The sequence below is a fragment of the Neopsephotus bourkii genome, unplaced genomic scaffold (genome assembly GCF_033783945.1).
Source record: "Neopsephotus bourkii isolate Nb327-2 ecotype Australia unplaced genomic scaffold, CSIRO-AGI_Nbou_v1 NB_1376, whole genome shotgun sequence".
In the NCBI taxonomy this organism is placed as follows: domain Eukaryota; kingdom Metazoa; phylum Chordata; class Aves; order Psittaciformes; family Psittacidae; genus Neopsephotus; species Neopsephotus bourkii.
Genome location: NW_026901855.1, coordinates 3,516,922 through 3,650,960, shown reverse-complemented (window position 1 = coordinate 3,650,960; position 134,039 = coordinate 3,516,922). Strand labels below are relative to the sequence as shown.

General features: G+C 41.3%; 4 protein-coding genes and 1 long non-coding RNA gene across 6 annotated transcripts; 3 read left to right on the top strand and 2 right to left on the bottom strand.

The window, feature by feature from the left end:
- The first annotated feature begins 4,277 nt into the window (after positions 1–4,277).
- SNW1 (SNW domain containing 1) lies at positions 4,278–22,064 on the top strand. The gene is made up of 14 exons (XM_061367476.1): positions 4,278–4,397; positions 5,518–5,671; positions 7,806–7,967; positions 13,791–13,886; positions 13,979–14,085; positions 14,869–14,973; positions 15,067–15,136; positions 15,875–15,940; positions 17,225–17,341; positions 17,683–17,824; positions 19,034–19,130; positions 19,926–20,043; positions 21,066–21,229; positions 21,308–22,064. Exons 1-14 carry the CDS (start codon positions 4,384–4,386, stop codon positions 21,510–21,512), a joined length of 1,617 nt encoding a protein of 538 aa, XP_061223460.1. The 5' UTR covers positions 4,278–4,383; the 3' UTR covers positions 21,513–22,064.
- On the bottom strand, positions 21,993–25,611 carry SLIRP (SRA stem-loop interacting RNA binding protein). The gene is made up of 4 exons (XM_061367478.1): positions 25,349–25,611; positions 25,100–25,158; positions 23,355–23,462; positions 21,993–22,117 (listed from the first exon to the last, which is right to left on the bottom strand). Exons 1-4 carry the CDS (start codon positions 25,440–25,442, stop codon positions 22,058–22,060), a joined length of 321 nt encoding a protein of 106 aa, XP_061223462.1. The 5' UTR covers positions 25,443–25,611; the 3' UTR covers positions 21,993–22,057.
- On the top strand, positions 25,506–38,429 carry ALKBH1 (alkB homolog 1, histone H2A dioxygenase). The gene is made up of 6 exons (XM_061367477.1): positions 25,506–25,646; positions 28,408–28,516; positions 31,747–31,909; positions 34,358–34,448; positions 36,209–36,402; positions 36,961–38,429. The coding sequence occupies exons 1-6, from the start codon at positions 25,512–25,514 to the stop codon at positions 37,382–37,384; spliced, it is 1,116 nt and encodes a 371-aa protein (XP_061223461.1). The 5' UTR covers positions 25,506–25,511; the 3' UTR covers positions 37,385–38,429.
- Positions 38,430–38,554: 125 nt separating this feature from the next.
- On the bottom strand, positions 38,555–51,613 carry LOC133219880 (uncharacterized). 2 transcript variants are annotated; one of them, XR_009727552.1, is made up of 3 exons: positions 51,397–51,613; positions 42,896–43,018; positions 38,555–39,250 (listed from the first exon to the last, which is right to left on the bottom strand). It is a non-coding gene; the product is annotated as an uncharacterized LOC133219880 (long non-coding RNA). The 2 variants fall into 2 exon arrangements; XR_009727553.1 differs by lacking the exon at positions 38,555–39,250 and adding an exon at positions 39,384–40,895.
- A 4,190-nt stretch (positions 51,614–55,803) lies between these two features.
- SPTLC2 (serine palmitoyltransferase long chain base subunit 2) lies at positions 55,804–133,038 on the top strand. Its single transcript, XM_061367514.1, has 12 exons — positions 55,804–55,953; positions 67,578–67,772; positions 77,914–78,068; positions 79,088–79,236; positions 79,556–79,680; positions 85,087–85,180; positions 87,796–87,901; positions 88,737–88,956; positions 90,778–90,904; positions 125,788–125,923; positions 127,892–128,021; positions 132,326–133,038. Exons 1-12 carry the CDS (start codon positions 55,822–55,824, stop codon positions 132,443–132,445), a joined length of 1,689 nt encoding a protein of 562 aa, XP_061223498.1. The 5' UTR covers positions 55,804–55,821; the 3' UTR covers positions 132,446–133,038.
- Positions 133,039–134,039: the final 1,001 nt, after the last annotated feature.

Here is a 134,039-nt window from a genome sequence, read left to right as displayed (position 1 = left end):
TTCCTTCTGAATGCTGCCTGTAACCCCTAAGGGAGTGTGAAGTGCAGGGGTTGCTGATGTGGCTGAACTTTTCCATCTAGGTAAATCTCTTCTTTTTCATTGTTTAGCATCTTACCTGTGGCATAATTTATCCCTTGAGTTAAGAAGTGTCATCTATTTTGATCATTTCTATCTCACAATGTGCAGTGTCTGTTAGGCATACAGATATCTGATATTCTATTACTTTGTGTTGTCATATTCATTTGTTACAAGATATTTCATGAACCATTTAATTCTGTATTTGCAAATGTGAAAAGTGCTGAAGTAGATAAAAATGGTGCAGAGGATTTAACAGCCTAAATCTACCCCAAAAGACTCCTTGGAATGCATCAGAAATACATTCTCAAAACCAGTTGTGGTATTCTCATCAAACTAAAAACATCCCTGCTGGCAGCCATGCCAAGGATTAAGTCCTCTGCAGAGCCTGAACTCCTTACTCACCATACAGAGGATCAATTTCGCATGATCATTTTGTGGAAAAAGGATGTACGTGGAAACCTGCTAGCATTAATGTCCAGAAATGTTAAGCAAAAAATACCGTAGTAAAAAAAAAAAAAAAAAAGGAAATAATCCTTTCTTAGAGACAGATTTATATCTAGGGGAATGTGTTCAATGATCTCAGAACCATTCCTTGCCTAATGTTTCTTTTTATCAAAGCTCTACCAGAGCAGGCATCTCTGAACCATTACCAGGTCCGCTTCAGATAAAGTACAGAATGAGGAGATACATGAAGATGCACACAACTGATCAGTTCAGAAGAGAATATTAATTTTTGTCTGATGCTGTATATATTGTGGGACATTGTTTCACCTCTGTGTTCCTGTATGGGCCTGTATGGTTGCTCACACTTGCCCAAAGCAGATCATGTAACGGTGGAAGCATCTCTTCCCAAGAAACTTCAGCTTTGATTAGAATATAACAAAAGATTGAAAAGTGAGCACCTCCCACAGTTTCCCAAAGGTTTATCACTCTCAGTATTAAGTATTTCTGCCTAATTTCTTGTTGGAATTTCCCTAATTTCCACTTCCAGTCACTGGTTCTTGTTTTGCCTTCCTCTGTGAGATGAAAGTGCACATTCAAGTCTTGTATTTCTAACTTCTATAGGTACACGTACTGGATAGTCAGATCACTTCTCAATCTTTGTGCAATGAGCAAACAGTACAAAATGTTTTCATTTGCTCACTTGGATAATTTCTCCTTGTGATTGACAGTAAGTACAGAAAAATTGAGTTCACCTTATTTTAACCTGGCAATTTAACATTTACCTTTTCAAACTTCACCACAAAACAAGCTTACTTACTGTATTTCCCCTACACTTCCAATTAACACTAACCTTATGTTTGTAGTCTTCTAAGCCTCTTCTGTCTTCCAGCGTTGTTTTAGAAACTGCAACGTCACAACAACATAGAGTCCATCTAGAGTTCACCATGTTCCTGCTCCTACATCCATGGGCTGCACAAGGCTTTTTGTGACTTCACAGAACCAGAAATTCATGCTAAGCTGCTTCTCTCTCAGGTCAGATTCAATGATAACTATGTAAATTATTTATTTCTTTGCTCTGGTGGCTAAACTAATATAAAAAATAAATAGTTTTCTCATTTCAAGAAGAAAATATAAAAAAGACCCAACCCAAAACCAAACAAAAAACCCAACACCAAACCAAAACCAACCCCCCCAAAGAAACCCAAACAAAAAAACCAAAACAAATGAACAACAACAACAAAACCAAACAAAAAAACCCACACAAAACATTTTTGACCAGTCAAACCTTATACGTAAGCATTTTCTAGGTTTGATATGTGATAGGCAATGCAGAGCAGGGGCAAGAAGTTATCACAGCTGGATTAGAAGCACATGCATAAAATAACAACTGATATGCTCACAGAGCCATATGATTGAATAAGCTTGCATAGCCCCTTCTTACCATATGGTCCACTCTGTCCAGTGCTAAGAGCCTCATGTATTCACAAATTTGAAATTAGCCAAATCTGACACCAAAATTAAACCACAGAAAATGGTTCAAGGGGAAGAAAATAACGTATTAAAAAGAACCAGTGTTGCTTATAGCCAGACACCTATAAATATCTGCAAGCACAAACAGCTCAGTACCCATAAAAAGAAAGTGACTGCACGCTTCTCAAAACGGGCTGGGAAACTGAGGAAACCAAAGGAGCATCTCCCTAATGCAGGAGCTGAAGCAGACTGCTCATCTACAATGTTACCTTCTAAACAACAATTGTGTATTGTGGTTGTCATATAAACTGTTGCAAAATATCTCCAAAAGATGTCTATTTGACATATACCATTAAATAATGCATCACAGCAAAGGAAGAAGGAGAAATGTCAAAGTAGGAGGAAAAAAGATTTTTTTTAGCTGAGAGTAGACTAACCACTGGAGAGAAACCCTGGCAACTTCCAATGGTGATAGGAGGCTCCTGAATCAGGAGGCAATATTGCAAGATGTGACAAAAGCAATTCTGTTGCTAAATGACTGACAGAAATGGGTAGGAGAGATGACAGATGAGTTTTGCTCAGAAAAATTATTGATAAACGATATATGCCAAAGTCCTGTATCTTTAGCTTTGTCTGAAGTGCCGTAAGAGGCCAGCTGTCTTGCAGAAACAGGGAAGTATCTGTCATTCAAAGAAATGATGACAGAGCTGCTGTCATCACAGTGCAAAGTCGAAGTCTGATTCTTGCTGGAGATGACAGGAGTTTTGGCATAGAAAGACTGCAACAGGGCTGTCCCTACCTTACTTCAAATCTCTCACATCCTAGAAATTGTAGCAGATTAACTAGTCTGCCCTGCAGATTATAAAATGGCCAGTCAGGCAAAACAGCTAGAAGACTGCAAGGCAGACATTTAGTCTGCCTTCTAGTCTTCCTGCCTCTGTATGGTTTGTTTCTAATAGACTCTTTCTTAACCATTTTACCCTTTTCTTCTCTGGCCAGCTGTTTCTCTTCTAGATAAACTATACTTAGCAGGATGGGACTCTTTGCTCTTTGATTCACTAGAGAGCAGTTACTAAATAACTGAATTCCTTTGATTTTATATAGTACTACTTCAACACAAAGAGGAACTTACCCATGTAAAGCTGCATCTACTACTAGTTCCCATCTACTATAACTCCCTGAGAAGTTTTGGTTTTTTTTCCCTGTTCTGCATTTTAACTATAGAGTGTATCCCTTGGCTTAACTTAAAAAACCCCTTTTATGTAACATATGGATGCCCATTATACCTAGACAGTAAACTGGCATTTAATAGGTAAGTTTTTATTTTAAATCAATACATTTTACACCCCTTTTCCATCTCCCTTCTCTCTCATGTCCTGATATCTAAGTAGCAGATAGCAGAATAAATAAATTAATATTCCAGTCCATTTGCTCTGTATTTTCTGCTTTTTACTTGGACATGTTCAGCTGGATGAGCTGTAAAGTTACTGAACTTGGTGGTAACTATCTGAATAGACAGGATGTCTGGAAATAAATAAAAAGAAGATACTGTATTGAGAAACCCTTTTCTCATTTTTTCTTCCAGTTGTACCTCAGGGATCTATATGCTCATTTTTCTGGCACAGCATTGTTGGGATTGCACCATTTCCATGGGTACATCTCCTCCGCCCTAGTTTGCCGAGGCTAGCAGTGGGACAGATGCAGTACAGGAGACACCCCGCATGCGGCTGGGGAGTTGTTGACCGTGGCCGTCTGGCGGCAGATGCGGGCCCGGTATTCAGTCCGTGATGGGCTGCGGCACACCCCGCAGTATCCCCGAGACGCACCCGCCCGGGCAGTACTATCCTCTAAAATACTCTGCGCCCTGAAGGCAGCAAATGCCACGCTGAGCTGAGCTAGGGCCGTGCCGAGCCGAGCCGGGCCGAGCCGAGCCGAGCCGAGCCGGGCCGGGCCGGGCCGGGCCGAGCCGAGCCGGGCCGTGCCGGGCCGAGCCGGGCCGGGCCGAGCCGAGCCGTGCCGAGCCGAGCCGTGCCGAGCCGAGCCGAGCCGTGCCGAGCCGTGCCGGGCCGAGCCGGGCCGTGCCGAGCCGAGCCGTGCCGAGCCGTGCCGAGCCGTGCCGGGCCGAGCCGGGCCGTGCCGAGCCGTGCCGAGCCGGGCCGGGCCGAGCCGAGGGTCCCTCGCGCACAGCCCGTACCTCAGCACCGCCACCCACCCGCGCTACGGCCGCAGAGAAACGACATCTCCCAGAAGACCTTGCGGCCGGTCCACACGAGCACCACCCATCACGCAGACAACTACCAATTACGCGCTGAGGGGTGCGGCGCATGCGCAGTTGCTGTCACTGCCCCTTCCCCGCGGCCTGGCTCCCGAGAAGACGACAGAGGCGGTAAAATGGCGCTCACCAGGTACGTTTGTAGGCCTGGCAGGCTGCTTTTCTTGGCTTACCTGTGGCTTTCTGTCGCTGTGCGAGGTCCCGGCCGATGGGAGTAGGCCGCGCTAGGGATGTTTGCTGCAGGAAAGCTGTCTGTCCTGGGTAGTGGATCCGCTGGCCGGAGAGGAGACTGGGCCGCGGCTGGAGGGAGAGAGACGAGGGCCGGGCCGGGCCGGAGCTGGGGGGAGCTGCCCTACCCTTTTTTGCTCAGCTCTGCCCTGCTCTGGGAGGGGGTGTTCGGCGCTGCCGTTGGTGGTTCTGGGTTCTGCCTTCTCTGCGGGGAGAGGGAACTCCTCCGCCCCGGGTGGGGGTGGTGGCATCCGTGCGGATTTTGGGGAGGTGTCCGTACCGTGAGTGAGGGCGGGAGGTCTTTGTTACAAGCTGCTGCATCTCTCGCAAGGCTCAGGAGTGCAGCCTTCGAGGCTGCCCTGGAATGTAGGCTTTCTCCGGGGTGGACACTTACTTAATCAACACGTAAAAGGGCTCCGTAGTCTAGGTGAGGTGAAAATGGGAAGTCAAGAAACTGGGGTTCGACTTCTTGGCTTTGGCCAAGAGCTATCTGTAGTTAAGTGGGGGTGTTGTTGATAAACCTCTTTGGTGGTGTTTGCCTTGAGAAGAAGGAAGGGGGAGTCGTTGGGACTAGGGGCGTGACTTCTTTTTCTGCTTGGTAGTGATGGGAACAATACACAGTTGCATGTGGCATTCTTGTTGGAGAATGGGTACTGTCATACTCCTGTTTGAACATTATGTGAACATGGATGGATTTGTTCTTGCCCCTGTCAGGGGGGTTGGAAGTAGATGATCTTAAGGTCCTTTCCAACCCTAACTATTCTAAGATTCTGTTCAGTATTAGTTTTTATAGAAACCTTACGGAATGCTGAGAGAGCATGTATTGCTTTTGCCCCTGTAATCTCAGAAGTTACTGCCTCAAGTTTATGAGTGGAATTCTCAAGTTTCGTAAATTGTTTTGTAATTTTCATAGTATGATTGTAGATAAAGTAGTAGATTGAAGCATAGTTGAGTGTCGCTGAGTGAAATTATGAATTAACTTGTTATGTTTGTCTTTTCTTTGGTGTCTGTCTGCAAATACACAGTTTTTTGCCAGCTCCAACCCAGCTGTCTCAAGATCAGCTAGAACTAGAAGAACGAGCAAGAGCTCAAAGATCCAGGCAAACTGCTCTAGTCTCGTCACGAAGAGAACCTCCCCCATATGGTTACCGGAAGGGATGGATACCACGGGTGCTAGAGGTAGTTATTTAAATTCACCGTATAGTAATGTGTTTCCATGGGGGGAAGAGAAGTATTTTCTGGAGTAGAAGTAAATTCTGAGCATCTTGAATGTACTGTAGAGTTGTGTATAGCCTTACCATGTGCAGCATTTCCATCCAGACGGCTCAAAATATTTTCTTGGGTTGAGGGAAGTTGTTCCAATTCACCAGATTGCTTAAAACATTTGATGGTACACAGGATGTTACAAGGATCCTTCCCTTCAGACATTGTTGTGTTGTAATATGGAAATAGATCCTTAGTCCTTTCAGTCTACAATCTATGAATGCAAGGATCCTCTTGAGAAAGGCATCTGTATTGTTCCTCTGTTTGTTAAAAACATGTTCCAGTTAATATCTGGAATAACTGAACATGTTTACATCATAGGAGAGAACATTCGTGTATTCTGTTCCTGGTGTAACAAAAGCTGCTTTTGGGGGAGAAAATTATTAAGAGTTGGAAGGGAACTTAAAAAATTGTCAGATACTCATTGTTAAGTATGTCACTGGCAAAAGGGTTTTGGATGATGTATTTAGCTGTAATCCTTACCAGTTTAACATAACTTAAAGTGGAAGTGTTAAAAGATAGAAAGGAAAATGCAGATCTATAGCTCTGATTAGAAAACTGTTTTCATTCCATTTTTCCACTGTGAGCCAGTAGATAAGGCAGCTTCAAACAGTGGTTTCCTAAAAGAAAACAATTTTATATGTATAACATTTAGTAAAGTATATGATGTTAAAAAATATACCTTCATTATGCCCAATGTAGGGTCCCCTTCTTACACTGCTGGTTACTAAAGGTAATATTTTAGTGCTTTTTCTTTCTAAATGTTAGCAAAAGAACTTCTTAAGCAGTCAGGTGGTGAAGGTTTTCAGAAAGTTTCCAGCACCACTGGGTCACAAAGTGATACACATCTTGGGAAGACTGTTAAGGACTTCTTTCTGCCTCATAACCAAATGCAGAGTGGTAGATGTTTCCAAAGCATAACTTTTCTCCAGTAATCGTGGAATGTCATTGTTGGAAAAAACAAAATCTGTTCTTCATAGATCGAGAGTTACGCAAAAAAAAATTTAGGAATGACTGACTTCTGTTCTGGCTGATACTTCAGTATTGATTCTGTAACTAGTTGTTGAAGGTGGGACATCCACTGGAAGACTTTAAATAACTGAAGCTGTGTGTCAGTGAACACTGAAAGATGGCACAAGCATGTTCTTCATTGGAAGGAAGTGTTCTGCTAGTTCATTCCAGCCTCGGTCCATGCTCTCGGTTGCAGTGGTATTAACTATTTGCTCATGTGGTGAGCATGGGGCAAGATCAGTCTAAGCATGATACCCATTCTTCTTTGATTTGGTTGGTTACGAGACTCCACATAAGCAGTGCCATTCCGACAGAGGAAGGGGGAAATGCTCATGTTCCTTTACGCAAATGCATCCTCTGAAGAACTGCATTTGAGACTGTAGCCTGCAAATGTTTTATGAATAGTACCAATTCTGTGTGCATCTTCAGTGTTAGTGAGTCAGGATGGTCTGCTTTAAGAGGTCCTTGGTTACCTGTTCATTAAATGCTTTTACAGCAACACATTGAACAAGAGAGGAAGTAAACTTTAAGAATATTAGGATATTGGGTGCTGGGCCAGTTTTCAGTGTATTCACACATCACTGTAAGGAAACGGGATAGCTTGGCATTCATACCATTATAAAACTATGAGCTACAGGCTTTGAAAACAATGGAAAGCTTTTTTAACATCTTCATTATGGTGTGAAAAACAAATAACCAGTAGAAATTTTCATCAAAAAAGCTGCTTTTGTAGTTTTAGTATTTCCACGATTTCTTTATTGTAGAAAGCACATATTTGAAGTTCTGATTAATAACTTGCATGTAAATTAAATATTTAATCATTTATTGTCTGTAGCAAAGCAGTGCCTGCACATTCTAGTCAGTGATACAGGCTTTTGCTCTGCACAAGGAATAATTACTGCAAGATGTCTGTGCACTTTGGTGTCTTTCACCAAGTGTAAGTTAAAATCAGTCCACTCTTTTGTTGAATTTCCCACCCCTGCAGATGTTATGCCATGTTTTTGTTTTTCAGTCACTCACTACTTTTTCTTGTGTGTAGGATTTTGGAGATGGGGGTGCTTTCCCAGAAATTCATGTGGCACAATATCCATTGGATATGGGCCGAAAGAAGAAAATGTCCAATGCTTTGGCTATTCAGGTGGATGCAGAAGGAAAAATAAAGTACGATGCAATTGCCCGACAAGGACAATCAAAGGACAAGGTAATATTTCTTCAAATACATAGGCAGTATACCTGGAAAAGTTGTATGTGCACATTGCATGCACTTCAATTCGTTGGTCTGCTATTAGCTAAATGGATTGTGTCATGTTATGGAGTAATTTCTGATGGGCATGAGCATTTTGACTGGGATCACTGTGTCATTGTCTCTGTTACATAATTAGAAGTAATTAAAAGGCAACGCAAAAATGGCAAGAGCCTCTACGCAAAACTGACTTGATGGCTTAGCAGGTTTTGTTAGAGAGCTTTCCAGTGAAAGCAAGAAAGCGAAAACAGGCCTTATGACAGGCACCCTCATTTCAGTGTGTAGAGAGAGGGAATAAAAAAGACAGTTAAGCTTTCAGAGTACCACACCTTGCGTCTTACTAATTTAACATTTGATGTTTGTGGCTGTTTTCAGTATTGTTGGGTGCTTTGGTTTTTGTATATTCTTGGGGTTTTGGTTTGTTTTTTTTGTTTTTTTATTGCAGAAGAAAGTATTTCCAGGGGATATACTCCAAAACTTTTGTGCTAAGTTCAGTGATGGCAAGATTCTCATCAAGTTTAATGGGAACCACTGTTAATCTTTCTTTTGTCATCTCTTTGCGATTACACTTTACTTTGAAGTCCTAACTAGTATTGTAGGAGACCAGGTACTTGGGTCTCCTAAGCCTACTTTGAGGGGAGTATTTCTGTCTGCCTTTCCAAATGTAACAAAGCAGACTACAGTAAATATTTAATTCCTTTAAGCCTGTGTTGCAGGCTGGAAAACTGCTGAGGTTCAACCAGTTGTATGACCAGCTGCTTGTTACAGCAAGCATCTCCTGAAAAAAATAGGTAACCCAAAGAAAATCTAAAAAAAGGGATGACTATAAAGGTTAGTTTAGTTAATAGGTATGAGTAGTTGTTTTGAACATACTTTGACTTCTGCTGTAATTTAGGGTGCCTTGAAAAGCTTATAGGTATGTAGTATACCCCAAGTCTTACTGCAGATGAGGAAAGGGGAAAACCTGTGAAACAAAAGAAAAACAAAGGGTGAACTTTACCTCTCAAACAAACAAGAAAAAAACCTCAAGAAAACTAAGAAGAAATAGGGTGAGCAGTCTAAGAATATCAGGGGAAATCTTACTGTTTTAACAAACCGTTTATTGTTTTAAATTGATCCTACAGTTGCCAAAGTTGCAGAAAGACAATACCAGTAGGATTTTGTAGTTAAGTCTCTGCCCTGCGGAGAAGGACTTGGGGGTGTTGGTTGATGAGAAAGTGAACATGAGCTGGCTTCAGTGTGCGCTTGCAGCCCAGAAAGCCAACCGTATCCTGGGCTGCATCAAAAGGAGTGTGGCCAGAAGGTCGAAGGAGGTGATCCTGCCCCTCTGCTCTTGTGAGACCTCACTTGGAGTACTGTGTGCAGTTCTGGTGTCCTCTACATAAAAAGGGCATGGAACTGTTGGAACAAGTCCAGAGGACTACGAGGATGATCAGGGGACTGGAGCATATCCTATATGAAGACAGGCTGAGAAAGCTGGGGCTGTTCAGCCTGGAGAAGGCTGTGTGGAGACCTTATAGCAGCCTTCCAGTGTCTGAAGGGGGGGCTATAGGGATGCTCGGAATGGACTTCATTAGGGACTGTAGTGATAGGACAAGGGGTAATGGGTTAAAACTTAAACAGGGGAAGTTAAGATTGGATATAAGGAAGAAATTCTTTACTGTGAGGGTGCTGAGGCACTGGAATAGGTTGCCCAGGGAAGTTATGAATGCTCCATCCCTGGTGATGTTCAAGGCCAGACTGGACAGCGCCTTGGGTGAGATGGTTTAGTGTGAGGTGTCCCTGCCCATGGCAGGGGGGTTGGAACTAGATGGTCTTAAGGTCCTTTCCAACCCTGACTGTTCTGTGATTCTACGTGTCGCATCTTGTATATCCCTATCCTGTGCATCATACGTTACTTTGAAAAAAATGAATTCATATCAGGCTCCATGCTGTCATGTGGTAGAATGTGGTCATACTGAACAGAAGCAACAGCAGTGGCATGGCTTTCATTGAGGGGACTCTCACTGGGGTTCAGTCACACTTTACATAGTGTCTTGAATTTGTCAAGATGAAGGTGCTGAGAAGTTAATTACATTTAAATAATTTTGTGACTGAGTGTTTGATACTTGATAACTAAATAGAAATATGACTTTTCCCAAAGCATAAAAACTAATTTGGAGCAGATAAGTAGATAAGAAGTAATAATGACACTGATTTTGGGGGAAGCTGTAGGGCAAATTAGAAGGAAAAAAAGTAGTGTTGTTAAACCCTTATTTTTACAACTTGTCAAATGCATCTTTTCTTGTAGGATCAGATTTAACTTGCAAATAATAGAACTGTTCAGATTGGGATCTAATTATATTTGAAAAGGAACTAGAAATTATAATAGACTTCAGGCAAAAATAAGTAGTCTTTTTCTGTGCCTTATTTAGTTCAGAGTTAGGAAAATAGTTAGAACAAGTGAAGTTAAATTTAAGAGATTAACATTTTTTGATTCATGAAGATGTGTACCATCATTCATTATCTTCCCATATGGCATCTATGAAGAAGCAGTAGTATTCTTACTTGGTAGCCATGCTTACTCTGTATGGAAGAGATGTGTGGCTTTTCCGAAACTGGGCTCTGTAGAACTGGAATTAGGGTTTCATAAATCTGAGCTTGGTCAGCTTGGTTCTGGTTGCATGCAGCTGGATGAAAGTGCAGAGAGTAAAGATTAAGTGTTGTGATTCAAGGGGAAGTAAAACGGGGAAATTTAGATATGTGAAACAATTTCACTGAAAGAAGCAGAACTTCTATTGCTTGATCTGTTTTGCAGAAGAAGATACTGGCAGATGTGTCACAGGGAGCAGTTCTTCAGATATCTGTGTTGAATAATGTGTAATATTTCTTGTAAGAAAGAACTTTCTAATAGTAGAGTGTCAATAGGATTACATAGAGAAGTTTTATCATCCTGAGAGCTGCAGTCACAATTCAGATATTTCTTCAGTCTTAATACCTAGAGCTAAGAGAAACAGGTACTTAGCAGCCTGCCAGAAATGAGATGGGGTTTATGATCCTAGTGTATGAGCTACTGGTTTGGTCTGAGTTAAGAAGCAAATTTTGGTTTTCCTACAGCTTAATGATTTTCAAAGTTGAATTTAGTGTTCTGCCTTCTTGTAGAGGCAGCAGTTCCATCACCCGGTCCCTCTATCTAGATGGCTTGTCAGCAGCTTGTACTATTGCAGTGGTTCATCTCTCTTGCATCTGGCCTCTTACATATTTAAAAAATAGTTGCTTCAGAGAATTTAACTTGAAAAATGCTGACATGAATGAGATAGTGTGACAAGCCTCGTGTTTGGGGCTGGCAGAAAGTCTGCTAGACATAAAATGCTGGATAACATTGACAAATCTGAATGCGTGACCGTATGGATCCAACGATGGAGTTCCATCTGGTTGTCCAGATGAAAGATTTCCAGCACAGCTATGTGGTTAGCTCTTGAGTTGCTGTAGATTCTTCCAATACTTTCTCTATTCACATTACTAGAAGCCAGGCTAAAATAATGCATCAATATTGATATATTTTTGGCAAGATTGATGCCCTGTCCCCCTATTAGGAAAATAAGGACACATGATTGCTTCCTGTATTTTTTATTAAGACAGAAGAGAGTGAAGTCAAGGAATGGAACTGTTAGCTCAGGTACTTCTTTTTTAGAGAAAAGATGATTTTTCTGTGCAGGAGTTGGATTTCTTATTTGTGGCTTTGGCGTAGATGTTAAAGGAGGACAAAAAAAAAAATCTTACCTATAGTTTTTTGTCGGGATAGTGAACTCAGTTGAAATATTTACAGGAGAGTAGTTCAATTGTTGAAGGAGCTCATGTCACAGCAGTGGAGCAGGTAAAGAGAACATGAATAGAAGTGATCAAAAGTGGCTTATAAAAGTTTTATAATGTGTTTGCATTTGTAGCAGAGCTTGGTTTGAGAACTCATCATCAATTTTTTTTCCCTGGTGTGTGTGCCAGACTTAGAGGCAGGTAATTGTGGTGACTACTGAAATGTTATATGCTTCCTTTGGAGAAACTGTTCTTTGACAAGAAAGGAATTAATTCTGCAATGCTTGGCAGTAACTTCTTGATTTACACATAGGATTGATGAGCGTGGTACAGGGCTGCAGTGGATATACAGAATAAAATATTGAAGGGAGGAACTTATAGGTTACAAATTAAGAAATTTCTGTCAAGTCGCTTGTATGCGTCAGGTGTCTTGTTAAACCCTGAATGTGATTGATGTCTAAATGCTACCATGAGCTAGTGTCTTAGACAACTAGTTAGGTAAGGTTGTTCTCTTTGTGATGGCAGTGCCATGCAGATTTCTAATGGCTTCTGATTAAGGCTGCGCCAGCCAGAGGGGGAATCGTGTAGCTGCACCAAAAATTGAGCATTTAATTTCTGCATAGGAGAAAATTCTGCTTTTTAGTAGCAATCAAAATGAAATATTTGAAACAGCTTCCTTTTAAATTTGATAGATGGTAAATGGTAGTGGATGGGCATAGTACAGTATCACAGTCTCCCCTTTATCTTAGATTATTAAAATGTTTCAGCATTACTGTTAAGGTAAATATCTAGAAAAACAGCAAGTGCAACATCTTTATCTGCCTGCCTATATCACCTCAAAAAAGGACTCAGTTTAGAACATGCAAGTGCATCAAGTTTTTGATGGAAACAAATTTATGTATTTTCAGGCTAGTTTAATCTATGCTATGCAGCTTGCCATTTGTATGCAATACTTCAGGGTTTAAATAGTTCATGTAGTTCATTTGTGCCTCAGTGTATTGTAGTTTTTAGAGCACCTCTTAGACTTAATCTTATTTTCCTTTTTCTTCTGGGATGCTCCAAGCTCTTTCAGCATACTTTGTTCTTCATGCAGTAAGTCTTGGACTTAGAGTTAATTACCTTAGAGGAAGGCTGCTCTTCAGATGTCCTTCATTCAGGATCTGAGAAGTTGGGATATTATTGATACTAATTCAAAGGATTAAAATTGTAGGAGTGAAGGTTGAGAAGCAGTCAGTGGCTTTTGTATGACAAATTAATGCTGAGGCTAAATGTCAGTTTTATAGTTGGAAATGCACTCTGTAATGAACTTGAAATAATAGTTGTAATGACTTTTAACCATTTGAACTAAGACTTTTTGATGTTATTTTGTTGGAGAAATGTGAAGCATTAATGAGATATTTATATTTTTTTTTCCTGTAGTCATCTAATAGTGTCCTTTCCCTGAACTTAAAATTGAGGCTTAAAGCTACTGACCAGTTAACTTCCTGTTGTTTGAAGACTGAAGTCCCTATGTAAGGGAAAGTGTCAAAGAAAGATATCTCAAGTGGGGTTGTTTGGTTTTGTTTTGTTTTTTTGTTTTAAGAACACAGCAAGCATAATGAAAAAGCTAGGTGCTGAAAACTTGTATCATATTCTTAATCCTTGAAAACAGAAGTACAAATGTGATATTTTTTTGTTTGTATCTATCTTGGGGACCCTGAAAAAGGAAAAGAGTAAGAAAGGGAAGCAGGAAACTGCTGTCTAATCCCAGCTCTGAGAGTGATGTATAGTTAATCACATTGCTTCTTCAGTTATTACATCAGTAAAATGGGGTTCAGAGTATATTGTTGGTTTATGGGAGTCATTGAAGAATATGTAAATATAATACATTTTAAATTGTATACAAGTTTTAATTAGTATCTAAAGTATAATCTAGGTCTGAAACATTTCCTTTAATATACATACATTTATTCCTGTTCGCCAGCACTAATAAAATATAATGTCTTCCAGGTTATTTACAGCAAATACACAGATCTTGTGCCAAAAGAGGTCATGAATGTGGATGATCCTGAACTGCAAAGACCAGATGAGGAGGCAATTAGAGAGGTATTATATGCACTGATGTGCCTAGTTGTCAGTGGTCTGTTGTATGTCTTGCACATGTGATGAGGTACATACTGTGGTGCTTTTGTCTTCAGATAACAGAGAAAACCAGAGCAGCCTTGGAGAAATCAGTCTCCCAAAAAGTTGCAGCAGCCATGCCAGTTCGAGCAGCTGACAAACTAGCTCCTGCACAGTACATTCGGTATGTAGTGGTGGGGTGTGTGTAGGATGTTGTTGCATATAAAATTGGTTAAAACTGGGATGTTCTTTGTATTTCTGAGAACAGAAATTCATTTTGAATTCTGTTTTTCTGGAAGTAATATGAAACTGACTTACATATTTCAGATTAACCCACTAATGATAATGTAGTTTGAAGTGTATTAAAATATATGTCACTTTGTGGAGGGGTTATTTTAGCAACAAAATAGATTTGTCAGGGAGCACTATTAATGATGCAGCCCTGAAAACAACATCTTTACTGGGAGTCTCAAGCCGAGATAAGGCATGTAACAAAGTTCTTGCCTCATATAAAATGAGCAATTGGAAAGAATTGGAATTACTAGGAGACTGATACTCATTTATGACAATTTTCTGCTTGCAAACACAAAAATTCCATGGCAGGCTTAGACTCGGCCTGAGGTGAATTCCGAAAAAAGTAATTGAAGAGGTTGTTAATAACTTGTAAGTAATCACCAGGGATTCACAGACATAGGTAAAGAGTACAATAATATGCTCTTTGTACTCTGTTAGGTTGTTTTTTCTACTTTGGAATTTAGATTGAAACAGAAGAATATGGGGAGATACATTCTGCATTCAGTCCAGTAGCTTCTGTATAATTACCTGCTCCTGGCATTCATAGTGCAAAGTCTTAAAACTGGTGTGGATAAGATGAAAATGCAGCTAGAGCAGTGAACTGAGTAAAAACAAAGGTGGGCAAGGAATATCTAGTTGTGTGCAGAGGACTGAGCACTTTGGTTTTATTCAGGTACACACCATCCCAGCAAGGCGTTGCATTCAACTCTGGAGCAAAACAAAGAGTCATTCGGATGGTGGAAATGCAGAAGGACCCTATGGAGCCCCCAAGATTCAAGTAACTATTCAAAATGTGTTCACTGCAAATAAAAGATTCTGTAGTGTATTTCCTTACAACATGGTGATTGTAAACGTTTTCTTAATTGTTCAGAATTAACAAGAAGATTCCGCGTGGACCACCTTCTCCTCCAGCACCTGTAATGCACTCTCCTAGTAGAAAGGTATGAAATGCCATAGCTGTTCTCAGTTTTGAACTCTAGATGGGTTCATAAATTCTACTTTGATCTAGTTCATTTCTGTGCACCTTCTCCTTACTGTTTTGTGTGATGTTAAGTGATAAACTTAGTGCCTGGTGCAGACTGTTGTTTGTGAATGTGTTTGTGAGGTTTTGGTTAGTTTGTGGGGTTTTTGGTTGTGGGTTTGGTTTTGAGGTTTGGTTCTCTTTGTTTTGGTGGGGGCAAGCAGCTCTGTTCCTACCTATCTGTCAAAGGTTGAGTAGATTTCTCATATATTTTATGCAGGGATATGTTGCTGGATGTTTTCATGGCAAGGACGAGTTGACTGAGGTTTCGGCCTTGGTACACTGATGCTGCTTTTATACAATGCTATCAAGCTGATCCTCAATAATACTAACTTGCATTACTGAAGATTAGCTCCTTCTGAGAGATGAGTGTAGTGTTGGTTCATCAGTTAACAAGCTGACTGGGAGTTATGGCCTGTGTGACGGAAGTCTAAGAGGATAGCTGGAAAGCTGTCATGACTTTATGCAATGTTAGCAAAGTTACAGAGCAGAAATGAGCATCTTACTGCTATTAAGAAGAGCTGGGGGGGTTTGTAGCAGTGTCCTCAACTTTGTACTCTAATTTATTTCAGTAGTTTCATTAGGTGCCTTTGAGAAAGAGAACAGTATTTCCTTTTGCTATAAATCTAAAGATGACTTTGCTTCTTCTCTTAATCAGATGACTGTGAAAGAGCAGCAAGAGTGGAAAATTCCTCCATGCATTTCAAACTGGAAAAACGCAAAGGTAATTAAGTTTTCATAAGTTTATCTTTCTAGTGTTGCACCCTGCTGGCAGACTTCTGTGAGTGATCTAAGTTTGAACAATACTGGTTTTAAACCTGTAGAGTTAGGTAAACTGGCGTCCATCATGGAGAACACATTCACAACTCAGGCTTTTTTTCTCTTTGGCATATATGGGTTGTCAGATTGAGTGCAGAGTATAGTACAGGATTATAGACCTGAGAATACATTACTTTATGGCAGAGATTAGGTATTTTGAGAGGGAGAAAAATGGCATTAGTTAAAATCTTCATCATAGTACAGTGTGTGGAGTCTGAAATCGAAATCTCTGGAGCTTGCAAAATAAATCCACTTAAACTGAAAAAGGGTAATCCATAGAGAAGCAAGCATGTTTCTTCTTAATAATGCAGTCCAAATTTCTGAGGAGTTCTCAGTGTTGTATTCTTTCACTAATTAATTCCCATCACTTAGCTTAGCTATTTTTATTCCTTGTTTGAGAAGGTATGTGCTGTCCCTTCGATTTTTGTCAGTAAGTTTATTTTCAGAGAGAAGGGATAACTTTTAAGTTGCTGCCATAACCAGTCTAACAGCTCTCAAACTTACCAAGCTGGTGTCATGAGGCATCCTCTTCAAATGGAGGAAGGAAAAGCTGTATGTTTGGATGTTACTTTTTTTCCTACCCCAACACAGTTGTATAACTGGGGCTGATGCTAATGAATAGATGAAATTCTAGGTTACAGATGCTAAAAACAAAGCAAAATTTTGTAGAGCTCACTACAGAATCTTAAAATTATCATCTATAAATAAATTTGAGTTCAGCTTTTGAAAGCAAGTTGGCATTTAGTGCCTCTTTTGCTGGCAGTCTTGCCCCATGATTTCTCATTTTGAATCAGCCTAACCCCTTAACAGGTATGAAGACAGTTTAGTAGAGTTTTCAATCACAAATGATAAAATAGCTTAGAGACTGGGAAAGTTATTGTTTGTAGTTGTTAACACAGAGCAAAGAGTGGACATAATGATTGAAAACTGTTATTTTACTAACATGTGACTTGAAGGGAAATTGTGATTCAGATTTGGGGGAAATGTGGAATTGGAGCAAAGCTTAATATTATCTGGAATGACTTATTAATTACGTGGTATGAAGTAAATATGAAAGAGGTCCATTGAGGCATATTAATGGTGGGCTGTTTGATGTGTGGTTTTGTTTTCTTATACAGTAAATGTAATAATGTCTGTTATTGGAAATAATGTTGGTTTCCGTTATTAACTGTCTCTGTTTCCACTGTAGGGTTACACCATTCCACTAGATAAGCGTCTGGCTGCAGATGGCAGAGGATTGCAGACTGTTCATATTAATGAAAACTTTGCCAAGCTTGCTGAGGCTCTCTATATAGCTGACAGAAAGGTCAGGTTGTTGTTTAAATGTTCTGTTCCATGTGGTTTTACCTTCTTTTTATGTTTTATTTTCTTGGGAAAATCAATTGTGAATAGGCTTTTATGTCTTAAGGTAGCCAAGAAGCAGGACAAAAAGTGTTATCCCCATTATCTTTGAATGGCTCAGTGTGGCTGAAATTATTGGAGATCATGGGTCTTGTTTCTCAGCTCTGTCTGTTGTGGCTCTCTGGGTTTGAATTTCCTCTTTGTGGCTTGATTCCTGTCCTCTTTGCTGGTTAAATCCATGACACAAGATCTGCTGCATCCCAGGTGCTAGCTTTCTGTCTTTATAACTTTGTCATATGTGTGCAGGCTCGTGAGGCAGTAGAGATGCGTGCCCAGGTGGAGAGGAAGATGGCTCAGAAAGAAAAGGAGAAACATGAGGAAAAGCTCCGAGAAATGGCTCAGAAGGCCAGGGAGAGAAGAGCAGGGATCAAAACCCATGTTGAAAAAGGTACGTTTATTATTAAGATGCTGTGGGGTGTTTTAGCACTCTCCGAAGTGTGGGTTTGGAGAAATAACCTGAGAACTTATAATACCTAAGTATCAACTGTTAATTGAGCATGACATTGGTTCTTAATGTCTTTACTTGATCAGCCAGGGAATTTTCTTAATTCACTGGCTGGTTTGATGGAATCTGGATTTGAACCTTGCAGCAGCATGTTGGTGTATGCAAGTTTGGGACATTGTTGAGAATTTCAGTTGTTAATGGATCAGTGCAAGTACTGGCTTTCATAGCTAGCCTAAAGTATCGGGTTTTTATTTAGAAAAAGCTTGTTGCAGAAGAAGAGCAGTGTGCCAGGTCAAGGGAAGTAATAATTTGCTTGTTAGACTGTCTCTGGAATAGTGGGTGCAGTTATAGGTCCCAGGTACAAACTGCGGTTGGATAGGCTGGAGTTCAGTGGAGGGCCATCAGAATGGCCAGGGGGCTACAGTGTCTCCCTAGTCAGGAGATGCGGAGAGAATGAAGCTTGTTCTGACAGAAACTGTGGGTTTGGGAGCACCAAATTGGAGGTTTCCCCTGTCTACAAGGAGATCATCAGGGCTCTTCACTAAGAATGAGACAGGAATCAAAAGTTGAAGCAGGAGGTTCCAGCTGTGTGTGAGGAGAAAACTTTCACCATGAGGACAAGCAGCAGTGGAGCAGGTTGCCAAGGGAGACTGTCACTCTGTATCCTTGGAGCTTTTCCTCACCTGAGTGGGAAAAGACCTGAGCAGCTTGGTTTGAATCCAGCATTGATCCTGCTTTGAGCAGGAAGTTGAACTAGAGACTCCCTTCTGACCCAAGTGATTCTCTAATACTGAGTCACAGTGTTCCACAGAGCACTTAGATGCCTGGGTACTTGAACTATATTTTTGCACTTAAAAGATTAAAGTATGATATGATGATCTGTAGGATGGCCAAGTATTCTCAGCTCTTGATAGTTGACAAAACATAGCTGTTGGATATGTCTGCTTTAACTCTTTTGTCAAGGACAGCTGATTGGTTCTGGCACAAGAAGGCTGTGATTTTCCATGTGTTCAGTCCAGTGAAAGTGTAACATTTTAGACAGTGCTAAAGGTCACTTCTGTTCTGTAGAAGAGCACTGAATTGACTCACTGTGGCAGAGTTAATTCAAACTTCAGGTACTTGTGTATAACGAGCAATCTTGTGTTTGTTCAGAGGATGGAGAAGCTAGAGAAAGAGATGAAATCAGACATGACCGGCGCAAAGAGAGACAGCATGACAGAAACCTTTCCAGGGCAGCCCCTGACAAAAGGTGAGTAACAGAAGAAAGCTGCTTTATTCTGTACTGGCTCTGGCTTCCCCTCTAGGGAAACCATTGCACTGGCTGTCCTTTTGCTTGGTGCGAGTGCCTGAATTTTACCTTGTGGAGTTACTCACTGGTATGAAGGGCTGTTTGGCCCCTGTATGAAATGCATCACTGTGTTAGCGTGCTGCAGTACTTGCTTCTAAATTTAGTTTTCCAGATGTGGGGAGGGAGAGGTGGTTTTTTTCCTTGAGCAGAACTTCAGTATATTCAAGTTTAATTAACCTCAACAGCAAAGGTTGAAACCTTGATCTTATAACTTCAGTGAGACCAGGGTCTCATTAATGGCTTTGTTTCTGGAAGCTGTTCACTTGAAGCGAGCTTGGATTTATGAGTGTAGGCTGAACTATCTCGTTTGCCCAGGCCAGTGAGATTTCCAAGCACAAATGGTTTCTGGAGGCTTACAGTCCCCAGTATCTTACAGTTGAGATTGCTCAGCCTTCCCAGAATATAATTACACTGGTTCTTGCAAAAAATAAATATGACATTTTAGACCAAGTCAGCTTGATGTAAATTGCAGATAGCAGAAAGCAAATTTAAATGTCATGCCCAGCTGCACATAACTTCCCTAAATGTTTCCTTTGCCAGGAGACAGATTTTAAATGTTACCTAGTGAGGAAGGGCAACAGTCAAAATCTGGCTTCTGAGGCAAACTGTTAGCAAGTAGCACAGGATCAGGCTGCAGTTGAGTGTGTCCACAGACACAGTTTACTGACCTAACGAAACCTAAAATTTTTAATTCAGGTCAAAGCTGCAGAGAAATGAGAACAGAGATATCAGTGAAGTTATTGCCCTGGGGATACCCAACCCCAGGCCATCCAATGAAATCCAGTACGACCAGAGGCTGTTCAACCAGAGCAAGGTAAAAACACCTTTGCACAGCTGTGTGGTTTCATGTGAGAACATGCTCACCCTTCCTTAGTGAACGTGGTTAGAATACTGAAGAGACCCTGTTCTTATGGTTGGTGTGGATATGTTCTGAAAGAAGTCTCTACGTAACTGGTTAGGAATCTTGTTGCTCTCCTTTATCCATGGCTGATGCAACAGAAATGCAGTATTCTGAATGTATGACTGGATTAAAGTTTTTTGTTGTGGTTTCTTACTGGGGAGTGGGGAGAAAGGAAATATTTTGCTTTCAAGCCGCAGTGACCTCATTTTCTTCTTTTGTACACATGTACTGACTGAGGGAAATCTGCTCTTGGAGAGAAGCAGCTAAATGCATTCTGTTTCCATTAATACTTATGTTAAAAAACCTTCTAAAGATATAAATAGTTAACAGCAACGTTTATTTTCCCTGAACCTTGTACTATTCAGAGATGAAAAAGCAGATTAGGCTTCAGAAAGTCCTTGAATAGACCTGCAGTTTGTCAATCATTCTCTTTCATGCCTCCAGTGAAAGACCTGCAGGCAGAAGGGAAAGCTGATGAATCAAAAGTGAACAAGCAGGCACTTCTGATTTCCCAGTTCACACAAGCCTCTGTGTGATTTGGATCAATCAGCTTAAATCATGTTTTCCAGAAATTCTGAATACTACACATTTCTGTATGGTTGCACTTGCCTCTTACAGACAGCTGTACTTGCAGGGCAGACTTAAATGATCCATTAACCTGAAATACGAATGGCCTGTAATGCTCCCTGTTGCTTTCTGTCAGAGTAGAAGTGGCCCTGACTCAGGCTTGGAATGACTGTAGCATGTTCTTTGGACTTAATCCCAGGCCCAAAACCACTTATACCCTGATGAAGTGCTTGAACTCATTTGAAATGGATGGTAAATCGCACAATACCATCTTTGTGTATCTGTGAGACCCCACCAGTGTATCTTGATGTTAAAGTAGCTAAGTTTTTCAGACTCATTTGTGTCATACTGCTGTTCTTTCTTCGCAGGGTATGGACAGTGGCTTTGCTGGTGGAGAGGATGAAATTTATAATGTTTATGACCAGCCTTGGAGAAGTGGCAAGGATATGGCCCAAAACATCTACAGGCCCAGTAAAAATGTGGATAAGGACATATATGGTGATGATCTAGAGGCTCGGATAAAAACCAACAGGTAAGAAAATAAAGTTAAGAAATACTCTTGATTAGTACTCTGAAGTCAGTCAGCTGAGTTTCACCACTTCTCCTGCAGGTTTGTTCCTGACAAGGAGTTTTCTAACTCCGATCGTAATGCCAGAGGAAGGGGCAGAGATGGACCAGTTCAATTTGAGGAGGATCCCTTTGGTTTGGACAAGTTTTTGGAAGAAGCTAAGCAACATGGTGGATCTAAACGGCCATCAGATAGCAGCCGCCCTAAAGAACATGAGCATGAGAGCAAAAAGAGGAGGAAGGACTGAATGCCTTTGTTCCTTGAGAGGTAGAGAAATGGACTACATACAAACTTGGACTTCACCCAAAAGGCATTTTTAATCAGAGGTTTATAGGGGAATGGTGTTGTAACCCCCCATTTCACAACCCTTGTTGTGTGGATGTATATATACACACGCTAATTCTTCTCTACATAGGACAGCTACCCCTTGGGAATGGAGGCATGGAGACCACTTTCAAACATTTCACAGGGGAATTATGCTTTAGGAAGTGTTCTGACTTTACTGATTCCCTATTGCCCAGCATCTCAGGGTAAGAATGTAGCCCCTTCCTACAGCTTTAGTTTTTATAGGTACCTAAAGCTTTTACTTCATCTGTATATAGTTACTGTCTTATGCTGTAATGGGTGGTAGGCTGTTTATGATTTAGTGTTTCTCTAGCGTGGCGATACACAGTTTATTTGAACAAGGAGGGGAAACAGCTGGATTCTGTTTTAGAACAAATATTCATAGTTTCTCACTATTCTTTATTTTAGTTTCTTTACATTTAGTGAAATAAAGCCTCCTTCCACCGCTCAGTCACTCTGACTCCTTCTTTGACTGCGTCTTCTACGGGACTGCGGTCTGAGAGTGAGCTGAAAAACAATAGCAAGTATATGAATTAGCTTGGCAAGAAGGTTTAGCGTTTTTTCATTTCTGACCTTCTAAAACATTCATATGGAAAGCAGAAGATGGGTTTATAACTGGTTCAGTTTCATGAGCCAGAACCACAAAGACTAAGCTCCTGACAGGAAAGCTGAATGTAATTTGAACAGCAATTGGTAGTTGTATCAGCAAAAGCTTCTTAAAAGCTTGTGCTTTCAAGTGGAACTAATAGAAGGTAACTGTCTAAACCTAGCTTAGAACAAAGTGGGAGAAGTGCTCATTTATCTTCTTCTAGAGAAGCCTGTATTTTGAAGACATGAAGAAGGCTAACTACCGCTTGCCTTCTGCTTTTTATTTTGCTAGAAAGAAGCCTCTTAGCTGTTGCGCCTCTTGTGAGAGTATACACCTCAATGTCTAGGTAGCTAAGTGAATGTGGCATCTCACAGCTTCAAGAATAAAACCCAGCAAAGTGATTTCCAATAAACTGACATCAGATGCTCGTCTAACCTAGTGCCTGACTTGGTGCACTTCAAGACTTAAGTTGGAAAACCACTCCCTAATTTCTGCTTCCATTTTTGCACCACAGTTGTAACTCCCAGCTCAGCTCTTAGTAACAGTTACTGAAGTAACTGCAACCAGTGAAGACTCCTGCTCTAGTATGAACAATGTCATGCAAAATACTTTATCAGAATCACCACAGTGCATCACTCTTGCCAATTCATTTTACTCTTATCCTCCCCTAGCATTGAAAGCTTCCAAAGGAGATGCGAGTTGTCAGAAGGGTACTTAAGAATTCTTATTAATTGTTCAAAGACATGAACTTTCCTCTCATCCTCACCTGTCATCTTCCCCCTGCCACCCAACATCCACACTGAATGTTGGAATCCACCTGCAGAAACCTGTCTACAAACACTAACTAGCTGTGTGGCAGTTCCTGCCCAGTTCTACAGTATTCATATTCCTTTAACTCAGCATAGCAGGAAGTCTTGATCTCTGGTATGTAATCTCTGATACCTAGATGAGCTCACTCTCAGTTAAGTTGAGAGGGGAGAATGAACAAAAGTGTTACTGGTTTGAAAAACACTAAAAGCACACTAAGTGGCAAAATGCTTCATCACACTTAGAACAAACACAGCAGTATTTTGATGCTACTTTGTCCAACAAAAGGCGGACGTTAAGAGCTCAATTCACTACTTCATTACTTCATTCAAGGAATTAGCAGGTTACCTTGGCACCTTCAAGTATGTGGCAGTCCTTCTGAAACACATTCTGAGCTTCTCTTGGGGTCGAGAATTTAATCCAGCAGTAACGTTTGTGGAAGCCTGTATCTCTGTCCTAGTTACCGGTTAAAAAAATAGAACCCCAATTACTACAGTAAATATTCATGCAGGCTGTTAACAACTTTCTACAATATTCAATGTAAGGATTCAGAAATTATCCCAGAAGTCAGCACACTTGCTGTTTCAGAAGCCTTTTTCACATGATAAGACATTGTCATTGACAGGATGCGGAGACCTGGCAAGCAGAGGCTGTTCTGCATCCCTCTCTTGTCGATTTTTGAGTCCAGCAGTGATAAATTTCAGTTGAAGACTTGATAAACACTTAGCTGGTTGTTTCAAACTGCAGTTGTTATCTACTGTTAAGCCAGTCACAGCAGAACTGGCATTTAAATGGCTGTATGATTTTAAAATAAGCCTGCCACAGTACTTGAAAAGCATTCAGCAAGACAAAGCAGCTTCTTAAGATCCCAGGAACGAAGGCTGCAGTCCGAGATGACAAGCGCTAACTGCACTGAAAAGAATAAAGTTATTTTTAAGAATCACTTGCCAGTTGTGAAAGACAGGTGTCAATACTGAGGAGATGCTGGAGAAAGGCCAGGTCTACAAAATGCCTTTTATCCCAACTGATTCCCATCAGAGGTTTCACCAGCTCTGCCACTCTGATCATCAGGCACTTACAAACACTGGTGCAGTTTCCACCCTGTAGTCACACTGCCCAATTGCAGTATCCCAGGGATGTCCTGATCAGGGTCTATTACACTGGCAGCAGATTTTTGTATCTGTGGTAGTTTTAACACTCCTAAAGTAACTGCTGAATAAAAACACATGTTCATCAGTTCAGCTTGAATCAGCGGCGGAGGCAGGTTTACAGTAAGCTGCCACCCTTAATGAAGGGACACATCTGTCGTGGGCTTTAGGAAGTGTGTAGCAGGCAGACACCTCAGCTTCAGTGTTCGTAAGTAACCTGACTCTTCCAAACTATTTTCAAACTATGCTGAACTGATGGTGAACCAGTCAGCTTAATTTAACTGACCAGTGCTTCACGTGGAGAACACAAGCAGGCAGGAGAAGCTCTGCTCCTTCAGCAATGACCTTCAATTTATCCATAATAGAGTGGGAAAGGAACACTTTTTTGACTGCTGATCTCCAATAAACTGCAGCCAGTACTGTTATCCATGACCTATACACTTAGAACAGCAGAGGCATCCTGAAGAAGCTGCAGTTTTGTGTTAGCTCTGCTCTCTGATGGGGTATGAAGCCAGAGCAGGGAAAGATTGTAGGCTCATACCCATACCTTTAAGGTTTTTAGGCCAGTGAGACCAGGCACATGACCGCTTTGTCAGAAGAAAGGTAACAACGATGGTAGAGAAGTTCAAGGCACTTCTAAGTTAATTATTCAGAAACGGCAACATTAACAAGATTTGGGGCACATGCTTTCAAAAACCTTTCCAAAGCCAGTGTAAACCACGAAGCTTCACTGAGGCCTACAGCCCGCCACGGGGAGAAGGCCCTAAGGGTGGACAGCACCCAAAATCTGACCAGTGTACAGAAAAGGCTGCTGGGAAGCAGCTCCGAGGGCGCAGGGCCCTGCAGCGGGACCGACCTGCCGGGGCCCGGCAAGCACCGGCCGGCGGCTCTTTCCCGTTTAACCGAGCGACACGAAGAGCGGCCTGGAAGGCGAACGGTACTCACAAACGGCAGCTGGCATCTCTGCACCGACCCGAACTGGGAGAAGTAGTCCTTAAGCTCTTCTGTGGGGAGAATGCACACCCGGTTACACGGGACAGACCCCCCCCCCCCAAGCGAAGCCGGAACCACCCTAGCCCGGTCTGGCCCCCGCGGCCTAGTGCTGCACACGCGTTGGGGACCCCGCCTCCCGCGCGGCCCGTCCCACGGCAGCCCAAGCACCGGTGCGTGCTGAAGGAGGTGGTGCGGACTCACTGCTCGACACCGTCCACGGAACCTCAGCCACGAAGATGTCAAAGAGCCTCCGAGACCGACGCCCCACCGCACGCACCGCGCTGGCCATCGCCATCTTGGGAGCTGCGACGGGAAGGAGGCGGCCGGCCCCGCCCCGGCAGTGCGCTGCACCGCCCGCCGCGGCATGGCCAAAATGGCGGCGGCGGCCCTGACCCGGGAGGGCGGGGAGGATGCATTCCGCAGGCTTTTTCGTTTCTACCGGCAGCGCGACGCGTCGGACTTGCGGGGCGTGGTGGACTTCTCCGTGCCGGGGGGCCAGGTAACGCCGGAATCCTCCTGCCCCCGCCCCGCGGTGAGGGGCCGGCTGGTGAGGGGCACTGCGAGCTCCTCCCGTCCCGTCCCGTCCCGCTCTCCGTGCGGTGCTGCTGTATCCTGCTTTTTGCATTGTTGTTGCTCTTCGCGCTCGAAGCGAAAACCCTATCGCCATCTCTTTACGGTGCTCGCCAGCTCTGGTCCTCTCACAGGTCGCTATAACGTTTAAACGCTGGTTGCGTGGTTAGAGTTGAGCCGCTGAGGAAGGATGAGAAGCTTTGAGGGTTGCTCTGCCCGTGGATCCAAGGCCCGTTTGGGCTAGCTGCCCATGGGGCGCAGACCCCTGTCCAGGGTCACAAGCTGCTGTCCCAGCTGCCCTGACCATCACACTGTGTACTCACAGATTGACTGCTTCTGCTTATGTTTGTTTACTCCCATAATGTTTAATTAGCTCTCTGTGCTGCAGTAAGGGGTTTTCGAAGCATGTAGTAGGACCACATGGTACTTAAAGGGAAGCAAAGGAACATACGGGCAGAAAAAGCAAGCCTCACTGTTGGAGCTGACACTATTTCCTGGACCTGATTATCCTTGTCTTGGCCCGAGAACACCTGGGTGAGCGGAAGAGGGAGCCGAGATCAGCACAGTGCACACCCAGGATTATTGCTGTCTTCCCTTGGTAAAGCATCTTCTCCAGTTTTATTCCTGTATAGCAAGCATTCGGCTTAGCCCCCAGGGCACGTCCAGCGTTGCAGTGGATTAGGGCACACAGGCAGGAGTGCATCTCGAAGTAGTCGCTGTCATGGTTTGCTATGTCCTCAGTGATAGACAAGTGAAGACACTCATTTTCTGTTTTATCACCTCACAAAAGCACAGTGGATGTCTGCTGAAGTGTTGTTACCCTGGGGTTTTCTGTACATGAGCCTGTATGGAAAAAGGGAGTAGGGAATATATTTAAAATGAAATCTTTCCAATTTTTTCATAGTTCAAATGCTTAGCCTTTGCTTTTTACTGTTCTATTACAATATATATTTTACTGTCTTTTCAGAGTAAAATTTTGATATTGTAATGGCACATAAAACTTGACCCATACGAAATTGTTCAAGGCGTTGGCATTAAACAAGGGATGTGTTAACATTTCAGCCTGTCTTGAGCTTGCAGCAATCCTTTATCAAATAAAGGATTCCAGCATTACAGCCCTTCTGGGAAATCCAAAGTACTTGAAAGCATCACAAGCATCTGGTCCTTCTTCATACCATTCTTTTTGCGCCTGTTACCTTCCAAGATAAGTTGATAGCTTGCTAGTGAAAGCACCTTTTATTCCTCCTTCCCGCGGGTTAAGAACATCTGGCTTTTCTCTTTAAGAAGAGCTACAGGCAAGGCAGATTGGCCCAGATACTCTTGTTCCTTTTCTGTCAGAAAACTGCTTCAAGTGATTGAGCTCTTCAGTGAAGTGTGACATACCAGCTGCCCTGCTACCAGGCTTATTTGACTGATTCAGCACATGTAGTTCTTCAGCATAGAGCAGCTCCTGCTCTCCAGAAGTCCTGATAGCAGCTGATGTGTGAGCAGTTTGAGAAGGCAGAGAGGTGACAGAGTCTTAGTTGAAGGAAGAGGCTTTCTGGGGATGCCCTGCAGGCAGGACTCTGAACTAAGCTCTTCAAGTCTGGCAGTCACAAAGCTGGTTCTGACAAAGAGCTAAAAAATTTGTTGATAAAAAAGCACACTGCCAGAGGCTGCTGCCCAGCACTGGTCTAAAGTTTTCTTACAAATTCTGTGTAGGTTATTTACTCTGAAGATGTTAACCAGAGCTGTCAGCCTGCACTGATTTACACATTCAGCACTGCAGAGTTTGTGTGCAAAGGCCTTACTTTCATATATGCTTCAAGTTATCATAAACAAAGTCTTGCTTGTGTCTGCCAGCTTATTCCCACTATGCCTGGCCAGTTCTTTCCTTACATGAGCTGTACTTATGTGTAGCTACATGGAGAGCTGGACTGGGGAACTAAGCCAGAACTAAACTAACCTGCCTCTTCTCTTCCATGAACGGTAAGATGATTCTCAGCCCTAATGGAGGGAGTGGGAACACAGTGGATGAGTTTGGTTTTGACAGCAAGCGTTGGTTTATTGCATCTTAAATACATGTGTTATTGCTACCCAAGAGAGTATGTCAAGAAAATGTATCTTGCTAAGCCTTGAGCTGTTGCCCTGCTGTTGAAAGCAACTGTCAATATGGTATTAGGGATTTACTGGATTTCTGCAGTCCTTCACATCAGACAACTTTGGCCACTTGATCACTGTATTACTGCTTGTTCTATAAATCGCAGAATAGTCATCTACCCTGTGGTATCACTAGCAACTTGTATTTGGAATGTTCTTTGAAGGTATGAAGTGTTATGGGTATATTGCTCTCTAATGGAAATTGATAATTACTAGAATGTTTTATAAAGATGTGGCTGTACTGTGGAAATGGTCAAATAGTGCCATTTTTTTCTCATTGGTATGAATTGTTTAGGGCTTTTTTTAATGAATGGAGGACGTCTCTCCTGATCCCTAGGTACTGTGAAAACTAGTATGGTTTGACTCCTGCATTGAGTACATACTAGCTCTGTTAGCAGCATGCCCTGTTATGGTCACAGTTGCTTTTGTGGTACAGTTAGCGTTTTCACAAGACTTAGTGTGGAATATGATAGCACTCTTTCTTGTAGGTGCTGGTTTGGATGAGTTTTATATTTCTTCCTTTTTATAACTGATCTGTTTTGTTTTGCCAGGTGGTCAGATCACAGCTCAGTATTTCGTCAGTCAGTGATCAAGATGCCTCCAGAGCAGGATTACAGCCAGTTAGCCAGTGGAAAGCCTATGGCCTTAAAGGTTATCCAGGTATGTATTTCTTGATTTCAAGAAAAATTAAACACAACCTTGTTCCTTTGGATTCAAGCATCTTCCATCTTACCCCCTCTGCCCTGCCTGAAAAAGCTACTTTGGTTTGCTAAAGTGTAATTTAATGTTATTTTAAGTGCGGGAGGACAAACAAGTCAACCGAAGGGTGGGATACCGCAAAATATATGAAAGTGAGAACAGAAGGGCCTTTTGTTTCACAGTCTCTATCAACCAGGCCATCCCTCATGAGGATGGATTCCTGTTGCCCTTGGTAGAGATTTTTGTATTATATCATCTATTTTTCCTCAACATATATCATGAACATTAGATAAGAACCATTCTTCTGGTTCATCTGGACTGCACTCAGTGTCTGTGTGAGTTGCTATGAAGCTGGCCTACCACTTCTGAAACTGTGGCAGCCACACTAGTCATCTGGCATGGTAATACACAGGGAATTTAATAAATTCAGGAGAAAGGCTTCCACCTCTTATTGCCACTTTAAATTTTTTGTTCCACTTACCTGTCACATTATAGCTGCCCTCCTTTGATCTCACTTGTCATTTCACATCTGTCTGTCTTTCCTAACAATTATATGGAGGGGGAGTAAATCACCAGTGTTCTACTTAAGTGCATTTTTCTTCCACTTCTGACAAACATTTCACTAAAATGAAATGCAAATACATTAACAAATTCTCACTTGTGTTTAGAATCAAGTCTTGTGCAGACAAGAATAATATTTTATGCTTTTCCAGCTACCTTTATCCAGACATCCTAAAGCACTATAAGGTATTTAACCAACTGCCCCAATAGTCTGCTAAAATAAGTTAGAATTCCTTTAGCTTGACTCTGGCCAAATGGAAAAAACCTCATTTGGTTTTGTTCCCACAGTGAGCAATGAAATACAAAACTAAGGAATCTGGATGAATTTCTGTTGAGTTCTGTGAGGTGTGGGCGATGCTGTCTTTGGATCTTTATAACTGACACAAGTTGGTTTGATGAGAGGTTGTTCTTGTTGCTAGACATCTGCATGTCTTATCCTTCCTCTGACTGAGGCTGGAGACTAGGTGTAAATTAATTCCTAGTGTGCCACAAGATTTTGCCGCAGTAACAGAACTGCACTTGCTTCCTCAAGGCATATTCCTGTGGTATACATATCCCCAGAGTCGTCATCTTTTGCCCATTCCACTCAGACCAACTCTTTCAAGGGCAAGAGGTTCAACTGTGTTGCCTTCAAAGCTTGTCTGTGATGTTCTTGAGTCAGCTCAGAATGATTGCTACAGAAATAGCTCTTGCTCTTTTCCCTCCCATGTGTGGTAAATCACTGATTTCTAGTTCTGTTTGCCTTCCCAGGAACTGTTAGTCTTGAGTGTCAGTACAGAATTTTATACTGAAACTCCCCAGCTATTAGAAATTCGTGATTTTTTGCTTTTCTTAACATCAGAAGCCTAGCAATAGACCACTTTTTAGTTCTTGATTTTGTAAATCTAGACTAATCTGGTTTCTTTGGAGTAAGCAAGGAAAGGTTTTGAGAGACGGGAGCATGTGCTAAGCTTCTGATACAAGAGTCATAAAATTTGGATTCTTGTTTTCAGCTCAGTGTGTAACTAGCTCTTGCAGGCTTCAGTTCCTTCAGTAATACCTGGACACAATACATACGCAGTAGAGTGTAATTTCATTAATGTAGTAAGGTGCTTTGAGAACCCCACATCAAAAGCTGCTGAAGGGAAGGGCAGTAATATTGTTCTGTTCTATGCAGAGGCCAACAGAAAGTAAATTTAATGTTCTGGCAAAGAAACTTCTTGTAACCAGACCTGTCAGAAGGCTGCCATAGTATGATGGTGCAGGGATTGGAGTGAAATGAATGACAGTACATTATTAATACATGGAAGGCTCTAACTAGTTAATTTTATCTTATGAGGTCAGTAAGATGTGCTGGCAGGAAGTTTCTGTGCTTTATTACCGCTGTCATAAGGCCACAAGGAAAGTTTGTATCCTGCTGGGACTCCTAGTCTTGCTTCTTCCTTTTTCATCTATTTTTGTCTGTGTTTAACTTGGTATGACCAAGAAGTTCAAAACGTCACAATAGGGCAAAACCTTGAAACCTCCTGTTCCTTTTTTTATCTCCCATACCCTTATCTGACTTTGTATGTGAATTCTGTGTTGGCGAGTTTTACTGAACTCACAGTCTTTGAGAGAATGCCTTGATTCTCATCATAGGTATCATAAAGATTAATAGCATCTTCCCTTCAGACACTCATCAATGCTGTCAACCCTGGCCTGGAAGGAAACTTGCCTTGGGTTCTGGGGAGAAAACTCGAGTGAAGAATCATGTTAGCACTCCTAGTGATGGCAGATCTCATGTCAAAGACTCTTGTCTGCTAAGATATAGACCAAATCAATCCATTACATCTCTGCTAACCCTCTTTATTTGGACTGCTGCTTGAACTGTGCCAGAGGTGCCTGGCTAAATGAATGTGCAGACTATCTACATGTTTATTTTTGTTCTTCATTAACAATGACTGCAAAGTATTTGCAGCAGCAACAGGCAGTTTGGGACATAATTTGGTTTTCATGCCCACTTGATTAATATTACCGTACCAAAATACAAAGATGGATACAATCAGACTTACCTGGAAATAAGCATGAAGCAGAGGAGAGGACAGTTCACATTACCAGAGACTTGCTCAGCTCCTGTACTGCTCTCTGCAGTTCATGACACTGAAGTAGCAATGAGAAGACAGTGTGAATTCAGAGGCAGCAACAAGGACAGTTTGAAGTCTAGAAGAACTAGGCCAGAATTATTTTAACTTTGCAGGGTTCAAGAGAAGAATCTTGCTGAATCATTTCAAAATCAAATTTACTCCAAAGCAATTTGCTTTATGGTCCTTTATCTACTGCGATCAATGATCAGTATGCCTTACACAGATTAAGTCCTTTATTGTCATTTTTTTGCTTGGACCATTGTTGGCTGCCCTCCCTGCCTTCTACCTTATGTTCACCGTTTGTTTGTACTGAAAAAGCAATAGGTTTTAACTTGCCTATTCAGACCTGTTAATAAATTTCATGAGCTTACATGCAGAATCAGTGGTTATATGTCTAAGTTGTTTTTTCAGTACCTTTCTCCTTGGCTCTAATTTTAGAGGAAACAAGGGAAATGCCTCATTATACTCTCTCTTTACCTTCTCCTTTTTTTTTTGTTTGTTTGTTTGTGGGTTTTTTTTTGTGGTCAGGCTTTATTTTCATACTGAATCCTTTCCTTCCGGGATGCCAGCGTCACTGGGTGAAGCAGTGTCTCAAGCTATATCCCCAGAAACCCAGTGTCTGCAATTTAGACCTTCATATGGCTCCTGAGAAGACCATTGACCTGTGGGGACAGAGCAAAGAGCAGCTAAGGTAAGTCCACAGTAACCTTTGGTGGTCAAAAATAACGGAGTCCAAAGGTTTTAAAGACCTTTTTAATTAGTCATCTGTAAAAAAGACATCAGAGAGATGCTGTTCACAGTATACAGTCTTTTAGTTATCTGGGTATTTATCATTACCTTGCCTATTTCACTGCTCATTTTTGATAATGAGTTCTCTAGAGCTCTCATCTCCCTCAGTCTCTTAGTAAAATTGACATGCTGAGATTTTTCTTTGAAAATATATTTAACATCTACAAGATGTGTAATGGCAAAAGCAAGGTTTGGACTTCAAAATGTTTGCACCTAAGAGAGAAGTTATGGCTCCACTTGTATTTTCCAAGCTCAGTCAGAACTAGTTACAGAAATTTAGGCACGGATGAAAAATGGTCCCTTGAAAGTATTGTGCATTGTGCCCTACAGCTGAAAAAGTGAGGTACTGTTCCAGCTCAGCAGGCTTTTCCCAGCAACACTTCCTGCGTGCACAGAGAATGATCAGAACAGAGGTTAATTTGCAGCTGAATCCAGTTCAGTTGAAAACAGCATTCGGAAAAGTCATGGCTGGTGGTTTTATTAAGCGCTTGCCTGAGTCTTCAAGTGAGCAAAGTGCTATATTGTGCTTTTTACCTGGAGAACAGCAGATCAAACTAGCCAACTTGTCTAGTGTCTAGAGTTGAGAGCCTTTCAGGGAGGGGAGAAATAGAGTGCTTAACTGAATAGTTGTCTACTTCCAAGTCTGGGAACAATTTTAATGCTTTTTGAAGCCATTGGAAAGATGCATAAATGTGCTCGGGTCATGGCTTATCTGCTCTTCTCAGGATACAGGAATAACGAGGTAGGGAGAGCCTACACAGTTCCTAGAAATGTGTTCTATGCCTCTTTAAAGAGTGGAGTTTGGGTATTTTCTTAAGTGCTGGTGACAAGTAAAACATTAAAGAGGATAGAGCATCCCTACAAGGGATATGTGTAACCTGTGTACAAGGAGAAAGCTGGGGGTTGAGGTTATAGATGCAGTTGTTTACCAGCTTCAGACTAAAGCCGCAGCTGTTCAGTCTTGTTCTGTTTTTGAATGCAAATTTCTCTGTACTGAATTTCTCTGTGCTTTCTTGTAGGAGCACCTGCTGCTACAGTTGTAGGAACTTGCTGCTTTCAGATACATAACATTCAGGACTTCCCTCTCCTTAGCAATCACATGTGAAATCACATGCAAAAATAAGGACCTACTGAGCATATTAGTGTCCCTGATGTTATGCAAACACTCTAGCACTGTAGTGAAAGTAATTGCAGTTGGCTACTACCCTGTGATAGAGGTGGAAACTGGAAAGATGACTTTCAATAATCAGTGAGCTATGAAAAATTGCTAATGGTAAAGAAACTGGCCTTTTACTGCTGTTCCTGGTTTAGCTTAGTATGTTATAGGTGAAGGGCAGAAACAACGTGTATGCAGGTAGAAATGTGCATTAAATCCAGGTGCTTGGTTGAGGCTTCACGATGGCAGAACAAATATGAATCCGTTCCGTAAAAGAGGGCATGTTTTACTGAACTAATGAGGCTGTGAGAGCCAACCATTGGGTGCAACTGATGATATTCTGAGTATATTTCCCTTTCTTTCCTTACTGCAACACATGACTTAGCTTGAGAAAAGAAGCTGAAATTGCTGGAATAATTGGATTAGCAGATAGATGTGTAGCTTCCTTTTTTATTTGTTACTAGCATGTTTCTATCATTAAGTAAGATTGGTAAATTGGCGTGTGGCTTCAGACCCCTGAGCCTCTCTGCATTAGGGTTGACACTTGAGAAGAACAGGCTTTTGTCCTTCATAGCAGTCTGGATAGGAGACACCTGCAGTATAGACTTCTTGACATTACAAGAAGTGTACGGTCATAGCTAGAGCAGTCTCTCTTTTTACTGGACATCGCATTGGTCAGTGCTCAGGACATCTTGTAAAAGTACCAAGTAGTAGAACTAATGGTCCTTTGGAACATTGTGCAGCTTGATATACTTTACTGTGAAGCAAAGCATTCTCCTTTCTTGTCGTTTTCCATTAAGTGCCTCGAATATTTTTCCTTTTGTTTGCAGCTTTTAGATCATCACAGATTCTGTACTTTGACATACAGCTGCTCAAACAGTACATGCTTAATTCTGACTTCTAAATCTGTACCAGTTCACTGTGTTGTCTCCATCTGATAATCAATTATGTACCGTGTTGAAAATACAGGCTTTCAAACTGGCAGCAGTTGGCAGGAGGCCCTATAGCTTGCAGAAGTTGCATGAACTGATTTTTCAGGGTCTTTAGAGGAAAAAAATAATGGCACTGAAAAAAGTTCAGCATTGATTGTTTTAATAGGCTGTCACATGGATGCGTGACTCTTATTATTGTGTGCTGCACTACCAGAAAACCCCTCAGAAGTTAATGCATATTCTATTCATTTTGTCTTTGCAGAAAGAAGGGCTCCAGTAAAGGGGAGCCCAGAAGCTTATTGGAGAAGCTGCGCTGGGTGACCCTTGGTTACCATTATAACTGGGATACTAAGGTATGGAAGCTAAATTCTTTATTTTTCTCTGCTGTAAGCACTCAGAATGGCAGACAGAGGAGGATATCATGGAATAAAATGCTTATTATCCTACAAGACAGCCTTAAAGGAATGCTGTAACAAACCATGCTTGAAAGAAAATTTCAATCTCTATTAGCTTACTGTGAAGGATTTAACAGCAAAGTCCATTGCTGCACTCTTTCCATTGTAAGGTAACTGGTAGCATAGACACAGCTTTAGACCTGTGACTCTACTTCAGGTTAAATGAGCATTTTTACCTTACCGAAAGGGATGGTCATAAAAGCATTGTTAAATACTTCAGAGCAGCCCTACGGAGAAAGACTTGGGGGTGTTGGTCGATGAGAAACTTAACATGAGCCGGCTTCAGTGTGTGCTTGCAGCCCAGAAAGCCAACCGTATCCTGGGCTGCATCAAAAGGAGCGTGACCAGCAGGTCGAAGGAGGTGATCCTGCCCCTCTACTCTGCTCTCATTCCAACAGTTCCATGTCTTTTTTATCTTGACAACACCAGAACTGTACACAATACTCCAAGTGAGGTCTCACAAGTTCAGAGGAGGGCCATGAGAATGATCAGGGGACTGGAGCACCTCCAGTATGAGGACAGGCTGAGAAAGTTGGGGCTGCTCAGCCTGGAGAAGGCTGCATGGAGACCTCATAGCAGCCTTCCAGTATCTGAAGGATGCTGGAGATGGACTTTTCATTAGGGACTGTAGTGATAGGACAAAGGGTAATGGGTTCAAACTTAAACAGGGGAAGTTTAGATTGGATATAAGGAAGAAGTTCTTTACTGTAATGGTAGTGAGGCACTGGAATGGGTTGCCCAGGGAAGTTGTGAATGCTCCATCCGTGGTGGTGTTCAGGGCCAGATTGAACAGAGCCTTGGGTGATATGGTTTAGTGTGAGGGGTCCCTGTCCATGGCAGGGCGGTTGGAACTAGACGATCTTAAGGTCCTTTCCAACCCTATCTATTCTATGATTCTATTTAAGGTGAGAATGACCTTGAGTGCTTGAAGACAGCCACTTCTGAGAAACTACTTCTGTTCACAAGGGTGAACGAGAGCAGGAAGAATCTGCTGCTGATGTGACTTTGAACCAGTATAATAACAGCCTCACCAAGTAACAGTTATTTTGGGGCCCTTGGCTAAAATAAACTTTTTCATAAGACTGAGTTAGATGAAGGCTGAAAAAGGATGGTGAAGTGAATATGCAGTCTTATCAGTACATTGCAGGTACTTAACCAAATCTGCTTGCAGCCACATCAGCCTATTATTGGGTGCCTTAATAAAAACTTAGTTATTCCCTTCCAGTTGTCTGAGAGTCAGTCATGGGAGAGAGAAAAAATAGGTTTGGAGTTATTTCTGTTTCTTGTTCTTCAGAGTTCTATTAGTGAGATACAGTTGTGTCTTTCAGTTGGCAGCTTTAGGTAGTAACCAAGTAGATCCTCAGGATGTTGGTACAAGCCTTAAGTACTAATCTTACTGACTTCAAGTTTGCCATCAAGATATAATGGTAACTCCACTATTAATTCTACCTTAGCAGTCTTAGCATGGCCCCAGAATTACATGAAGAGGTAAACTTGGCTATAGTTCTGCTTATGTTGTAGTCATAAATATGATGTTCTCTGTGACTATTAGCCAAACTTCTGACTTCTCATTCAGTGTTTGTTTTCAATTGTATGTTCTGCTCTGATGTTCTGCATGTGGTTTGTGTTTACTTTTTTCCCCACTCTCCTTCCTCCAGAAGTACTCAGCAAATCACCACACTCCTTTCCCCTCAGACCTTGCGTTCCTGTCAGAACAAGTGGCCGCAGCCTGTGGGTTCCGGGGTTTCCAAGCCCAAGCAGGGATCTTGAACTACTATCACTTTGACTCCTCCCTGGGAATTCATGTGGATGAGTCTGAACTAGACCATTCTTGTCCCCTTTTATCATTCAGGTGAGTCAAGGAAAACACTCGAGTGTTGTGGAAGGATTGGTCTCCTTTTTTTATATAGTTGTATGTGGCTCTAGGGAACCAGTATGATGTAGTTTGCTAATTGGATATATAATATTCACTCTCTGAAGATTTGAATAGTAGGAAGCTGTAGCTCAAGGTCATAATTTTTTCTCTGAAGACTGCTTAAATAGCATGGATGTGGCACCTGTGGTGGAAGAGCTCTTTGCACGGAGCACAGTTCTGTTCTAGGACGGTGTCAGTTTGGTACTAGCAGGCAACGATGAAATAACTCAGCAGAGCTTCAAAACTGGCAAGGCAACTGCTCACACTGACTGCCTTGAGCCAGGCCTCTTAGTCCGTTTTCCATGCTCACATTGTAAAGTTGTTAAAAGTCGTTACTAGGAGACCGGTCTGGTTTGCTTGTTGGGGCTTTTTGTTTGTTTGGTTGGTTTTGTTTTTGTACAAGCATTTAGCTGCTAATCTTTTCTTACTGTACATATAACTCTTCTCTACCTGAATTAGTTTTGTCTTCTTTCTCTATTCTCATACTGTCTCTAGTTTTGGGCAATCCTCAATATTTTTGCTTGGGGGCCTGAAGCGGGAGGAGGCCCCAACAGCAATGTTCATGCACAGTGGAGATATCATGGTGATGTCTGGCTTCAGTCGCCTCCTGTACCATGCTGTGCCACGGGTCCTCCCCAACCCTGAAGGAACAGCTTTGCCTTCATGCCTGGACAAAGGAGTTTCTTCAGACCTTCCTGTTGGCTCAGTCATTGAGCACAGCTCTGATGAGGACTGGCAGGTGTGTGCCAAGTACTTGCAGTCTTCCCGCATAAATATGACTATTCGGCAGGTGTTGGCTGAGGGTCAGAAATTCCCAGAGGAATCTGGGACAAAGGGAAAGGGCCAAGCACCCTCTGAAGACGGTCACCATCAGGAGAACAGCAGAACCAAGAGACATAAACCAAACACGGACAGCTGAGACCAGGAGGTCATGCTGACATGGACTGGACAGGCAGTCTTCATACGGAATTGGGAGCTAATGTATTGATACTAGGCATCACTTGTCAGTATTGGGATTAATAAACTTCTGCAGACTAAATAAAGTAATTTGTGCTGTAAGAAATAGAGAAAAAGAATTTAAAAGAAGGATGAGTTCAGGACTGGGACCCAGGAGATCAGCTCTTCTGTTGTTTTGTTGCAGACATTTATTGTACTCTGTTCCATTTAAAATACCTGTGTGTCAGAGAATTTTAAGCTTGGTACAGTCATGCTTTTAAAGCATTTTGAAATCATTGGGCAGAAGGTGCTAGCAAAAGATATATAATTGCGAAGGATTAAAGAATCCTACTGGGCTTGTGCTGCTCAGCTGAAGTGCAGTAGCAGGTATGAGTGAGAATAGGCTGCTACGGGTGTGAGACCTACCTGCAGCATTTCCAAGAAGGCTGAGCTAACCTCTACCACAAAAACTGGTTCAGTGATTGGAAACTGGCAGCTCCCTCAAGCAGCACCTGCTATAAGCCTCCTATAGTCCTGTGCTCTCCTCTTGCCTGCTTATACCTCCTCAGTTGCATCAGAAACTGCTCTTATGAGTAGAATGCCTTTTTGCATACCTAAGATTTTAGAGAGAAACGACTGGGGGAATATCTACTTAGAATGGCTAGTAGCTCCTAGATGGGAGTATGTGAGTGAGCCCTATATCCCCATTCTTTAAAAACTGTCCTCTCTTCAGTACCTGCAGATTATGGCCCTCCAGTCCCAAGACAGCATTGTTAGGGAACAGAATGACTTGCAGGAGAAGAAATGAAGTTGAAAAGTACCAAAAAAGTTAATCGGTGACTTATCTCTGTCACCCAAAGATAAATATATAGAAACAAAAGCACCAGCTTTTGTGCCAGTTCTCTTTAAGGCTCAGACCTTCCTATCTCCTTTTAATGTGATTTTAATTGTTGGAGTGGAATGCACTATCCTTGGGGTATTTTGTTGCACTTTCCCAATGAATAAACTTACTCAGTTTTTAAATTAAAGATCTCTATCAGTTTGGGAATGGCTTTTTTCTTCTTTTCTTTCTCTCCCTGTTAGTTATTCAGTGTATTGTTAATGCTGCCACATCCTTTGTGCTGTTCCCTGCAGACTTGTTTTGGATAAGGCCTCTGCCATCTGCCAGTTCTGGTAGAGGATCCCTGTGAGTGTCTGCAGGGCTACCTAGCTAAAGGGCATTTTGCGGTTTGTTGGGCAGGTTCAGAGAGGTGTTGCCTGTAGTATCCAAGTCCTGTTCAATGTGGATGCGACAGCTTTTCCTCATGGGGAAAATGTCTGGTCTGTTTATTTCATAGCAAGTGAATGTGTATATGTGCAATTAATTCTTTATGCAACACTGCAAAGAGCTTCAGTAATTTGATGTCTAAGGTAATCGGATATAAGTTTTAATATCTTGTTCTATGCCAGGAATGTGTCCTGTCTGTGTTCTAGGCCTGGTGCATTTGCAGCTGAGCCCTGGGAGAGTGAATACTATTATTCAGAGAGGTTACAACATGACCAGAAAGGAAAGTTGTCCAAGTCTCAGAAACCATCAAAGCTCCTTTAGTGGCACCTGAAGGTGGGGAAGGGAAGAGGAATGTCTGTTTTCCTGACAGTGAAGGCAGGCTGGCTGCTCCTCCCTCTTGAGAGGGAAGCAAAATCTTCCAGCTCATAGAAGATAGTCATGGAACCAGATAGTTGTGAACTGGAGCTGCTTTCTTCATGTCACAGGCTGAGGCTTAAGTCCATGGTTCTCATTTCTTTTATCTTCAGTTCCTTGCAAATATATAATAAACAAGCAATCATTTATTCCAGGATTCAATTGTTCCTGTGATTCAAGGTCAAGAAACCATACTGTTTATCCTCTGCACTTTGAAATTGTAGTAAATGCTGCAAACACCTAGTAACTGGTCATGGGAAGTAACGAACCCATTGAAGCCTTATGTTTAGATGTGACTCCCCCTTAGTCTCCTCTGTGCCACATGGAAGGACCCCAGGACCCACAACATTTCCCTGTAGATCACGTGCCCTGGGCCCCTGACTTTCCTTGCTAGCTCTCTTCAGTACCTCTTCCTGTTTCAGGTGGCATACTACTCTCTCTGCTAGTTCTTTTACAAACAGGATGCCAACAACAAATGGAGTACTGGATAACAGTTCCTAAACACACTAGATCCACCAGATCCACTTAAATCCACTGGATACTAGGCTGTGGAGTTTTTTACAGTGTTTCCTAAATAAAATAATTTTTCCTCCCCTCTACATCATAATAAAACAAAAGCAGTAGTTTTGTGAGGTGCAGAATGGATGTTCCTATGGTTCCCTATGGATTTATGTTCCTGAGAAGTTGTGAGCTCTCACTGAAGCTTTTCTTCCAGCTGAGCATTTATAAGGGATTTTACCCACATGATCTCTCTGGTGTTTACTACATGTACACTGTACCCTTTTCCAAAATCAGGTTATTTACAGGGTCCCTCTCCTCTAGCTGGGTACATTCTGAACCTGCAGGAACTTCAGCTATGAAATTTATGCCATTTCCCCAATCTTACTGAAATAGACCAACAGGTTTCAAAGTTACTGGATTGGAATGTGAGGACAGTTTAACACATGCACAAATCATGAGAACATAAGCCTTATTCCCTTAGGAAGGCTCAAAAGCCTACTTTTATGTTCTTCATGCAGACTTGTCTGGACTTTTGTAGCACATACTGCTCTAAGGGGTTTTGCTCTTGGCGTCCCAGTCAAGAGAGGAACAATCTAGGATATCAGGATAATTTTAACCCAGTGAGCATCATCCCCATCCAGTTCCTGCTATTTTAAGTGTCTGACCCCTTTTAGGAGGAGCTGACTATGCACAGAGATTTTGAACAGGTTAATCAGTTAAATGCTTATCTCTCCAAGATGGTAAATAAGTGTCTGGAGTACACCAGGGAGCCAGATGCGACTTATATTCGCAGCTAGGGCTTGTATTTAGATAGGCATCACAGAAGATATCTACCACTTCCACTACACCGGGGGACAAGGAGGGAGGGAATGAAGTCTGGAAAACCCTGCAGTTGCTTTTCCTCTCTGCAGAACAGAGGAGAAGCTTATTCTTCCAGGCAATGAAGGTTTTAACTGTTTTAACTTTTGGAGGTACTTTCCATCTCAATTTTCACAAATCGGTAGGGACTACTCTGTCCCTGACATTTCCCTATGTGTAGTGAACTCTCCCCTGAGCTTGCCTGTGTAGCCTTTCCCTTTTTGTGTCTGTATTCACACATCTTAGCACTGAGGTTGTGCCCTCCTTTACCATCACTCAATGTTAATTTCCTTATTTGAAGTATGCAGTGCTGCTGGCTGGGCTGAAGGAGGTCCCTTGCCATCCAGCTTTTCTCACCTGTTTCATGATCTCAAAGCTCTTCCAAAAGGTAGGTCAGGGCCATTGCCCCCATAAGGCCAGCAGCAAGGGCAATTTATACCAAACTGTGGGGAAACTGGAGTAGAAGTAAGGTAAGGTGGCACTCAGGTGTGGATTTGGCACTTACGGTTTAGTTGTGGACTTGGCTGTGTTAGGTTTCTGGTTGGACTCAGTGATCTCATAGGTCTTTTCCAACCTAAATGATTTCATGATTCTATGATGTACAACAAAACATTCTCCAAATATTCTTGTTGAAACTATGTATAGAGAATAAAAAAAAGTCAGCCTAGAAGACATACTGCCTCTTCTCTGATGTTGAGAAGTCAGTACTTTACCTTTGCTTTTAGCTTCCTTCTAGGTGAATTTAAAACTCATTCTGTATTTACTGAGGCAGGCCAGATAAATCAATAAAGGCCTTGGCTTTCTAGAGGTGATCATATCACCAATCATTTCTTCTCTGATCTGCACTAAGGGCTTAGATAAGAAGGGTTTGGTTTTGTTTTCTTTTCCCTTAATGGATAGGTTTCTTAATTAGGACAGGGGAAAAATGACTGCAATTTTGCTGCAGCAAATTAAAACCAAAATGAGGTAGCAAAGAGGAGGATCTGGAGGGGAGGGGGGCAATCAGAGACAGCTATTGATTTTGAAATGATGGAGGAGCCAAAGGAGAGCACATAACTTGGAAAGGAGACTCATCTTTCAAAGCACTGTTCTTGCTTAAAACCAATCGGTCCAGGCAGAAGTGTCAGTTGTTGTTGAAGCTCTGGCATTAGCTTTGTTTTCAGAGAGAATTCAAATTTTGGGAAGACTCACAGGTTCATAAGAGGATGGCTCCTTAGGCAGATCTTGAGATTGTGGAGCTAGGAGTCATGGGATAGAGCTGAAAAATATGGTGGAAATCTGAGTGGAGCATTGAGAAATTCTTAGTAGGCAGTGGTAAAAAACCCCCCCAAAAAACAGCAAACATTTGAGAATAGTTTCTTCCAAGGACAAAGAAAAGTGTCCTTGCTGACAGCAAGTCAGGCAGAGGAAAGGCAGCAAATATACACTGAATATGGGAAAAGCACTAAGAGGTAACACCATTCTCACTCCCATTTGTTGCATAGCAGGTCCCATCTTTTCTAGAACAGAGAGAATTAATCTGGCATCATCTTGCCTTGTCTGAGTGCCTGACGTAGAGCTTTCTGCCACTCTAGTCAGCACACTTCCACATACACAGGTATTTTGCCCCTTGGCTTTTCAGACAGCATTCCTCTAAAAACAGTCAGATGTTAGTCTGACCTTTTGTGTAATACAGCCAGCACCTGGAAAGAACAGCACCAATCTTGTAATGACTGTTTGTCAGCTTATTTTCATTGCTGTGACAAAACCTAACTTTGCAAATTGCTGATTGTGAGATGTCTATGAGAGGGGGTTGGGAATATTTTAGCTGGACTACTGCAAATAATCTGAAGCCATTCTAAACCTGGCCAAATGCTATGTGTAAATAAGCCCCTTTTCAGCCCAGACAGCTGAAAACATGCCATAGATCCTTTCAAAGCAAAGGGTTTGTTCCACCATGTAGGAGACCTTTCTTCTATTCTTCACACTGACATTGTTTTATCATCATAATGCTGATGACAAAATGACATCTCTTTTGCTCCCTGTAGGACTGGCAGTTTGTAGGAGGTAGCATGTCCTTGTTCACAGTCCCTTTTTCACCCCCACTTTCTCTTGCCTCCAAGCAATGCTAGAACAAGTGTAACAAGAATCTCTTTTCCCTGCCACCACCTCTTTGTAGCTCAGATGCTGCCACGTTGCTTCTTCCCTGTCTGAATCCCGACTGGGCGCAACATGTGTAAGTAGCTGGCAAAGAGAACTCTACATCGCCTCCTAACACCCTACCCTCACTGGACAACAGCAGGAGCTCCCCTCTTCAACAACTGTTCCTGCGGCTGCTCCTGCCATTAAGAGCTGCTGCTGCTGTCAAACATGAGCACAGGGATATGCTCTCCAAGCCCTTCGTGGCCCAATGCTGTGATTGTACTCCAAGAGAGATCTGAGTCTGGCACACTGTTTTGACGCTTCAGCACTTACCTGGGCTGAAAATGTGACCAGTTTGCAGACATCTCCTGGCTTGTGCAGGGGTGTTAGGCAACAAGACAAGTCTGTATAATCTTATTACTATCCTTGTCTAATCCACTAGCACTTCTTCCCTTCCTGTAGGACAAAATGATAAGAGATAAAGAAAAGAAAGATCCCTGGTGAGCAAGCATAAAGAAGTGAAGATAGAGAACACTCTTTCTGATGCCTGTGGCCTACCCACTCCTGCCCGTAACTGCAAGCATCACTGCACACTGTTCTGGAATGGCAGAGGCTGCTCAGTGCTGCAGGCTGCAGTCCCTGGCTCCACAGTTAATACTTCCTTTCCCTGGAATTCACACAAGAAATGCTGGTTTTACAGGTGACATGGAGCCTTCTGAAAAACCATGGGTACCATATGGGGAGTTAAGTATGCAGGTACCCAGGGTTTCATTCACTGAATAATATTTTCTATACAGAAAAGTGGGAAAAAAAGAAAGAAACATTAGTCACTTACTTGCTTAACTGAGATCTAATAGCCAAGGTCAGTGCTCAGCCAAGAATAGATAGTAGAAGTCTCCCATGATGTATTTTTGTGATGAGAAGTTCATAGCACACAGACTGATCTATTATTGGGCTTCACTATGAAAAAATTAACTACCATGACCATGCAAATTAGCAAATCTCTGCTGTATGGAGATTGCTTCACCTCTAGTGAAGTGCACCTATTTGTTCTTTTGCCAGCCCTCTGCAAGATGACAATACCTGTTTGTCAGTGTCTAGCATGCTTTTCTGTGCTTTAAACAAAAACCATTAAAGGAAAAGATGAACACTCAAGGGAAGATGCTGCAATGGCCAGTTTGGTGAGGAAAAGCACCAGACCTTTGCCTTGAGCTGTGTTCTGCATGTCTGCAGTTACAGTAGAGCAGAAGTGACATGATGACCCATCTGCTGGTCTGCAGCACCTCTCTGCTCTCCTATGGCACTTCAACCTATGGGATCAGCATGAACATCTACTTGGTTTGTTCTTTCCACTTTTTGCATATGGGTTTGTACAGCATTCATCAGTGCTCCTCCCGAAGCCAAGCATTTCCAAATACGTAAAGCCACGAAGCTTTTCTCCTCCAAGTTTTCCCCATGGACTAAAAGCAATCATCTCCCTAAACTTTTAACTGAGAACACAGGAGAACTATGATGTATATGCCTTCAGGGGCCCCTAAGCACTAAACCTAGGGAGCTGATGAAAGAAATGAGTCCTCTGAAGATGAAAGGAGTAAGGTCTCTGAGAACACACCTTAGCTCCTGTGCTACCTGAAAGATGCAGCTGTACTTTTTTTGCCAGGTGCTACAGCACAGGACATGCTCTGATCCAGCTGAGCAAGAACAGAAAACATACTCCATGTGGACACCAACAACAAGTGTGAATACACTAGGTGCAAGGAGGCTTTATGTTACAGTTTGCACATTTGCCTTCTGTCTGTCCTTGGAGTCTTGCAGTATCTATTGCTGTTGAGCTCCAAGCTTCTGGTGATGCTAGGGTTGAAGTTGTTCCCTGTGATGCTTCTTAAAACACCTCTCTTGCAGTGCGGGTGTGAGCTCTTCCAACAGACAGCTCTCTGCACATGCCTAAGAACCGGCAACTGGCTCAGCCTTCACTGTTCCTGAAGACACTGTGTGGACGCAAGAGCAAGAACCAAATGTATCATAGTAATTCAAACCACATCCATTCTGTCTTTGCAGCCACCAGCTTATGAGGTACCAAGACAGTGGCCCCCCTTGTGCTGAAAGATGGAGTATGCAAAACCCATCCCATATCGCAGTGTCTATGACTTTCCCATTCTAGAGAGAGGGCAGAGTGGTCCTTACCCATTCTCAAAAGAAGAAGAGTGAGTTTGAGGCTTTTAGAGTAAGACAGAAACATTATTGCCTGGGAGCCTGGCATCTGGCAGGGAGAGGAGAGCGCGGTCGCCATGGTAATTCTTTGCCTCATTTAACTGCAAAGTAACCTCTTGTTACAGGCAGCCATTCCCAGCACATCTGCCCTACACACAGCATACAGGCTGGGCACTGCCTGTGTATCCACACACAGAGCAACCCCCTGCCCATAACCACACACATACACTGTCTATCCCCTGTTGTGCAACACCCTTGTCCATATGTGATACACAACATGTATGTGTTGAGCAATGCACATTCCCTCAGCTCTCTCCCATTCATATCAAATATACCTCTAGATAACCAGCCAGGCTTACAGTCCCTGCTCCTACAACTATAGGTCCCTCTGCTGCAGGCATAAGATGCTTTAGAAGCGCAAGATAATGCATGCTCAGCCAGCCACCAAAAACGCACCCACCCTGTCTCCCCCAGCCTTGCCACAAGACCTGCCTGCAGCTCTTGTACAGTTTATTCCTGGATACATTTTATTTCCATGCTGTGGCATGAACAAGGAATAAATTCAGCTCTGCCTCATTCATTTGCCTCTGTTTCTGCCACTGGGAAAAAAAATATCCCTGAGGGGCAGATCTGTAACAAGTGACTGTGCCTCTCCACAGTGCCAGCTTGCAGGAAGCTGGTGGTCAGGTCATTGGGCGCTCCTGACTGGACCCTGCTGCTCTCGTTTCTTTGTAGGTAACTAGAGGAAATCAATCTCAGTTCCATTTCTCCTCAAAGCACCCTGTGGGTTTTTGCCAGAGGGCTCAGCTCCCTACTGATAGCAGGGAAACAGAAATCCAGAACTGCAGTAACTGATTTATAGCATAGCAGGAGCATAATAGATAGGGGCCGTGAGCCGAGTCCCTAACTCCTCTGCTAAACAACACCAGGTATCACCTTGTATCAAAAGATGAAACTCAGCTCCCACTTACACCACCAGACACAATCTCCCAAGCTACCACTGTCATGTCAGGTTCCCTCAGCAATTCCAAAAGGTGCTGGTGTGATTAGCGTTGGGGCAGTGTTACCAGGGTGGGCACAGACCTGCCTGCAGTCAGGCCAGGCGGCAAGTAGAAGCTCCTCAGCCTCACATATATGACAGCTCCAACCAACAGGGCCCCTGGGAGCTAGCAGGCATAGACCCAATTGAGCCTCAAGTTCCAACACTGCATGGTGCAAATGACTTTTCTGCCTCGTGCTGTGGTGAGTTTTAGCAAACACGTAGCAAAGGCAGTCAGTCAGGGATGGCCCTGACCTACATGAGGGTTACAGTCACCTAAGTCTGACAGGGCTGGTAACAATCAAGTACCACTTGTTACTGCTGCATGTGGCCTATGGAACATGCTGAGAAGGGCCTCAGGTGAAAGGTCTCCTTTAGAGAGCTGGCAGGGATGCCTGTCCATATCCTTTTGGACCCACTCTCCTCCTCGTGAATGTTTCAAGCTCACCTTGCTGCCCTGCATCTCTGGACAAGGCAGCCTCAGTTATTGCAGGACTAGTCATGCTTGCACATCTCATCCTCCTCCATCTCAGGGAAGTGACAGGCACCTTCCTGCCCCTGCTCCCCTCTCTTCCTATCCCCACCATCACTACCTACCTGCCTGCTTGGCTGTGGCTGAGCTCAGGTGCCCCTGGAGGCACATACCCTGCTTCTAGCCCTGCACAGGAGGTGGGACCCAGGCAGAGTCCATGCTGCTCGCAGAGCCCACCACCAACACAGCTGGGGTTGCTCCCGGCTGAGAAAGATACCTGATGCCTGAGCACACACTTCCCTCTTATGGCCATGCCCGATACAGCAGCTACTCAGGGCTGCAGCACCTTCCCTGGAAACGTGATTTTCCTGTGAATAGTGACATTTCCCATAGTTGCCTCTTACACTCGTAGGGCACAGATATCTCTCCAGTTGCCTCTTACACTCGTAGGGCACAGATATCTCTCCAGTTGCCTCTTACACTCGTAAAGCACAGACATCTCTCCAGTGCACCTGGGTGTCAAGCACAGAGCCAGCCTTGCCACCCTGTTTGGCTGATGTTGATCACCACACACAATATGAGCTTGTGCGAGAGGGAAAGACAACTCAAACTTCCAGTATGTGTCCTGCCAACTGCATCACACTGTCTCTCTGATGTAACTCAAGTACCCATTCCTGGTCCTGGGGTAGATTTTCGCTATGGCAGGGCACAGCCTCTAACATCTTTCCTTTCCTCAAATTAATAATGGCTTTTACTTACTGTGATTTCAAAGGGAAAGCTTTTAACTACCTAGTTATGGGTAGCTGAAGAGTCTATTTCTCTCTCACCCCATTGCACTATGTGTCGAAGCCTCTCTCTCTTCTGTTCAAATAATGGTAACTGTGAAGAGGAGTGGCAGCAGCCTTCTGCTTTCCTGTACTGACCTTTTTCTCTAGATTGAGCTTCAGGTAGCTGGTTCTTTCTGTGCTCCCGTCACCCCTAATACAAAATTTATAATGCGGATTATTATGCTGCACAGAAGGGGTAGTTTCCCCTTACATCTAATCTATGGCCACCTTCCTCCAGCCACCAGGTCAGGTCAGTTTAGTTCACTGACCTGAGGGAAAACTAGTTAATTTTCTATAGGGTAATTTTCAGTGAGTTGAACTGACTCACTCTACAGGTAGAAGGCTGAGCATTAAAACCAACCAAACTCCTTTAGCCATGTGTTTTGTCGTCTTCCTTCATACAGTTCTGATAAAGAGGAGAGGCACAGGAGAATGAGAACCTGCAAAACTGTGCTTGGTACCTGAAAGGAAACAAACTGCTCCTTCCTTCCTTCCTTCTCCAAGCTAAGGTTTGGTCACTGCTCAGGTACTAGAGAACTATCCTCACCATTTCTCTTCTTTATGGTTTGCTGTCTTCTCACGTGCCACCTCTGTAATAGCATCAAGTAAGGGATGAAACCAAAACTATCCACAAATACATTTTAAAGGGAAGACACATTTTAAAAGGACTTGTCCAGTCTACTGCAGTACCACCAATGTTGTCACAAGCAGCAACAGCTGTGGTCCTCCTTGAAGCTAGCCACAGCAGCCTGGTTGTGCTCTGCCAGACTCAGTGCTCTTTCCCAGAGTTTCTCAAAGCGCTCTGCAGCCATTGATAAAGCGAGACGACATCTGCTCTGAACCTGGTTGCCAGGGTACTGATGGGAGGAGGGTTTGGGGTCACTTCCATAGTGTCAAAAGTTGTAGCCCCAGATCCTCAAAAGTATTCAAGCACTTAAAAAGAAGTTAGGAATTAAAATACCATGGGGCTCTGTGTCCTAATGAGGATGCAGTTATATTGGTATTCAGTGTTTTCGCTGATACAGCTGATAGTGCTTGGAAAAGTTCTGCTCAAAAAAAAGAGCCCTATTCTGCTGACATAAGCTGCCTGCACACAAGGCGGGCTTCACTGGTATAACAGTGCTGCTACAGCGATTTCACATGCATTTACATGTAAATTAGGGCTTTGTTTATACCGCACAGATGCAGTCTTTCACTTCGTCCTGTTGGGGAGGGGAGGTTAATGCTTTCGCTACTCTCATTTTATGAACTAAGAAAGCAAGTCACAAACAAAATGAGCTCATTGGCTTAATATCGCTCAACATGGATGGCAGAAATGACAGAGACATCGGTCATAGATTACAGCCACAGGACTTTCTTCACTGCTAGAGACAGGGAGACAAATGAGAATCACTAAATAGGAGCCTCATCAGGTCAACTACACAAGGTCAAATCCATGATGTTTTGAGACAGAGGGGCTAGTAATGAATGCACTATGGAGTCCTAGGGGACTGAGGTGTGTGTTTAGGCGCACAAAGCATTGACAGAAAGGAATTGAACTTAAAGGAAGTTCTTACTACCCTGTTTCACCAGTTGCCAAGCTAAGCAGCAATAGGGATGGAGTGACAATGAATGACAACGGAGAATGAACATGAAAGCTGAAGCCATACAGGTGGTTAATAACATATCACAGGAACCAAAAATGAGATCAGAAGCTACTGCAATTACCTTGCTGCCAACCACTGCTGCCCAAGTAAATATGCACTGAATGCACCTCCATTCTGCCAATACTCCTGTATCTTGACCACAGACTCTGCCACGCCATATTTCCATGAAAAAAAGACAACATAAGCCAAGAATGATAAAATAATTGATACCATCTCAGCTACTTATTCCTAAACTTCCGTCTGGAGACCAGTAATGACTGGTGTCCCTCAGGGATCAGTGTTGGGACCGGTCTTGTTCAACATCTTTATCACTGACATGGACAGTGGGATTGAGTGCGCCCCCAGCAAGTTTGCCGATGACACCAAGCTGTGTGGTTTGGTTGATACGCTGGAGGGAAGGAATGCCATCCAGAGGGACCTTGACACGCTTGTGAGGTGGGCTGATGCCAACCTCATGAAGTCTAAACATGCCAAGTGCAAGGTCCTACACCTGGGTCGGAGCAATCCCAGGCACAGCTACAGGTTGGGCAGAGAAGAGATTCAGAGCAGCCCTGCAGAGAAGGACTTGGGGGTGTTGGTCAATGAGAAAATGAACATAAACCGGCTTCAGTGTGTGCTCGCAGCCCAGAAAGCCAACCATATCCTGGGCTGCATCAAAAGGAGCATGACCAGCAGGTTGAAGGAGGTGATCCTGCCCCTCTACTCTGCTCTCGTGAGAGCTCACTTGGAGTATTGTGTGCAGTTCTGGTGTCCTCAACATAAAAAGGACATGGAACTGTTGGAACAAGTCCAGAGGAGGGCCACAAGAATGATCAGGGGACTGGAGCGCCTCCCATATGAAGACAGGCGAGAAAGTTGGGGCTGTTCACCCTGGAGAAGAGAAGGCTGCATGGAGACCTCATAGCAGCCTTCCAGTATCTGAAGGGGGCATATAGGGATGCTGGGAGTAGACTGTTCATTAGGGACTGTAGTGACAGGACAAGGGGTAACGGGTTCAAACTTAAACAAGGGAAGTTTAGATGGTTGGATATAAGGAAGAAGTTCATTACTGTAATGGTGGTGAGGCACAGGAATGGGTTGCCCAGGGAAGTTGTGAACGCTCCATCCCTGGCGGTGTTCAAGGCCAGGCTGGATAGAGTCTTGGGTGACATGGTTTAGTGCGAGGTGTCCCTGTCCATGGCAGGGGGGTTGGAACTAGATGATCTTAAGGTCCTTTCCAACCCTAACTATTCTATGATTCTAAACTTGCCTCTTCTGCTCTACTAAACCACGTATCTGACACAGATACAAGGTGAATTGCATGGTAGGACCAAACTTAACATTTTTGCTAGAGAAGTTTTAATCTGTATCAGCTTCTCTCAGTGGCAAGTACAAGGGTTCCTGGAGCTACAGTCTTTTTTTTTGTCCCACAGTGTCAGTAAGTGACCTGTTGAGATACCTCACCATACAGTTCCACTGCAGTGGATAAAGAAAGATTCAAAACTCAGTCTCCAGAAAAAGCAGATGTTGCCATGGGCTGGGTGAAACATAATGGAAGTGGTTAGATGTTACCGATGGCCTTAAGTTAGTTATAAGATACAGTCTAGCTCCATTGCAGAGAAACAGTGATCTCCATTCTAAAACACTGCACAAGTCACTGCCCAAATGAGAGGCAAACACCCAGAAATTTGAACTAGGGGGGAGGGGACAGGGACAGACACGGACATGACTCTGAGTATGGTTTTGCATAGGAGTCTTGGGCACAAGGGACGTGAGAAAAACCAGATAAAGCATAGAGAAGAAGGCTCCAGACAAAGCTCAGACAATACTGGTAGCAGCCCTGACTGAAACCTGGAGAAAAATAGCTCTTTGGTACTGGCTGAAAGAAGGCTGGAGCTATGAGCGAGGAAATAATATCTTGCTGCTTGATCCCCTCACACCATTGGAAACATAACCTTATACATACCTTGTAACTTTTAAACAAATAAATAAATACAGTTACTTACTTCCTTCCTAACCGAAGGATTAAACTTCTGGCTAGCTGTATGTATCAAAATGAATAACAGCCACAGGGGTTAAGTCAGTCTGTCATTAATCCCCTCCATCACACAGGATTTGCTCCTATGCCCTGTTCTGCTGGCCAAACCCCTGATCCTACACATATCATCCCAGCCCCTCTTACATCTTTGTTTTCTTGTGGCTCATCAGACATCTGTTCACATGCATCTTTCAGCTGCTAGCATATGCTCTCAGGCCTTTTGTGTCTCCAGCCACAAATCTCCCATCCTGAGCTCCTTCACACTTCACCACAAAAACATTACGCAAGCCTGACTGGTTTTTCCAGGCAAACACAATGAACAGCTAAGTTTGTCATGTTTACAAATTCTGGTCCAAATCAGTGCCCAGAAATAGGTTCAGTCAAGGCTTCATTGCAAAAAAGAGGGGAAAATAGTCTAAGCAGTCTTATTAGCATTGTACAGTTTTAAAGGTTATTTCCAGAACAATATTCTTCTCCAAGCCAGTGAAGCTGTGGTGAGCCTAGAACTGTAGTACTCACAGCAGGAAGTGCTAAGGACAGGGAAGGTCTCTCCTGGAGCAGAACACAATTCTCAGCTTAGCTAAATTTAACCCAACCAACTCCATTATTTAGAAATATGTACCTGCCTCCCCTTGCCTCTTCCAGAAGGAAGCAATCTGCTGTGGGCATTCATGGCTTACCTACTTACCAAGCTCTGCTGAGCACAAATGATGGGCATTTCTACACCAACCTAGCCAACCTTCCAAACATCACTCCCTCTCATGAGGCATGCCAAGGCCTCTCCAGCTTTCCATGAAGTTTAGCTAGCAGCTTGACAAATTCTCATGGGGCACCCAGATAGCTAGCTGTGAGGTCTCCAAAGAGCTTTCCACACTCCTGCTAATTTTTCTATGCTTCAGGCAGTCACTCTGCCATTCAGTCCCAAGCTATAAACCAAGGTTCACTGCTCCCCTGGAGTAATTCCCCAGCATACTCCTTGCACTTTCAGTGCTAGGTTGCTGTAACTGTTAAACAGTAAACAGAAACAAGGCTCACCTCACAGCACTGCACTGGACTGTCCAAATTGTAGCTTTTTCAATTACACTTTCAGTGCTTCAGCCTGCACCTGGAGACTGAAGGTGAAGAAAGGCACCATAAGAACATAGACTGCTCCTCTCAGAGCAGCATGCCTGCTATTAACTGGCTTAAATGCAACAGAGGGGCCACTGCTTATTCTGTCTCTGCATTGCAAATATAGAAGTCAAAGGCTTGGGTTTATTTCTGACTACAGCCATGTTGCAACTTTCCATCAAGACTCTCTGGGTAGCTGGCATCATTCACATACTCAAATTTTGTCTCAGTTGCCTACTCTCTCCTTTCTTGAAGGAAGTTCTTCCCCTTGGCCATATCTCAGTGATGAGTTCTGACTATCTTTTATCAGTGAAGAAGGCCCTTGTTCTCTCTGTTTGGGATACCGGAGCAGAATTTTTTTCTGCTACGCTTCTTTGCCCCAGTGGTTATGCAATCAACCCTTCCTTAATTTGCCCTTCTGCTGTCTCCAAACTTCACAACTCTACTCTGTGATCCCCAAACCTATGAATGGTTAGTAATAGTACCCACATGTCCATGATGTAAGCTTTCTGTTGATATGAGCCTGCTGTGCAGCAATCCCTGCCTGTTTGACTTGTTATTTATGGTCCACTCTTCCTTTTGACTCATGATACGTATTTTCTTATTCAGTCCATTGCTTCACTCATTTGACTGAGTAAGGCTCTTTGCTGTGCCAGCTCATAGGAATAGTATACTTGGAACCTAAAAGGAAACTTAAATCTGGAATTATGCTATTTTGAGTTTGTTTTGCTCCTGTTTTGCAACTTCATAGTCCAGAGGTAGAAGCTGCAGCCTCCTGTGTACATGGGTGTCTCATGTGTCACACAGAGTCATCCATATCAGAGCTGCCAGCAGGTGTGACTTCAGGAGCTCTGTGGCATGTGCTTGGTGTGGCCTGTGGCAGCAGCTGTGTCCTGGGATTGCACCTCCATGCCAGACTTATCTCCATGGATATCCCAGAGTCTTCTGTCACTGCAGCCCCAGGGTGAGTGTGGCCTTCCCTGCCCCTGTGCTGTGCTAGAAGGGGCCTGATGCCCCTCAAACAGGAGGTCCCACACTAAGGCCGGGCTGGGTCCTGGCAACACAATGAGGTCCCATGTGTAGGGGAGCACTGCAACCATGGTGTGAGACTGCCCAGTCCTGCACAAGTTAACCAGGGGGTCCCTTAATGTTTTTTTCTTCCCATTTACTAAACCAGTACTAAAACCATTGCACTGTAAGCGTTTGTGCTAGGTGGGTTTAAGGACAGATGAAGTAACCAGTCTGCAGGGTTTGGAGTCTAAACAGGTAACACAGCAGTGAGATCCACTATCTGGCAAGTGAAGCAGCTTATCCTCTCTAGAAGGCATTAGCAGAGGAAACTTCGCTGTATGCAGGTGGGCAGGGAGTGGAGGGTGATACCCCATACCTGCCCTGTGAGTGTAGGCTGGTGGACCACCTGCACACCATGGTGAAACTGGTCCATATAATTCAAGCCAGTCTATTCAGATGGAGAGGAGATGGGAGGAAAATGCCAATAGCAAACTATGGTTAAAAAAAAATCCTACGAAAAAAGTACCGCAGTATGTGGTCCCCTCGTACATTTCTCACTCATTTGCTCACTCATTTCCTTTTTTCATGATAAAATTTGTTCATTCCTCATAGATTCTGCAAAAGCCCTCCCCTCCTCATGTAGAAAAAGCCCAACAGCACCTGTCTCTTCTTCACCAGCACTCCTAACTGTACTGAATCAAGTCCACTTGCACAAGAACCCAAATGCTAAACAGGGGTATTTGCAGCTTTGATCACTAGGTCCTTCCTAGCAACACCTGTCTCTTCCATATTCCCCATCCTGCAACATGAGAGAGGGGACGCAGCCCATCCCATCTTAGCTGATGGCTCTGTCTCACTACATACCGAAACCAGGTGAAGAAAGAATGCTTCTTAGGCAAGTCCACACCTGCTTTAGTGGCAGTCAAGAAAAGGGAGCGGCCACAGACATCAAGGAACAGTCTCACACCCAGCCTGTGCTTGTTACCCCTGAGCCAATGTTTGTACCCCTCATTACAAAAACCCTCGTCTAAAAGTGACCCAAAGATATGGAGCATACTGGACACATACTGATGCCTACAAATAGGTTAAAACCAGAGTATGATGCTCTCCCAAGTCTTCTGGAGAGAATAAAAATGCCTTTCACAGAAACTAATTCACTTTTGTTAAGAACTCCATGTTTGTATCAAATTTGCAATGAGATCTGTGACTGAAGCTCCAATACAGAAAAACAACTATCAATAGTACCAAATCAGAAAAGATGAGACCATTCTCTCAAATTCACCTGCTTAAACCTGTTAACTTCCATTGTGTTAACTGAGCTTTGTTTTTATTGTTTCAAGTTACAACCTAAGAAACACCACAGCCCTCCCCTTCTCAATTGCACTGGAGAAAACAAAGGTCATACTCCTCCATCTCTTCAGTATGTGATTAAACACATTTGGCTGTTTCCTTCTACCAGTTAACACTCCTGTAACTCAAAAACCTCTGGATGCTGTTCCTCTTCCCACTCCCTTACCAAGATGTATACAAGTTGTACAATAGTGCACAAACCCAGGTGCTTTGTGGTTTGCAGAGCACACTTCCTCTCATGTTGTCTGTGTGACACCTGGAAACCCAAACTTTATTAATGTTGGTAACATCTACCCTTGAACTAAACAGTGTTTAGTTTACCCAGTCTTTGAATGAAGTATGTATTTCCAAACCATACTCAAATTCATAGCCAAATATATGATGATTTTTAAACACAGCCATGGGCAGAATTAAGACTGGCCGCTTCAGCTGTCAGGGATAGTGGCTCGGCAAGGCAGCCAAGCATGCACCAATCTTTAAGCCCAAATTTAAATCCTATTGACTTAAGCTCTGCCTGGAGCTTGTCTAGAGCATTTCCAATCAGGTCCTTCACTACCCAGGTGTACTTGAGCCAACACACACCTCTCCCATGTCGATCCTAGGGAGGAAAGGGCTTTGCAATAATTCGGTCTGACCTCCTAAACCACCATTCAGGGTTTCACTCAGAGGTTCTCCTGCCGACTTGCGGTAGGTTAGTTACTTCAGCGTTCACACAGCCCATCATGACACAGCCCGAGGCCTGTGTGTCCTGGAGCAACCCCTACAGCCTTGAACTACTTCACTCACCAGCTCCCTCGACCCTGCACAGGGAGGGCAGCAGCTAGGCTCACCTGCTACGTCACCCCACCCTGGCCCACTCCTTACTCCAGCGACTGGGGCGCCCTAAAGAAAAGGCCGCCTCCAGTCACGTAAACGGCACCAGCCCGCACCGCTGTTGACGCAAGGAAAAGCGCTTACGGGCGCACCAGGATCCTCCCTCACACGCTCGGCGTCCGGCACCCCAGCCGGAGCCACCAGAAACAGACCTTGCCCTCAGCGCGGCCGCTGGTATCCCCCCCACGCAACCACTCCAACCACGCCCTGCCTCCTCGAGCCCCGCCACGGCACTCTCCCATTGGCTGCTACCTCAGCCATCACCTTGCCCCTCCCTCCGGTCATTGGACGGACCCCTCTGCTCGCTTGTGCCCCTCCCTTCGCCTCGCGCTGTGATTGGCTATCTTATCTCCGGTTCTTCGTTCCCGGTTCCATCTCTGCCAAGCGATTGGACAACGTTCACCTTCTGGCTTCACCTTCCTCCGAACTTTCCGCTTTGCAATTGGACAAACCCCTTCCTTCATCCCACTCCCCTCCCACCTGATTGGCATGCGAGGCTCTCATTGGGCTCCGTCCTCTGGGCCCCGCCCTCTGTCCCTGGCGTCCGCCGCTAGCCTCGCACGCGCGCCTATGCGTCGTTACAGAGCCCATCCCTGAGCGTGACGTAGCTGCCGGTGATTGGGGCAGGCGGCAGCTCGCGCTTCCGGTGCGGTACGGAGCGGCCGGGCGGGGGTGGCGGAGCGGGCGCAGCGGAGCCGGCGGGATGGAGCGGCCCGGGCGGGCTGCGGTGGTGGCGGCGGAGGATGCACATCCCCGCGCTAACGGCTGCAGCGGCGCCGGCCACGGCACGCTCCGCAACGGCTACGTGCGCGGTCTTCCCGCTCCCGACACACAGGTATGCGTGCGCACGGGCGCCCTCCGCCTCACGGGTGGGGCCGGCACCTGGGAGGGTGTGTAGTTTCCTCGGGGGCTCCGGTGGCGGCAAGGCCTTGTGGGGCCGGCTGCGGTGCGGCCGCGGGCTGTCCTCGGCGCTTTCTTCCAGGCGCTGTCCCCTTGCTGCCTCGTCCCGCTGTGGGAGCCGGCAGTGCCCCGGCACGCCGGGGAGCAGCGGGAGCTTGCGGCTGCCCCCATTCGCCGAGGCAGCAGGCGGGCTCCGGGAAGCCACTGAGGCGCCGCTGTTGGGATGTTCGGTACAACTTTGCTGGCCGGTGGGATCGGGTTTGTGCCTTGTGGCCCTGCGGTGGGGAGAGAGGGCGGCGGGTAGCGCCTCGGTCACGGGCGTGCTGCGGCGGGTGTTTGTTCGTCAGGTTGGCCCTCGAGTCACTCTTGTGTCTTTACCACAAGACTTTCGGTTTTGTTGTCTAGCAGCAGAGCTTTAAACTTAAAGCTCGCTACAACATAATAGGTCTGTGCTTTCAAAGAAAAGGTTTTAGCAGTCCTTCACTATTGCTTTATTGTTGTAGGTGTGATGCACTGGACTACAAGTAGCCTTGTTAGGGACTTCCTTTTACAGAATAGTTAAAGCTTGATGTAGCACTTCCCATCTAGCTGTATTGTTACTTTGTGATGCAAGTGTTTGTCTGTGCTTTCAGACTTCTGTTTATTTCTCTGCAAAACACCAAAATTTTTTGCTACAGTGTAAGGAACATAATGGCTGTCATTAAGGCAAGCCTAACTGTATGGAATAAGTTGTGTTTCTTTGGACACCTAAAGCTGTTTGAGAAGAGCCTTCCTCCATGTCATCTGTCCTGTTGGTCCATGTTTTTCCAGTGTAGGTTTGTGCAGTCACTGTGTGAACCACATTGAGAACTGATGCAGGGTAAAACTAAACTTCCTTCCGGACCCACCAGCTGTGTTAAATATAACCCAGGACACTTGCCGCATTTCTCACTGGATGGATGCTTGTAGTCTTGCCCTGGCATTTGGGAAGTAATAGCACAGTGTTGGGAGTGAACAGATGGAGGAAGATGGTGCAGTACTTTGGCAGCAGTGTTACCTTGTACTGGCTTGGGGAGCTATGGCACTGGTAGTCTGGCGTTGCTGACTATAAAACCATAAGCATAAATCTTTGCACTAAGACCAGGCGTGGTGGTGGTGAGCATTCTTCTGCGAGTGGTGCTTCTTCCCTGTCCCTGTAGTGCTTTTAAAGAAGGAGGCCTGATTACCATTGTGCTTTTCTGCTTCTCAAGAACAGAGAAGTTGGGGTAGGGAAGTTCTTCCTCAAGGATTTTTTTCAGCTGTATCTGGAGAACATGGGAGATACAGCACATGAATAGCAAAGCCATCTATGTCAAACTGAGGAAGCTTAAAAATCTTGATGTTTTATGAGACATTCTAGTCAGTCAGTAGCTTGTGAGTAATACTATGCCCAAGTATGTGTTGGAAGCCTGAGGTGTTCGAGGTAACTATTTCTAAAGTGGGGAAAGGTTCATTGGCTTTTTGATAAGATTTCTTAGAACCACTTCTCAAAAGTGTAGCAGCATTGGTAAAGGATGGATGAAGAGTGTAAGAAAGTTTTGTGTCTTTCTGGCTTTGGTGTTTGGTGTTTGGTTTTTGGTTTGTTTTTTTTTTTTTTTTATCTTTCTGTATCTTGTTGGTCAAGCAGAAATTTATATTTAGGAGTCGTGCATTCATTTCACTATAATTTTATGTGGGCCAGATTGCTAACTTTCAAAATAAGGTTCTAAACATTAGAACCTGACTGGAAGAAGAGAGTGTTCAGGTGTATTTGCTAGCAAAGGTATAGTTGCTAGTGTATCACAGATTTGGCCATTTGATTAGCCTTTTGGCTTTTGAATTTTGGTTGTTGCTCCTTTGCATAGAAGGAAAACATGTTAATGCTTACCATGTGTTGAATGTATTTGTCTGTGTATGTACGTACCACATAACAACGCTTGAGAATCTGCAAGTGAAGTAATCAAGTACCAAAAAGGAGGGAGCTTTTCCTACTTTGGAGAATAAAAGAGAAAAGTAAAGGTGAGGAGGGGAAAAGGTGCTTTTGCAAGAAAGTCCTTGAGAGAAGTAGGAGGCAAGAATAGATCTAGATAAAATAAATATATTGGTGGGAAGAGGAGGGAAAAGAAAAAACATTGGTATAAAGAAGTGTTGCACTGGTAATTTATTTGGAAAAGCCTGGAGCTTGAGAGGATAGCTTAGAGACAGGTTATTACATCACTGTGCCCTCTGGTAGTGCTTGGTAGTGGAGGAATTTTTAACTGTGTGAAAAGAGGAGTCTGCCCCTACCTAGGATATCCCTGCTGTGGTTAGCTGAATAAGTTTTGAGGTTTTTTTGGGGGGGTAGCTGGGTTTGTGTTTTGTTTTGGGTTTTTTTTTACCCTAAATTGTCCTTATGACACAGATTTCAGGCTTTCCTTACAAATCGCTCTACAAAGACTGGTATTTAACATAGCACGAGCTCTTCACTGTTATTCCAGCATGAGCAGTAATCCATGTATGGGTTCAAAACTGGTTTAATATTTTGTGTAATACTGCACTATGTAGGATGAAAGCATGACATCTCGAAGGGTATTGTCATGGGGAAACGAGCACATCCAGGAGAAAGAAAGCAAGTCTACATAAAAGAACAGTGAAGTTACCTCTTCAGGTTCTGCGTGATTCTATTTTATATGTCTTTCTGGTCTGTTGGAGAGAACGTTGAGAGTTGGAGAGTTCAGTAGAAAAATGGTATTCAGGATCTATCAAGACACTTGGGAATAATAAAGAGTGCAAGAAAAATTGCTTTTTCTTTCTGCAATGCAATTTTAAACTGAAACGTATTTCTCTGTTGCAGTGCTTTGCTCTGAAGCAAATGGCTAATGGTTTTTTAATACTGCATCTGAAAAAAAATTCTTGCTAAAAATAGGGGAATTGGGGCATCTTTAATGGGACAAGGTGTACTTATTTTCCATGATAACTGATTGGAATCTACCTGTTATTGTGAATATGTGTTTAGTAATGTGGTTTTTTTGGACTTCTTAATTGAGCTTCTCAACTTACAATGGTTTTGTTATGCCTCTGGAAATTGAAGAAGAAATCATCTCAAACTGAAAAAAAAAAAATTGGAATATAGGTTTTAGATATCAAGTTCTTAATTTCTGTTGTGTGTGGTATTTCCCAGCCGGATAACAAATTTTAGTTTCTTTCATGTTTCTAGAAAGTCTACAAATGCCATACTGTAGCAATCTCGATACCTTATTGCATTTATGCCTTTTGTAAATGTCTAATACTACTTCCTCAGGAAGACAAGGAATAGTTTGGTTGAAGAGATTGGGAGGACTGTGGGATTTGCATTCCTTTAAAACTGTCACAAATCCTCCATTCTTACAGCTATTAAAGCAGGCAGTGTAGATTTGTAATTTTTTTCAGGTTTTTTTAGTGTGTACATACTAAAACCAGCTTGTGCGGTCCTGTGATTTGTGATTGGGTTTTTAGAGAGAGTGCAATCCTGATGTTTGTAGGCTCATCTCGTGAGATACATCATGATGCATGGAAGTGATGGTTTCATCTTGATTTTATAGATGCTTTTGCTGGAGTTAAGGTTAGTATAGTTTCTTTGGGAGAGCATAATTATAATGATGACTGCAACAAAAACTGGAAGCTTTTCTTGTTATAGTGAGTTAGTGGTAGCAGTGATGTGAATAAGCCTGTGTTTCGGGTAAAGTTTGGGATGAGATAAAGATGTTAAATAACATTAAGAACAGAATTGTTTTGGTTTTGTGTTTTTTTTTTTTTCCCACATCTGTGTGCAAAATTAAAATGCAAATATTTCTGCTAAAAAGAAATAACAATTTATCCCAAAGAACTGAATCTCATGAACTTATCCATGAAGAAGTGATCTTTCTCACTTTACTCAGCATTTGTGAGGCTGCATCTTGCATATCATGTCCAGTTTTGAGATCACCAGAAAGATGCTGACATAGCCATGTGAATCTGTGACTCCAGCAGGGATCCGAAGCAAAAGGTGGACTGAGCAGATCTGAGTTTGTTCGACCTTAGGAAGAGAAGGCTCAGCTAGCTGGCTGGAGCCAGACTTTTGGAAGTGTGTGGCAATAGCATAAGAAGCAGCAGGTATAATTTGGAAGAATGGAAAATTTTACTTACTTACAGGGAAAATGTCTTCTGTGAGAGTGGTAAAATAGTGGAAGAGGTTGTGTCCCGGGTTCAGCTGTAACAGAGAAGTTGTGCAACTTCCATCCTTGGAGGAGGTCAAGACTAGATGAGATACGTCTGTCAGCAGCCTGCTGTAATTAGACTTGCTTTGACCTGTGAGTTGGAGGCATTGACCAATGGAGTCCCCTTCCAACCCTGGTTATTCCATGGTTACGGAGATTAACTTGTGGATTGCAGGAGGGTTTGCCCATGTGTAGACATTGGCATTTAATTCCCAAACCTACATAAAAATGTGTGCCTTGAGGCTTGCAGCATGTACTCTGAGGCTTGCATCAGACCTGAGGAAAGAAATTATTACTTTGTGCCTCTTGCTTGGCTTTTTGATTACTGACACAGTAAACACAGTCAATGTAAAACTGAAGTGAGCAGAAAATTGGCTGACCTGGAAAGACTGGTCTCTGACAGATGTTTTAATTTATAAAACTCTTATTTCTGAAACTGTGTACCTGTACATGAAGATACTTTTCTAATACTAAATTCCATTATAAAAGACTATAAGCCTTTTTGGAAAAAATAGCTGCACAACTTTTTTTTATTTTTTTCCCTAGGTGAATATTTGAGACCATAGTATTAGATTAGTAGATGTAGTGCCAGCGAGTGTTTGTATATCTATACCACTATGCAAAGAAACATCCATGGTAGTTGCTGACATGACTAGCTTCTCTTAGGTTTGGTTATGTGCTACTGAGAAGTCAGTTTGGCTAAAGTGTGAAAATCTTTCACTAGTATTGGGACTGCCATTTCAAGTTTAACTGCTGATAAGCCTTAAATGCTATAGTTGTTATAAATGTATGCAAGTTCACTTTTTGTTATTATAACTACTTGAATGGTAGGTCATATTGTATTTTCCTGTCTTAATCATATAGCAGAAATGTTTTCCTAAATGTCATGCTTTCAGTTTGTTGGGGCTGGGGGGAGCTTAATTATCTGTTGACTTCTGTTTATCTTGGAGGAACATAAAACATTGGCCCAGCTTCAGTGAGGTAAAAAATAAAAAAAGGTTTGTTTTGTTTTTTTTTTTTCCCTTTTAATTCATTAGGAAAGCACTCCTAGAAAAATAACCGTAATAACCAAAATAATTTCCCAGGGAAGTGGTGAAATCACCATCTGTGGAGGTGTTCAAAGAATGTGGAGATGAGGCACTTAGTGACATGTTTGAGTGGTGGACTTTGCAGTCCTGGGGTAAAGGTTGGACTTGATGATCTTAAAGGTCTTTTCCAACCTGCTTGATTCTATGATTTTTCGTTTAAAAGTATAGTCTTGAAGAATACTTAAGAGTTGACAAAGCAAGAGTTGAAAAGTTTAGAAAGTAATAGGACTTAATGTCTGTAAAAATAAATGAGAGCAAATTCTAAAGTATATTAGGAATGCTTTCAGAGGTATAAAGCCTAGAAATTTACTTGTTAGTGAACCACTAAAGACTTAAGCTGCATTTGGAAATCTTACTGTGAAACACATTTAGTAGCTAAGTGTACAGTTAAGGAATTCTCTGTCAAAACGTTGTACACCTAAAAGCTACTGAATGTGCTAGATAAAGTAACATTGGGTTTAAGGTAGCTTAAGGTAAACTGACAGAAAAAACTATATTCTCAATAGGATTCAAATTGTCAGCCATATGTAGTAAACCCAGCCTTACGGCATCATTCACTTGATAAAGAAAAAAACCCCAAACCTAACCAACAACAACAAAATAAAAAAGGGCACAAACCCCCCCCAACCAACAAAAAACCCACAACAACAAACCCCAAACAACACTTAAACATTATGAAGATTTCCCGTTTTTGTGTAGGTGTAGCATCTTAACAAAGGAAGACATAATTTGTTGGGAGCTATTAGTTGCAAATTGAAATATTTGACAGTGCCTGTCAACAAGAGCAAATGTGTAAATAGGAATACACTCCAGTGTTGAAGTCTGGTTTGTAAAACAAGTTTACCCTTTTATAGGGAAAGAAAAAAAAAAAAAGCTTAAACTGTGATTCAGATCATTTCATTCCAATTTTGGCACTAACTACTTGATCCTTTTACCCATGCAGCAGTCTAAGATCTGAAGTTTAAGAGCAAAGCAGTACAAGTGAAAGGGGTGGAGGTGACAGTAACATTACCACAGAATAACCTAGCAGCTTAGAGCAGTTGCCTGTGTGGAGTTTTCACTGCTGTAGTTTCTGTAGTGCTGATTCCTGTCATCCTTTAGAGTAAATGTGACCAGTTTTGAGAGTGGAGGCGTATCCTAGAGCAGAGGTATGTTCTGTGTTTTTCCATTTTATTCCATATAGTTGGCAGGAATCTTCAATGAAAACAAGCAGCTCATGGAAGTGGTCTTCCACGTTGCCTTTCTTTTGTTGTTGTTGTTTGTTGTTTTTTTTTTTTTAAGCTACAATTTTTTAACAAGCATTTAGCAAGGTTGTACTTAACTTAAATTATCCTTTCAAGGTGTTTACCTGAAGTCTGCCCAGTTAATCTTACTTTGTTCTTTCTGGCAGCATGAAATGAAACAACCTCTTTAATACACAGTGTTAGGGTTTTACTGTGGTAGCACCATAATCAGTTCCTACTGTGCACTGCGTGTAGAACTTGTAGCATCTTCTCTCCTTAAAGTATATGCCTACCATGCAAGGTATGTACCCAGATGCCTGTGATAAATCCTGTGTGTTGCCTACAGCAGCATCTGCAAATGTTCCTGTGTTCAAGCATGGCTTCTGTCTTCTCACAAAACGTCACCCTCTCTAATGATTTGGAAGTTAAGCATGGTTCCTTCAGTCTGAGAGTGTTTGGCTTCTTGCGTGCTCCTTTGCATCTACCAATTTCAACCATGATGACTTTGTTTAGGATGAGTTCTTACACAAGTTGTCTGCTGACACAGGTACAGCAAATATACTGAAACCTCTTTTTCCTATTGGTTTTGAGAAATAAGTTTTTAAACGTAACAAAGTGAGTTCAGACTAATGCCAGTCTCATACATGACCTGTTTTGTGTGCTGGCAGTGAAAGCAATACTAAAATCTGTACCAGTTTGCTGATTTCCTTTTACCTTCTTTATAACTTTATGACAGGGTGAGGTATGGTGGTCCTTCTATGAAAATCCTACTGTCCAAATTTAGAAAATGGAAAATGATGAAGGGTACTAGGAAAAGCAAATTTACTGCTGACTGTTGTTTATCAACTGCAATAACTGTAGGGTACTGGAGGTTGTAATCAATAAAGCATGCAGTTGAATATATTCTGGTGTGAGTTTATCTCAGTGGGGTGGCTTAAATGAGAGCTACTTTTGTTTAGGTTACACTATTCTGTCCCTAATTTTGGATGACCTTTAACTATGCTAAGGTAATTGCAAAAGGGGTATTATGTGAGATACTTTCTCTCTATGTCATTAAAGAATTTGAATAACGGGATAGACAGGAATCTTTTCTGTCTGTGGAGGCTTATTCTGATAGTACCAGACCTTCAGACACTGCACTGGAGGCCAATGTGGCCTTTAAAGCATAACTTTGTGCGGTAGCTGGGCAAGAACATCAGGTTGGGTGTGCTTGTGCCACATGTGCGCACATCACAGTCCTGTCCTCTACCTGTTGTAGACATGCTGTCGTGCTACTTTAAACGCTTCTGATTTGCAGGGTGAACTAAATCTGAAGCCAGTTTTATAACGTATTGTCTTCTGAATTGGAACTGTCTGTTACCAATTAGAGAGCTGACTGTAATCAGACACCCTAATGTGTTCTACATAAACCAGTGCAATCCTTTCTACCTGTAGCTCTATGCTGCTGCTGCTCAGTAACTCTCAAAATACTATTCGATGTGACTTCTCTTCCTCAAGAGATTGGCCCAACACAGGTGTTAGGTATGGCTGATGCAGAATGCTATCTCTTTGCTGCCTTCTCTAACCAGCTGGGTGGTGCTTTCTGATTTTTCTCCTGCAGTTGATTATATTAATGTGATAATGCTCTTTTGTGTACAAGTGGACAAGGCAGTACAGGAGAGAGAAGCAGGTGAACTTACTCCTGCTTTTTTGAAGCACACGCTTAGGTAAACTCTTAACTTTTCTTTATAGTCTCCACTTAGATACGCAGTATGTTCTACTCCAAAGGTCATGGCTTACTTTATTGTGAGGCTTGTTGAAACCATAAAAGTCTTAATCTTGCATGCTTCTTCCCCACCCTCCAGAAAAAGAAATGAATCACGAAGCTTTAGCCACCTTCTTTCTTGATCTCTGGAATTGAACTTGCTGCTCCTTGGCAGCAGCCTTGGCGCTCATAGCGTGTAAGCCTTCATTTGAAGGCTAGTGTGCAGATTCATAAAGCATTATTGGAAAAACCAACTGGCTTGTATATAAAATGTGGCTATTACAATCAATTGTAGAGTATTTGTAATCATTGTATCCTTTACGAAAAGTCTGTGGAATTGCATTCAGATTATTTCTTTAACATTTAATTCAGATGGGATAGCGTAGAAGTTTCTCAGCTTTTGTCATGGTAGCTGACATGAGAGCATAAGGATGTATAAATGCATTCATAGAATGACACTGGGAGGTGAAATTGGTTAGAGTATGCATTGGGTCGATACAAGTATTCCCAAAAGGGCCGTTCTCAGTGAAATGGTTTTGACCATGTGGGGTAACTGGTTTAGTTTTAACATTTGTCACAAGCAGAGGCAACTCTAAAGACCTGGAAAAACTTGGTATACTTCTGATTAAAATTGTTTATAGGTTGGGGCTTAGTTGGGGTTTTGTGTGGATATTTGTTTGTTGGTTGTTTTTTTCCCAGTAGCTATTTTTTGGTGTTAGGAAGCCTCAGATACACCCTCAGGATGTAGCCTTTCATCTCTTCTAGACAAACTGCCAGTTACATGGGAAAGACATTAAAACCTTTGATGTGACCTCTATTTATTAGATGCTAGGTAATTTGTTAAGTAGTCACTACCAGTTTTCTGTTGCTACTAATCGGCTACTAGTAGACACCACAAGTAGCAGATGTGGTGCATGCCTGCTCCTGAATAGCTGCTATTCAAAGCCTGGTCTGTCAGTGTGAGGACACCAAATTCAGCTTTTAATTCATCAAGCTGAAATTGTTGTAAGAGGAGCTTTGGTGCATGATCTTTCTTAGATCTGGATGTAATGAAATTCTATGGTTTCATGAATTGGAAACCTAATAATACAGTTAAGCAATCCTGAGAGTAATAAAGAGAAAGCTTTCATGGCTTTTCCTCTGCAGCATTGGCTCACTGAGTCTGTTGATTGTCATGTTGCTGCTGCCCCTCCTCTCTACCCAACAGCTGCTGGCTCTTGCTTGCTGAGATCTGTTGAACAAGTTTGCGAAACAGCGCTGTAAAGACTGTTGGGGTCTAATAAATAACCTTCTGCAAACTATTATGTTTCCAACCTAGATCAGTTCAGCATTGGAGCGATGCTGTGCTGAAAATCTGATTAGCCTTAGTTGTGCAAGCCAGAAGGTGATGCAGATGAATCAGAGTGGGAATATGGCAGGAGCAGTTCCTTTGACTGGCAGTGTTCCTGAAGAAGACAGTGTATGAACCTGTAGCCTGTGTTAAAGCTTTAGATTGTCATCATCTGAGCTGCAGTGTGGTAAGCAAGTGTTCTACACGTGTTCCAAAGCATGGTAGTTTTTTAACTTAGGCCACCACTGCACACTGTGTTTTAAAAACTGCTTCAGCATTAAAACTGGTTCCAACATGCTGCAAGTTAGTTATCTGCATTTGGGCTAAATGCTGCTGCCAGTAAAAAAGAAGTTCCTACTGTGTCTTCGCTGTTTAGTTTCCACACTTGGAGCAATTCTGACCAATTGACCAAATCCCCAGGGACCAAATTGAGGATTTGCTCTGGTTAAAACTTGATTTGAATGTCTGTACTGGCAAAGGGAGGAGGTAGAAATAAGTATCAGTAGAGGAATGTGCTGGTGCATACTCGGTGACTATGTAGCTATAGCATATTTGTGTCCTAAGAGAAGATCCTTGCTTCTGAAAAATTACTTTCAAGGTATTAATGCTAGGCTTGAAATACAGACTTGCTCCAGCATATGAGCAGGTGTCACTTTCTAGATAACAGTGTTTGGTGAGGCCAAAAAGTATGTGTGCCTTTATTGATTCATCAGCTGTTACAAAAGTTAGGACAATGTTGGCTTCTTTTCCAGCATGATAGTATGAGTGGCATAGGTGAATAACTGGGTTTGTCTATCTGCTGGCCCCCACTCCTCATTAATTATGTGCTGTTGTCCTTTTTTGACGTATTTGGGATTAAAATGCTTTCCTGTGTGTTGATGTTTCTTTGATTAGTATATTCTTTAAAATACATTTCTTGGATCTATATTTATTTGGTGCTACAGATAGGGGTGAAGTCAAAGACTCTGTTCTTTTACATGTACCTAGCTATTCTATCAGAATTAGCTATTCCGTAACTTGCTCAACAATACAGAATAACATTTGCATCTAATGGCTGGGTTTCTATGTTTCGATACATTGATCTTTAACTTAATTCTTGTAGACAAAACAGTGATGTTTTTTCCCCAGTGTTATGTTGAGTGAGCCCTTGCCTTGTAGCTGTGAGGTTTTTCTGTAGTAGTCACAAATATTGTGTATCACAGTAACTGTACTTGAGATGGCCATGCACATGTATTGTACAACTAATCAAACTCTTCTTTTTGCATACCAAATGATGGTATGCAAGTTGTAAGATGACTTTTAGTCTGGATTTTATGCAGAAAGCTTTGCATTGTTCTATGTGCTGACTTACATGCAATGTTGACTGTTTATACAATGCCTTTTTTGTCTGGTGTCATATCCTCCTCATGGATGAGTACAGTGTTTACGTCACTATCTTTAGGTGAACAGTTATAGAGACACACAGTTTATGCTTGTTTACTTAGAGTAATACAGGCTTACAAAGTTGAGCCTATTTTGCTATTCTCCAGTTATTTTTCAGTTCTCATAATGCTTAAAATACATTGCTTCGATTAATAACACTATTCATTTCTGTTTTGTTTTTTCCCTGTAGTGAGCCTGGGAACCCTCACTGTTCTGTTAGTTATGCCTACCTAATTTTTGATGAAGGGGAAGGCAGGGGTTTTTATTTTGGTTGACCTGGATATAAGCAGTGCTCTCTGTGTACCCTTGCAAGCTAAAGAAGAGATGTTAAATGGTACTAAGTTGGTAACTGTGACTCTGGTTATGTCAACACCTTAGCTGCCTATGGAAACAGACAGTGTTTATCAGTCAGGCCTAACTGTAGCTGAGAGTATTTCGAGTACTTGTAGCTGATTGGAAGGCCAGGGGCTGCTCTGAATGTCTATATGTCTTTTCCTGAATGGATATCTCACAACAGCCTCTCTTTAATTTTTTACTACAGGTGAATCATATTGTGCACAATGGAGGATTATACAAAAGGCCTTTCAATGAAGCTTTTGAAGAAACACCAATGCTGGTTGCTGTGCTGACCTACGTAGGCTATGGTGTTCTCACTCTTTTTGGGTATCTGCGAGATTTCATGCGGCAGTGGAAGATTGAGAAGTGTCAAAATGCAACAGAAAGAGAAGAACAAAAGGTAACCACTTGGAAATGATGTGGCTGAGGCTGTATCTTGAGCATTTCTTTGGGGAGCGGTGTTGTTCAAAGTTTTTTGCTGTTTTCCTTGTCTTTTTAATGCCCTGAATACTATGCTAGCACTGCTGTCATTAAACAAAATAGTGTTTCTTTTAGTTGGATTATTTTTTGACAGAGCAGTTCCCTCACCTGGTTCACTGCAAAGCTGCTTGAACAGTTATATCAACATGCTGAGAGATGCCCCAATTGCAGAAACAAGGGTTTGGGGAAAAGAGACTGCATATACCAGCATCAGCAGATAAAGAAAAGGCTTACCTAAGCATCTGGTTTGTGTTTGACAGCAGCAGGAGGTTTTCTGATGCTGTTCTGGTGGCTGTGTTTTGATTTGGAAATATGCTATTAATTCTCTGTAGCCTAAGCAGTTACAAAGAAAAGCTTGTGGATGAGAACCCGAGCACAAGCTGGATGACTTCAAATTCATCTGGAGTCCAGAACACTAGCAGGTTAGCTGGTGAGTAATCTGAGGTGCTGACTCCTCACTCACTGATACCAGTTAAAAAAAAATCATTCATAAAAAGACCTCTTCACAAAAGCTTCTGTCACGAGATGAAAAGTCTTGCCTTCTTCAACAGTTAATCTGGAACAGATAATACTAATTTTGAGTAGCTGTAAAATAGTTTTAAAGGCCTTTATTACCCACAGGAATTAATTATTGTTAAGAAAGATACTGTTTAAACTTGCAGTTTGCAAGCTATTTCCTGTAAACTCTTGATGTGACCTCTCCTAGCACTGTATGAATACCAGTGAGCTTTGTTCCAAAGGTGAAGTGGCTTACTCTTGCTGACCAGGGTTCTGTTTTTCTCTACTGTTTTGGGGAGCCAGTCCTGCTTCTAAAATGTTAAGGGAGGTTGTTTTCCTCTTGCTGGTTTCTGTTTCTCTGTGCAGCCACACAAGCAGTTGGCTGGCAGAAAGTAGCGGGGTGTGAGAAGGACATCTCACTAATGCAAACAAAAAATCTGGAGCCGGGGGTGGGAGTGGGAGTGGCAGAAAAAAAAGGAAGCCTTGAAAGCCCTTTATTGGAAGCAGCACCGGGGTAAACTACATGTCATTTTAACAGTAGATTAGCTAAGATACAGTAAACTATCCAGTGCCTAAAATTACTTCACAGTAGCTTCTCTTGGTGCACATCGTGAGGTAGAATTAAACTGATTAATTGTAAGGTACTTAATATAAAAATGGAAGCATAGAATTATAGAATAGTTAGGGTTGGAAAGGACCTTAAGATCATCTAGTTCCAACCCCCCTGTCATGAGCAGGGACACCTCACACTAAACGATACCACCCAAGGCTCTATCCAACCTAGCCTTGAACACCGCCAGGGATGGAGCATTCACAACTTCCCTGGACAACCCATTCCTGTGCCTCACCACCATTACAGTAAAGAATTCCTTCCTTACATCCAATCTAAACTTCCCCTGTTTAAGTTTTAACCTGTTACCCCTTGTCCTATCACTACAGTCCCTAAAGAGGAGTCCCTCCCCAGCATCCCTGTAGGCCCCCTTCAGATACTGGAAGGCTGCTATGAGGTCTCCATGCAGCCTTCTCTTCTCCAGGGTGAACATCCACAACTTTCTCAGCCTATCTTCATATGGGAGGTGCTCCAGTCCCCTGATCATCCTCGTGACCCTCCTCTGGAGTTGTTCCCACAGTTCCGTGTCCTTTTTATGTTGAGGACACCAGAACTGCACACAATACTCCAGGTGAGGTCTCACAGGAGCAGAGTAGAGGGGCAGGATCACCTCCTTCAACCTGCTGGTCACGCTCCTTTTGATGCAGCCCAGGATACAGTTGGCTTTTTGGACTGCGAGCGCACACTTCCAGCTCATGTTAAGTTTCTCATCAACCAAAGCATTTTCATAGGACTTTAATGAGCAATAGTTTTTTTGTATTTATTGGTTGAAAGTACGGGAACTTAAATTTGTGCTATTTGCAAAACTGAATTCTAGGATCTGGAAGTAAAAGTCTTGGATCCCTTTTAACAGTTACAGTATCGAAGTAAGGATTGCTGGCTAAATCTCAGCTTGAAATTTGATGTGTTCATTAATGTAACTTGAGATACTATGGTTTATGTCACCTGAGAATAAGACATCCTTGTATTTTTCTGTGTAAAAACTAGAAGTTGGTACCGAAGAGAACAGTCAAACAGTTGGAAAAATCTACTAAGCCATTAGAAGAAACATTTAAATATTGGTCTGTACTCATGGCACTTGAGTATTAGAAGGATGTAACTGAAGTGTTGGTGCAGTTACTCTATACTGCTATCATTCGATTTCTCTTGCACAGTTTTTGTGGAATGTTTGTTCTGTTACCAGTGTTTAAGATGCAAGACTACTTACAGTAGCCCTTTTCTGTGGGAGCAGTCATGGCTGACATGAGAGTGTACAAAAGGAGGACATCAGGCAGTAGGTCTAATTTGGGAATACATTATTGATGAGGCTCTTGGTAAAAATAGTCACAGAGGGTGCTGAAATATAACGCTTATTAGCAACTCATTATCAGAGTTTTAAAAGAAATTTAGTCTTGAAATTTTTTATAAATTAACTTAGCATTGCATCTTACCCTGAAAACAGTTGCTTAATTGCACCTCCTGGACTGATGAAGTTGAAACCCTTTGTGTGTTGGTGTCATGGTTTAAGCCCAGCCGGCAACCCAGAACCACGCAGCTGCTCACTCACTCCCCCACTTCCTCCCCTGGCTCCCGGAGGGATGGGGAGAAGAATCAAAAGAATGTAACTCCCACGGGTTGAGATAAGAGCAGTCCAGTAACTAAGGTATAACACAAAGCCACTATTGCTACCACCAATAATAATGAAGATGATCAGGGAAATAATAAGGGAAGATAATACAACCGCTCACCACCTGCTGACTGATACCCAGCCTGACTGAGTGGTGATCTAGCCCTTCCGGGTAGCTGCCCCCAGTTTATATACTGGGCATGACAGGCCCAGTATATATTGCTTTTCACTTTCTGACAGTTTATTATATGGTGGGGCCTCTTTAGCATGCATAACCTACTCCTCCGGTGACATTCCAAAATCTTTGCCCTCTGGCCAGTCCATGATGACTTCTAGAATGCCTGGACAACTGGGATTTTATGTTTGAGCTCCTTGTGTAATTAGTGCAGCCCACTTACTCCGTGTAGCATCGGTTGCATGATGTGTAGATGAGACCCTGCCTTTGAACATCCAACCCAGCACAGGCAGCTGGGGTGCCAGGAGGAGCTGTGCTTCAGTGCCAATCACTTCCAAAGCAGCTCGAGCCCCTTCATAGGCTGCCAATATCTCTTTCTCAGTTCGGGTATAGCTGGCCTCGAATCCTTTGTATCCCCAACTCCAAAAGCTGAGTGGTCAACCTTGATTTCCCCTGGAGCTTTCTGCCAGAGGCTCCAGGTAGGACCATTCTCCCCGGCTGCGGTGTACAGTACATTTCTTACATCTGACCCTATCCGGGCTGGTCCAAGGGCCACTGCATGAACTATCTCTTGTTTGATTTGCTCAAAGGCTTGTTGTTGCTCAGGGCCCCATTTAAAATCACTTTTCTTCTGAGTCACATGATAAAGAGGGCTTACAAACCAACTGTAAGTTGGGATGTGCATTCTCCAGAACCCCACTGCACACAAGAAAGCTTGTGTTTCTTTCCTTATTAGTTGGTGGAGACATTGCTGTTACCTTGTTGATCGCATCTGTGGGGATCTGGCGACATCCATGTTGCCATTTTATTCCCAAAAATTCAATCTCCCATGCAGGTTGTTTTATGGCAAAACCAGCTTTCAGCAGGATTTGGATTATTTTCCTCCCTTTCTCAAAAAATTCTTCTGCTGTTATCACCCCACACGATAACGTCATCAATGTATTGCAGGTGTTCTGGATAATGCACATCCCAAATTACAGTTTGATTGTAAGCCCTTTCTATCATGTGACACGAAAGAAAACTGCACCAGCTACTAAGAAGAAGAAAAATGACTGCTACTGCTGAACTCAGGACAGTTGGTCATGACTTGCAGTGAAAAGATGCTTGTATTCTGGTTTTGTTTTGTGCATAGTATATCTGTGGATGGAGCTAGTAGGACATGCTAATGAGTATTGTGTAAGAATGAAAAATAGGAAATCCCATTTAAAAAATTCTGGTGTTAAAAGAAATTTCAGCCTAGTGTGCGTCCCCCAAATCGCATTTCTAGTGCATAAGTTGGAATAGGTGTTTCCAATATTGGACAAATAAAAAGTGATCCTGTGAAGTCTAGAACATACAGTACTTTTATCCTCACGCTTTGCTGCTTTACGCTTTGTTTGCCTACAAATGAATTGATGAGAGCACATTGCATTGTATCTAATGTGGGAGCCAGGTTTATTTCGGTGCAGGGGAGGGGGGTGGTAGTGTGGTGCTCAGTAACTTTGTTTTGAAACAGTTTAAAGCAATTTTCAAATTTTAATCTCTCAAGCTGCTGTCCAGCAGCCCAATCTTTTGGTGCGGGAATGCAGATACTAGTGCGCAGAAAGGCTCAAAACTTGCACTTTTTTTTTTCCTTATTAATACATAAAATCAGAGCCTGCAGCTCAGAAAAGAGATCAGAGAAGCCCTGCAGTTACCGTAGGCTAGGCTGTGGCAGACTTGTGACCTTTGTGTAGAAAGTAGTATTTTTTAAATACTTAAATTCTAGAGAGCCAACTTGGTAATTAGTATTTTCTTAAATACCAAGCAAAAGAGTTAGCTTTACCTTTTTGAAATAATTCATAATTGCTTAAGTGAAAAGCTCAGAGCAAAAGCAGCAGCAGTAGCTGCATAGCTGAACAGTGTGTAACAGCCTGCTTTGTAAGTGAAACAAACTTATGTGATGCAGGGAAGTATTTCATAAAAGGCTGAGTTAACTAGTCCAGAAAGGTGTGGAATTGAAGTGTGTAAGCTTTCTGTGGTGTGTTTCTGAAGGTGATGGCAGTTAAAAATAGAATGTAAACTTAGGTCCAAAATGTAGTATTACAGACACCAAGAAAAACACCTTCAGTTTTTGTGTGGTTTTTAGGGCACTTTATTTCAGTAGAGCAACTCCTTCCTTAAATTGTCACTTAATACTGTAATCTTAGTCTGTTCATCAGAACTAGGAAACAAAAGTGACCAAACTAATTTCAAGTGTTTTCAACAAGTCTCTGGGACTGTCTCTGATGGTAGGTAATTCCTTAGAATTACTAGAGCTTTGCATTGAAATTAATGATTCCAGGAAAACCTAATATTCGCTAACAGTTGGAACACAAAAGGGTGAAAAGGGAAATAGTCTACTGAGTTTTGGCTTTGTTCAAAATATATCCTTTTCCAGCTGGGCTTTTCCTGGAAACCAGTGTTGTGTAGCACATCCTCTCCAAAGCATTATCAGTCTGTTCTTGGCATGGATAAGCAGCAAGATTAACAATTCTCAATTACCCTGGAATCAATTTATGCATACCCAGTTTAATGTAACATCTAGTCATATAGTGCAGTTAAATCTGCAAAATGCTTGTAGAATTTTATAGGCAGAATGAAAATCACCTTTACCTTTATCCAGTGTGATTTGCAAGTCGATTACAGTGTATGTTTTGTATATGGAAGCAGCTGTGTAAATGGGGCTGGTAATTCTCTAACATACCTCTTCATTCTCAGTAGCTTGCCCAGTTAGAACATGTTTCTAGCATCTGTGGTTTTCAAACACTCATTCATGAGAATCCAGCTGTAGGAGTGTTTTGGGACAGTGAAATTTACTCTTTTGCTCAGTGTTGTCTTAGCATCTGTACAGCTCATCAGAGGCCTCTTGATGGTATAGAGGCTACCCACAGTTATTGCTCCACTTTTTTTTTTTTTTTTGACTCATGTAACAGTGAGACAAAACTAGTCTTTCTGCTTCCTTTTAGAAGCCTGAAATCTGTGGCAGTTGTCTACTCCTGATTTCCATTCAGTAAGTTTTGTATTACCAGGGAACATGTTATACAAATTGCAGATCAGCCCGGCTGGTGCTCATGGCACCATTTGTTAGGTTAGGTGCAACACTGTGGGAAATTGGCTCTAAAAGCAGGATAATCACTGAATTTGCATGTCAGTGTGCCCCAAGCTAATGGTTACAAAGGTGTCATTATAATCTTCACTTGTTGTAGTATTAATTTACCGTATGATGAAATCCTGGGTTCCCAAATAACCTGTGCTAAGGTGCTGCGCCCCAAGGGAGAATTTTATTCTTTCCATGTTTCACTCTTTCTTGAAATTGCTATGCCTTTCAGGCTTCTGGGAGACTGTGAGTACTTAGGTTTCTCCATCAGGCCTCATCTTTCTAATAGGGGATATGTTCTGGCTTAAATCAATAGGAATGAAGCTGTTTATGATTTCATAGCTCCATGTTCATATGAATTCAAATGAAAGAACATGCTGGTTTTGCTCCTTCCTTTGGAATCTGTATAACCTTTGCAGTTGTTTGACCATGCTTACTCTGGAGATTGCTCAAAGAATCAACTCGCTCATAGAATGTTTTCCCTCCAGATGAAGCTGTTCCATCTCAGGCTTGATATTCCTAGTCTGTTATGACTAGAAATGCTGGATCTGAAATAGGATGATAACTTGATGGAAAAATAACAATAAGCTCTGAAGATCATTTAAAGGTGACAATGTTTACTTCCAGCAATAGGGCACTGTTGCAGAACAGCAGTGTGGCCACATGTGCCAAAAATTGAAATAGATTTTGTCCCACTTCCCAAATGTTTTTTTCTTGGTTCAGAGATTGAAAACGTTTAATTTCCCTTTTTGTTGTAGTGTCCTCTCTACTCTCCATATGAAATGCCATATTGTAGAAAGATGGGAAAAAACAACCAACCAACCAGAGTACAGCTAGCCCTCAAGCCAGTCAGACAAACCATCTGGTCCTGGAAGCCACTTCCAAAAGAGGGCTCTCAGACTCTGAGTGTCACTAGCAGTGTATAGAACATAATACCCCTTCCACTTCTCTTTGTGTTCTCAGATGCATGGGTTATGAGAACCCCTGGGTAGGGCAAAGATTACCGAGGAAATGGACAATCCAGTTTTGATTTATGCCAACAGTTCTTGCCTGTCCTACTCCGAGGAATTCTCTCCTAAGAGCTAGCTGAGGGTGGTTTATTAGGGGTGGGTAGGATGGACAACAGAGGGATTGTCATTAAGCTGATATATCATTGGGAGCCCTTTGCTAGAATTTTACAGTTTGGTACTCCCAAAAACTAAGGCTAGTGTCCTGTATTAGACCTTACTTCCCTTACCCATAATTTGTTCCTTGAATTCTTGTTGACTTTAAAGACACTTTTTTTGCTTATCGTAATCTACTTGGTTCAGAGAACTTCTCTGCTTCACAGTTAAATAACTTTAAACTTAGTTATACTTTTGGCTCATAAGGTCATACTTGCGTTACGTATCTCAGTGATGTCAGCTTGTTGTGGGTGACTGTCTTTATCTCACCAGCTGAGCTTGTTATGCTTCCTGCTTTGACAGCTTGTGTTTCAAAAGAAAGTGTACTATCTGATAAGTAATCTGAGAAGAGATTGGACTGTATCGGCCCAGGTGTAGCTGCTTGAGTTGGTACAATGACTCATTTCCAGCCTCCGCTCCTAACCAAGGGCCTTGGCTAAAATCTCAGTTGTTTCCTGGGTCACATAGTTTGTGTGCTTGAGTAACTACTGCAAAGCTGAAATCTCACACAGAAGTGGTCAGGAAGAGTTGAAAATGCTTTAAAAGGATCTCAGCAGGTTATAATTAAACATAAGTTTGACCTGATGATCTTAAAGCTCTTTTCAAACCTAGTTGATTCTGTGATTCTGTAACAAGTACAGGTCTCTGAAGTGTTGCTCTTCTAATGTACCAGGTTTGTTTTTTGATCTTCTCAGTTCCCCCAGTCCTTTACAAATAATTAGCAGGTGGTTTCAGACACTTGACGATAATTATTTTGATTTTGTGTCATGAATTAGGATCTTCTTAGTATTTTGCTACGGGTACTTACATGTGTCACCGCTTTGTAATACAGTACAGTAGCTATGCAACTTTTCACGTGTATGAAGGAAGTTCTTGAATGCACTTGTCAGTCCTGACATGTTTTTCTCCATTGTACAAGTTAAAAGTTTGTTAGTGATTCAGCCTTGAAATCCACTTTCTGCCTGGATCAACATGAGACACTGAAGCTCAGGAAGGGTAGAGCTGGGTAGCTACTTCAGAAAACCAATTATTTTCTAGTGGAGTACAGCTTTGTATCAGCTGACCTCCTACCCTTCTTAACATCTCTTGACAAAGAGCCTTCAGAGAAGACCTGGCACATTTGAAATAATGCAAAGCTATACTTAAGTAGGAATATGGAAGAAATAATTGCCCTTCTATGCATCTTGGCTCATAGGAATCTTGTTTCCGCTGTCTGTCCTTGCTGAGTGAAGACATACTTGTGATTCCTTTGAGGAGTGATCACTAGCTAAATATAATCTGTTTTCCATCACTGAAATAATGGAAATTAATATTTTTGTGCCTTTTTGGCATGTAATTATGCACAGGCAAATCAGAAGAAGGCTTATATGCAAATGTGCCTGCTTAAAAGTTGGCACTGTTGGGCTCTGTCTCTCCTGTGCAGCTGCTGGTAGGAGGATGCAAAGAGACCTAGATGGTTCCTTTACTCCAATCTGAAAAAACAAAGTTGTCAAATCATTAAAATAGGAAAGTAAAGAAAAAAGTATTCTTCCTGTAGTTAAATATTATAACTAAAGAGCTTGTCAGTGCTCATTTGTTTGAGTTGTTAGTAAAAAGTTGGCTTAAATGCCCCTAGTTTTGCTTCAGTGGTACAGCTGTCAAGCACTGTAACACTTGGTCAGACAGATATTCTGTCTTGCTTATTCTGTCAACAAAAATAAAATGCCCCTCACCATGTTTGCATTTCTTTTGTGAAAACAGGAAGAAATGCTATGCTGGCTCTTTGTCATAAATTCTACCTTTTGCTTTTGTAGATTATTAAAAAGGCTTCCCCCCACCCCCTAACAGTAGCAAATAAATTATGCTCTCTTATCACAACTGAATGTCAAGCTTCCTTTTAATTGAATAGTAATAAGGAAATCTCATGACTTTGGATCATTTTAAGTAGGCCAGAAAAAATGTTCTTAAATGTTCAGATGTCCTTGTTGTCACAGTTAGTTTGACATTCCTGTGTGTTATCCATTCAAGACAGTCACTTTTCCTGAAAAACTCTGGAAGGGAAGCTAGATTTCAGGAAATACTCATTCAGAGAAATCCTGTGGGACTTAAGTGCTGATAAGCTGCGCAGAAGAGGAGTGCTGTAATGTAGCTTACTAGCTTGGTTTCAGAACAAGAAATTGTGGAAAGTTGTAATGATAATCTCTATAATAATGCTAGTGATGCTGTATTAAATGTGTTTCTTGTGAACAGTATAGAATACAGAAGATTACCACAGTTTTCAAATTATTTGTATATGCAGTTGAGCAGAGCATGCTGTTTGGTGCGTGTTCCCTTGCTTTGCTTAACTCTGAAGGTTGAATACAAATCTCTTGCAAAGATGATATGCCTGTCCGTTTCACAAAGGGGTTATTGTATGTTTGAGAGATGTTCTGCTCACCTGCCAGGACAACCAAGATATTTCAAGTCCAAGGTTTTAGCACTTCTTCTCCTATATGTTAGAGTTCTTTGAGGCTTTCTAAATTGAAGCATGACCGAATGCCATGATTATTTTTTCTACTTGTAGCTGAGAGCTTTAAGATTCTATGAGCTACTTAAGTTATAGATGAAAAAACACGTGCTATTGAGGAAATTTTGGAGATATAGTAGATTTGCACATTGACAAGGTTTGGAAATCACACGTAACATGGATTTTGTACCAGCAGATGAATTTTCAGGTTTTCTGCCACTCCCAAATAATTTTGCACTTGTACAGATTTCCAGGATTAAAACACCTTGGGTGGAATTGGTTTCAGGGCTTGTGATGAAAAACTCTGACTTTTCCTGGAGTTTTCTTTTTTTTTTTTTTTTTTTTGTAAATTACACCTGACTGACAGAAACAACCCTTCTTACTCCTACTTTGCTGTAATATATATTTTCATTTTTATGTGTTTCAGGACTTTGTCCCATTGTACCAGGACTTTGAAAATTTCTACACCAGAAACCTCTATATGCGCATTCGGGACAGCTGGAACCGTCCAATCTGCAGTGTGCCGGGGGCCAGGGTGGACATGATGGAGAGGGTTTCCCATGACTACAACTGGACGTTCACGTGAGTCAAAATTGAAGAAAAGGCTTGAAGTAGAGGGCCTGGAAGAGCAAGTTGTAGTCTCTGTGGTTAAAGGAGCAGTGAATCATGTTTGTTTTCAACTTTCCACTGTCTTGAGTCAATGAATTTTGCTCTTCTGAAATACATCTGGCCAAGATGGGTTTTTTTTTGTGTATAATCTTTTGGCTGCTTACTAAGGCTCCTGACTGCCCATCTCATGGGCGTACACCTGTAATAAAATTAATACTTTGGTGTGTGATGACCAGAACCCAGGTAGATATTTTGAATTGCACTGTTACTTGTAGACTTGTGTTAATTTAGGATGAGTCCTAACACTTGAAGTAAATATTGCTGCTAGAAACTGAATTTAACTCAGTTGTTTTGAATCAGAACTGAAGTAGCCTGTAGAAACAAAATCAGAAATTCAAGGACAAGGATTTTTACAAATTGGAAATGACATATTACAAGTTAGATGTAAAGAGGTTTTCAGCACTGTATTTGGTGAAACTCGTTATGTCTCGACTTGCCTTTCAAGTGCAAAATAATTAGAACTTTTTTCCATTAAACTTCTTCCTTAATCTCCTTGTCACGTACTGTTAGCACAGCAGTGTCAGATGTGTTTCCTTTCTGTGGTTAGAGGATATCCTGCTTGAGGGGGTGCCAAGTTAATTGATACAGAGATCTTATTTTGTTACTGAGAAATAAGTTGTATGTTTCTGGAATGGAGGGGGTTTGTCAGAGAAACAAGTTGTTTGAGAAGCCTCAGGCAATTTTCCCCACGATAACAAATTCACCTTTAAGGAAGACCCTTCTGGGAACTGGTTTGAGACCGTAAGATAGGGGAAGCATCGCTTTCACTAGTTATTTCACTCTGATGAGAGGCAGTACTGAAATAATTTAATCCTTGGTTCTACTGATTTTTTATATTTCAGTGTATGTTCTAGGAAACTGAAATAAGAATCTTCTGGTGTAGAATTTTTTTAATAATGAGTGGTCTGACTTGTGGTGTCCTTAAAATACAGGTACACAGGGAGAGTGATAAAGGACATTATTAATATGGGTTCCTACAACTACCTTGGATTTGCACAGAAGGCTGGGACTTGCCAAGAAGCAGCAGCTAAAGTTCTGTCCCAGTATGGAGCTGGCGTGTGCAGCACTAGGCAGGAGATGGGTAAGTTGGGGCAGGAAAGGATGTTCCCTGATTGTCTGTAATCTGATTGCAGGTCTTTGAAACATTACTTGTTCCAGCTTTTGAACTTGAGACTAATCAATAAAGGGGCTTTTACTTTATTGACTTGCTGGCTTTAGTTTACATGGCACAGCAGTTGGCTCGCTTAAATTTTCTTCCATCCCTGCTTCCTCCCCCCCACCTGTATTCTCTTGTGGCCCCTTTATTTAAAGAGCAGCAGGGTTGGTGGAAATTCTTCTTGTAGATTATAACAATAATGAAAGCTTCTCACTCCTGAGTTTCTCATTTGTTTTATGTGCAGGAAACTTGGACAAACATGAGGAGCTGGAAAAGCTAGTTGCCAGGTTCCTAGGTGTGGAATCTGCAATGGCATATGGAATGGGGTTTGCAACCAACTCCATGAACATTCCTGCTTTAGTTGGCAAGGTATGGCTTAAGTCACTGGCAAAAGCTTATCTAACAAAGACTCTGCTGGTTGGATTTTTCTAAAAGCTACTTGTTTGGGTTTCTTCAATGGCTACTCCTGCAGATATTGTCTATGGAAACTGTAGGCCACAGTATGAATCTCTAACCTTTACAAAAGTCTTTGTGGGAAGCAGCATTGTGGGACCAGTAGCAGTCCAGATCTTGCTCTTTTTCTGGGAGAGAGACTAGCATGTTAAGGCTTGCTTCCTCAAGCTACTCATTAGTGTATGAAATGGTGGCTGATGAACAGACTGATTGGCTGAAGGTATTTTGATGCTCTTGACACTCAGAAATGTGTCAGTGAGACACAGAGATAAGCTGGATTGCATGTTGGTGTATACAGAATTTATTATCTTTGACAACCAAAAAATCCTTTCTTTGAAGGACCAAAATATTAGTAGAAAAGCTGTTTGAGAGAAACAAGGTCAGATTTAAAGACTGATGATGTCTACTGCGTGCTCCATAGAGTTATGGAATGGTTTGTGTTTTAAGCGACCTTAAAGATTATCTAGTTTCAACCCCCCTGCCATTGGCAGGGACACCTTCCTCTAGAACAGGTTACTCAAAGCCCCATCCAGCCTGGCCTTGAACACTGCCAGGGATGGGGCAGCTGCAGCTTCTCTGGGCAACGTCTTCCAGGGCCTCACCAGCCTCACAGTGAAGATTGTCTTCCTAATATCTAATCAGAATTTACCCCCTTGCAATTTAAAGCCATTCTGCATTGTCCTGTAACTACCATGCCCATGTTAAAAGTCCCTCTCCAGCTTTCTTGTTGGCACTTGGTACTTGGAAGGCTGCTATGAATAAGGTCTCTCTGGAATCTTCTCCAGGCTGAACAAACCCAACCCTTTCAGCCTGTTTTCATTTAAGAGGGCTCCAGCCCTCTGGTCATCCTTCTAATGTTGGAGGCCTGAGAACTGAACACAGTGCTTCAGGTGGGGTCTCATTAGAGCAGAGTAGAGGGGGAGAATCACTTTCTTCAACCTGCTGGTCATGTTGGTTTTTTTTGATGCAACGCAGGATATGGTTTGATTTCTTGGCTGCAGTTGCACATTGTCATAAAACAGTACACTAAGCAGCCTGACTGTCCTGCACCTCAGACTGTGGGTTTTGTAGCTATTGGAGAATGAAATGGAGAGAGCTCTTCGTTCGCATTTTCTGCAAAGTAAGTGTTATCATATGTGTTCTCATAGTTCCTACTTGAGAGTAGAATAGGGTGAGTAAAGGGTTTTTCCTCTTTTGAAAATGATTCACTGTTAACCTAATGCAACTAGCCTATTGCAACTCTTAGTCCTGTGTAGTGATTTATTTTCCCTTTATTCCATTTATTTATATTCCTACTTCCTGCGATCACTTTGTAAATTCTTCAACTTGTGATATGTACAGATTATAAAATTGCTGCCTTGTTCTTCCTGGCAACTTTTCCTGGTGGATCTCTTCTTGACTAGCTGTAGTGTCTTACCACATGCTATTTTATTTGTAACTGTGAAGTAGCACTGTTTACATATTGCCTTTTTGCATTTGGTCTATTAATTTTTAAATATCAAATGCTTTCCGTAATGAAAGATGTTTGAGTCTGATGCCAAAGAGAAATTTAGTGCATGAGGATCACACTGTATGTATTTAATACCTTCTGAGAATAGCCTTACTCAACTCCTTAGTTTTCACATTTGAACTTCAACAGGTTTTACAGCCATTTGAGAGATTCTGAACAGTAAATACCAAGGCATGTAACATACCTGTTTTCATGCACATTAACTTGCACGTTTACAAAACTAACTCTTTTCACACATGGGTACAGCAGTCTATGCTATGTTAGTAATGAGCATACTTGGTTTTGGTGCACTGAAGTAGTAAGAAGCTTCAGTCTCGTAACACTGGAAGTGCCCTTATACCGAGTTGAATACTCCAAACAGAAAATACACTCTTCTGAAGAAGAGTTCTTGTCAGAAGAACCACTTAGCAGTTCAAAATATTCACTAAATAGTTGGGTTTGGGGTTTTTTGGGGGGTGCCTGAGGTTACTTCTCACTGCACTTTTGATTTCTGAGCAAAAATCCTGAGTTCTGGCACCACCCAGTACACAATTGTCTGCATGTGCACAGTCTGTTTGGCAGTGATTGATCGAATCCTCAGTAAAGCCCAGACACTCCCAAGCTTGCTGAAACTTTTTTTTTCCTTTCTTTTTTGTTGGTTTTTTTTTGATGTTCTTGTTTGTTTGTTTGTTTGAATTTTATTTTATTACTCTTTTTGTCTCTCTGCATGTCCTGTATACATTTTCAGATTCAAAGGTACTTGGAACATGGATATTTTTTTTTAAGTTTGTCAAATGTAATGGCATCTGCATTTGGCCAGAAGGAATTTCTTTGACAGTCACTGATAAGATCTAATGCTAATCATTATTCACATCTTATCTGGGTACCTATATTGCAACTTAATTAGTTTAAAACTGAAACACTGCAATAAAATTACTCACATATATGTAGTACTGGACCACCTGTTCTGTTTTTGCCCTGTGGAATCCTTGAGCATTTCGTTTATGTTGCTGCTGAATCCTCTTAATAGCAGTAAATATGACTTGACTATCCTAGGATCCAACTGTACCCTATAATCTGATCAACAGTTGTCAGCAAAGGAATTCAAAAGCTTCATCAACATTACCTAGTTGATATTTATTCATTATCCCTTGATAACAGCAGCTTCTGCTGAGCAGGTGCTGAAAACAGGTATGGTTGGTGTACACTGGAAGTTGTATTTAGAATCATAGAATTATAGAATAGTTAGGGTTGCAAAGGACCTTAAGATCATCAAGTTCCAACCCCCCTGTCATGGGCAGGGACACCTTGTTCTAAACCGTATCACCAAGGCCGTGTCCAGCCTGGCCTTGAACACTGCCAGGGATGGAGCATTCAGAACCTCCCTAGGTGGCCCGCGCTCCCTGGGGCAGGTTTTTACCCAATCAGGGCTGGTGCCGCTGCTCCTGGCTCCGCCCCCTGTGAGTCCCTGCTCGCATCAGCTGAGCAGCCGGCTCCTGGGCAGGTCCTGTCGAGGACTTGAGGCCCCCTCGGTGGCTCTGCTCTCGTCGCTCCGAGTTGAGGCTCCTGGACGCTGATCTCCCCCCGCTCTGGCGTTGAAGGCGTCCTCGCTCGAGCTACTCACCTCAGCAATTTACTGCAATTGCTGACAGCAATTTCAACACTTAAAGCATTACTAGAACCAGGTCTTTCTGTACCTGACAGTTTTCAGCAGGAAAGACCCACTGTTGGCAGCAAAGTTGTTGGCTGCCAAGTATGCTGAGTCTAGACCACAGATAATGTGAGATTTGAGGATTACCATTTGAGGCTAAGATAGACTCTGAAACTTGCCTGTTTTGAAGTAAGTATCATAAATGTAGTTACTGTAACTAGCTAATAACAGCATTCAGTACTGCCTTTAGCACAGAGCTTTTCATCATGGCTCTGGACTGACAAGAGGCTAGATGATGGATTTAGAGCAATGGAGCTTGAAGGGTGTAAGAAAACTAATTTCTGTGTATAGTTAGTTTGTGAAATTACACAATTCGTGTATGCAGCACTCTGGTAAAATGGGGCATTCACTTCAGTTTCCATGTCTGCTCTGTGGAATTAATTGCTAAATCTGATCTTCACTGACATGTTTTTCTCTATACCAGTAGTGTCCAGTTAGTGTTGACGGTCTTGTATCAAATGTAAGTTTGCTGATAAATGCAACTTAAGTCTTACCATTGTAGTAGCAGCACTCAGTTACATATGATCATCAGTACTGTACTATATCAGTGGCTTCTTTGATCCTTTTCGGTCTCTCTAGTGGCAGATGATACTAGACTCTTCATCTTAAGTTTTAAATTAATTTTTGTCTAATTCAATATCCTCTTCTGTTACAGGGGGTGCAAAGTGGCTGCTTAGTGATTTGTTAAATCTCTTTCCTTTACCAAGAGCTCATCATTGTTTTTACAGGAAAGGTCTTTGTAGGCTGTTAATCTCTTCCTCTTTTTTAAATCTATCACTCTTCTTACTTCATGTAAGAATGGTTCTAGTACTGGATTGTTCAGGTTTTGTTAAGGTAGTGTTTAACAGCAATGCCCTCTGACATAGTATACATACTCATTGTCTGGTATAGTAGCTCCAAAGAGCAAATGTTAGTTGGAAATTTCCATGCTCTTTATGTCAAAGCCTGTGAAATACAGAGAGTAACAGTGTTCTGAGCACTTGAGATTTAGTGCAGTTTCTGGGGAAGACCAGTCTTGAGCTTTCCCAGGATGCAGCATATTTCTAGGTGCATTGCAGTTCCAGTGCAAAACTTTCTTTATTGCAGAGAAAATAATCCTATTGTCTGTGACACCTCCTTGTGTAACTGCAGGCAGTACTTTTCACAGTCCTTTCTCGTAAATCTCATTGCAGAGTCATTCTTGACTCTTCCCTCCACCAGTTGTTAATAGAGAAACATAGAATGAGCTTGTGTTTTAGTGTCAAATCTTCAGCAACTTAACATGCTTTTGGATTTTTAACTTAGTCACTTCTAGAGTTGCAGCAGATTTGCATGGTAATTGCTGAGGTTGTTTAGAAATATTATTGTTCTCTTACAAGCTAATCCCCCAATATTAATTCTGATAGTCCACAGTGATAACTGAATGCTCAGTGTATCAGCTGTTGACCTGTAATCATTGCTGCTCTCAGAACAGACATAGCCTGTGTTGGTATTTGTCCAGGGATTTATCTTCCCTTTTTTCAGAAGGCAAACAAATTCAATGTTATGTTTAATAGCTTCAGAAAGTAACTCTATTTCACTCTGCAATTTTGTTCTCCACTTCCTGTCTCTTGTATGTTACCTCTGTCTACCAAGTACTTAAGAATTTTGCTTGTTACGGCAAAGTAGTTCCATTTGTACCATGGAGCACACGTGGGTTTAGTCAATGGTTACCTCCTAATGTAAGAAATAGGGCAACTTTTATAAGGTCTTTTAATCTAGGGCTTCAGTGGCCTCTTCCTTAGCAGCACTGTAGGCCTGCTGAGTGAACTGCAGGAAGCTGCTCTGCCTTCTCTTTCCCCTAACTGCATAGGAGTATGAGTACTAATCGCCAACATGAGATACTCAGGTAGACTCAGCTGCAGAACTTCTGGGAAGAGTGAAACTTAAATGGTTCTTCCAGTTAACAGCAGTTATGTGTTTTTATTTGCCATACTGTGGCTGCACACTTTTTTTTAGCCAGTCCTGCCTGGGCTACAAGCATTTATATTGGATTTTTTTTTCTTTCTTTAGATGATATCTAAGCAGTTCAGAGCTGCGAGGTGTTATATGCTTGGCTGTGAAACATAACTGTTTCAATATCTTCTTTCCCCTTCTAATTCAGGGCTGTCTGATTTTGAGTGATGAACTGAATCATGCATCACTAGTGCTTGGAGCAAGACTGTCAGGAGCAACTATTCGAATCTTTAAGCACAACAGTAAGTATCAGATTGTGGACTGTGCCTTTCTGCCAGTGCTGTATATCAAATACAATCTCTTCTAATAGTTAGAAATCCAGTTTCATGCAAGAAAATCAGTTGCTGGCTACCTGAAAGGTCAGAAGACTGCTGCTACTGAGAATTTAATCATCTGGAATTGGATGTTTTTTATATGTTCAGTCTTGGCTAGTAACACTTCTGTCCTGAAGCTATTCTGGCCTACATCTCGTGTGTATGAAGAGGAACATGCTGTCCCTTTGCATAGTCTAGGGAAACTAGTGTTTTAACATGGCTTCTTGCTACTTGGATAGCTCGGCATGGTTAGACTAACACTCATGTGTCACATAATAATGCAGTCTTGTAGTGATCTAGGTTACATCTTGGACGATAAGAAAGTTTAATTTTAGGACCAGATGCTGACCTGTTTCAAAGTAACAAAAGCTTACCAGTGTAGATGTCCTGGCTAAACTAGACAGCCATGCAGTGGTACAATGTAATACAAAAGGAATTTTGTGAATATGAAGCGTAGATTAATTTTGCCAAATTACTTGTTGTAATTACTTGTTTCCAAAATAATACAGAATTTTCATTTTGCTAGATTCTGCTTCCTCCAGAGGAGTTGTTTAGAATAACTTTCAAAGTAAAAATGCTTAGGCTTCTACTGAGAATACCTGGTTGTCCTTGATTAGTCAAGTCACTATCTTCATTCTTCAGCTGCTCCTAATACTCTTTATAGTATCAGTCCCTGATCTCATGGTGACTCTTGCTGTCTTTGAAGTGTGTGGCGGTGACAACAAAGCTTGGGTGGCTGAAATTGTTTTCCTTTCTTCGCCCTATTTGATAGAGGATCCTCTGCTGCTTACTGGTGTTTTTTTTTATGTTCTCTTTCTTTTTCTCTGTTGTTTGATTAACTTTTTTACGAAAGTACAGAGCTCACTGTAACATTCGGTGATTTTTATTATTATTAGTCTGTTTTTCTTAATTCTTCATAAATCTTGATGGGCAAGATCACATAAGCTTTGCATTAAACTTCTGCATTACTTTAGATATGCTTCTGAACATTGCATCCAGTTCCAGACTTTCAGGGAACACTGGTGATAGATACCTTTAGATGTGAGAAGATCTTAAGGGCTCAGGTGTGATGAGGGAGAAGAAACCATTTATGGGAATGGGGTGCAAACTGTCAGTGATGAGATGAGGGGATATTCTAGAAACCTTATAGATGGTGGAGATCTGTGGAAGAGAATAGAGTGGTAGGTTAGAATCAGAAGGCAAAGCGCAAGCAATTGGCCTGTCAAGATGATACTCAGTTCATAGCTACATACGTATTCGCAGTTCTACTCGTTATAGTGTTTGCTGCCTTAGTTAACTTCATCTTCCTGAGATGTTAATGGCTTCATATTCTGGTTTTTAGAAATCATGGGGGGTGGGGGGGGATGATTAAAATCCCCCTTCAATTCATTGTTCAATGTTTCCATCTTTTTCCTACTTTATTCTGCAGTTTGTCCTTTTTACTAAGATCAGACCTAGTTCCCATCTTTCCATCTTCAGACATGAGAGCAGAAGTTTATATTCCATCATTCTCCCCAGTTGCACTAAACTTGTCCTTTCTCCCTTGAGAGGCAGGGATTCCACTGCTTCTTTGTCTTTTTTTTGAACATCAGCTGTCTTTTCACAGTCTATTAACTGACCTACTTTGCTGTATAATTTCTAGTCTAGTTCTAGTTCACAACTCCTCTCACTGCTACAACCGCCCTAGCCTACCAATCTTCTTTTCATGATTGATTGTGGGTTTTTTCATACCATAGTGCTTACATGTCTCTTGTTCAGCACTTCAGCTTTTATGGTTTAATTACTCACATCTCCACTCCTTTCCTCAGATCGTTTGGTTTTTAAGAGCTGATTTCATGTGTATTTATTTGCTTATACTAGTCAGGTTTCCTGGGATCAGTGTTTGTGGCCAAAGGTAGTAAGGTTTCAGAATACATTGCTACTAGCAATTTCATCTGTCTAGTTCCTGATATGCCAGGCACTGTTCTCTTCCCTACACTGGTGGTTCTTTTCTTTCCTTTTCTTGTTTTTTTGTTTGGGTTTTGGGGGTTTCGGGGGTGGGGGAGGTGTTGTGTTTTTTTTGTTTGGTAGTTTCCTGTTTCACGCCTCCAGTCCCATCAGTTTTGAACAAAGTAATAAAAAAAGGGCACTTGCTCCCCTTCTTGTTATGTGCTATGGTTTATCTTCTACTTACCTTTAGTTGATTCTTGAGCTTCCTTGTTCTTTTTTGAGTTATTTCTATCCACAAGGACATGCTTCCTACCTAATTATTCTTTCCCCCCCTGCCTCCCTTTTCCCCTGTTTTCTTTTTGTGCCTAATGCTCTAACTTCTGCTTTTAGCTTAGTATGATGAAATTCTTCCTTAGAGTTCATACAGTCACCCATTCCCTTTAATCTCATCTGTGGGCCCACAGCTAGATGGAGCCCATGCATATTGGCTTAGGTACAGTCTATTCTCCACACTGGAGCAATTTGTGCATTTTTGGCATATTGCTGTCTTTAGTCATGTCAAAGCTCAAGCTAGTAGCTGTTTTGGTACCATTTAACAGTAATTTCTGGTGCAGATATGCAAAGCCTGGAGAAGCTGCTCAAAGATGCTATTGTGCACGGGCAACCTCGTACACGGAGGCCCTGGAAAAAAATTCTTATCTTGGTGGAAGGAATATACAGGTACAAACTATTCTTTATATTCCTAGGACCCTCCACATGGGATCTAGCTGCTTAGTATTTGGGCTCCTTTGCCAAATCACTCTATGAATATTGTCACTTCATAGCTACTTTCTTAATCTCATCTGGGAATTCAATTGCACTATGTATGTCTCGCATCCTGGACTTTCTGTTGCTAGTACTGTACTGCACTGTGGGAAATACTGTAATAGCTGGTGTTACCACAGTGCTTCCCACATCTTGATTATATGGTAAAAATTAATTAACCTAAACTGATCATTTATATCAGAGCTGAGGTCTTAAATTGTCTATTCCATTCTTTCTGTGCTCACTAGATAATGCTAGTGTGAATGGAATTGCACAAATTGAGTGTTTCTGCTAAAAGTGAGAGCATGTAGTAGGCTTAGCTCTGTTAGGCATTTAAATTATAGTATTAAATATTAATTTCAGCACTAAATGAGGCATTTTTGAGTGCTATTAATGAAAGCCTAGTCAGTTCTTAAAAACAACAGGTAAGTAGATGTCATCAGAATACTGACATTAGGGTGGAAGCAAAAATGAGGTCATTTATAAAAATGTCACGGAGCAGATGCCTTTGCTTTAACTCACTGTTGCTGCTACTACTTGGTCTATATGTCAGAATCCCAGAAGTGTTAAATAGGTTGAAGAATCTGGACCCTGGGTGCAAGGAGGACCTTTCCCTGCAGAACATGATGCACCTAGCAAATTTTGTGTGTTCATAAGTACTGAAAGAGTGAAGAAAGATTAGAGACTTTAGGCTCTGTAAAGAGGCCCTAGCCATTAAATCAACTTACAGTGAATTTCTGTTTTTCAACAGTATGGAGGGATCCATAGTCCGTTTGCCTGAAGTGATTGCCCTTAAGAAGAAGTATAAATCCTATCTGTACCTTGATGAGGCTCATAGTATAGGTGCCCTGGGTCCCAGTGGCCGGGGTGTAGTGGACTATTTTGGACTCAATCCAGAAGATGTGGATATCATGATGGGAACATTCACCAAAAGTTTTGGAGCTGCTGGAGGATACATAGGGGGCAAGAAGGTAAAAATCTGGGAATCTCATGGCTGTTTCAGGCTGGTGGTGAAGTCCTTCACTAAGCATTTCAAAATTGATCTGTTTCTCAACTACCCTGATTGTCCATTTGTTTCATAATTTTACATACTGTCTAATACTGTGAAAGTTTGTGCAGTGTAAAAGAGTCTAGTCTAGTAAAATACTTCATAATTTTAGAGTTCTCGCATGGTCAGCAATGATCTCAGTTTACAGAAGGCACAGTATGACTTCTTAGGAACAGTATAATTTCTTAGGAACTACTAGGAACCAGGAAAGCAGGGATTTCTTAATATTACTTTTAATGAGACTTGCAGGAGGAATGTCAAAAACTGATATTTTTCAGCTTGTTTGGAGAAAAATCCCTTTAGGTTAGTCTGGTAGAATTGATTCCCTCTGAACTTAAACAGTTTGCTTTCTAAAAAGACACTTCTTCCCTTTTTTTGTGGGGTGGGAGCAGGCTTGTTTGTGAGTGTTCTGTTTTTTGCTGCTGACTCTCTTCTATTGTAAAGTACTGCAAAAGTGTTGCCCTTGCCAAACCCCTCCTTTTGGGAGCAATGGTATAGGCAATTGCATGTTTCCCCTTTCTCATATCCTCAAATGTATCTTGCAGATCAGACTTCTAAGCTTTATTTAAGAGTAAAATTCTACCATTTTCCTATCAGGGCAATAATTTTTAGATAATACTAGTGACTGTTACTTCAGCCCATCCAAATGAAAATGGGATTTGCAGATATTCCTATTTAGGAGCTTACTACAGTTAGATTAAAATTACTCTGACGTCTTCTAAAGAGAAAAACTACCATATTAATTATCTTTTTCCAAAGGTACTACTGAGCTAGTAAGATTAACTCCCTTCGCATAAGGTGAAGTAGCTGAGAGTCCTCAGCTGGGTTTTACTACTGTTTGAGGGACTGCTTCAGAGGCAAGAGGTCTTAAATCTTCTTGCCTAGTTTGTTTCAAAGTCCCTTTACAACTTCATTTTATTCTGACTCCACACAGATAGCAACATAAAAGAGATAATATGTTCCCAGCTTGTGCTGTCTATGAGGCCATCATTATTTTATGGTTGCAGAAGACAGAATCTGTCCTGGCATTTACACTGGTGTTCATAATGTTTTGCTGGAGTAGTCTGGGTATTTTAGAGTGGTTTTATTACAGTTAACAACAAACAGCCTAGATTTATTGTATGTTGGTCCTTTGCTCCTGTTTGACTTGCATTTGCCCTCTAACAGATGTAGTGTGTTCACTGGCAAGTGCAGGAGAGGTAGGCTGGGGATTTTTCACTCTTAAATTACACCCCCTGCTTTATTTATATTGTGCTGATAAATGGGAGAAGATATTTTGTGGCCTAGTTCCCTGTTTTGTGACTTGTAGGGAAGTAATTATTTTGAACATGATAGATAAGCATCTGTGGATCATGCTCCCCAGTCTCATTTGCTTTATACTTGCACTGTTACAAAAAACACTTTGGAAGCACAGCGTGCTCACAGCTTGAGTAATGCAAACACCTTGTTGCAATCCAGTACTGGTGATGTTAGCTAAACAAGTCTGTTGTAGGCATTTGTCCCTGAGCAGTGAACATTTTTGAACATGACGTAATTATGGGTTGTGACGTCCCTGCTGTTTGCTTTTCAAATCTTTATTACTTGTACTGTAAAATCAATCTTTTGAGATATCTATTCTCTCCTATGACATTCGGAAAGAGATTTCTTGTGGTGGCCCGTTTTATTTTGTGATTAAGACATGACAGTAAAGCATTTCTGAGAGTGCTCGAAAGGCAATGTCTGATGCCTCTTGTTGTTTTGTTAGGAGCTGATTGATTACCTCAGAACATACTCTCACAGTGCTGTGTATGCAACATCAATGTCACCTCCTGTTGTGGAGCAAATCATCACCTCTGTGAAGTGCATTATGGGTGAAGATGGTACAACTGTTGGTGAGTCTTTCTAACACTAAGCATGTGGAAGGGGAAAGCTAAACAGAGTTTGACATGTAACTCATTCAGTGGACACATCCTTAATTGTCTGTTAGTACATGTAGACCTGGAATTTCTGGAGTAATAAACCAATTTACTAGTCTACTTGGCAGATCAGCCTAATAACATAAGAAATTTCCAGCTAGAGGTAAGTAATCTTAGCCTTAGATAAGGTGCAGTATTGTCTTGTATTGATTTTTTGTTTGTTTGTTTTGTGTCTAGCTCTTCTCCATTCTCTTCCCCATTCTGTCTTTTGTTATTTGCCCCCACTTTTTAGATGGATTTCAGGATATTTTGCTGTGTACCTTTTACAATCTTGTGTGCTGGTGACTGCAGGGGCAATGCTTTTGATTTTAATCTCTAGTATAATTTGATGTTTGCACCTCAGTTGAAGTAAATACGGGAACGTTTCTTAAATCCCTTTTCAGTTGGGGAGCTGGAGGCAGTTCTTAAGATCAGTAGACTTGATGCACTAGAGGAAGAAATTCAGCATATTTGTCTTTTTCATTATGAAAGTAAGAAATGGGAAATCTAAACTAGTCTTAGTGCATTCAAAGAAGTTAAAACCACAAATTCTTATGTCTAATTTGCCAAGTAGCTAACAGATTCTTTCAGTTACAGCATGAAGTAACTAACTTGGCACTTGTGGTATGTAATCTGCCTTGAAACTGAAATAGTACAGCACTTTGTATGTAGGATACTTTTCCCTCTTCACAGGTAATTAAAAAGTTGTGAGCAGCTCACATAAGGACGATAGTGGAGTTTGTTGGGGATCTGTCAGTGGTGGTTAGCTCAGCAGCTCATAGTATTCAAACTGCAGAACATAGTTAATGGGAGTTTCAGGCATCTGGCCACGAGGTGGTGGTGTGGACTGAAGAACTCTATTTGCTTTTGAACATGGGTCATCTGACAGCTAACGTGACAGTGAAAAAGCTTGCTGGAGAAATTACTTAAGTTTTCTGTTCTATCAGGTTTCATTCAGTTTGCTTACGTTATCTGAGAGCAGAGTTAAGTACCAGCAATTGGTGTTGGTGGTTGCTCAACAGAGAGGTTATCACTGAGGCAACTAGAGGCAGACAGCAGCCATATCTGTTCTAGCACTGAGTGCTTCCCAGAGGTCTGTGTGAGATACCTGTGCGAGCCAAGAGTTGTCCTCAGTGCTGGTCTCAAGAACAGATACTAGCAAAACTTCTGCTACATGAAAATTTGTGCAAAAGGGCTGGGTCTTCCAGTCAGCTTAAAAATGACTGAGCTCTTTCTAGCTGATGATTTGCCAGCAGTCTGTGGTCTACTCAGGCGTTGCTTGTTTTGGGTTTCTTCCAGTATCTGTTTTGCTTAATGAAGCAGGAAGCAAGGAATGTGGGTTTGTGTTTTTGTTTGTTTTGGGGGGTTGGGTGTTGAGACCCGGATGAAGATAGGTCAAGGGCGGTCTGCCTTAGTCGATGAGGAATGGGTTAAAGACCAGTTGAGCAATCTGGATATCCATAAATCCATGGGTCCAGATGGGATGCACCGCGGGTCTGAGGGAACTGGCTGAGGTCATTGCAGACCGCTCTCCATCATCTTTACCAAGTCTTGGGAAACGGGAGAGGTGCCTGAGGACTGGAGGAAAGCAAATGTCACTCCTGTCTTCAAAAAGGGCAAGAAGGAGGACCGGGTAACTATAGACCGGTTAGCCTCACCTCCGTTCCTGGGAAAGTGTGGAACACCTTATCTTGGTGCCATCTTAAGGCATATCAGGATAAGAGGGTTATGAGGGGCAGTCAACATGGCTTCACCAAGGGGAAGTCGTGCTTGACCAATCTTGTAGCCTTTTATGAGGAAATAACACGTGGATGGATGATGGCAGAGCGGTGGATGTGGTCTACCTCGACTTCAGCAAAGCGTTTGACACGGTCTCCCACAGCATCCTTGCGGCTAAATTGAGGAAGTGTGGTCTGGATGATCGGGTAGTGAGGTGGACTGTGAACTGGCTGAAGGAGAGAAGCCAGAGAGTTGTAGTCTATGGGGCGGAGTCTAGTTGGAGGCCTGTATCAGTGGAGTGCCTCAAGGGTCGGTACTGGGACCAGTATTATTTAATATATTCATTAACGATTTAGATGAGGGAATTGAGTGTACTATCAGCAAGTTTGCTGATGACACTAAGCTGGGAGGGGGCGACACGCAGAAGGCTGTGCTGCCATCCAGAGGGACCTGGACAGGCTGGAGAGCTGGGCGGGGAATAACTTGATGAAATATAACAAGGGAAAGTGTAGAGTCCTGCATCTGGGCAGGAACAACCCCAGGTTCCAGTATAGGCTGGGGAACGACCTGTTAGAGAGCAGTGTAGGGGAGAGGGACCTGGGGGTCCTGGTGGACGACAGGGTGACCATGAGCCGACACTGTGCCCTTGTGGCCAAGAAGGCCAATGGCATCCTGGGGTGTATTAGAAGGGGGGTGGTTAGTAGGTCGAGAGAGGTCCTCCTTCCCCTCTACTCTGCCCTGGTGAGACCTCATCTGGAATATTGTGTCCAGTTCTGGGCCCTCAGTTTAAAAAGGACAGGGACCTGCTGGAGAGAGTCCAGCGCAGGGCAACTAAGATGATTAAGGGAGTGGAGCATCTCCCTTATGAGGAAAGACTGAGGGAGCTGGGTCTCTAAGTTTGGAGAAGAGGAGTTGAGGGGTGCTTATTAGTGTATATAAATATATAAAGGGGGAGTGTCACGAGGATGGAGCCAGGCTCTTCTGTGGCAAACAATGAAAGGACAAGGGGTAATGGATACAATTGGAGCACAGGTTTTTGGGTTTTTTGTAGCTGATTTCTGTTTGCAGTATTCAAACTCAGGCATTTTTGGCCCTTTTCTGAGGCTACAGCATGATACTTGTTCAAGCTTGGAGAATGGATGTCAGTTCTACTCCAGACTGTTCTCCTGCCCTTATGCCAACAAGATCCATCAGAGCTGAAAGGTGAACCAGATCAGGAACTAATTTGGCAAAATAATAAAACGTTTTGGGTTTTTTGGTTTTTTTTTTTTTTTTTTTTAATTTTTATTTGGTAGTGTTGCTTAAAATGTGTGTCAGACTACATCCTGCTTATTTGGTGCTAAGCAGCATCAGAATTTGTAGCCTCTATTTTTAGTGAGAAAAGAAGTAGTTTTGGTGTTTGAAAGTTGTGTCATTTCAAAAAAGCCTCTGTACATACAATTTCTATGCAAACCATAGCACTTTTTGGAAGTGCTGGATGTAATAGCTGGATAGACAAAGTCCTGTCCCTTCATACCCAGGATATCTCAGCTACAGGTCTTGTGAAAGTGTTAGATGCTTAGCCAGTACGTCAGCCTTCAGCTAGAATAAACGCCTGATAGAATGATCTACATACTTCTCTGTTCATTTTCTGCGCAGTACTGTTTCCCAGTCATGCATTTTTTTAATTGCCTTAAGGCTTCAGAGATAATACTACTTTGTAGGCATTTCTGTGGATAAAGTTGGCAAAAGTTCAATTGGGTGAACTGAGCAGCTGCTTAGTGATAGTATGACAAAGTTGGGTTTTTTTCTTTGTTTAAAGCTTTGGCTGAAAAACTAGCTTGGATTCTGTAGAATTATAGGCAAGGCTCTGGAGGGCCACTGCCAGCAGTTGTTTCGACTATGAGAAAATGTGGAGTAGAATGGTGCTGGTAAGAGTTGTTAACTGTGGAAGAGAAGTAGAGAAATAGTTTTAAACTGGCTCACTGGTAAACACCTCTGAATCAACTCTGTATTACAAAAATTTCACTGATTTTTCAAATTAGCAAAGCTGAACTAATGGATAAAGGAAAACTGAGATAGGGTGATGGTTTTAAAAGGGCACAGGACTTGGCGCTGGAATCAAAACGGTAGATGGCTAGCTCCCAACCCGGTTTGTTGGGCCACGACTAATCTTCAAATGGCTTCAAGAATGCTTTCTTGAAAAGAGCCTTGGCAGTTTGTTTGTCAGCCTGCTTCTGCTGGTCACCACACGCTATTTGTAAAAGCTTCTGTTCTCCATTGCATCAAACCTTTGTGGAAATTGTGCAGTCAGATTGAGATGATCTGTAGCTGAGGAATAAGTCGTAGGAAGCAATTAGTTTTTGAGGACAAAAGGGATTTTGTGTGTATTATTTTGCAAGAATAAATTAGTTCTCTCCTCTTCAGGTTATTTCTAAATCTAGTGAAACATTTGGAGTCTCTAAACTTACAATACGAGGCATTGTAGTTACCAAAACTTTAAATAACTTTACATAACTAAAAAGTAAATACCTCCTTTCAAATCTTTCCAGCAAGCTGCCAGTGACTAAATAGGATTTTTTAGTAGGAGGCAGCACAGACAAAATGCAGATGCTATGAAAATCTGAATGACTGCTTACAGAGAACATAAGATGGATAGCTTGCAAATGTGCTGCGTGAATTGGGACAGTGGTTTCTTGTATCTTGGTTTCTGTTCAAACTAATCTGTTAATTCTCTGTACTGTTTATGTATGTAAGTGACTAGCAAGCCTCAGTCTCTCTGAAGACAGTTATGGGAATATAATTACATATGAATACAAGTATATTACTTGTTCCTTCATCCAGACTTCAAAACCCACTCCCAACAGCCAAAGCAATAGCAGAGCCATGTTATGAGTTCTTGGTAGTGATGCTTCCTGTACTGCTTCTGGAACTCCTCTGCATTACTTGTGCAGTGCTGTATGTCTATCTTGTTTTACTTTGCGCTACTTGTTTTGCACATAATTGGCTAGAAGACCATCATGTGATCTTAAACAAGACATACTTGATTTGGATCATTTGAGAAGTTTTTCAAAGGAACAGTTGTCCTCAAGTAAACATCTTGAGCATATACAATGTCTTCAGAGAGCTCCAGTGACAATTACATGGGTGTAGCACATATCATCACATTTGGCTTTGATATATAGAATAGCAAGGCGAGTAGGAGAAATGGGGAAGGCTTCTTTCGGCAAAAGCAAACTTTTGGGGCTGCTTTTCCTGTTCAGAGTCACCATGGTAGAAATTGTTAATGAGCAAGCATTGCAGATGGTTGTCAGCAGTTCAGTTGATGCTGCTTTTTCTATTCAGCCACAAAGATGAATGAACTTCAGATATTTTAGTAGATAGAGGCTTTGTTTTAAACAACAATAATAAAAAGACACAATAAGAAGACTTTTGGGGGTCATAGTATACACAAAGATGACAAATTGATTCCTGAAATGGAGTTCTGGAAACTTGCAGTGTACAGCCACTTGATTCTTGTTGTTCATGTGGTGTTTGGGTTATTTAAATTGACTGCAGGGAAAATGAGACAGCTTGGTGCTTGTCCTGGTAAATGAGGTATTGTTGGGATTTATGATATTGAGTACGTGATGTACCTTGGTGAATTTTTCAGCGTCAGTGGTTCAGTTTGAGTTTGGTTCAGAATTCAGTTGAGTTTCTGGATTTTTCGCTATTACAATCTCGCTAGGACTGGGAATCCAGTTGACTTCTTTCCTTGCCATTTGCATAAAAGCCAGTCGTATATCCTGTGCAACTGGAGTTCTGTTAGCACTGTTGGTGTTCAGGATCCAGCCTGTTGGTTACCCTGATAACATCACTGGAGGCAAGTGGAAGAATATCATAAAGTAACCCGAGTGAGATGTGGGCAAATCAAAACACGCAGTGAAACCAGTCTGGGGACTGGTTAACCTCCTTCAGAGATGAAACTTAGTTTGCAGTCCCATGTATTAAAAACTGAAGGGGAGCCACAGATCCTGGACTGTTTTAAGTCTGAAGGAAGGCTAACAGTGTTAATTGCTTCTAAAAGATGTGAACTACTTCCTTTCATGGAGATTAACTCAGCAATTATACATGTTGATAACAAGTTTACTCTCTTTCATCTCAGTTTCAGGAGGTGAATACCTCACACCCAATCACAGCACCATATGTAGCATGTAAAGAATAAGTCATGAACATCATTGCTGAAGATGTTACTTAAGTTTTGGATGAACATTGTCTTGAACACTGTACAGAAATTGAAGATTATTATCCTACATAACTCAAATGTCACAAGCAGTGGAGGTGGTAATTGCATGGGCCATTCCAGCTGTTGAACTATTGGAAATGAATAACCTTTGAAGGCTAGTCAGTTAGCTGCACAACAGTTTGATCAGGTTTTGTCTCATCTGAGCATCTCAGTTGTGAAGAGCTAGGTTTTCTGATCTTGCCATTGCAGTGTGCAACAAACTTCAGTCAGTTAAATCAGAAAAGGTAGTTAAACCCATTACAGCCAAAAGAATAAGGGCATACACCTGTGTTGTCAGAGAACTGAGCCTGAGCTGTTGAGAAGACAGGACCATTGCCATACTGTTAATGCGCACAGGGAGAAGTATGCTGGTAACAAAACTAAGCCTGGTCTGCTTAAATTGTAGGGGAGAAAAGACTGCAATTAGTACTTTAACCTTCATGTAGTTAGTTAGGCCCTCAAGTGAAGGTATGACCTCAGTAGTTCGATTAGCTGCCTAATCATAGGTTTCTTCAAATTGGACACTGTAAAGTTCTCTTCTTTCCCAAGACAGAAGTATATGCAAGTATAAAGTGTAAGCAGTAGTGAAGGAATAGCCCACATTGCATCACTTGGAACTGAATATAAAGTAGCTTATAGTATATTTATAAATGAAGCTTGTACCTTGCCATTGTTAGCAGTAGATCCACAAATGGAAGTGCTTTCCGGCTGCTGTTGTATTCAAAAGGAAAAAAAAATATTCCCTGTGCAGGCTGAGGTTCAAAACATTCAATTAGCATTAAAATCGGTTCATTTGAATTTCCTCTAATAATGCACTTGTTAATGAGGTGTTAAATTATCACCTTGGGAACCTGGGGACCAGTCAAAACTAATTTGAGCAAAGTGAGAACTTTTTTTTGTTGCTGCCCTTGAGAATCTCAAGCTGAGCTGGGAAACTGTTGGAAAAACAAATACTCTGGGGGTCATAAAGAGAGTTTCCTGCTTCTCTCCAGGGGACTAACAGTTTTAAACATCACTCTCTGTATTTGTGCTTCCAGCTGGGGATCTTTTAAATCCAGCTTGTTGCTGCACCCCTACTTCCCTCCCACAGAGCATGGCAAGCCTCCAGAAAAATTGCTTTAACCTGGGCTGGGTAAGAGAAATCATTCAGCCTTTGGTGCTTTGAAGACTGTTTACAGACATTAGGAGAACTGTACCCTTTGTGCATTGTGATGTGAGAATTCTTCCATGCCTCTTCTTTTGGACTTCAATCAACATTGTGGTGTTTGTTCAAGAGCTTATAAAACTTTATAACTGTACACCTGCTTTGTTCTCATAACATTCTGGTTCTTACTGTTTCTGGGCAAGCTGTCACCTTGTATCTTCATAGCCTAAACACTGATCTGTCATAGCAGGTGTACAACTAGGAATGTGGCTTTATTGAAGTAATTTAATTTTTCTTAATTTCTTACACTACATTTGGTTTAAAACATGTGACTCACTTTTTACTCTCAACAGAACTTGAGATTCCACTTTTCTATAGAATGTTTGGTGTGCTGCTCATGCATGGAAAGGAGTAAGTACCAGATAGCAGCTCACTGGTAGATATTGGAAATAGTGTGACCAAAATGCTTTTAAGTAAGTATAAATGTTAAGAGAAAACATTTAAACAGGAGTAACCACAAATGAAATGATGTGCACTCTCTTTGGGTTAGTGTGAAATAAAGAGTTCATGGTTCTTGGTATGATAACACAATTTACCAAAACAGATATTTTTATTATTTTTTTTAATACCTGAATGACCCCCATAAGCACCTCTTCTTATCATCAGCCCTGACAACAGCATCAATTTTCTACACAGAAAAATAAATTACGGTATTACAGTAGTATCTGCAGTGCACAGATGTGGCAAAAATTCATTCTGTGAAGTGCATTTAATGTGTTTCTGGCTTCTTTGGAAACAAGCAACAGTCTGTGACTGTAGCCCTTTCTGTGGACTATCTGCAGTCTGCAGGTGTATTTGGGTATGTGGGACTCAGACCGGTTTAACTGCTGTCCTTGTCTACTTTAGAAGGTTCTGATATAAAATGTGGTTGGCACAAGGTCAACTCATGCCATTCCACATCAGTGCAGTTGATGAATTCCCAAATGTGGACAATCTTGACAATCTGCACTTTAGTCCTGCTAGTGTGCAGGTGTTTGCTGATGGCTCAGAATTCCTACACTTCCTTAAATAATACAGATTTAGTTTTTGGAGGAAGAAGCTGTCTGCATGCCGGTTAATGTGCTGTGAGAGCATATGGCCACAGGAGAGATTTGAGATTATTTTAAATGAGGTTGTGCAGGTTCTGTTGCAGTCTAGCTTTAACAGTTGGGTTTAGCTCAAGACAAATTGGCTTGTCAAAACCAGGATAAATCAACCTGTAGAACTTCTTGCTGCCACTGGTAAGCTTCTGTTAATGCTTAGGGTATTGCTGAGTTGTTGCTTAGGGGAAAAGTTTTAGTTACAATGCTGTCTGCGTGGGGAGGGAAATGTGCTAGAGAGTATGCATACTTGTCATGTTCACGCTGGCTAGAAGCTTTCAAGATTTCTTAACTGTTTGTCTATGGGCACTGGGATTAAAATCAAACAAACAAAAAAACCCCGTTAAACCCCACAGTGGAATAATCAAGTAATTCTGAAGCTTCTTAAGACTTTCAAGCTTGCCTTCCTACTGCTGAGTTTAGTATTTTGTTGTACAAGTTAGGCCCCAACTGACAGTGGAGAACTCATTTGCCCTGCAGCTAGCACCTCCAGAACTAAGTACTCTGAGCAAACAGATGTGTTACTCTTAAGGGTACCAGGAGCTGGAAGCAGAATGTATAGTACATTCCACCTTTTCTGAAAATAGCCTGTCTTTTCTAGGGTTATTGCTGTATTCCTGACAAGTAATATTTTGTTCAGGACCTGGCATTGTAGAGGCAATTGTGGCTTTCATATGCACAGCTTTGATCTTACCAGGATTCTTGGAAAATAAAGCTGTGCAGGAAAAACAAGTCTGTAAAAGTCACAGCAGAGACAAGGCCTCCAGGGCTTGGGACTTTGCAGGCAAAAAGCCTACCCTTCCACCTCACTGCAGTTCCAGGTGGCAGGCTACCAGGAACTGCTTGCCAAATACAACTTACTAACATGGGAAAGCTCAACCCTTCCTGTTGAAATTATGGCACAGTTTTAGGGTAAATCTAAGAGCACATTGGAGAAGGACAAGTATGGCTGCTGTAACATATGTATAGGCAGATATGGGCAGCTCTGACAGTGGCAAATTTGCAGGCTATAGTTTATATCCTGAGATGAACTTTTTATTTGTAAGCATCTTTGTTAAAGGAGAAACTTGAGATGTTATACAGGACCTCTTGTGTGAACGGGTCACGGTTCTGCACAAGAAGATATATGAAGACTGTGTTCTGTGAAAGACTTAGGTACTTCATACATAAATATCCTATTTAAAAAAGGAAAGAAAACCAAACATCTCCAGAGTGGGCATTCTTAATTTTAGGACACATTAGTAAAGGGCATAAATGCATTTGTAGCATCCTGTGTCTCCTGCTGCTTCTTTTGTTAGGTAGATAAAATCTCTAGCAATATTGGGAAGTATTTCAAAGTCATGTTGAGGGACAAAAAGATCTTTGGAAACTACTGTGCTGTATTACATAATGTCCCATTTAGTACCTCTGAGGAAAAGTAGGTATTTAGGAATATTATGTTTGTTCTTGGTGGCATCTTCCTACCAAGAGACTGTTAGTAGAAGGTAATCTGTCTGCCAGATTTTTGTCTGGATTTTCAGAGTAAGTGCTAATGCAAACATTAAATACTTCTCATAGTACCTTACAGTGTCAGTAACTGGTGAAAGCTTACTTCTCTGTTGGATCTTATTATTACCTTGAGCTCATGGAGCCTGTTTCATAGTGCTCCTGGCATTTTTTTCTTTATGGAGCAGGTTTCTGTTAAGTTTTGCCAGAAGATGGTACTCTAGTGTTTACTGCCACCTCCCATGGAAGTTTCCCAAAGAGCAGGATAGTCAAACACACCCCACCCCCTCAGCCTTGCTCACTATCCAGGTAAGAGAATGGATCAGCTAGCTCTATTTGTCTCATTCTAGACCAAGCTGATCACTGGCTATTTGTAACCAAAGGTGGATACTTACAGCTGTCTGGTATATATCTCTTTCACTGAAATACCAATCCTTGCTCTGCTAGAACTTGGCCAGTAGTCTAACTGCTCCAGGAACAATGCTGGTATAAACTTAAGGTGTTGACATGGAGTGTGACTACTCAAATGACTTTTGCTGAATATTGCTTCTTGCACTTATACATTTCCCATCTGATTTTATAGTTGGGAAAGCGGTGAGTGGCTGGATGCAGCTCTAGGGGATGAGGGAGAAGATTGTCGGTAGTCATTTGCAGTTCATCTGTACTGTTTCTTATGGCTACCTTACTGCATGTAATTTCTGTGACATACAAATTCCTCTGACTGCCCTTTCTTTGAATTTCAGAAGAACAGATTAAGACCTGTGGATGTTGTATAATCTCATGCTTCTACACTGGCTGATGTGAAATCTGAAAAACAATGCAATCAAATCTATTTTTTTATGACCAGCTAACAAGGGATCCAGATGGAAACTAGTATTAGTAGTAGAAACTAATAGTTAGCAGAGATACTGAATAACTGATTCAAAGTTGAATACTTTGATGTCTTCTCCAGTCTGTAAATTGCAGCACATGCTCCTAAGAGATGTGCCTAATGGCAGGATAAATACACTGACAGACTAAATGTTAATACTCTTGAAAAATAATATCCTTTCTGTAAAACCACACAAACTATGCTTAACTATGAGTATTTCCCTGAAGACCATTCTTGTATTTGAGAAGGTAAGAAGGGAAAAATTCCGCTCCAAGTTTCATTTTGTGAAGTGTTTCCTACAGTTGTCAAAAGATAGCTCTTGCATAGCTAAGCTATCTAAGCTATGTCTTGGATCATCTCTAATTCATAAAGATTTCTGCTCTGATGCATATGTGGCTAGAGGTGGTTCCATGGATAGGATTGTTAAGGAGGTTTTTGAAGTCAAAACTGTGTTCCGTATTGTGTATTTATAGCAGTTAAATCTTGGCAAAGAAAACAGCCCTTGGTAGCTGCTTGGTACAGGGAATGCATTACTATCCACCTTTGCTCCTACACTGTTACACAAAACAAGAAGTCTTTGAGTAGCTCATTTTGCATTGTCACTTCATCTTTTCTTGGGTCTTTTGGTGAGGGTTTTAGGCTTGGGGGTTTGTGTGTGTGATTGGTTTGGGGTTTTGTTATTGTTCATTTGTTATTGGGTTTTTTTCCATTTTTCTCAAGTATTACCAAGTCTTGGCTCAACAGAGCCACCTGAGATTCCCCTAGTATCAGTAATGGTTAAACTGATTACAGAGGTAAAAAAACATGTTTGAAAGATGGGAGGTACTGAAATGATTTGCAAAAGGAACAGTTTGGGTTGAATTTGTAACTGGATAGGTGAGATACTTTAGTTATATGTGCAAGTCCTTCCTAGTGTAAAGTTGTAATTATCTCCTAGAAGCTTCACGTAGGTGAGTCTGGAATAGCAGTTAATGTGTTGAATGGTGGCCAAATCTTTCAGATAAATCAACGTTTGCAGTCTATGTCCTGTAGGTCTTGAAAAGGTAAGAAGCTGATGAACAAGTGATTTCTGTCCCAGCATCAACAGGGGCATTGTGAGGAATGGGTCTAAGAGGGGAAGCAGGTAGATCAGCAGCTGCTGAGAGGCAGGAGATTAGGGGGAAGAAACGTATAGGTAAAAAGTATTTTTTTGTATATATATCAACATACCTAGGAAGCTGCAGACCTTGCACATCATAGGCAGTCTGTCTTCTGCTTAAAAATGTATTTTCCAGTGAATTTCCAGACAAGTTCCAGGCTATTACAGTGGCTAACTGAAATATTTATTAAGAAACCCAAACAATCAAACCCAACCAGAAATACACAAACAATAAAACAAGCTACAAATAAAGACTAGCATTTTTTAAGTTTAGAAATTGGTTTTGAATGCCTTTGCAATGAATATACTCCAGTGTAATTAAAAATCATTCTTAAGCATTAGTTATTAGTAGTCCTTGCCTTAGTTAAAACTTTATGTAAGAAGTTTTTTGTAAGGCAGGTGTGGAAAACTGGTTAAAGATGATAAATAATACCCCTGTAGTGGTACTGTTGTACATTTAGGTAGTATATTCCCTATGGAAAATTTTACTCTTTTTGTACCTTTGCTTACTTGGACTGAAGTAGTATTCATTTCCACAGTCCTAAGGTTATTGGAACATCTGGAGCTAACATTTAATGATTTTAATTCAGACCATAGGAGTGGGTTTTTTTCCAGAGTACTGCACCTAGTATGAAAATTACCTTAATTTAAATAAAAGTGGAAAAAACCTTAGAAACTAAGTATTTTACTGCTGATCTGTTAACACAGGGCATTTGGTGGCACAGGTATGGCCATCAGACTCTTCATCCTTCCTAACCCTGAAGCTTTTGCTACGGCCTGTTTTGTATGCACTCATTTTTATTGGATTTTAATTTTTTCAAACTTTTATAATACCTGATACTTGTACCTGCTTCCTTTACCATGTTTTGTGAGAAAGTAGCTTGGTTTCGAGTAGCTAACTACATAGCCTACCTACTATACAGCCTTTTTTTTTTTGTCATGGTATTTGCTCCATCAGGAAGTAGGTAGTAGCTTGTAGCCTGTTAATTGTGGACAGTGTCCCAAATATTTTTGTTGATTCCATGGATTTTTGGTATATAGTAAACTTAAATTTTAGTACCAAGGGAAATCTTTGAAAGGTGCTACGTAAATAGAAGTATTCTATCAGGTAGATACACGTATTCTTCTTCAGGTTGAAATCTTTTGACAATTCATCATGAAGTGAAGGATTTTTGTGACAGTGTCTTCATGGAAGCTCTGTAGATACGCTGGTAAACCCGGGGGAGTTACACTGTGTTCTGGGAAGCAGAACACTGTGTGTAGGATCCAGGTGTTTTGACAGATCTGCTGTACTGATACTTACTGGAGTGGTGGGAGAAGCTACTGATGGTCAGGCACACTCTTAGATCCGTGTGGTGGCCTACGTAAGATTGTTTAAGTTTTGGTTTTGATGTGTTCAGTGAGATTGAAGGGGTGGTTGAAGGCTTGCATGGTGGGCTTCAGGAAGATTTTTTCATAGCATGTTTTTTCCTAATACAGATTCTAAAATGTTCAGTGACTTCCCTTCAGATTTGAGGGTAGTCTAACATGTGGCCATGAGGCCATACCATCCATGCATGTTTGCTTTTATATAATCATGTCTTGTGTTTCAAGTGCCTTTTTATTTAGTGCCCTCTTTGCAGATCAGACCTATTAAACTTGAGTGTTGTGGGGTTATTTTTCTTGGAAAAGTTGGTGTGCACTACATTTTCTTCATGTTCTAGGGAAAGAAGGGTGGCTTACTACACTGTTTCTAGTGTTCTATGTATGTGGAGAGCATCTGTGCAATATAGCATAGGGGCAACTCCAGTCTAACAGCAGCAGCACAGCAGAACTTGTGCTAATGACATGTCACAGTACAATAGATGCTATTTATTTGTTTTATTCCTTTTTGATTTCAGGCAGCTTCAGGAGCAATTTATATGCTTCCATAGTAAATGAACTTTGGAAGCAGGAGTTCTTTACAGTGTTGGCATTTTTATTCTTCTCATCCTTGAGCTAAAGCTGCATTAATGTTTTATACTGACTGTATCCTTAATTTTTGGCTATAGCTGTCTTAAAATTTGAAGTGGGCTTATTTGCTGTTCTTATGGCACATGTTCAGCTGAAGGTGATAATCTGTCTGGTTCTGTAAGGTATATTTCTATGGTGTTTTACAATTAGGAAAGGCAGTTAGTAATGCTGTCTGAAACTAGGTGACTACTAAATTGTTTGCTACACTTCCTAGTTGAAACATTTGAAGAGTCCAGTTCCTTAGTCATCATGTCTTGTGCTCAAAGGCAAAGAATGTTTCTCTGCCCTTATGTTGCAGTTTAAAATCCCAGAGAACAGTTAGCTTTGATACTGGATTTCACTGCACAGAACAGATGGAAAATACAGTTTGCACTCTTTGTTGATATGTTGTAAAGCTACTGAACTGTCTCCATGGAAGTAGATTATAAACATCCTTTATGTAATATGCTTTGTCAAAGCTTGCACATTCCTTAGCTTGTAAAGAAATGTGGTGCTTGTATGTGTTCCTGGTGTTCTTTGGCATCAGTCTTCCATAAAGGCCTGTCAAACTATTTGTGTTCTACAAAGGTTTGTGTCTGTTTCCTTTTGTCTCTTCTTCACTGATGCTTTGTCTTATTCTTGAGCTTCTAAGAGCAAAGATGTGTTTTTTAAGTTCCAGTGTCCAAGGTACCATAATAAAAAGAAAACAGAAGTTCTAAAACATGTGCTTTGCTCTAAAATGCCATTAAATTCGGATGTTAAGTTTTATTGAGACTGTATAATATTTTTTTTTCATGCTTTTGACTTCTTTGTGGTAGAGGCACCATAACTAGTTCAGGAAAATAGTCTGACCAGCAGACATCTCTCTCCCCTTTCTTCTCAGCAAGGCATAAGAGTATCGGTCAAACAGGGTATGAGCAGCTGTCTTTGCAATGGTTTTTGAATGTTAATATCATAACTATGCATTTGTGATAATAAGCAATTTGTAAGAGTTAGCGTGTAAGTAGTGTAAACACCAGTCCCACAAATCCTCCCAATAATTAATATACAGTGTTAGATAATAAAGGTACCCAGGCAACACGAACTTTGGGGGTGGGGGGAATGGGGGATGTTCCTGATCTCATTCTTTAAAATTCTGATTCAGCTGAACCAATGCTTTTTACATTCAACTTCAAAGTAAAGGTGACTGTAAGTCATAATTGTGAGAATGCAATGACTTCCAGCCATGTGACAGCAGTGTAACCAGATAGAGTGAACAAGGTATAAACAAAGATGAACAGCTGAACATAAAAACTAAATAATCATTGGAAAGTATTGCTTGTGTAAATTATATTTCAGAAAATGCTTTCTGGATGGGGGAGAGGAATTATTTATTGCAGACAATACTGCGGTTCCTCAGGAGATCCTTCAGCTAGTGTCAGAGTGAAGTTGAGCAGATAGTGTGCTTTTATTCTTAGTTTTTCTCACAGGGCAGTTACTTGGTCCTGTCTCTATTGATATTCTATTTAGCTGTGTTATACTAGAGAGAACTTAAGTTGCTGTAAGTACAAATTCAGCCTCTTCATAAGTTGTGTGTGGAAAAATACTGTGGTGGCTAGTGGGTTGGAGTTAGGGTGCTCTTCTAGATCTCTTGAGGCTAGTCAGCCTAGTTTCTCACTTTTGCGTTGTTGCACAGGACTTGGAACATATCAGAGGAGGCAACCATAAAATGGAGTTGTTTCAATGCAGTCCTTTGCATATGAAATAATTTTATATTCAGTCAGTCTTACTGATGTTTAGGTACAGAGACACATTCTTGCTTTCTCGCTCTCTTTTAATGATAGAGTTCATGGGTAATTTTTTGTCAGCTCTACCAGACCAGACGTTATCTTGAATTCTACTTTAAGTGGAAAGGGCTTGCACGTTTCTGACAGCCATTCACAGGAGGCAGTGATTTGTTTTGGTTTTGTTTGTTGTTGGGGTTTTCTCTGTGGGTTCTTCTGGGGGGTTTGGTGGGGTTTTGATTGGTTTGGCAGTTTGTTCAGACATCAAATCCTGCTACTTCTATTGAGGAGGATTTCCTGTGAAGAGTCGCACTGAACACAAGTGTAGAGCATAGGATTTTTTGTTCTCCATTTTGTGAACTTCAGACTCAGTTGCTATTCCTGTAGCATCTTAAATCTGGTATACCATTGTAGTTAATACTGGATTAAAAAAATGAAAAGCATATTACCAGATAAATGTAATTCTGGTAGTCATGAAGGAATCTGATGGTACCACCAACCAGCAGTCTTAGAAAAAGCAGATTTCTGTAATGCACAGTAAATTTTGAGTATGCAGAGAAATGGCAAGAGACTGTATTACGCTGTCCCATCTCTTGAAACTGTGTTCTTGGTATAAATTACAAATTGCTATTGTATTTGGGGATGTGGTTCTTTTTCACATCGTTAAATAGATTATTTATGCAGTGTGTATCTACTATTTGATGTTTTCTAGATCTCTAAAATCATGGGGCTGCTGACAATAAACAATGAGCAATTCATTTTAGTTTGTGAGCCGTCTCATAAGATAAATGCTTTTGTAAATATAGAATAATAGAATCATAGAATAGTTAGGGTTGGAAAGGACCTTAAGATCATCAAGTTCCAACCCCTCTGCCATGGGCAGGGACACCTCACTCTAAACCATATTACCCAAGGCCTTGTCCAACCTGGCCTTGAACACTGCCAGGGATGGAGCATTCACAACCTCCCTGGGCAACCTATGAATGGGAATTGTGGGTGTCTTTCTAAATAGAAGAGCTGTATAGGTTTTGGGGTTGTTTTGGGGGGATTTGGTTTGTTTGGGATTGTTTGATTTTTGTTTGGGTTTGGTGTTGTGTTTTTTTTTTTTTTTGCTAATGCTAACTGATTAATAATTCAGACTTCTGCAAAGCAATGAGTGTTGCTTCATGACATTTTTTGTATGTTAGGCATAAGTAAAATGCTGACATGCAGAGTCTGTTTCACAGCAGTCCTTGGACATTGTCTGTAACCACAAGTATTTTGGTAACCCACGTGTCTTCAGGTTTTGAGGGAAGAATCAGTCCAGCAGAGTTGTTTGCAGGGCAGGTCCAAGGGGATGTATGTCTTGCTGGATAATCCTTCCCTCTTCTCCATGTACTGCTGGTGCAGACTTCAAAGACTGCTTGGGGTCAGCAAAATAATTTCCTCTAATTATCACAAAGGGAGTCTGAGATGCTAATGGCTTTGTATCCCTGTTGTGTGTCACTTCCTTATCTATACAGGGGGAAAGGGCAGCTTTTAAAATCAGAGGGGGGAAAAAAAGCACTGCAGCTCAAGTGTTAAACCTTGTGAAGCTTATTGCTACAAACCCAGTGGTTCTTAAGATCTCTTTTAAAGGCTGACAAATGTAAACACATTTTGCTTACTTACAGCCAGATTAGGCTGTTGCTATCCCTGTAGCTGTGAACTCCTGAAATCTGTATAGTACCTTATAGAACAAATAAATGGATCAATGAAAAAGCTAGGGGGCCAAGAATCTCTTCAGCCTGAGAGTGAACTTGTGGGAGGGGGTGCTGTTAAGGGTAATACATCGACTGATGGACTGCACATAACAGCACAAAAATGTACACACTTCAGTGGCAAATGTGGCATGTCTGAAATGCCAGACTTGCGTAGGAATTACTCCGATTTAAGACAGCTAAAATGTTTCCATATTAAATTACAAATAATCCTGTATTCTGTATGTACCAGAGTTGCATGTTGTTCCTACTGAGCGATACTTCAAGCGAGAGAGATTTGAAACAATAAATTCCCAAGGTTGAACTACTTGCTGTATTTTTATCAGAATGCTGAAAACACCTGATATTTTTTAAAATGCTAGGTAGTGTACCCATGATGTTGCATACCATGGAGACTTTAAAAATCTGTATTTCCCAGGACTATACGGAAGCTGGTGCCTTGCATGGGTTTTATAGTTTGGGGTGTTTTTCCTCCCCTTTGTTTCATTTAATTACATCTCAGTTTAAATACCAACCCATCTGAGAGGCAGAGGGGGCTAAGGTGTTTCAATTAATAAGTTAATTCAGTTGCTGGCTTTAGAAAATTCCAATTAAGCAAGAAATCTAAAATGCAAGCTAGAAGGAAGATGATAGAATCTACAGCAAATCTGTTAGGACATGTTTGTCCTTAGAGTGTATTACATGATTTGACATGATGTTAATTAGAAACTGGTATCACTTCTTCAGTCACTTACTAAAGAAGGAAGTTGATAAAGAGGAAGGATCTGAACACGCTACAGTCTCCTTCTAGCTCAGGTGTAAGTGCTGACATAATCAGTTGTGGTGTAAGTCTGTATTCTTTGTCTTAATTTTTCCAAGTACTGTGCATCCATTAACATTGATAGTTCTGAATGTATTATTTTCATGGAAGGACAAATAGCTTCAGTTGCCTGTAGCTTGATTGATGGGATTAACTGGTTTCTGCCAATAGGCATTCAATTTTCACTACTTTCTTATTAGAGTAGTTTTAATAGCAGCGGCAACACTAATGCTTTATAGCGGTTGGAAATAAGATGATTTTGTAGTATATTATGTATAATACAGCTGAGTTGGAAAGAACAGTATTGTATAAAACAGGAACAGCAGAAATAGTTCATTATGAAAGTGAGACGAAATGGCATGCATTGGAAAACAAAGGCCCTTACCCTGTAAAGGACATTGAACTTTCTTTTGTGTGTACCTTTGCACACCCAGTGTGAGAAGCCGGAGTTGGCTTCCCAGAAGCTGAGTTGGAGAAGCCTGAAAATCTCCATTGAAGGCTATTGCAGAGGTGCAAGAAATATTCAAACTCTGGGAAGAGTTTTAAGCATTTGTAAAAATAGCTCTTTATCTCTGCCCCTGTGGAAGTTTACTTGCGAGTCTCCATTGTGTTATGTCCCCAGTGCATGTACTCACTAAGAATGAACAAAAAAGAGGTATTTTTCCAGTAATACTTCTTAAGTTCTGGTGGGAATGGACACCAGTATCCAAAAGTAAGAGCCACCTTTGCTTCTTCATCCAGAAGAGACAACTTATTCTTTCCCTGTGAAGCTTTTTGTTCATGTTTGTGCACCTAACTGTGTTTCTTACAAGGACTGAGAGATCTTGTCCTTGATCTTTCACCCTTTTTATTATTGATAGTGGTCTTCTGGGTGGTAAGCCATCAGGGTACTAACTGCAGCTCCTGGATATAATCAGCAGAATTATACATTAGTTGAGATTTGTGCAAAATCTTAAATGCTATCCAATTGCTGTGTTGTTTTTTTTCTTCCTCTTCTGTTATGCTTTGCTCAAATATCTTTTTCTTCTAAGGCTTTATATCACATGTAAAATTGAAAAGAATCTGAAGAGCATCCTTTGAGTCACTGCTGCACAAAGAAAAGAACATGCTGATTTGATCCTAGTTAGAGCGTCAGTCAAGTAAGCTGGGCTAAGCCATCTTTTAATGGTATTTGTTACCATCCTGGAACTAAAACTACATGAACATTTCCATTCTGTTTTGTTACATGTAATTTCTGGAAATAGTCACACTTGGGTTTGCACCTCACCTTTAATCTCCCAGGCTTGATAGTTATTCTAGCTTTTCAAGATGAACAAAATGTTCTGCTGTTGTGAAAAAAGGATGTGTTTCTTAAACACTTCATTAAATACATACTGTTGAAAGAAAGGGAAGTTGAAAGTCAACATTTGGCTTGGGAGCAGACTCAGAAAATGCTTTGAGTGTTCAAATAATTACTGCTTGTTTTTATTTGGCAGAGTTGAAGCTCATGGGGAGAATTTAGTATGTAATGAAATTCATCCAGTCTCCTGCATTGGTCAAAGTGAAGGTAGCATTTGGTTGGTTGTACTGTAACTTGTTTAATTAACACTGCAAGGTCCACTTCTCTGAATTACTCCAGTATAATTGGGGTGTATGTCCAGATGTCAGAAAATGGCAGCTTAATGCTGTTTTGGTTAGGAAGAAACATCTTTTAGTTCTTTAGCTTTGTTTACTAGCTAACCTTTAATTTTCTGCCCTTCACGACTCTTACCTATTAGTATTACAGAATAAATGTTGCTACTTCTGCTTTTGAGATTCAGAAATGTAGAGCCGGAAGAGGTGCGTACCACAACAGTGAATATCTACCATAATTACTTAGCCTAGGACATAGGTAGCATTTTAATGCAGTAGTTACTTTCCCTGTAAAAGTTGTATTGGGAAAAGTCTATGCAAAAAGCTTTTAAAGAAGAATCAAAGTATCTCATTTTTTAATTGCATATCATCAATGTCCTCTCTGACAGACTTCTGCTATGTTTTTAACAAATGTTCTTCTTCACTTCTGTGAGTCTAATGAATCCTGGAGCTGCACAGTGTGAGTCTGACAGACTGGAAGTTGCATTAAACAGCTTTGTGTTTTTATTGAAAACATTGACCTTGGTTCAAAGGGAAGGTAATTATTCTGCCCTGGAATGATAGCAGCCCCTCCTTTATTGACAGCACACCATCTGGTTGTGACAAATTAGATGGCCCTGGCAAAGCTGCAGCTTTCTGGTAGCAATGGGTGACTTAGGAGGCTTTATATCCAGATTAGTAGAAAATAAGAAATATGTATTGTTTATGGGAATTATATACTTCCCTGTCATTGTTCAGAGAAAAGCTTCTGCTTCTTATGTCTGTTAAATTTTCTGTCAGGGGTACATCTCAAAGTAAGATTGTGTATTGGATTTTTCCAGAGCTTATTCTTTCTGCAAGTTCAGTTCCACTCATCTGTTGAGGGACAGCTTGAAAAAGTGACAGTAGAATTCTTGAGGATTTCAGGTGTAATTGGCACCATTTATTGTGCTCTACCACCCAAGGACTGTTACTGTAGCTCTCACTTAGCAGTAAGAACAGTACGGATTATTTTCTGAAGGAGCGGTTGCTCTTAAACTTATTGTTTGCTGTAGCTTCAGGGAGGTAGATTCCTTTTCTGAAAACTTGCCAAGTAGTCAGCTTGCATCTATAAGTAGAAGTTCAGTGGTGTTACGTAGCTTGCTAGCTAAATAGTCCTCCTGGCAACAACTACTTTTTCTTGCTATCCCAGCCAAAGTATTATTACTTCTTACAACCTATTTAATTATATGATACATTCAAGCTCATTTCTGTGCTCTGACCAAAAAAAGTCTGAGCCAATGATGACTGTTAAACAGAAGTGTCTGTAAGAGTCTTGGAGGTAAGAAGCACCTTTGGTCCTTATAATAGCTAAACTATAATTCCACTCAAAGACAGGTTTAAATGCTTGCAAGTAGAACATACTCAATGTAGTGTCTGATTTGCTAAGGATATTGCCTGGCTCCACTTCCAGATTTTGTTTTATTTCAGAACACAGTTGTAAATTCTCTTGCTGCACATCTCTGCTTTTACTTCAGGGATATCCTCAATTTGTTGCTTTATTTCCTTTTAAAAAAATAATCACAGCAGCACCACAATGCATCTTATTCTTGCCAAGTTCATTTGATACCTTTTGTGAGGCTAATTGCTCTGCAAAGCATTTTAGTCTTTCTTACTTGGGCAGAGGTAGCAGTAATACCACTCATTACTAGTTCTACTTTCCTACCACTTCTATTTTTAGCATGGAGTCCTTGCAGTTGTATTTGCACAGTGTGGCATGAATAACATTTATCTTAGATTTAGATGTAAAGATGAAACACTTTGAACCTGGCATTGCTGTGCTTGTTATTTCTGTGGCTAGGCAGTTTGGACATTCATGTGGGGATTGGCCACAGGTTAAAATAACTGAAGCCATGCTGAGTTGTTACTAAAACTCAGTCAAGCATTTTATGTATAATGAGCAAAGTGCCCTGGCAAGTTTGACTCACTCTTTGGCTGCCAGGGTGCATAAGAAGCGGATGTGTATTATTCTGGGCTTTGTCAGCTTGGGCCTTCATCTTTTGTGGCAAAATACCTTGGCAGCTTCAAGCCATTTAGGCTAGATACCTATTATGTGCAGTATGTTGATGAGCAAAAGTTGCAGAGTGCTCATTATTAATAGTCTCTCAAACTGATAGACATTTCATCCTCTGTTGTGGGAGGCAGATAAAAGTACAAGGTAGGACTTACTGCGGGTAATTGTAGCTGTTGTCTGTGTCTAGTAAATTATAACTTCTTGATAATTTTAGGATTTATCCATGAAGGAAGGAGTTTCTGAAAACTGAAACTGTGAGAGCAGTCAAACATTGGAACAGACAGCCCATAGAGATGTGGCATCTTTGTCTGTGGACTCAGTCAATACCCAGGACCCAGTCAAGACCCTTTCCAAACCACTCTTATGATTTTATGTCTTGTTCGCCAGTGTGCATTTCCGACCTGTGGTCAGGGAAGCTGACTTTGTCCTCTAATGAGATTCCTTCTGATGGTTTTTGACAAGCCAATACAGCATGGCAGTAGCTGTCCTGCTAGGCCTGGGTTGGCAAGGATAAATCTGGAGCGTCATTTTTTGAACAGACCACAGCTATTAGGTACTCCCAGATCTAATTTTATGGAAATTAGGAGCTTTTCATCCAAGTATTGGGAACCTCTGGACCTGAATGATTCTCATTGTCTAGAATACTTGTGTTGCACTTATAAAGGATGTGCTAATTGGTAAGCAGGCAAGACTCAAGGGGACATTCATATCTTGTCAAGTAGGATGCTTTGTGCCATGTGCAACCTGTTGTATGTCACTAGCTCAGCAGTTCTGGAGTAGCTGTTTGGTTACAGTCTTTCAAACCTACCCATTGGCTATGTAGATTTCGTGGCATCTGCCTTGGCCAATTACCTTTGAGGTGCCATTCTCTACATTCAGTTACCCTGTAGCCCTGAAGTAGCAAAGCAGTCCAATAAAGTTGTTTCACCTTTTTTGGTGATCTTCCTGATGATGTTTGACTTTCACCTAATTCAGGATATTTTTTTGTCTTTTTTTGTTTAAGCTTTGTACTTCACGGCTGAAGCTTTACTTCCCACTCTGGGGAGCAACCAGGTCTTGCCCAGGATTTCAGTTTATCAGTGGCGGCAGTCCCTCCATAGATTATTGGTACTGGTTACAGAATATTCTTCTCTAGTAGTAGAAGCACATTCTGCTGAAATACTCTAATGCCTGAGCTAACTTAAAAATGGTTTTCAGGCATCTGCAGATCAGTCATCTTGTATTTCAGTCACAGCTTCATCAAAATCTCTGCCAGTGGTACAGTATCTGGTTAGTGATACTACAACTGATAAAGCAGCCCTTCATTCATGTATGTTTAAAGACTTGGACCCACTGTTGACCAGTTGTACTGACAGAGAGTGCTTGGAGTCTTCTATGGATTTGTAGATCTCCACTTCTTAAGGAGTATAAGTATTTGATGTGTTATTTTCATGCATAGTATGAGTCCTTAGTAGGTCACTGAATTCTCTAGCTGAGACATTGTAAAGGACACACTGAACATTAGCCTCATTTCAGTCACATTGGGGAAGATGCAGGTTGCTATATGATTGTGCCAGCTACAAAGGCAGAAAGTAATAAAGTTGATTACTGATGATGTAGGTGCACCCAGAAGATTAAATGTACACAAGGACAAAATAATTAAAGAGTTGAGTTAGTAAGAAGTCATTTTCCTTCTTGTAACCTTAACAAGTTTCACCGTGCAAAACATTTTCAGCCACTCTTGCTCTGAACTGAATTCTGGCATATTAGGTACTTCCCACTGCCACTTCCCTGGACAGGAGCTATATAGGGTAGCTTGGATATACTTTTAACCACTGAGATATCTAGTTGAACTGTAGTTGAACTAGAGTAAGTGGTGGTGGCAGACAGCCCTTAAGTTCTGAATTGTCTGACTAGTATGTATTGGAATCCTGATCTGCCACGTGGTAGATCAGTAAAAGTTATAGCTGGAAGTATTCCAGTGTGTTACCTTTCTACTCCCAGAGCTCTGCTGTTAGCCATTGCTGCTTTGTGTTAGCTGCTCATTTGTATAAAAATGGCACTAAGTCTAGGCAAAAAAAAAAAGCCACAAACATTTGCAAGCTTAGCCTAATGACTAAGGATTAACGATTTCAAAGTTTCAGCATTTAGAAACATTTACTCATTTTATGCATTTGTAACTATTACTTAATGTTTGGCTTATGTTGGTTTTAGGAACCAGCATTTCCCAGATTTGAGACAGGATGGTCTGTTAATCCATCTTTTTTTCTTGTGACTGTGGTGTCAGTATCATTGTACTGGCTTACTATCTATCTCTTTAAAGCTTGAGTTTTCAGGTTCTTGTAAAAGAGATTTTGCTGTAGAAAAGCTGTTTCCTGTAGTTTGATAAACATTGGCTCAGTTTAAATCAATTGATTTTAATACTGCTTTTACTATCTTCTTGAAATGTTTATTCATGATGGTCTCCTTTACACATGTATCTTATTTCAAAGTCTCTCTGTTCATATAATGAAGCCTGCTGTTTGAGGCAAAAAATGACTAATCAAATAATTCTAATGCTGACATGGCTGTGCACAAGTGAACAGCACGGGTGAACAGCCATTTTAACTGATTTTATTACTATGTCTTTTTGTAATATCTTTGTGTCACCATATTGCAGAAACCTTTGACATGAACTAAAACTGTTTTACTGCTGTACACAGTGACTGCTCTGGAGAATTTACAGTTAAAATGACACACAGATCAGGGCAGTATGAGGGAATCAGACTTATCCTGTTAATACAAACACTATTTTATTTGCTACAGCAAAGTGGGGCAGTACTAATACTGTGGTGTTTGCAATGCATGTGCAGCCTGATCAGTCAAGTTCTTTTGTGGTCACCAATGTAGTTTGTATTAATAGAATAATAAACTGTGGAACCTGTGTTGTTTTGAATAATTAGCAAGATCTTCTGAAAAAGTGCCTGTGCTGCCGCATTTCGGTATTTGAAAGATGGGAGCTAACTTTTTGGTAGGGCCTGTTGCAATAGGACAAGGGATAATGATTTTTAAACTAAGAGAGAGGAAATCCAGATTAGATAAGCGGAAGAATTTTTTTTTTATGATGAGGGTGGTTGAATACTGGAACAGGTTGCTGAGAGAGATGGTGGATGCCCCATCCCTGGAAATATTCAAGGTCAGGCTCAACTGAGCTCTGAGCAACCTGATCTAGTTGAATATGGCCCTGCTCATTGCAGAGGGGTTGGACAGTATGACCTTCAGAGATCCCTTCCAACTCAAACTGTTCTAAGATTATGCACTCAATGAAAGTGCTTTTAAGACCTCTTTAAGTCACTATATTGTAAATGGTAGTTCTTCAACAGATCATATCTTTCAGTTACATCTTTTCATGGTGAGAGCTGCTTCTCTTTATGATGAAGTTAATGGTGTCAGCAGGCTGCTTTGGAGCTCTCTAAATGCAGCTGGTAGTTGCAAACAAAATCAGAAAGTTCAAATATAAAAATACTCTTCTGGGCTTTGGAATATGCCAAAGGCTTCAATCTCACCAGTATGTATAAACTGAATGAGTACACAGTACATGCACCCAGCTGTTTTTTTGGCATGCCTGTAGACTCTACTGGAACTGTTTAGCTTGATAGCAAACGCAAGCAGAGAAACTTGGTATTAGCATAGATTTTGTTTCTCACAGACCTTTCAATGCCAAGAACATCAGCCATAATTTCTCATTTCTCCTTTTTCCATTTCTGAATCTCATGGCTCCATTTCTGTTTCTGAATCTCCATTGCCAGTTTCTGAATCTAATTCAACTGTTTTCCTCTCTCCTTTAAGCATGGAGCGTTTTTACCATTGCTTCTGCAGTGGCTCCATACTCAGTACCCATGTAATCCAGACAAATCCCCTGCATGCAGTCTTGTTAAAAAGCCATTGGCATGGGGTTAACTCAGAATGGTCATGAGCCAAGCCTTTCACTGCTTCTCCTAAAATAAATCGTTGCTAATGCTGCTGCCATATGGCCAACAAACATGAGCTCTCAGCAGTCTTTTGATTTCCTCGCTCATTCTTTCAAGTGTGCTGGCTCTTCAGCCGGGCTTCTCCTCCCGTGTTATTTGTAGTTTATCTCCCAAGCGGTGAACTCAAGAAGCAAGTGTCAGAAGAATAAATGACTTGTCTCAGCTGGCCTGTTAGGGGTTCCTTTAGCGTCTCGTGGATAACTAAGCACGGCTCTACGGTAATGCGGTATAGGCTTTTTTGGAGGGAGGGCATCCTGACAGCAGGTCAGTGACGCGCAGAGGTCGGCTGCGGGCTCCGTCTGTACAGCAGTGGCCTCTAGTGGAAGATTCTCAGTCCTTCTGGTGACCCCAGACTCAAGACAGAAATCCTAAAGACTTTTCCCTTAATGATTCTTGCCATTTCCAAGTTTGTTTTTGAACCTGGATTCCCCCAGCAACACTGCGGGAAAAAAACAATGGGGCTCTTCTCTCTTCTGACTGGTTTGCTAATACTAGAGTTTGAGCTATTAAACAGTAATATAATAGCACTGAGTTAAAGAATTATTCTAATTACTTTTTTTAGGTTTCTCACTGTTTTGGCAGGTTCTCTTGGCATTTGCTTGTGTGAGCTGGTGCTTCATCATGTAAAACTGGGGGAATATCAAATTCTGACCTATACATTTTAATACGTCTCTGTGCAATCTCAGGTTACATTGTATAATTGTATATAATACTATTCTGAAGACCTGTGATGAAAATCTCCAGATGGCATCTGAAGGGAAGGATGTGAAATTCTTATTGCAAATGTTGGCAACGGTGCAGCGCTCACATGTGCAAGCTTAGAGAAAGCAGATTGGTACATGTGGAGCCACGTTGTTCCTGGAACTTAATGAGATAGGAAAAGTATTCTGAAAAATAAGAAATCTGTATGTAATGTATAATAAAATTTTTCTTCCTAGCCTTTAGTTTCATCTTTCAGGAAAAACTGGTGAAAACTTTGCTTTAAACCTTCCTCTTGTTTTTGAGGTGTTGTAAATCCCTTTTTGAGGCTGAAATAATAGGTTGCTGTAGGAAGTAACCTTTCCATGATTGAGTAGGTGGGTGTTGTCTTTGACAGGATTGTGCAGTGAATTGGTCTTGATTCCTCCTTCTGCCTTGGGATGTGAGTTCATGTTATGAGTTTTCTTGACAGATGATGTTAGAAGCCTCTTAAAGTCAGTTCTGGCAGATACTACCATTCAAGATCCTTAAACATCCTTTACAGCATACTTAACATCATCATGCTCTTCCTGTCTCTTAGTGCAACTTCTCCTTAGAAGGTAAAAGTGTTGGTATTTAATCAATGTTAAACTGGAGTTTTGTTTAGTCTCCCAGTTTAAAAATTTAGTTTAAAAGATCACTCTGCTTTCTCTAGTTTTCAGTTTACGTACTATAGCCCTTAGACAGATACTACTTTGTTTCAAATCTCAGCCTTGCTTCCAGTTAGATATTTGTGTCGTACTTATCCTTTCTGCTACTTGGCAAATCTAAAAACACTTCTTTTTTTGTGTGTGCAAATGTTGTTAAAGTCACTCTTATGCTTTTCAGGAGAAACCTTAAATAAAGGGGAAGTTTTTTGTATGTGAAAAGTATGTTCATGACAGTAAGAGTAGTAGTGCTTTTATGCCTTCCCAAAAAAGGAATCGGCCGTTGTGTGGTTTTAATGATGAGGTATTTACAAGTACGGTGTCCAGAAAACAACTTGACTTATTATGTTAACGTTGCAAAAGATTTCCATAAACCCTTGGGAGGCAACTTAGCTTCTGAAAGCTTAGTGGAGAATCTGTTAAATCAGCAGAAGAATATTGAATTCCTGGTTGTGATTTGAAAAATACTTGTTTCCAAAACAGAGTATGCTGAATTATGTCTTCCACTGAAACAGCCAACCAAAAGACAGAAATGTAGGAATAATAAACAAAATGGAAGTACAAGCCTTGCAAAAACAAGGGGGTTTTAGTGTGGAAAAATTTACAAGCTTTGAATATATTATAGCATCACTGTGACATGAAGAAACAGACTTCTAGAGAATGATACATGTAACCAAGTTTTCATCACCAGTTTACTTTGATTTAAATACTTTGAAATGTTGGAAATTACAGGCTTTTTGAAGTAGAAATTATCAGTTCTGTATTTTTCTGTTTGACCCACTGATAGTAAGGTATATGGAGATAAGGCTCTACCCATACTAATGAAACAGTGCTTTATCTACACTGTTATTGATGATGGTGCTCTCAGGAAAGTAACCATGAAATGTAGCTTGCTCTATACCTTTCTCATGTAGGATGTTTTTAGCCACCTTATTTTGTTTGGAGAGCAGGAGATGATGGCATCACTTTGTTCTCTGTGCCTTCATAATGGATTGTGATTTCTTTGTCTTCATTTTCTTCCCCCACCTCCCCCTCCACTCCTGCCTCTGGTTTTCAGTGATGGTTGGCTTTTAATTATGCACATGTCTGGTAAAAGTCGTAGCAAGCTTGTATGGTCAAGGATTTCCATTTCATGTAATTTGGGAACCATTGTGGATGCTGCAGAACAAGCTCTTTTTATTCCACACAAGAATATGGAGGTTCAGTGTTATTTAGGCGACTATCAATAGTCAGTAAATATTACTGCTCAGGTTATAAAATGCCTTTCACCATTGTTTCCTGAAAAAGTAGGTTGAGCTCTGCTGCTTTGATGTCCTTTCACACATATGCATGCCATGTATGCATGAACACAGCTGTCATAATCTGCGCAAGCACTTGGTTGACCAAGTGCCTTCTTCTAGTTACCTTAATACGCATTTTGCTTTTTTTCTTCTAAGAAAGACCAAAAAATTAACTTGTTTTGTCTTGGGAAATCATTGTAGAAGGGAGGGAAGAGGTTTGTTAGATTCCCTTGACTGTTGTCAGAAGAGGAGAGGACAAGAAACCTGTCCAGGTAAGCAGTTGTACAAAACGGATAACCCTCTTAGCATGACATCAGCAGGAGTACTTTGCTAACATCAGGAAAACTGTGGTATTTGACAAGGTAGACTTATTGCCAAATAAATGCCTTCCTTGACTGAAATAAGCTATACTAAGCAAAATTACTCTGCTACAAATTAAGGATGGCACATTTGTCAGTAGGTGATTTAATGCTTCTCACCTGCAGCACTTCTGTGCTGGCGAGAGTTTGCGAGATGGGACAAGCTTGAAAAACAACGTGAAACAAATTACATTGGAGACTGAGAGTAACTTTCGTGCAAAGAATTCATGGAGTGTTTTAATCTCAAAGATGCCTTATGGTTGTTATTAACTTGCCCTAATCTTTACTTCTTGCAGTGATTTAAAATGTCTTTAATATTCTTCAGCTAATCTTCTTAACAAAACCTAGTTCTTGTTAGATACATACTGGGTCTTATCAGATGTAGTGTGCTACTATCAGAGTACATCTTCAGAAGTTCTCACAGAATTCTTACAAATCTCTGCTAGTAAGTGAAACTGGAACATTTTCAATGGAACAACAGAGTGTTCCATTATGTTACAACGTAAGCTGTTATTGAGAGACTGAGTAATTGTGGAAGTAAGTACGTATCACAAGTGGAATGATTCTGTATGTACTGGATAGCAATCAATTCATATCAAGAGTTTTATTCTAATATTTTCATTTAATCGTAAAAACTAAGGACATTAGCCTTCAACTCGTATATAAAATAAAGGTGTGAAAGTACTGTTTGGCCTCATTGTCCATGTTGGAAACAAACAAACAAAAAAAAAAAGTTAAGACTGGAAAGTTAAAAATCTAATGTGAACAGCTGCAAGATAGTTAATGAAAGAATATATAGTAACTTCCGCATAGCTATCTAATGTAAACTTACATTTGTTGACCAGCAAGATCTCTATTGCAGCTTGTGCATACAGTTAACAGTTTCACTGCTCGGAGCCATTTTTAAAGATGTGTCCTGCTACGTTGCTTCGAAGTATTTATAAAAATCAAAATGTAAACATATAGCTTCCTTTGTGTTGCATCAAGTACTTTGTTTTAGGTGCAGGTGATTGTGATCCCTAGTGGGACAAGCAGATAAAATCTTGCTTGTGTTTTCTTGGCCATCTGAAGTTGATTTGCCCCTCTGGAGTTCAGTGTCAGTCAGTAGTCTGTTTGTGTACAATGCAACATGCCTTTTATTTCTCAAGAAGCCTTGCTGATGAAGTGTTGCATTGTTTAGAAAGACAGATTTGTGATTGCTCTCCAATTACTGCCTAAAGATCACAAAAGGGAGGGAAAACAAATACATCCTGGTTGAACTAAATTTTCTTTGGAGTCTGATACCATCTATGATAGCTTATTCATCAGCCTTAATAGATGACAGAAACACTATAAATATTAGATCTTTGTGGCAGAGTAACTTCCACAGATTCTAGGGCTTCTTTGTTCTTTGTAGATGGCTTTTTAATGTGGAATAGAGAGCTTACACAGATCTCAGCTCTAAGAAGTGTCTGGTTTTCTTTTTCTTTTTTCTTAATTGCTGGGCAGTTGCTGTTTATTTATTAAACTGCCTTTTTGCCAATAAGCATTGTCTGATAATCTTTGCAGTATTTGGAGTGTTAGTTTAAGCATGAACTTCTGTGATGTAAAGAGCAATGAGGCTCAATACAGGTGAGTTTCTCTGTTTATGTGCCTATTTGATACAGGAGCTTAGATGTGGTGTGGACAGTCTCCAATTTATCATGCAGATAACTATGATCAGTATCAATTTCTGCTTCAGGAATAAATTTGCTTAAATATTCCTAGATAATGTTTTCAATATAACTTCTGTCTTTCTAAGCAATGTGACCTCTAAAGCAGAGGCCTTTGCAAGTGATGAAGTATCACAGCTTTAACCTCTTGTGAATCTGTCCTGGCAGAGATACTAATTTACTTTCCACTAGGGTTGTGGGGAATATGCATTTCATGTGCATTTAGATTCACAATGGAGTGCTTTCTCTAGGGTGTTGGAATATTGGGGTGCCATTTTTTCAGGGAGATGCTAGCTGCATTTTGTTTAGAGTGTTGCTTGTCTTACATACTGTATACCTTGATATGCCATATGATAAAATGTAATAAGAGAAATCCTCTCCCTCATCACAAATCTGCAGCTTGTTTAGAAGCGGGCAAAAGTTTGCTGTTCATATTGGAACTGCAAGTATTGGAGGAATGGTAAAAATACAGTCAGTCAGCTCTTACTGTATTGCTTCAGCTGGTTGTACAGAACCTTTCTGCTGCGGAAACTCTGAAGCCTGACTGTTAAGTCTAGACTTCAGTTGCTTAGGGTTTATAAATGCAAAAGCATATATCTGGCATTCTTGGCCATGTACAGTACAGATCACCATGAGGTTATGGGCAGTGCCTTGGCACCGAAGTTTGAGAGTGGCCCTGAAAGACTTCTTCAGCAAAGCTGCTGCTGATCTGTGAGTTCACACTTGGTTATTTGCGCCTGAGGTAGAAGGGCTTCAACTCTGTATCATATATCATGTACGCTTTAGGTGTACAGTAAAAAAATGTTGGCATGAAGATGAGCAATGCCAATTTCAAGTGACTGCCTGTTATCTTGGACTAGTATAAGGCTCTGTCAAGTAAAAGCATGTACCTCTTCTCAGACTGTCAGCTATAAATATTCAGCCCATCTTAGCTGTCCAAGCAGAGGCAATGGTTGCATTTCTTTTCTCCGTACTTTTTTCTTTGCTGCATTTGCACAGCTACAGCTCTGAGCTGAGAGTGGTTAAAGGAGAATGTTTCTCCCCATTAGGTGGCCTATATATTTTGATAGAATGGCAGCATGTTCTTTAGGGAATATATGTGTGCTTTAGACTAAATGATGCAAGGCTTCTACAGGCACAGAAGTGTTTTTCTAAATGGCAAGAGCAATCTTGTTACGACTGCAGTAGACCTGTGAAAGGGTGTAAAAGCAAAGAAGTTATTAGTTAATCCTCTAATTCCAGTGTAGGTCTGTCAGTAGCTGGTTTAAGCCATTTACAGAACTCATAAGGGACTTCAGATCAGTTGCTCTGATAAGGGAGTCTGGTTTTCCAGCTTTTTGAAGAGCTTTGTTCCAGTAATCCTCCTTTTCTTCCCCCTTCCCTTCCTGAAGGTCATCATATTCCAGTTTCCTAGATGAAAGGATGTTACCAGAATCGTTGCACAACTCCTGCGCGAGAACAATTGGCAGGGTGGTGTCTGAGCCAGCCTTTTTTTCTGTGGTGTTAAAAATGCGGCTGTATACTGCCAAGAAAGCCAGCTGCTGGAGGATTGCTGCAGTCCTGGAAGTCTTTCTAGGCCTACACTTGAACAGATGCGGACAGGGCTCTGAGCTTCAGAAGATGTTTGAATTGGGAAGGGATTTTGAGGTTCAGTTTGAATGCTCAAGCACTGGTTTGGGTACAAGTGGGATTAGCAGTGCTACCTAGTCCCTGCTGTCTGCAGGCACTGTTTGGTTTGTCTTTGTGGTCCCAGAAAACACATTCAAACTCTAATAGCATTTAACAGCCTGCTGCACCCGTGTGTACCAGGGGCTGAAGCAGGAAATATTATGAGCTGAATATTGTTGCATAATATTGCAAACCCTATTCAGTTAACATGTGGCATCACTCTTCAAGTGCAAGATTTTACAGTGGGATAGGAGACTAAATATGTTGAAGTGCAGAGAAGATGCAGGGAGAAAAGGAAGTGGAGGACAAGGAACCTGCACCTGGTTCCTGCTTGATTGCTGGTGCTTTGCTCCATCATGACTACAGATCTCTTCAGATGGTAATGACACATGGTGGATAGTGAGAAGACACCACTGAATGTTTTCAAGTTCTTGTTAATGTTGTTGTAGCCATGGTGGCAAGTTTCAGGAGAGGTAATAATGTCATTAAATTGACTGATGGCTCTGGAACAAATTACAAGCTGACAGGCTTTTGAGACCCACAAACCTGAAGGCAGCGTCTTCCGAATCTCAGTTGCTATACTAGGCAATTACGTCTCTGTAGAGGATGGAAAGACTTGCACATGAGACTTGTTTACATCTCAAAGCATTCTTCAATCTATAAGGACAAATCTAGAATCATAAACTCTTTTTATGGGAAAGAGTTTAAGGAAGACTGTGAAGTGGTTGCCAACTACAAATTAAAGTTACTCTTTAATCTTTAGCCTGGAAGGCTCACAACAACTTGGAAAAGGGTGTGAGTCTGTAGAGGGGAAAACTATAGAAGTGCTGAAGTTCCTTCTGCTTGAAGCACTGTAAACTCCATACATTATGGGAGCATGGAGAGAATGTATGTATGGGAGAAGATGTATTCCTGGCTGTGGTAGAGGGGCTGATCACAGCACTTGTATCCAGCTGTGTATGTTACCTTACTACTCTTGTAGTAGTGAAATCTCATGTTTGTTTGATGGGATTGTACATCACTGACTTGAAATGTTGTCAGAAGTTGTGCATTTCTGTTATGGAGATATGCAGGTGTGGCTTTCTCAGAAGGTATCATTGTAGCTTTTTTTGTGTGCATGTAGAACACTTGTATTTTTACTGATTGTCTCAATGTTAAAAATGCAAGTAATGGCTTTTGGGCCACTATCCGTAGTATCTTGCCTATTTCTTTTTATTTTATTACAATTTTTTTTTTAACTTCACTTTGCAGTCTGGGGTATTTAAAATAAACTAATAATTGGTCTGAAAACCTAAGAGAAAGCTGGGTCTCCACTGGAGCATCCGATGTGATGTGAGACAATTAAAAAATAAGTTTCATAAGCACAAGATGCCTTTGTGTTTTCCTGAAATCTGACTGCTTTTTGGGAAAGAGGAATTAAGCTTCTGAAGAAACTCTAGGGGAGAAAAGATTAAGAAATAACACTTTTAATGGATGAGATGTCTTAAATGGCAATGACTGCTGCTAAAAATACCAGCTTCTACCCACTAATGGTAGGCCAAGTTTTGCAAACTTAACAGGTTTCATCCTTTTTCTCATGCTTTGCCTTTGATGGGATTTTGCCTTTGATTGCATGGTTGTGGGTGGAATGTCTGATACTCATGGCTACAAAAACTGTATAGGTTCTTAAAATTACATTTGTTCTGGCTTGGAGCAGAGCTGTGTGGGTGTTGGAAGTTTCTTTGAGAGCTGGCATTCCTTTTGGTTAATCACCTTATGTTATCTACAACTTTAAAGGAAGACTATTAATATCCAGCAGTCATCTTCACTTTGTGGCATAGATCTGCACTGCTGTAGATTTAATGCTTCGGTACATAAATCACCATCTGGTGAAAACAGTGCTTGGATAATCAATTATCCAAAAATACACTCTGTGGACCAGAGACAAGTAATTATAAATGTTACTTATTGTAGTCTCATCAATGGCATAGTACTTAATCTGTTAAGCACAGTAGAGTATTAGTTGATCAGAAATGCATTATGGTCTGCTTAGGTGAGATGATGCGGATCTTTTTGTGGATGATACAGATATGTAATGCGTTGTGCTAGGCTAGAATTTAATTAACTGATAAATAGGTTGTCATATGCATATCTGGCTAGCTGCAGTGTTTAAATTATACTAGCTGTGTAATGTCCTGTGTACTAATTTTGACAAATGTCAGAATTGGCTGAATGCATGATGGACTGAGTGGCCACTGCCACTTATCACAAAGTGAGCTGGATTATCAGAAGTAATCGGTTTAATTTAAACCCAGCTCATTTTAACTGAAGAAGGGTAGGGAGCAGCCATGTTCAGCAAGTAGAAGCAGCAGTTCAGCAAGTAGACCGAAGGAGGAAATTAGTACTTTCCATTAATACAGACAAGCAGGATAAAACATGGTGAACAGCCCTAGCTGATTCAGTAGGTTTCCATTCATTATCAAAAGCGTATGAAACTCTTCTTCAGGGTGAATTTTGAGCAAATTTTGAATCTTGTTTAAAAGCAGGTACCTCTTGATTAAAAACCTGATATGAAAAAAATAGGGAGTGTTTGGACTTGATGGTTGTGCCTATCCTAGTCCCTCCACCTACTGCCTTGTCAGGAATTGAGTGAGTGATCCTGATTACATAAGGTAAAAGAAACTGCAAATTCTACTTTGCAGTTAATTTAACCCTTGTGTAAGCACAAGCGGTCCATCATAGTTTGTACTTCAGCTAGAAGTCTTGCGTTGCAGTTATGCGTGTGGCTTAGGTCCTATTTTAATTTCTTTTCTAGGGAAAGCACGTGTGCAGCAGCTAGCAGAGAACACGAGATATTTCAGGAGACGACTGAAAGAGATGGGCTTTATCATCTATGGAAATGAAGATTCCCCAGTTGTGCCTCTGATGCTCTACATGCCAGCAAAAATTGGGTAGGTTTAACAGGGAAACTTCTCATCCGTCTTCTCTAAAGCTAGGATGGTACAAGAATATTAAGACTTATAAATGTCAGAAAATACTGGATTGATTTTTTTGCTTTCATGGTCATTACCAAGTCTTAGGAAACATGCAAACTTCCTGCAAGTGATCTTGGGAAAATGGAGGCTTGTAGCTTGTGGCAAGCAAGCACTTCAGGGGAGCTCTTTTACCACTACATGCCATGTTTTTAAAATCGGGTTTGCATTTTTGGGGGTTGTTTGGGGGATTTTTTTGTTTTTTTCCATGTTATTTCTATGAAAAGTGCATGTATGAGCTAAAGAAAAGCTGAAATTGAATTAAAATTAAGTCACTAGAAGAATCTTTTTACCAGTTCCTGAGACAGAAGCAGTCAACATTTCCACCGGTGAACTCTGAAATTTAAAAAAGGAAAAAGCAGTGGGTGGGATATGATGGGACACAGCAACCTGTATTTGATGAATCCCAAGTTTTTTAAGAAGTCTGGATTTAACAGCTCAGATACTGTTATTGTAAATACTGATCGAACTGTAAGCTTTATAAATGCTTATGGACATGTGGGCTGCTGTGTGCATAATTACAGCTAAAGTTCTGCAAGCAGGATATAATGTATACATTAAAATTTTTTGCAACATAAACAAAGCCCGATTTCAAGGACAACTTGGCTTTGGTAGCTGCTTTTCAGCATCTGTGTATAATGCAGTGCTCAACCAACACTTCTGAGTTTGGAAAGCATGGCTTCATTTTAAGCTGTAACAAACATCTGTAGTGTTCTAGCTCAGGCTTCAGTCTGGCAGAGTACTGTGGTTCTGTGAGGGAACAAATATCTTCTAGCATTCTGCGTGAAGCTAGATGTAGTCTTCCTCCACCCTTCTCAGTATAACCAAATTTAAAAGGCCTTTAACCTTTCTAGGTGCTGTAGAATCTGCAGTGTGTGCCATCCAGCACACAGAGGCATACTGTTTCAGTTGCCCAGCTGTTCTACCACCCAGTACAATCTTTTTCATGGAAATGTTTATTAGCTTAGCAGTTGTACCAGTAATTTAAAAATGAAAAGGAACACAGAGCTCTGATGTAGAGCCTAAGGGCCAGCTGTCATCAGAGCTACTTCATCCTTTCTTTGTCTCTTGTGGTCTGTTTTTAAAATAGTTTGAAAATACTAAATTGATACAAAATTAAGTGTATCACTGTGCACCTATTTATGAGGAAAATAGTTGCTGCAGAAGTAAAAGGCAGAAATATTATAAACCTAGTAAAAGGGTGTTATTGTTACACATCCTTTTAAGCCTCAAGTTCATTGCTGCTGCATCTGAAGACAAGGTCAGTTCAAAAAGAACTGTTTCCTGCGGCCTGTAGACACACCCACAATTGCACAGCCATTACAGAAAGGATCTAGATCTTCGTGCCTCTCATCACATAAGTCAAAGCCACTGATTTCTTTAATCCCCATAAGAACTTGGTGTCAGATTAGGTTATCTCAATTTAGTGTGGCAATTCAATGGTTCCCCTGGTAGGCACTTAAAAAGTGGTTCTTTCTGTCACACTGTAATGTACTTTAATTGAATTAAATTGGTGAAAACAAACCAACTTGAAATTGCAGAAGCTCTATCTTCCAAGGCAAAATACCTCTTTCCTATTGGAAAGATTTCCAATCTTAGGTTACAAATCTGAAAGACCAGCCCCTGTCCCCTCTAATCTTTTACCTCTGTTAGAATTTAATACAGTGAAACCTTTTGAGGAGGACCACCTTAGGAATAAATTAAAAAAAATGGCCTTTGTGAAGAGGCATTCTGCCTTTAGAAGAAAGCACTGGAAGCTCCGAACTGTGGTCTTGCAGGCTTGCTTCAACAAAGGCCTATATGGTTAAACATACGGAGGCCTTCATGCTGCTGCTGCTTTGCCACCACTGGTATCATTCTGATGATCTTTCTTGTTCTCTCTGGCAGTGCGTTTGGGCGCGAGATGCTGAAGCGGAACATTGGTGTTGTGGTTGTGGGCTTCCCTGCCACCCCCATCATCGAGTCCAGAGCCAGATTTTGTTTGTCTGCAGCTCATACCAAAGAGATGCTCGACAGAGTGAGTCTCTTGTCTTTCTTTTGCTCATGCCTTCTACAAACAGATACAGCAACTGTCTATTTTTTTTTTTTTAGACTGGTTTAGTGTTTGGTACACAAATTATTAAATCTAATGTTTAAAGCCTTGTAGTAAAACTCAGAACTTAAGCTAGGTAGAGTCATGACTTTGGACTTCAGGAGAGTAAACTGTCCTGTTCAGAGGCTTGCTTGAAAGAATCCCATAGGTTATGGTCCCAAAGAGAGGTGGTGTCCAGGACAGCTGGTTGGTTCTCCCACGCCCAAAGAATGGTGCATTCTGACTTAGAGGAGAACAGTTGTGGTGGGAAACCTCCACAGATGAACAAACGGACAAATATATAAAATGGAAACATAAATAGGTGCAAGGTGGCCCAGGAGGAATAGAGACAGTTCTGAGCATGCAGGGATGGGGACAGGAAAACCAAAACCTACCTGGAGGTTGTCAGAGGACATGAAATGCAGCAGGCAGCCCTTCTATAGGGATGTTAGCAGCATGAGGAAGAGTAGAGAAAATGTGGGGCTGTTGCTGAATGGCATACATGACAGATGACATGCAAGAGGCCAGGGTACTCAATGCCTCTGTTGATTGAGTCTTTACTGATGAGACTTGCCTTCAGGAATCCTGGGCCCACAAGGTCAGTGGAAAAACATGGAGCAATGAAGACTTACCCTTGGTGTAAAGGAGGGTCAAATAAGGGAGCAAACTGAACATTGACAAGTCCCTGTGACCTGATAGGATACACCCACAAGTGTGGAGGGGGCTGGCTGTCACTGCAAGGATGCTCTTGATCACAGTCTTTAGAAGGTCCTGGTGAATGGAGATTGGAAGAAAGCAAATGACACCACTAACTTCAAGAAGGGCAAGAAGTGTGATCTGAGGAACAAGAGGTTGAGAAGCCTCACCTTAATCCTTGGGAAGATGGAGGAAAAAAAATCCTTTAAACTATTTTTAAACATTTTGTAGATAAGAAGTTGATTTGGTGTCATCATCAATGAAGGGGAAATCATGCCCAGTGTCCAGATACGATGAGATGGTAACACTTCAGTACATGAACAGCAAATGGGACATACAAACAGATGTTTACTAATGTAAAAAAAAAAAATAATTTAAACTTTTCATATTTCACTGCCACAAAACATTCAAATCAAGGGCTGAAAATAGCTTTTTTTAAAATTTCGGTTTTGTTAGGAAAAATAGGCAGTGGTGAGTGCAGTTTGGTAATATATATTTAGTGTCAGTATGTATCAGTTAAGTAACCTGCCATATATCTGCAGTGCTGCGTTTGCTTCCAAGTTCTTTCTACCTTCTAAGACCCAAGTTCCTTCCCTGCTACTCTTCCTGTCTTTATCCCAGTTCAGTGTTTCTGTTCCAAATAAAAATTCAGAAGCAGTATCTCTAGAGAAGGTTGCCTTCTTCTCTTCCTTTCTCTGAGTACAAAACGAACAGTGTCACAGTCTTGGCACAGAACATGGTAATAGAACTGGTTGCATTGACACAAATGAGGGAGCAGTAACTTCTGGCCAGATGGATGGGGAGGGGATGAATGGGCAGGAGGTAGGCAAAGAAAGAAAACTGAAGCCTCTGAAATCATATTGCTGCAAACTGAGCTACAACTGAAACTCTGCGCATTCAGTGTGCTGGCACTACCTGAGCATTCATGCAGTCTTGCTGTTCGTTAGATTCTTGGTCTGCTCTCAGAGTTACTAGCTGGAGTCTTTACCATAACCAGCTGCTTCTGCAGGGTCTGTATAAGTACTGTTCTTGCTCTTTTCCAAAAACAATCTGTAACTTTTTATTACTCTGCTTTAAAAAAGCTCTTTTCCTGTCAATTCTCTTCCCAGTCTTCCTGCTTTCCAGAAAATATTTCAGGTTTTATGCTTTTAATATTGAGAACTTATTTCTAGAGTATCTCTGTAGGTGCTAAATGCTCTAAATGGAGGAAATGTTTTTTTAATACATTAGGGCTTGTCTGTCTAAGAAAAGTAATCCAGGACAAAATGAGATGTGAATTTTGAAGCAAATGAAAAAATCCTGATTTAGCTCATTATGTAGAGGGTTTATTCCAAGTTGGTGTAATCCACTTCAATGTTCAAAACAGCTGCATGCTCTGAACCCAGAACATTGGCAAGAGGAGTTAATAAGGAGCAAGTCTTTGTGTCAGTGATTTTTGTGTTGTGTTTTCTTGTGATGCAGTGAAAGGGAATTGTTTTCAGGCAGTTAATCATTAAGACAGCCCTCGGATCTGATCCCTCCGCTGAACTGTGGCAATAATATCCAGGAGGAAAGAAAAGGAACTGAAATGAATAGACTTTGAGAGAGCTGGTAGAGAGCTTCTTCAAGTCAGTGGCACAGAGGAGAACTTGGTAGACCATCTGTGCATGCGTGGATGTTAACTAGGACTCTTACAGCATTTTATTTAATTTTTTTTTCTAAGCAAAATTTATCTGGGTTTGGAGCCCAAGGAAGAGAAGCTTGTCTTGTAAATGCTGATACTTGTAATGCTTCCTTGTTCTTATTAAGTAAACCCACATGATGGGGAACAGTTCTCTGTTACAATTTTAACAGGTTTATGTAAATAAAACTTCCTTGCCTGAAAATATTTGGCTCAGGATCAGAGTGAAGTCCCTCATAACCTGCATCCCTGTGGGCTGGTGCTTTCTTTTCAGTGATGAAAAATATATTACACTCTTGTGAAGTCAGAGTTCACCAATGCCATTTCCTTTGTAGTCTTTGCTGGTCACATGGTCCTTTTTGTTTTAAATTAATAAAATCCTAAATCTGCATTCAAGAGTAACAGTTAACAGACTCTTTCAACAGAAATTCAATCTTAAATTGTTTCCATATGGGATCTTTACTTAAAGCTCTGGCAAACTGTGCCCACGCTTTTGTTTTGGTTTTTACCGAGGTCCAACTTCTGGGTTTGTCATTCCCCCAGATTTTAGAGTGGAGAGGATTTTGCTGCCAGATATAACAAGCATGAGGGGCCATTGTTTAAAGAAACAAAAACTTGAACTATCCATCCAGGAAGAAAAAGTATGTAGGAATATTAACCCTCATCTGCCAACTATTCTCAGGAGACAGGCATTAGGGGGCATTAATGTTGAAGTTAGTGGCGTTCTGAAGAAATGCTGAACATAACTATCTGAATAAATTTATAATTCAAGAAAGTGCAAAATGCCAGGTTTTGAGTTCAGAAATCACATTGGACTTGGAAGTCATCTTCTGAGCTAATTTCTTTGTCACTTGCCTACATAAGAACTGGTATCGCATACTGTTGTAGACTTGTCTGCAGCAACTAATTTGTTTTGTACCTTGCTCCAGGAGTGCTCTCTAGAGAAATGAATTGAAATTTAGGGCTTGGCTTTTAATAAACCCTATTGCAAATGAGTGTCTTATCAAAGAGATTGCAACATAAAGAAAGAACGATTAACTGAGCCGGGACTTTCCTCATCTCTTATGCTAGCAGATGTTTGATCTCTGGTAAACTTCATAACATTTGCATTCAGGTCAGAACGGTGAAAGGTTTTGTTAGCTCACTAACAGTGTCCTGAGCCATCAGTTGACTGAGTGTTGCCTTTGTGGCAACCTCAGTCATTGGGACTTAGTTTGTAAGGAGAAAATGCTTGTGATCCTATCCAGAAAAATGTTTTAATTCCTTGGATCGGCTGACAAAAATGTCCCATGCAGTGTTGTTTGCAGTGTGTCTCTATTTGTACGTGAACAATGCAAATTAATCAAATGTAAATATAACAAATGAAACAGTAGATCTTATTAGTGCAGTATTGCAGTTTGCCTTTTGCTATCTTGCCATTTAAAAAATACAGTTGGTCAGAGAAGTATACTACTAACACAGGTTTTCATACTGAATTATACATGAAGAGGAGTCGAACCTACACGTACATATATTTTCTGCTTCAGCTGTATTACTTCCAGGAAATGAGATTGTTCTTGCTTTTTTCTGTCTATGAATAGTCATGGGTTTTGGGGGGATGACTGCAAAATTTGGGTTAATATTGCTGGATATTATGCCTCCTGCCTTGGAAGTGGAGTAGTTTGGTAGGTGCGGAGTCACTCTCAGTTATCAGTGCTATTCGCTTGGTCTTGAGACTTCTGAATGCTAAAATCAAAACCAAGTCCTAGGCACCTCTGAAGCTACAAACTTCTAGCATAGTGAAGTCTTGCTTATGTAAAATGGCTGTCAAGTAATCTGCAGGCCTGCAAAAAGGAAGATGTGCTGATAACTTGTATCTGTCTCCTCTGCTGATCTACTGTGGTCTTTTTCTCAGGCTTTAAAAGAAATTGATGAAGTTGGGGACCTTTTGCAACTGAAATATTCCCGTCACCGTTTGGTACCTCTCTTGGACCGACCATTTGACGAGACAACATATGAAGAAACAGAAGACTGAACTCTCTCCATGTGCCTTGGTGGGAGGGACACACCCTGTGGGACACTCCATGGCACACAGGACACAGCATCCGTGAACAACACATTTAGGACTGCTTAGCATAAAAAACATTTCCTCACAATACTGAAGTGGCCACATCAGCTCTAAATGGCATTTTGTAAATAAGGAAAAGAGAAAAAAGGCTTTTGATTCCTGTGTCTTCAGGGTCTGGCCCTAGAGGTGCTCGGCTTCAATTTTTCATGTTGCTTTTTTTATTTTATTTGTCTCAGTGAATTCACAGCAACCTGAGCTGGCTGTGGCTGATCAGCTCAGACTTTGTATGCCCCATTAGCCTCTCAAGTGCTGGCTGAGATGTTGTGAGCATGTGTGACGCTGGCATGGCAGCATTTCCAGTGTCACTGCTAGGTGCCTGACCTTCCCAGTAAGGAGTAAGCTGACCTGTTTGTTCTTGGAGTCTTCCTAAAGAAACTCTGCTAACTTTGACATATTTAACAAGATGGATAATCAACCAAAGTTGCTTTTTCTTTTGCAGTTACTTGTGTTTAAAACATAAATTTAGCCTTTTTTAAAATAAGTGTATTGTTGACATGTCACTGACAGGACCATTGTTCCCAAACATTATTTAGTTTTGTAAGCCACAGGCAGAAGAACTTCTGGGACTCTAGCTTCTTTTCCTTCCCAGTATGGATGCCAGATTGTCTCCTGGTTTTGACACTAATTGTCCTCTTGATATGGGGTAAGTGATGGAAAGGGGATTTTTGTTGTTTGGGTTTTTGTTTCTAAACGGGCTGTCTTTTGTCTTCTGACATCCTACTGTTTAAAAAAGAAAAAAAAAAAGGTAGTTCTAATGTGTGTTGCTTTCTCATCTTCAGATTAATTTCTCTTGCTTTAGAATTATCATACAATCATGAACAAGTCACTGCTAAGTTCTAGAAGGGTGCTCTTGGAATTAAGTAAATCATGTCAAGACTTGTGCTTCTTAAGACCAGCACCCCTCAAAAAGCAGGCCTATAAAATGGATGACTATTAGGAGAGCCACTTCATGCAGATCTGTGAAAGACTAATTGCTACCCTTTTTCTAACTCACCATTTCTTGTCATATACGAGGTGTTCTTCACTGATCTTGTTGCTGAAGGCTTTTATGCAAAGAATTTAGACAGCTTGGATCTTACAATGCATTACATTTTGGCTAGGCAACATGTTTTGGCAGCTGTTATGTGTGTGTAGGCCTTCCCTGAAGAGAGAATGTCCTCACGATTGCATGTAGTTTGACATCTTTTGCGTTTCTGTTAACTGTGAGATCAAATTAATCTTTGCTGAGCTGGCTGCTGTTTGAAATCTTTTATTTGCAAGTTCCACGATGCCTTACTATGAGTTTAAAATAGACCCCTTTGCTCTAGCACACCTTAGAGGTGGTCTGCTGCTTAGTCATTGCATCTTTTATTCTTTCGGTGAGCAGAATGGATCATTGAAAGGTACCAAAATTTTTACAACAGGAGTCAGTTGCGGTATAGTTTGTTTCTGTATTTTATACTTTAGACATGCGAGGTTTCTGCAGAGATAGTAAAACTTTAACATTGTGTCAACTGGGCTG

Bases quoted from the DNA above. Each gene is read 5' to 3' on its own strand.
- SLIRP (XM_061367478.1), bottom strand. From the start codon at position 25,442: ATGGCGATGGCCAGCGCGGTGCGTGCGGTGGGGCGTCGGTCTCGGAGG. The intron at 23,463-25,099 runs GTGAGTACCGTT...ACCGGTAACTAG, and splicing joins AGAGATGCCAGCTGCCGTTT to GACAGAGATACAGGCTTCCA. The intron at 22,118-23,354 runs GTAACCTGCTAA...ATTGTTTTTCAG, and splicing joins ACATACTTGAAGGTGCCAAG to CTCACTCTCAGACCGCAGTC.
- SPTLC2 (XM_061367514.1), top strand. From the start codon at position 55,822: ATGGAGCGGCCCGGGCGGGCTGCGGTGGTGGCGGCGGAGGATGCACAT. The intron at 55,954-67,577 runs GTATGCGTGCGC...TTTTTACTACAG, and splicing joins TTCCCGCTCCCGACACACAG to GTGAATCATATTGTGCACAA. The intron at 90,905-125,787 runs GTGAGTCTTTCT...TTTCTTTTCTAG, and splicing joins TGAAGATGGTACAACTGTTG to GGAAAGCACGTGTGCAGCAG.
- ALKBH1 (XM_061367477.1), top strand. From the start codon at position 25,512: ATGGCCAAAATGGCGGCGGCGGCCCTGACCCGGGAGGGCGGGGAGGAT. The intron at 31,910-34,357 runs GTAAGTCCACAG...TTGTCTTTGCAG, and splicing joins CAGAGCAAAGAGCAGCTAAG to AAAGAAGGGCTCCAGTAAAG. The intron at 34,449-36,208 runs GTATGGAAGCTA...TCCTTCCTCCAG, and splicing joins ATTATAACTGGGATACTAAG to AAGTACTCAGCAAATCACCA.
- SNW1 (XM_061367476.1), top strand. The intron at 17,342-17,682 runs GTCAGGTTGTTG...ATATGTGTGCAG, and splicing joins TCTATATAGCTGACAGAAAG to GCTCGTGAGGCAGTAGAGAT. The intron at 17,825-19,033 runs GTACGTTTATTA...GTGTTTGTTCAG, and splicing joins CAAAACCCATGTTGAAAAAG to AGGATGGAGAAGCTAGAGAA.